We start from the raw sequence: 134,028 nt of genomic DNA, 5'->3' as shown, positions 1-134,028 counted from the left end.
GTGCTGAGCCACGCTCCCACGCCCGGCCGGCATGGCTGGAGCTGCCACAAGCAACTCGCAGGCGAGCTGCGGGTTAGAAATGAGCTCAGCGAATGACCCTGCGCCATGTTCTGGGGGTCAGTTTGATTCGAGGAGGCCGTGGATGATGAACGCTACCTCTTTGCAGGCAGGTGCTCTGTTGCAGGCAGCGGAGCATGGCAGCAGAGCATCACTGCCCCAGCTCACAGCCCGGCTGGCCTCACCTGAGCATCGCAGGGATGCTCCGACTCACTGAGACGCTGCTTCTCCTACAATCCACCCCTTTCCTTCCCGCAGACCCCCCCAGGAACCTGCAGATGAAGGCCTTCATGGAGAGCGGTGAGGGGATGGCCGTCATCCTCCTCTGTGCTGTAGAGAGCAACCCCCCATCTGAGATCACCCTACTCAAGGGGGGGCAGCCAGTGGCCTCCAGCCCCCCCATGGGAGGTGACCAGCCCGGGCAGAGCGGCCACATCTCTCCTGCTCCCAACATGCTGAGGCTGGAGCTCCGGGAGGCCTCCGAGGAGGATGAGGGTGAATACGAGTGCCGGGCACGCAGCCCTCTAGGTAGCACCCACGCAACCTTGCCCCTCCATGTGCAGGGTGAGTCTGGCTTCACCACAGGTGGGGGGACAAGGGGCTGGGGACCCCCAAGTGGGTTGGTACTGGCACCGAGGGGTATGGCCCAAATAGGTGTTGCTGTTGGACAGCAGAGCATCGGTGGGGTCCGGAATGGTACAGGGCTGGTGGAAGGGCAGGGAGGTGCTGCTGCACGCTTGGGTGGGCACCCACCTCATGTATGCACCCTGCCGAAGGGGGACGCTGGCTTTGGAGCTGGGAGAGGCTCGTCCCAGCTGCAGACAAGGAGGGCAAGCCTTGTGCCGGTGAGGACCAGCTCCTCTCCTCCAGCTCAAGGGCAGAGGGTCTGGGAAGTGCCCGGCGGAGAAGGCCCTGGGGGTGCTGGCTGACAGCCGGCTGGGCATGAGCCAGCAGTGCCCGGGTGGCCAAGGAGGCCACCAGCCCCCGGGCTTGTGTCAGCCCTGGTGTGGCCAGCAGGAGCCGGGCAGGGATGGGGCCCCTGTGCTCGGCCCTGGGGAGGCCCCACCTCGAGTGCTGGGCTCAGGTTTGGGCCCCTCGGGACAAGAAGGCCCTTGAGGGGCTGGAGCGTGTCCAGAGAAGGGCAGCGGGGCTGGGGCAGGGTCTGGAGCACAAGTGTGCTGGGGGGCGGCTGAGGGGGCTGGGGGGGTTTAGCCTGGAGAAGAGGGGGCTGAGGGGAGCCCTTCTCTCTCTCTGCAGCTGCCTGAGAGGGGCTGGAGTGAGGGGGGGGCTGGTCTCTGCTCCCAAGTCACCAGTGACAGGGCGAGAGGGAACGGCCTCAGGCTGCGTCAGGGGAGGTTTAGGTTGGAGATGAGGGAAAATGTCTTCCCTTCCAGAGCGGTCAGGCCCTGGCACAGGCTGCCCAGAGAGGTGGGGGAGTTGTACGTCCTTGGGGGTATTTAAAAGACGTGTAGACGTGGCACTTGGGGCCATGGTTTAGGAGGCCTGGGGGTGTTGGGTTGGGGGTTGGACTTGATGACCCTAGAGGTCTTTTTCAACCTTAATGATTCCATGATTCCATGGTTCTCCGCTGTCCCCAGCCGTCAGGGTGGTGCTGCGACCCTCTGCCGAGGTGCCCGAGGGGACCGACGTGACGCTGACCTGCCGGGACACGGGCGCCCGCCCGGGCACCGTGTACACCTGGTACAAGAACGGGCGATGGCTGGCGGAGGGGCTTGACGCCTCGCTCGTCCTCCCTTGTGCTCGACGCACGGACGCGGGTGCCTACGCCTGCCAGGCGGGGAGGGGGCTGCGCGGCCAGCGGGCCCCCCCCGCCGCCCTGAGGGTGCTCTGTGAGTGAGGGGCGGCTGCATGGTGGTGGTGGTGGTGGGCACCCCCCCCCGGGGGGCCCTACAGGCAAAGGGAGCCCAGGGTAGCCCTGGAGGGACGGCACTGTCGCAGCGCTGCCGTCGGGAGGACGGTCTATGTCGCCACCTGGTGACATCCCGGGACAGACCCGCGATAGCCCGGCCCCTGACCCCCGGGGGGGAGGGTCCCAGGTACTACCGGGCCCCTTTGCCCAGCAGCAAACGTGTCACCCCCCGCCAAACCCCACGGGAGGGATGCCCCACTGCCACCAGGGCTGTTTGCAGAGGAGGGGGAAACGCTGCCCCTGTCCTTGCAGATGCCCCCCAAGAGCCATCTTTCATCTCCTTGGTGGAGCCCCGGGAGGGGCGGCAGGCCGTCCTGCTCTGCACCGTCGACAGCTTCCCACCCTCCGACATCGCCCTGCACCGGGGTCCCGGCCGCGCACCCCTGGCCTCCACGTGGGGCCCCTCCGAGCCGCGTTTCGCCGTCCAGGCGGCCCCCAACTCCCTGCGGGTGGGGATGGAGGTGCTTGAGCCGCGGGACGCGGGGCTCTACGTCTGCTCGGCCAACAACAGCTACGGCGCCGCGTCCTCGTCCCTGCGCCTGGACGTGGGAGGTGAGGGTGGCACCGAGCCACGGCCACGGTGAGCCCCGTGTCGGGGTCCCAGTGGGTCCTCCTGCGGGAGCGTGGCTTTTGGGAGGCTTTTGGTGGGGTTGTGGGGATGAAGCTGTCCTGTGTAATCCCAACCCAGGGCCCCCCTGGATTCAGAGCCTCCATCCTCCTTCTCAGGCATCACGGTCACGGTTGAGCCCTCACCAGAAGTCCCCGAAGGCACCACAGCCATCATGACCTGCTCGGCCATCCCTTGGGTGGGGGAAGAGGCCAACTACACGTGGTACAAGAACAGCCGGTGGCTTCAGGAAGGACCGACCGGCTCCCTCGTCCTCACCCACGTCTCCAGCGCCGACACCGGCTCCTACCGCTGCCGGGCGAGCGGGACGCGGGGCAGCGCTGCCTCGGCCCCGCTCAGCCTCAGCGTGCTCTGTGAGTGTCCCCCCAGCCCCGCGGGGACAGGCCCCTCCGTGGGACGGGGCGCAGGGACCCCGGCACAGGCTGGGTGCATCCAGCCCAGCACCGCACATGTCCCACCTGCGCGGTCCTGCTACAGCGAGGGGGCCTTCCTCTCCTTCTTCCTCCTCTCCCTGCCCTGCTCCTCTCCCCTTGAGGCAGGGGAAGGGGATGTCAGGGTTTTGTCTAGCAGCGGCTGCAGACATCCCTCGAAAATTAGATTTGGAGTCAACATGCTCCTAGCGGGGGTGCTCCAGCCTGGGGGCGGGAGGAAGCAAAGGGCTGGAGAGGGTGTGAAACCTCCAGCCCCCCGCTGGGTGGGCTGGAGCTGGCCCAGACTGGAGGAGGGATGCATTTAGCAGCCCTTGGCGAGCACCCAGGCCAGCATGGGAGGGGGTCCCACCACCAGCTCTGTCTCCCCCACACAGATCCCCCCCGGGATGTGTCCATCAGCACCTTCCTGGAGAACCGCAGCGGGCGGCTGGGCATCGTGCTGTGCACGACCGACAGCCACCCGCCTTCCACCATCGCCCTGTACCGCTGGGGCCGGCTCCTGGCTTCCAGCCTGACCCCAGCCACCGCACCGGGGGTCCGCGCCTCCCCCTCCCACAACACCCTCCGGGTGGAGCTTGGGGCCGTGGGGCCGGAGGACTCGGGGGAATACACCTGCGTGGCCGGCAACCCCCTGGGCAACGCCACGGCCGGCGCCTACTTCGACGTGCGCAGTGAGTGGGGCCGGCCCCCCACCCTGGGGTCCTGTGCTGGGGGCGGTGGGGCTCGGCGGGGAGCAGGGAACTGGGCAAGAAAGACGATTTCAGAGCAGTGGGGATGACCGGCATAGATGGATGGAAAAAGAAGGAGGGTTTTACTGCTAGAATTGGGCATTTTTTCGAGGAGCGTCCCAGGCTGGTTTTTAGAAAAGGGCTAAAGAAGCTGATGGGAACAGAAAATTGACTTGAATGCTGCAGAATATCAAAAAAGTGGGGAGGAATTGCCTTGGGTTTGACAAATGGCAAAACAGGATGATGCTGCTTGTCTCTGTGCCGGGTGACTCCCTGCCCAGCCCCGGCGCTGGCACGGGTGGCACACAGAGACATGCCAGCCTGCTCGACCCCTGGGGATGGTGACATGTGCAGGGGCATCCGGGAGCAGCAAGTGTCCCCGCAGGGTCCCTGCGTGGTGTCCTCGACCCACTGACTGGCTGTCCCCAGACCCGGGGACCTGGCAGCGGTGACGAGGTGGTGTCCCCTGCCCGCAGCCGGCTGCCACAGCCGCCCCGCGTAGGGTCCCCTTCACTCCTCACGGGGCACCCCAAGGCCTGGGGGCGTCCCCACATACACTCACCCCACACCAGGCCCATGGCTGCATCTGCAGCCACAGGGAAAAGGGCTGGGGGAGACCACCCCGCCCCCATCCCTGCAGGGCTCTGCGAGCCCCCTCCAGTCTTGCCGAGGCAGCAGCCCCGGTGCCGGTGGGGGTCTGCCCTGGCTCCCCTCTGCCCGCAGCTCTCAGCTACCTCCTGGCCTTCACCGTCCTGGCCGGGCTGCTCATGGCCGTGATCTGCGTGGCCGCCCTGGCCCTCCTGGCTGTGAAGCTGTGGCCCAGGTAACATCCCTGGATGGGATGGGGAGAGGGGGACAGGGACCCCAGGCTGAGCCAGGCCTGTGGTGGGGCCCAGGGGTGGCAGCTCCCTCTCCTCCCTTCCAGGATGAAGAAGTCTTGGGGCTGGTCCCATGCCGAGGACACCTTCGAGCTGAGGAGCAAACAGGAGCAGGCGCAGGTAGGGACCTCGGTGGGGCCAGCTTTGAGGACCCCCCCACCCGGAGCTGGCATTGCTGGAGCTGGGGAAAGCACAGAAGGAGCAGGCAGAGCCTCCTGAGGACCAGAATTACCCCTTGCAGGCTCATTCCAGAGAGGCTTCACGGCACACACAGGTGCTGATGCCTCTGGGCGATGCTCTGGGTGCTCCCCTGGTCCCGCGGGCTCCACCGTGGGCAGGGTTTCCCCAACCAGCCCCCAACCTTTTCCAGGTGGATGGAGCTTCTTAAGCCGGTCTTTGGCCCAGGAGCAACTGTAGCTGGAAGCTACAGCCCCAGCCTGGCTGGATCCAGGCAGCCACCACCCTGGGGATAACCCAGCCCCTCTCCTGCCCTGCCGTGCCCCTCGTCCTTCCCTGCCATGGATGTTGTTCTCACGCCAGGCACAGCCTGTGCTCGCCACCGCGCGTGGTGCACCGCATGTGCCAGGCACCGGCAAGCTGTGACAGCTCAGAGCTGCTCTCTCCAGCAGTGAAACACCAGGAACAAAAAATATCTCCCGGTGGCAGTGCAAGCCTGGGGGCAGCCCCTCCATCGCCGCCACCCTCCTGTCCCCCCACCAAAGCCACCGCCCCAGGGTGCTGCCCGCCGCCGTGCTGCGCAGCCCCTGCGTGCCGGGGCCTCCCTGCGTGTTATTCCTCTGTCTGGAAATAAAATCTGGAGCAACGCGCAGCCGGTGTCTGCTGGGATGAGCTGGGGAGAGTTTTGTTGCCTTTCTTTGGGCAGGGTGGACCGCCGGAGGGAACCGGGCAGCCGCGGGGCTGGGCAGGGCTGGTTTGCCCTGGGACTTGTCCATATTGGTGTGTGATTCCTCCCCTGCTCTCTCTTCTGCGTTATCGCCCAAAGCCGGTCTGCGGCCACCGCGGAGCAATGGCTTGGTCCGCCGGGCAGGTGAGAGACAGGGATGTGACGCTCAGAGACAGCCCACAGTCACAGCACCCTGTTTTCCTGGCATCTGTCTTGTCACCCCGTTGGACAGAGGGCAGAGGCGTCCCCAGGCCAAGCCTGTCCCCTCTGTGCCCGGGAAGAGGTGGGGAGCAAGGAGGAGCCCTGTCTTGTTGGCTCCATGCTGCTGGAGGGGAGCTGGGGCTGGGGGCTGCAGGAGGGCTTTGCTTGCAGAAGTCACAGCCCCCAGCGAGGGCCGTGACCCCTCCCAGGCCGCTGCCATTAGATGTCACCCTGTGGTCACCTCACCGCCGGACAGGGGTGTGCAGCTGGCCTGTGCTTCCGAGCACGGAGCTGGAGCTTCCCAAGCATGGCTTGGGACCTTGGGGGTGATGCTCCCCCCTTACCTGCCTGGCTTGCAGCTCCTGTTCATGCACCGAAGCCACGTGCTGCCATGCCCACAGGCGGAGGGGAGACAGCCAGCGCCCGCACCCCAATGCCCTCCTGCTTTTGCCTGTGTCCCCCCCTGCCCCTCCAGCTCCCTGTGCTCAGACTTACTGATTTACCAGCCATATTTCTAGCTAATTTCCCTCTTTATCAGCTCTCAGGATCGCGCAGACCCTCATCCTCCTCAGATGCACCCTCCTGGTGCCGTGGCTCCCGGTGCCGTGTCTCACGGGGGACGCAGCCTCTTCCCCTGCGTGAGCCGGGCCAGCCAGGCAGGATGGCCCCATGGATGTGAGGGTGACAGGGCAGCAGCGCTCCGGGGAAGGAGTTTCACCAGCAGATGTGCCCCATCCTCCTGTGCCGGTGCCCAGAATGAGAGCACAGCCCCACTCAGGCTGTCCCCATCCCCATCCCATCCCTATCCCCATCCCCATCCCCTTCCCTATCCCTGTCCCCATCCCCATCCTCCTGCAGACCCCAGGCAGGACCAGGGCTGGTGGCAGCCAGACATGGTGCAGCAAGGACAGGGTCAGGGACCCCGCCTCCAGCAGCCCACCCCTGTGGGTACTCTCTGGGGCCACTCAGGGAAGAAGGATGAGGCTGGGGGGCGCGGGGCCAGGTGCCCCATGGGAGTCAGGGCAGTGATGCCTCCCCCTGCCCAGCTCTGGGGCCAGCTCCATGGCTCCCTGTCCTGCTGGGGGCTCCCAGTCCCAGAGAAATGCCCACAAAGTGGGGTGAGGTGGTGGAGGGGCTGGGAGAGAGGGGCTAAGTGGTGATGGGGACAGCTGGGGACCTCACTGATGCCCACAGCTAGGGGAAGGTGGGTTAGGGAGGAGATGGAGCCAAGCCCTTCCCAGGGGAGCACAGTGGCAGGCAAAGGGAACAAGATGAAGAAATCAAAAGTCTGATTTGATATAAGGAAAAATAACCCTTCACTGCAAGCGTGGTTGACATGGGAACTGGGGTCTGGAAAGGCTCCATCCCTGGGGTACCCAAAACCTGGCAAGACAAGGACCCTTGGGCAGTTTGCCCCTGGAGCAGAGGGTGGCAGCCAAGCCCTTGGGATGTCCCCAGCCCATGTTGTGACCTGGGCTGGTGATGGGACTTGGGGTGCAACACCGCAGTGCTCTCCTGCACTGGGACCTTCCCAAATCCCCACGCCCAGACAGCCAAAACCTCCCAGAGCCAGGCCTGCGGTGAGGGGCAACACTGGTGGTGGGGGGAGCAGGACTGGGGGGGCCTCGAACCCCAGCAGAGCTGCTCCTGCTTCCAGCAGTGGGATGGGGAGCTAAGGGACTGGTGCTGGCTGGGCACTCAGTCGTGGCTGAGGGGGACGATGGTGGGGACCCCGTCGGCGACCAGGTCCCCTGGCTTCGGAGCAGCCATTCGGAAGCGTTAGGCACAAGCCTTCCAAAAGCAATTCCCGCTCCATCGTAGGCACGTAACACCAATTTACACCAGCCAGAGGCTCCTGCAGCCTATTTTCTGCACTGGGAGATGGAGACACCAGTTTGGGGGAGACAACAGGGTAGCCCCAGAGGGTGACCCCTGGGTGCACTCCCCCCCAGCACCCCGCAAGGCCCTGTGCTCCCCGAGAGAGGGGCTGGCTTTGCTCCCGCAGCCTCAGCTTTGGTCTGTGCATGCTCTGGGGATGGGATGGGATGGGATGGGATGGGGATGGGGATGGGATGGGATGGGGTTGGGGATGGGGATGGGATGGGATGGAGACGGGGATGGGATGGGGATGGGGATGGGGATGGGATGGGATGAGATGGGGTTGGGATGGGGATGGGATGGGGATGGGGATGGGGATGGGGATGGGATGGGGATGGGGATGGGGATGGGGATGGGATGGGATGGGATGGGGACGGGGATGGGATGGGGATGGGGATGGGGATGGGATGGGATGAGATGGGGTTGGGATGGGGATGGGATGGGGATGGGGATGGGGATGGGATGGGATGGGGACGGGGATGGGATGGGGATGGGGATGGGATGGGATGAGATGGGGTTGGGATGGGGATGGGATGGGGATGGGGATGGGGATGGGGGTGGTGATGGGGATGGGATGCGATGAGATGGGGTTGGGATGGGGTGGGGATGGGGATGGGGATGGGGATGGGATGGGGATGGGGATGGTGATGCGATGGGGATGGGATGGGATGAGATGGGGTTGGGATGGGGATGGGGATGGGGATGGGCTGGGGTTGGGGCTGGGCTGGGGATGAGGATGGGATGGGATGGGAATGGGGATGGGGATGTGGATGGGATGGGACAGGATGGAAATGGTACTGAGCCCACAGGTGGCAGGCAGGGTGGAGGCAGGCATCCCCAGCCCCAGCCCATTGCAGCAGCCGCTGCCTCCTCGCTGAGATCCCTCCAAGCATCTGGCAGCAGCGAGGTTAAACCTCCGTCATCTGCTAAACTGCAAGCCCAGACAGGTGAGTTCAGATGGAGCTGGGGTGACCCGGGCAGGTCCAGCCTTCTGGCTGGAAATCACCTTTTCAAGGTACCTCCATAGCAGAGCCCTCCAACTCCACCGCCACCAAACCCACGTCCTCCTGCACCACCTGCGCTCACGCTGCTCGCCGCCTCCCAGCCGAGCCCCTGGGTGCTGAGAAGGGTCCCTGTGTGCATCAGTCCCCTACCTCCCGCATCTCCCCAGCCTGAAGTTAATTAATTCTTGCCCAGATCCCCTCCCCGGGTGGCTGTGCTGCTCCAGCTGGCTCCTCCTGCTCAGCCACTTGCTGGGGGGGGCCAGGGCAGATGTTGCAGGCTGGTGCGGACACATTGGCCCCGTGAGAAGCCACTGGCCAGCTGTGCCAGATGTGGGCTCTTCCCTGCAATGCAGCTGGTGCAGCCTGGTCCTGGGGGTGCAGAGAAGAGGGTGAGGGGAAGGTCCCACCTGTATCAGGACCCACATCCCCCGGAGCAAGGGCAGCACAGAGGCAGGCTGTGGGCGGGGTGGGGCAGGCACCGGGCAGCACCGAAGGAGAGCTGAGGGGTTGCTCCTGTAATGCTAAACTCTGCACACTGCCCACCCTGACCGGCACGGAGGGGCTCGGAGAGCTGGGGGGCAGCAAGCAGCAGGGCCTGGGAGAGGAGCAGGGTGCATGCCTGCCTTAGTCCAGCCCCACGGCAGCAGGAACGCCCCTGCACCGCAGGCGAGGAGCCAGCGATTACCTCCGGGCCTTCTGAGCTCCTTCTCCTTTCCTTCTGGAGCGACACACATTAAGCCAAATCCTCCCGTCACATGGTTTAAAGGCAGAGCAAGGGAATAAGTGCAGGTCAGAAGGTGAACTAGAGGCCACGGATTTGCCATGGGGCAGAGGACCTTGCAGAAATGTGCTGGGCATTTCTCCTTGAATAAATTAGCGTGCGTTTTGATTTGTTGTTTGGAGTAATCCTGGGGACGGCTGCAATGCACCTGGCGCTGGTGGTGAGGGTGATGTTGGGGCACACACAGGGCTGGGCTCACTGCCCTCGCTTTGTGCTGGCAGAGCTGTCGGCAAGCGTGAGCCCGGCCGGCCTCGGCACGTCAGCGATGCTGACAGATCTTGCGATGCTTATTGCTGGCCCGCTGGGCTCAAAGGCCCCATTTGGTGGGGGAAGGAGCCCACCTGCTCCGTGTGAGCAGCGGGGCACTGTCCCTGCACAGATGTGACCCTCACCCCTACCCTGGGCGCCGGTCCCTGCCGGCTCTGTAGTGGGATCGGCTCTGAGTGATGCCAGCCCGGTGGGTGATGCCGGTGTGGAACACCACCCACCTTGTGATGCCTCTGCACGTCCAGGATTTACCCCTAAACCCAAACTGATGGCAGCCAAACCCCCCTCTCTGAGCTGGTGGCCTCCCCAGCCCACCCCGAGCGTGTCCCCAGCCACCTCTTCACCCCAGCGCTCGTGCTCCTCGCATCCTCCCTCCCCAAGGTTTAGTGCTTTCCCTAACATCTGCTATAACCATCCTGCTTCTTCCTCACCATCATCATCTTCAATTATGTGTAGGTCACTGCTAGCTGCGGGCTGGGTGGTGGCAAGGCTCGGTGGCTCCGGTGGGCCATCGTGAGGGGCCGCCCCTGCCTGACGCTCCTCTTTGGGCCTGAGTCAGCGGTGACGGCCGTGGATGGGGGTGGCTGGACACCCCCCACTCTGTGCCCCCTGTCCCGCTGTCACACACGCTGCCCACCCGGTTCCCAGCACGTGGCTGCAGCCGTGCAGGGGCTGAACTGGGACTGGTGGGGTGGAGGGTACCAGCCCCAGCCTTGCTGAGCCGCGCAGACCCCCTGCAGTCCCCGTAACCCACACCAAACACCCATGTGCCGTGGAAACCAGGAGGAAGGGCTGGTCTCTGCCCTCCCGTGGCTCAGAGGGTCCTCTGGGTCCTGGCCAGCCCCCCAGGAACCCCCTCTTCTCCATCCAGGGTCTCATCACCCCATAAAACCACATGAGTCATGGTGTCTCTGTCCCATGGGTGGTCCGGAGCATCCCCAGCCCCAGCGCAGAGCCCCGGCACTGCGTGCACACTGGCGGGACCCCGCTGCTCCTCCTGACAGCAGTGGAGGTTTATCGGGGTCCCTTGGTCCCCCCTTGTCTGCTGGGATTGTCAGCTCAGCCAGGACCACTGTGGGAACCAGCACCCCCAGGAACACCCCGGGGCTCCACAGATGAGGTGTGACAAGGCCCCCAACTACATTAATTTGATGTTCATTAACTAGAATCACCTGTGTGCGGTGGTGATGGGTGTCTGGGGGATGAAACGTGGTTTGGAGCCAATTTACGCCCTCCTGGGAAGCAGCCAGTCCTAGAGGACCCCCAGTGAGGGGTCTGGGGTACCCTGGGGATCTGGGGGGAGGGAGGTTTCCAGCAGAGCAGGAGCTGGGGATATTGGAAAGGTCAAGGTTATCAAAAGGTGGTGGCAGGTCCTGGGGGCTGTGATCACGCCCTCCTCCCTCACCTGGTGGCACACGGCGTGCCAACAGCACCCACACCTTGTCACCCACGTGTCCCCGCTCACCCTCACTGCGTGCCTGCCTCGGCTGGGCCGGGAGCAGCCAAAGGGCAGGAGCGATGCGCCCGGCAGCACGCCAACCACGAACCACAACAAAATGCTGAGCAGCATCTTCTAGTGCAAAATAACCCACGACTGTGCTTGGGAGAAGCTGAGCCCGAGGTCTGTTTGTCCTCCTTCTCCTCAGTCCCCCTTTTTTGGTGCCACCCCAGTGCTCGGCTGGCTCTTCGCAGCCTCCGCATCCCATGTCGGTCCGGACCCTGCTGTGGACGTTGCCAGTGAAGGCATGGGTCTGCGGACACCCGTGTGCCTCCAGCCTTGGCTGTGGGGGTGGCACTGGCTGTGCCAGGCTCCCCAGCAGTGGGACGCAGCCAGAGCCAGGGCGGGGGGCAGAGGGGGTCCTGCATCCATGCCACCTTCCCCACCGGTCCTGGGCATGCCTGGGGAAGGTAAACTGAGGAACCAATAACACGATCCCTGCGTGGCCAGAGCAGGGGTCCCAGGAGCAGGAATCCCTCAAGTGGGGATCCCAGGAGCCAGGATCACGGGGAGGGAGCGGAAACTGGAATCCAGGAAACCAGGGTGGTGAGGGAGAGGATGCCAGGTCCAGGGTCCCAGGAGCGGGATGTCACAGGAGCCCCCAGGAGTGGGGTCCCAGTAGCAGGATGTCAGAGGAGACCCCAGGAGCAGGGTCCCAGGAGTGGACATGCCAGAGGAGACCCCAGGAGTGGGGTCCCAGGGGTGGGGAAGGCTCTGGGATCCGCAGACCCTGCCGCTCCCCGTGTCGAGGTGGCTCCACCACTGCGGACCCGTTTGGGGTGGGGAGCCCCGCGGGAGGAGGCTCTGCGGGGGGACCCCCGGGCTCGGTCAATGGTGGGGTGTCGGAGCAGCCGTGCCGGGGGCGAGGGGGGCTGCGGTCACAGGCCCCACCCGAATTTCGTTTGATTTCGTTTGATTTCGTTTGATATCGCTTTATCCGAGCGGGTGCGGCGGGACCGGGTGGGCCGGGGCCGTGGGGAGCGCACCCACCCGCGGGAGAGTGCGGCGGGGCGTGGGGGGCGGCTGGGGGCCAGAGATGGGTGCCACCCCCCCCACCCGCTCCCGGGACCACCCTGGGCTCCCCGGGACAGCCGGTTCCGCTAACGAAATCAGCTTGGCCGGGCATCCGGGGGGACCCAGGTCGGGAGCGGACACCCCCGGGAGGGCCCCGGGACGAAAGGACTGCCCGGGACCCCCGGGGTTGCCCCCTCCGCCATCCTCTGCCCTCGGCGGTGTCCGAGGCCTCCCGGTCCCCGTTTGTCCCGGTGAGCAGCCCCTGCTCCCCGTGGGTGTCCCCGTGGGTGTCCCCGGGGCAGAGACCCACGCCCGGCTGTGACAAAACGCACGACAGCGTTGAGGAGGGGTGCGAGCCCCGTGGGGACCTTGCAGGCTGCGCACCCCGATAGGGCACCCTGCAGCCGCCCCCCGTTATCTGCTGGCGGTTACGGTGTTCGTGCACACCCACCCGTGCCCGTACATGGCTACACCGTGCCGACGCACGCTCACCCCCGTCCCTGCACCGTTACCGTGTGTCCACGCACGCTCACTCGTGTCCGTGCACCGTTACGGTGCGTCCACGCACACCCACCCGAGTCTGTGCGCGCCCGTGTCGGGTAATTGGATGGGCTGTGTCGGACGCGGCTGCCCTGATTGCTTTAAAAACAAACAAGCAAATAAACAACCAAACAAACAACGAGCCAGAGCCCGAACCACGCACCCACGAGCAGGGAGCGGTGCACGCTTACCCTGTGCCCACGCACGGCTGCCCCGTGTCCGTGTGTCCGGGCACAGCCACGCCCTGCGCCTGCGGCTCCCCGCGGCCCTGCGCGGCCGGGCACACTCACGCCGTGCCCACGTACATTTACCCCGTGCCCCTGCATGGTTCCCCGTGCCCCTGCACATCTCCCCCGTGTCCGTGAACAGCTCCCTCGTGTCCGTGCACGATTACTCGTGCCCTTGCACGGTTCCCCGTGTCCGTGCCCGGTTCCCCGTGCCCCTGCACATCTCCCCTGTGTCCGTGAACAGTTCCCTCGTGTCCGTGCAAAACTCCCCCGTGTCCCTGCACATCTACCCCGTGTCCGTGCCCCGTTCCCCGTGCCCCTGCACATCTCCCCTGCGTCCGTGAACAGTCCCCCCGTGTCCGTGCACGATTACCCGTGCCCTTGCACGTTTTCCTTCGTGTTCGTGCACGTTTACCCGTGTTCCTGCACGGTTTCCCGTGTCCGTGCACACCTCCGCCGTGCCCGGGAACAGTTCCCCCGTGTCCGTGCACGATTACCCGTGCCCTTGCACGGGTCCCTTGTGTCCGTGCACAGTTCTCCCGTGTCCGCGGCCAGCCCCACCGTGTTCCGCGGGCCTCCCGGTGCCCACGGACGCCTCGCAGCAGCCACCGCGCTCCGCCGCGCTCTCCCCACCCGGCCCCGGCCTCGCCGCTCCGCTACCGGGGGACCCTCGACCGCGCCCGGGAGCGCCGGGCCGGGGTTCTTCCCGGGAAAATCCGTCCGTCTGCGGGGAGAGGAAGGGAAGGGGGGGAGGGGGCGGAGGAGGGTCCCCCGTGCCCCCCCGAGCCGGTAAAGCCGCGCTTGCCGTGAGCCCGGTGGGCCGGGACTCCTGGGAGGGGCGGCGGGTTTAGTCCCGCTCCTCCCGCAGCCCGGGCCCGGGGACCGCAGGCCTCCGGCGTGGGCCATGGGCCCGTGGAAAGGCGGCCGCACCGAACCCAACCTAACCGAGCCCAGCCTAACAGAGCCCAGTTTAACAGAGCCCAGCCCAGCCGGCCCTGCATTACCTTCATTTCCAGCGAGCCGAGGGGGTCTGGGCGGCAGGTCGGGCCCCTTCGCCAGGCTGTGAAACGGCAAAATGAAGGAATACTGGGGTTTGTTTTTTTTGGTTTTTTTTTTTTTTCTTTTTTCTCTTTTTCGCCCTTTCGCCGCCCCCGGAGCCGGGGCAGGAGGCGGCGGGGGGGAGCGGGGCGGCGGCTCGGGAGGCTCCCGGGGGCGAGTGTCGGTGGAAGCGGGGCTGCTCCGGGCGGGTGAGGGTCCCCGGGCCGGGCTTCCCCGGGCTGGTTCTGCTCGGCAGGGCCCGGGCGAGGGAGAAAAAAAGGCAAAGGTTATAGAAATAGTAATAAAACTAATAGTAATAATAGTAGTAACAACTGTAACATTAGTAAAATTAGTAATATTAGCAATAATGATAGAAGTAAGAAGAAGAACAATAACGAGAAAACAAAATCAACAAGACTAACAACGCTATAACAACACTAAGCAGCATAATTTTTATTACTTTTACTCTTACGATTTCTTACCAGGCAGGCCAGACAGAGGCTGTCGTGGCTCCGCTCCACGCCCACGCATGGCCGTGGGTCCCCTCGTCCCCGCTTCCCGCGAGCGGCGGCTCGGACCCACCCGCGGCAAATCCCTGCTCGCCGTCCTCGGCCGCGTCCCTGCTCCCCGCTCTCCCTTTTTCGTTTGATTTCTTTTCTTTTTTTTTTCTCCCATTTTTATTTTATTTTTCTCCTTTTACTCTATTTTTCCCCCCAATTTATTTCCGTTGCCTCCGCGCTGTTTCGTTTGTTTCGGGCCGCCGCAGACCCGGACCCTCGGGCCCAAGCCCAGCCCAAGGGCAAACCTGGAGGCCTTCAGCTCCCCCCGTCCCTGGCAAAACCGGGAGCCGGGCTCTCCCCGCGGTGAACCGGGGCCCCCCGGGTCCCCCCGGGTCCCCCCGCAGCGGCGCAGGACGCTCGGTGCGGGGCTGCGGGAGCCCGGGGGTGTCGGGGCCGCGGCGTGTCCTTCCCCGGGTCCCCGGGTTTGCGCTCCGGGGGACGCCGCGCTCTCGGCAATTGCCTTAACGGCGAATTTATTTCGGAACGGAGCCCCCCGAAATGGGGGGGAGGGGGAACCCCGGCTTTGGGGTGGGGGGAGCCGCGGCTGCCGGGAGTGGCTGTGCCGGAGCGGGGGGAGTTGTTTCGGGGGTCCCCCACTACCACCAGCCCGGGGTGACGGTGGGGTGACTCCGGTAGCAGCGGAGACCCTCGTATCGGGCTGCCGGCCCGGGGTGGGGGTGGGGTGGGGGGGCGTGTCTTTACCCATCCCCATCTCCGCCGGGGCGGGGGTCCGCCTGGGGTGAGCCCCCCCACCCCCCAAAGGAGGGCACCCCCGCCGCCGCGCTGCCCGTACTCCCGGGAATCTTTTGTTTACCAATCGGTGCCACGGACCGAGAGCAGGAAATTGCGTCTGTACCGGGCCGTTAATGTAAAATAGCTCCTTCCCCCCCCCGCCCCAGACCCTCCCCGGTGGCGACGGGGGCTCAGCCGCCCGCTCCCGGCTCCGGTGGCGGCCGGGGGATGCGCGGGGGAGGGTCGGGCCGGGGGAGTACGGGCCCCGTTTTCCTCCCCGGTCCCCGTTTCCTTCGCTCCCCTCACTCCCCTCCGCCTCCTCTTCCACCTCTCCCTCCCTAAAATCCCCCCCCCAATTTTTTCCCCCACCTCCCGTGATGCGCGCCCCGGCGCCGCGCCGCTCCCTCGCCCCTTCCCACCCCCTTCCCACCGGCACCGGCACCGGTTTTCCATGGAAGGGCAGCGGCGGCGACCGGAGCGCTTGAAGTTTGCCCGGAGCGAGGTGCGGCGGGGCGGGGGGGCTCGGAAAAGGAGGGGGGAGGGGGGCCTCAGCCGCCTGTCAAAGTTTTTAGCTCCTTTTTACCCCCCCCCGCTCAGGGAGTCCCCGAGGTGTCCCACCGCCCCCCCTCCTCCCCCGGTAACCCCCCTCCAGCTGGTGGAGGGGGGAAGGGGGGGGTTCAATGGCAGCCCCCCCCCTCCCCGTGTGGGAGGGGGTCGGGGGAGCTGGGGCGCTGAGCCCCGGGGGGGGCCGGGGAGGGGCGGGGAGGGGAAGGGGTCTGGGGAAGGTGTGGGGGGGCGGGCGCCCCCCCGCCCAGCCTTGCCTCCTTCTCCCCGTCTCCTCTCCCGCTCGCTCTTTGCCCGTGTTCCATCCCGCCGCGGCACCCGCAGGGATGAGCCATGGAGGGACCGAGCCCGGCGGGAGCCCCGGGCCACCGGCCGAGCCCGCGGCCACCGGGAGGGCCCGCGAGAAGGCACCGAGCCGGCCGGAGCTGGACACGGCTCTGCGCGGTGGAACCGGAGGCGGCGGAGGCTTCAAGGACATCCCGGGAACGTCGGCGGTCGGTCCCGGCTCCTCCAAGGAGCGCGTCCCGGAGCGGGGAAACCCGTCGGGAGCCGGGGAGGCGGATTACTGCCGCCGCATCCTGGTGCGAGGTACGGGCACGGGCTGTCCTCCCCACCCGCGGACCCCCCTTTTCCCCACCGGGGCACATCCCGGCTCCGCTCACCCCGGGTGGCAGCGGGATGGGGCTCCCCCCCCCACCCACCCCCCCCAACCCCCCGGTATCGCTTCCAGCGCATCCCCGGCCGCTCCCGGGAGCGGGGCCGGGCTCAGCCCGCGTCTCACGACCCGCTTTGACACCGAGCGAACGGGCTTGGCCGAGCTCAGCGGGCCGAACCGGGGGGTAGAGGGGGACTGTCCGTGACCCCCCCGGACCCCCCCACCCCCCCCGGGCGGCGGCGGCGGGATGCGCAGGGAGCCGGAGAGGGGCGAAAGCATCAGTTTTGCTTTTCAAACGTTGTCGCAGGAGAAAAGCGTCACGGAGCGGCGGCGAGTTCGGGGCTATTTCTTTCTTTCTTTCTTTTTTTTTTTTTTAATTTCCTCTTTATAATATCACTCGCTCGGTCGGGGGTGGGGGGACGCGGCGGGCTCGGCCCGGGCTCGGAGCACGGCGGCACCGGGAGTCTGTTCACCCCACCCCGCCGCCCGCGTTTAAACCCACCGCCGGCCCGGGGTTTAACGGAATAAGCCTGGCTTATGGCGAAAGCCCCTCAAAAAATAAATTTGGGGGTGCCTGGGTGGGGATGCGGCACACCGAGCTCTCCCCGGTTCCCGGGGCGGCAGCCCGGGGGATGCTCAGCGGGTCCGTCTCTCCTCCTCCCTCCTCCGCCGGTCCCCCCCAAACCGGAGCCCGGAGAAGCTGAAGTAAGCGGGGCCGAGGCCATCCGAGGAGCCCCCGGGGTCCACCCCGTGGGGTCCCCCTGGGTCCTCCGTGGTCGCCGAGCCCCAGCCCGGGGTCAGGCCTCTCCTTCGCCCGCCCCTGGCCCTACCGGGGCCGCCCCGACGGGCCGGGGGGGGGCTGGCGGCGGGGTGGTGGTGGGGAAGAGCTCGGACCCCAACCCCGGGGCAGGGTCCCCGTTTCTCCCGGTCCCGGAGACCCTCGGCCGGGAGCGACCGGTCTCACCATCTTGCTGCAGCCGCCGCGGCGCGGACAAAATGGTGGCGGGGAGAAACGCCGCAAATAAACGGGAACAGAGCCGAAATACAGCGGGGGGTGGCGGGGGACGGGACACGCGGGACACGGAGGGGGACACGGGGGACGCGGTGGGGCGAGCTGGTCTGCAGGGCCACGGGGGACCCGCGCCCGGGGATGGGGTCTGTGCCAGGCACCGGCCGGCGCCGGGGAAGCGCCCCCAGGTTGCGTTTTCCTCAAAAAAAAAATATTATTTTTTAAAAATATGTTTTAAAATATTTTTAATTCCCCCCAGGTCCGGGGTGAACCGGCAGCATCTCCCCCCCACCCCCCTCCCTGCACGGCTCCGCCGCAGCTCGGCCCGGAGCCCCGGGGCTGCCTCCCCGCCCCGGTCCCTCCCCGGTGCTCGCCCAGGGTGGCTTAGGTGGGGACGGGGCTCCGGGACACCCCCCGCCCCCCCTATCGAGACCCGGTTGGGAAGCGGCGGCGGGGGGGGGGGGGTGTGCCCGTCCCGTCCCGGTGCTGTCCCGGGGGCTCCGCCGGGCTCAGCCCCCTCACCGGTACGGCTCGGTACCGGGGACCGCCGGTGCGGGACGGAGCCTCCAGCCGCCGCGACGGGGCGGCTTTGCCACCGGAGGCGGCCCTGGTAGCCCGGCCATCGAGGCGGCAGGGTTGGGGTGCCTTTGGAGGCGGGCACGGCCGGCGGGGTGCAGGCAGGGCCGGCAGCGGGGATTAACGGCACAAGGACCCGCCAGAGGAGCGGGTCCCGCTGGCAGCCGCCCTAGGGGTCGGCAGAAGGGGAGCAGGGCAGATCCCAGGGTGCTGAACCCCCATTTCCTCCCGGTCACCTCCCGGGGGCTGCCCCAGCGCTGTGCCGGGGGGGTGCAGGCAGACAGGGAGAGCTTTTGGGGGTGACCCCAGTGCTGTTTGGAGTGCACCAAGAAGGTCTGCAGGTTCCCGTGACCCCCCAGGTGTGCCCCGAGGTGCGTGTGCCCCCGCCGTGAAGAGGGATGGGTGTACGTGCCGAGGGCTGGCAGGGCGGGTGCGCGCCCCACAGATGTCGGTGCAGAAACCCCACAGATGCGGATGTGCGTGGGGTGTCCCTGCGCCGGGGAGAGGTGTTCCTCGTGCATGCGGGGTGCCTCCGGGCGTACGGGGCCATCTGCGTGCGCCCGACTCCGCTTGTGCGTGTCGGTGCGCAGGATGTGTCCCTCCTGGCCTGCTGTGCTGCGCTGCAGCGTGTGCCGGCTGTAAAATCGCTTTTCACTGTCTCGGGGGGTGACGGTACCCCAAAGCTGCGGCCCGCTCACCTTCCCTTCTCCTCCCCGGCCAGGTCTGCCTGTCCTGCCTTGTCATATTTAGCTGCTGAGGCAGAGGAAGGATTGACCCCCTCGGCACTAGACCTCTTTTGGGGGATTTTGGTCCCAGACCTTGTCCTGGATGTGCTGCCATCAGGTGTAGCCCGGTCCCCGAGAGCAGAGCCTATCACCCGCCGGGGAGGCTGAGGGTTGCTGGAAAACCCTGGGGAACACCGGCAGGACCTGGTGGGTGTTGGGGGTCTGGGATCCAGCAGCTGATGGGAGAAGGCTCTGAGGAGGGGGTTTTTCAGGCAGGGTGGTGTTGTGCCCTTCCTGTCACGGCAGGGATGGCCGTGTGTCCCCCCAAAACCCGCAAGGACAGGCAGTGGGGAAGGTCTGTGGCGTGAAATAGGGCTGCGACCTGCCTGTGCCATGGGGGCTGCGAGTGGCCGGGCCAAGGGGCTGGGGCGAGGGGCTTTGCCTCTCCCCTGCAGGGCTGGCACCATGGGCTGTGTCCCCTTCCCTCGAGGGCTGCGCCCAGCCCGCTCCTTCTGCCCAGCGCCCCAGCTGCTGGGGGGAAATAACAATAAATAATGCCTGTAATGATGCCGGCAGCGCCGTACAGGGCGGCGAGGGTGGAGGGGCAGCTACTTGCAGCTGCGGTTGGAAAGCATGAGCGTCTCTGTTAGCTGCTTGGTGCTGGCAGCCCCGGCTGTTGTTGTGTTGGGGGGCCGCGGCGTGGGCACAGGAGTGCGGACGTGGCCTGGGCACCATCTCTGCAAACACTCTTTCCTTCGCAAAATGGTTCCCGGTCCGGCATCCCGATCTCACCGGAGATACCTCCGATCCACCCACTACCCCTTTCCTTTCCGACAGCCCCGTGCCCACCCACGGGACTTGGGGGTGCAGATGAGAGCCCACGGTCCTGATCCCACCTCTCCCACCCTGACCCTCCCCAAGCCCTCTGCAGCCCCGGCGCCTCCTGCAACGGGCTCCAAGGCCGTGCCGGGATGGCGCCTCTGCCACGCACCATCACGCGGCGGTGGGAGACCGGCTTCGGGATTGGGGTCCCTCTCCCAAGCCTGTGCTTGCTCCCTGCTCCCACCGTCCCCTTGCCAGCTCTGCTGTCCCCATACCAGCTCCATCACCCCCTCCCAGGCGGCTCCTCGCTATTTCCCCCCTCCTGCCCTAGCAATTTTATAATCTTTCCATGCCTGAGTCAGCCAGAAAGAGAGAAAGCAACTTACCTCTAGCCGAGGCTGCTGGAGACCTTGGGCCGCTCGGGGCTCGGGGCTGCTAGCCCTGCGTGGCTTCTGTGGCTGGTTTTTAACCTGCAGGAAAGCCCCTGGGCAGAAACGGGGAGCTCTGGGGCTGGGGAAAACTGGGCTTTCTGCTGGCATTGCTGGTGCTTAAGGAAAGGCAGCACAAGAAACAAGGAGCATGAGGGGTTTGGGGTCAGGCAGGAACCCGGCGGGCGATTTCCAAGGCTCATTTTTAATACCTGGAGCCATGTCTGGCACACAGAGCCCGTCGGGGCACGTCCCAGCCCACGGCGCTGGGACAGGCTTTGGGGCACCTCGCGGCTCCGCGGATTTTCCTGGGAAGGCTCGTCCTTTGTCGGTGGAAGGTAAAGCGGCGGCTCCTTCGGCGGGGCCGCATCCTGCGGCGTGGAAGGGGCTGTGCGGGGCTATCGTGGGAGGTAAAGCCTCCCGCTTTTGCTTCTCCGCGTCGTGAAATCTGCTGCCGTGAGCGGCTCGGGGCGCTCGGCACTTCCAAAACTTGTCCTTTATTAGGGAACTGCCCCAAAGTGGGAGCTGCTGCTTTTCAAGAAAATATTCCTTCAGTGAGAATAATTCTGGGAAAAAAAGGGAATTGTAATAGAGAGAAAATTTTCTGGGTGTTCCCAAGGAAGTATGGAAACTAAAACTAAAATATACTTTTAATTAAAAATCTGTTTATTTTGAACTCTTCCTCGGTATAGAACTGTTTTCTGCTTCTGGCATCCAGAAGCTATTATTTCTGTCATTAAATGCTCTGCTTTTTTGATTTCTATTTATCTCTTGGCAAAAAAATAAAATCCCTATTTTTACGAAGGCTTGTTACCGTTCCCTGGTGCTTTATAAACTTGCAGCATTTGGGGCCAGAGGGAACAACCGAACTGTGGGATGTCGCCTTTTTTAGCCACAGCTTGGGGGATTTCTTACAGTTATTCCCGCGGCGAGCCCAGACACTCACATCAGCCCTGACGGTGCAGCCGGTCTTTAATGCAGCTTTTCCTCCCCCAGTAATGGCTATTTTGGACCAGTTCCCCCAGTCCCTTTCCCCCCCAGCGCAGCTTTTTTCCTCCCATCGAGACCTTTTCCTGACGGCCCTTCTCCCCGCTTCCCTGCCAGATGCCAAAGGGACGATCCGGGAGATCGTGCTTCCCAAGGGCCTGGACCTGGACCGGCCCAAGCGGACGCGGACGTCCTTCACGGCGGAGCAGCTCTACCGCCTGGAGCTGGAGTTCCAGCGCTGCCAGTACGTGGTGGGCCGGGAGAGGACGGAGCTAGCGCGGCAGCTCAACCTCTCCGAGACCCAGGTAAGGGTCGTGGCGGCTCCTCCGTGGCGGGGACATCCCCGTGGCCCCGTGGCGTGGCCGTATGCAGCCCCTTGGGACAGGCGTGCTGGCCACCGGCGTGGGGGGGGGTGATGGCTGGGGTGGGCAAGAGCTGTCCTGGGGTGGGAACTGGAGCTGAGCTGAGCCCACGGCCCCAAACCCGGGTGGAGGGGCTCCGTGCTTGCCGGGGTGGAGGGACGCTGGCCGGTGTTTTGGGGTGCGCACGGTGCTACGGCCAATCGCTCTCCTCCTCCCCTTTCTCTCGAGCCACAGGAGTGGGAGGTTTAGGGTTGGGAGAGTGAGGGGCAGCCCTGAGTGTGGTCCACAGGGACCCCCCCCAGCTGCTGCACTGCTCCCCCATGAGCAGCACCCCCCGGCTCCCCCAGGGAGGGTCTGGCAAAGTGGGGAAGAGAAAAGAGCAGGAGGGGGTCAGCAGGGAGCCGAGACCCTGACGGCAGCACCCACAGCGCGGGGTGGGCGAGGGGGTCGGGGCGCGCCGTGGGTGCTGTCAGGATCGGGCATTTGTCTGTGCGTGAGATGGACGGATCCTGCATGGATCCTGCACCCTGCCGCTGCCCCCCACCTCTGCAGCCTCCGTGCCTTCCCTGTCCCGCTCCCAGCAGGGTGGGGATGCCATGGGGACCGTCCCTGCGGACTGGGAGACCCCCCAGAGCTGTGCCGTGGCCTGGGCATCTCTGCTCCATCACCCCCCCGCCTGTGCCCGGCCCTGCGCGGAGCTCCGCCGGCGGGGAGGGATTGTCCCGGTTCTCCTCCGCCGAGGTTTGGCCGGCGCGGAGAGAGCTGGGCTGAGCGGCTCAGCCTGGCCGAGCGGAGGTGGGAGAGGCTGCGCGCTGCTCGGGAGTTGGTGTTGATGCAAAAAGCGCGTCTGCTGGGGGGTTGCGATGGTTTGGGACTGAAAATTTATACGGAAATAGTAACAAGGACAAAATGAATGAAGACCACAGTGCAAAACAGCACAGCTGGGACCTGCAGAAATGACTCCGTCAGCCCAGTCTGCCCCTTCTCGGGCCAGTAAAAGGCACATTTCATCGATTCAGATAGGAAATAATTTCAATCTTTCCAAACCCCTTGCAGAACAAAGCTGTCCTGGGAGGCCAGACCCCTGGCTCCGGGCTCTCCCTGTGTGCTGAGAGGGTCTGATTTTGGGGAGATCCTGTTGCTCCATGGTGTTTCGGCGCTCGCTGTGCGGCCGCTGCGTGGTTCTGCAAGGGGGAGCAGAGCCTCGGCGCACAAAAAATAGTAGCTCTTCCCTGTTTTGGTGGCAGAGTGGGTTTTTCCTTTGGTAAGGAGCAGATTTCTGTCTGTGGGATATGTACAAGGAGGCGCTGGCGGCTGGCATGGCTGTGCCATGGTTAGGAGCAAAGCGCCCTGCTGAGCTGGGCGCTGCACGGGGGTCCCTTCCCCGGGGTCCCAGCCAAAGCCCTGGTCCCACATCACCTCCACAGAGCTGGGAGGGACACGGGTGACCTCGGCTGTGCTGTGCTGGGGGCAGAGCTCCGGCTCCCCGGCCGGCGTGGGAGGGGACAGGCAGCCGGTGCGGCCGGCGGGAGCACGGGGCAGGGGACTGTGCTGAGCAGGGTGCCGGCTGCCACAGCCCGGGGCCGGCAGGGCCCAGCCTCTCTGTAGGGACTAATATCCACTTATTTACTGCTTGCTTGGTGCCTCATTGCTGCCTTCATCACTCAGTGAGAAAATTCACACCCTGTAGGCCATGGCTGTCTTTTTTCCTCTTTTCTCCTCCTTCCTGTGTCTTCTTTTTCCCCATCTCTCTCCTTCATCTCTGTCTTTTTTAATCCCTTTCTGTGCTTTTCACAGCATTTCCTTCCCTGCAGCAGAATCCCCGTTGTGCCTTCCCGGCTCCCCGCCGCTGCCTGTCCCTCCCCAGACACCACCGTGCCCGGGGATGGCAGTGCCAGGCTCGGTGCCCGGCTGCCTCCTCTCATCACCAGGGTGCAGGTGCCCGTGGGTCACGGTTTCAGGCTCTCTGCACACTCAGGTGTCACCCCCTGCCCCAGTCCCTCACTGTTCGTGGCTGGGAGTTTTCCTTGGTCGTTGCAAGAGCCGGGTGACCGCAGGGTTTTACAAGACCCCTTAGATCTGGAGGGCATTGCACGGCTCCATGCAGCGTGCTGGTCTGCTCTGCATGCGGCCCGGAGACTGGGTAGTCACCACCAGCCACTGCTGTCCCGCGGGCTCCTCTGTGCCCATCGACTCAGGCAGGGACAACGTTTGCACCAATCAGAGTATTTTGGGTACTTTTGGTGATTTTCCTCCCAGTGTTAACCAGGAGCAGCTCCTGGGACTTAGGGTCTGATTACTTCGTTGAAGGTTTTGTTCCCAACCAGGATCATCTTGTGGTTCTTTCCTGGTTGACGTTTGCGTTGTGCTGGTGGTTGGGACATTGGGACGGATCCTTTCCGTCCCCTCATTGAATGGGACCCTGGTCTCAGGGTTAGGAAACCTCCCCCCCCACCCCCCCGCCAGCTGCTCCCAACCTGGCTCTCTGCAGGGACCCCTGGCTGCGATGGGAGCCCGCCGCGTCCCACCGCGGGAGGGAAGGGCGGGGGACACGGAGGAAGGGGCCGCTGAGGAGGGAGTTTTTTCTGTGCCTGTGAATGTTCAGGGGGGGAAGAATGATTCATCTCCGCTCCTCTGCAAAGAGAGAGTGGTGCAAACAGCGTGATGAGATAGGAAGAGACACGATGTCATCGCAGCTGGAGAGCTGCAGCCAAGCGTCCCCGTAAGTGGGTCCGCCGATCAGGCTGCGCCCCTGAGAAATCCTGCCGGAGAAAAAAAAAAAAAGGCCTCTTTAAGGCTCTTATTTTACTTTCCTGGCATCTGATCCTGCTTTTTGGCAGACTTTGAAGCAGGAGGCTATTGCTGCTCTTTGCAGGGAAGGCAGGACAGCCCTCCTCCATAGTGGGGAGTAGGGATCTGTTTGCTTTCATGTCCCTGGCCCCTGCCCCGGTGCACAGCGGGGGTCACCCAGCTCAGAGGGGGTCACCCAGGCTGAGGCAGGGAGAAGCAGCACTGCCCCTCTGTGCCGGGGGGCTCAGAGCCGCGCGTGCCCCCGGAGCAGCACCAGCTGCAGAAGCCGGTGCCCGTCGGCAGCCGCCGCGGATGAGCCTGCCCTGCCCTCGCAGCTCGCAGAGCCGCCCGCCAGCGTCCCGCCGTGCTCCCCGCCACCTTGCCGTCCCTCCGGAGCCAGCCCCTCTGCGTCTGCGGGGCTCAGCCAGGCACCGACGGGACACAGGGAGAGTTTCAGAGCCACCCACACTCAGGCGAGGATGAGGAAGGTGCTTCCATCCACCTCAGCTCTCTCCAGCCCAGGGGATTCACCTCCTCGCCCCGGGGAGCCATGTGCCTGTTCTGCCTGACCGGGAGTTGCTCGGGCTCCAACCCAATGCCACTGATGCTTTTTCTAATTAACCCACGGACATGGTTAGTGTTGAATGAGTTTAATTAGCCCGTAGAATATTTTCATCCACCCAGAGATGCAGGTGTGCTGGTTCTGCATCCCAGGTGACTCCCATGTCCCTGGCGTGGAGGGCTGCGGAGGGGCTGCCCAAGCCCACCCTGGCACAACCCAGAATTGGGCCCCGTGCTCCGAGCAGGGACTAGCCCATATCTGTGCATCAGGCTTTCTCCAGGCGCCACATCCCAAGGGATTAGGGGAAAAGTGGCCCTTCTTAGTGTCTTTAAGGGATAGAAAACACAAGGCAGAGGGGCGGCTGCGAGGCAGAAGGACCACGGGGGGGACGGCGGCGGGAGGATAATTCCCACAAATCCCCCGGCAGGACGAGAGGCGGGATGGGCCGGCCGAGGGGATTTGCCTGGGTCAGGAGTTCAATGCCAGGCGCAGGTTCAAGTGACCCGGTGGATTTGCCAGCTCGTCCTGCCCTCGTTAAGAGCGAGGACAGAGGAGTGACACTCCTGTCACACAAGGGCCCCTTCTGGGGGCCGGGCGCCCAGGAGGTCAGGACAGGGCTGGCTGTATCAGATGTTCTCCATGCAGCTCCAAGCCTTGTCCCTCTGCTGAGAGGTGGCTCGTCCGCTCCCAAAGGCAGGAGCTTTGGGGGGACAGGGGTGTCCTCAGGCGAGAAGGCCATGCCCACGAGCGCTGCTGGCAGGTCTTGGATCTGTGCACTGCCCAGAAGGTCCTGGTGAGCTTTTGAGCTCCTCAGCTCCTGTGCAGCATCTGAAGACCCTTTGCAGAGGGACGGTGGGGCACGGAGTGGGGAGAGGTCTTAGCATCATGCTGCTGGAGAGCCTGTGGGACCCCCACGGGTCCCGGCGTGCTCCCCTCGCTGCGGTGGCCTCCATCACAGGTGGTTTGGCTTCCCTGGGACAAACTCCTGGCCATCCTTGGCAGAGGATCCTATGGCACCATTGCTGCCACTGACCTGATCCCCCCTGAGCATCCTCCGCAGTGCAGGAGGCTTTCAGGACTGCGATCCCCTCGATGTGGAGCAAAACATATGTGAGGAAGCAGCTGAGCCAGAGAAGGGGCGGGAAGGTCTATTTATAGCCTGGCAATTAAGATGATGCCGTTAAAAATTAATCGCACCTCAAGTCATTAACAACTATCAGTCTCCGCAGCGAGAGAACAATGAAACAATGGTCGGTGGCAGCACAAGTTGTCTTCTCACGGGGAGAACTGCAGGAAAGCTGCGGTCTGGAGGAGGTGAGAGTCATCCAGAGCCTGGCGATGGGAGCTGCGGGCTGGGGCTTCCCCAAGGCACAAGAGGCAGGGAGGACTGTATCGCCAGTCTGCTCGCTGCAAAGGCGCGCGGTCCTCGCCCTCAGAGTGTCTGCAGTCCTCGGGGTGCAGGGAAGCTGGATTTCCAAAGGTTTGGTGGAAATCCCTTCTCTAGACCATGCAGAAAATTCAGGTGGCGTAGCCAAGTATGTTCTTTTCTGAGGAGGCCTCCCTCCATCCCCCCATCCCTCCACCCCTCCATCCCTCCATCCCTCCATCCCCCCATCCCACCATCCCTCCATCCCTCCACCCCCCCATCCCCCATCTCCCCATCCCTCCATCCCTCCATCCCTCCATCCCCCCACCCCTCCATCCCCCATCCCTCCATCCCCCCATCCCTCCATCCCTCCATCCCTTCATCCCCCCATCCCTCCATCCCCCCATCCCCCCATCCCTCCATCACTCCATCCCTCCATCCGTCCATCCCTCCATCCGTCCATCCCTCCATCCCTCCATCCCTCCATCCGTCCATCCCTCCATCCCTCCATCCCTCCACCCCACCATCCCCCATCTCCCCATCCCTCCATCCCCCATCCCTCCATCCCCCCATCCCTCCATCCCCCATCCCTCCATCCCCCATCCCTCCATCCCCCCATCCCTCCATCCCTCCATCCCCCCATCCCTCCATCCCCCATCCCTCCATCCCCCCATCCCTCCACCCCTCCATCCCTCCATCCCCGTATCCCCCATCCCTCCATCCCCCCATCCCTCCATCCCTCCATCCCTCCATCCCTCCATCCCTCCATCCCCCCATCCCTCCATCCCTCCATCCCTCCACCCCTCCATCCCTCCATCCCTCCATCCCTCCATCCCCCCATTCCCCCATCCCTCCATCCCCCCACCCGTCCATCCCTCCATCCCTCCACCCCTCCATCCCTCCATCCCCCTATCCCCCATCCCTCCACCCCCCCATCCCTCCATCCCTCCACCCCTCCATCCCTCCATCCCCCTATCCCCCATCCCTCCACCCCCCCATCCCTCCATCCCTCCACCCCTCCATCCCTCCATCCCCCTATCCCCCCATCCCTCCATCCCCCCATCCCTCCATCCCCCATCCCTCCATCCCCCATCCCTCCATCCCTCCATCCCTCCACCCCTCCATTCCTCCATCCCTCCATCCCCCCATCCCTCCATCCCTCCACCCCTCCATCCCTCCATCCCTCCATCCCTCCACCCCTCCATCCCCCCATCCCTCCATCCCTCCACCCCTCCATCCCTCCATCCCTCCACCCCTCCACCCCTCCATCCCTCCAACCCTCCATCCCTCCATCCCCCCATTCCCCCATCCCTCCATCCCCCCACCCGTCCATCCCTCCATCCCTCCACCCCTCCATCCCTCCATCCCTCCATCCCTCCACCCCTCCATCCCCCATCCCTCCACCCCTCCATCCCTCCATCCCTCCATCCCCCCATCCCTCCATCCCTCCATCCCTCCACCCCTCCATCCCCCATCCCTCCACCCCTCCATCCCTCCATCCCTCCACCCCTCCATCCCTCCATCCCCGTATCCCCCATCCCTCCATCCCCCCATCCCCCCACCCCTCCATCCCTCCATCCCTCTATCCCTCCATCCCCCCATTCCCCCATCCCTCCATCCCCCCACCCGTCCATCCCTCCATCCCTCCATCCCTCCATCCCCCTATCCCCCATCCCTCCACCCCCCCATCCCCTCATCCCTCCACCCCTCCATCCCTCCATCCCCCTATCCCCCATCCCTCCACCCCCCCATCCCCTCATCCCTCCACCCCTCCATCCCTCCATCCCCCTATCCCCCATCCCTCCACCCCCCCATCCCCTCATCCCTCCACCCCTCCATCCCTCCATCCCCCTATCCCCCATCCCTCCACCCCCCCACCCCTCCATCCCTCCACCCCTCCATCCCTCCATCCCCCTATCCCCCCATCCCTCCATCCCCCTATCCCCCCATCCCTCCACCCCCCACCCCCCCATCCCTCCATCCCCCCACCCGTCCATCACGCCCTGCTGTGCATAGGAAAATAGTCTCTAACGTCTTCTGTGGGTCGTGTTTTCTCCACCTGGCTGCTTTTGTAGCTTTGCTCTTCTGTGCCGTGGGTGCTTACTCCGACCGTTCTCCCGTGGGGAATTGCCCAGCGGGGACGGTTTTCTCCTCTGTGCTCGGGGAAGCTGCACCCCCGCATGCTCTGTGCTGCGGGTCGGGGTGCCCCAGCCTAACGCAGCCCACTCTGAGGGGTGCTGCTCCCACCCCCCGGTGCTGTTCCCAGCCGGATGCTCCTGTCCTCCCCCCTGAGCCACTTCTTTTGGTTGGCGGAGAGGCTGAAATAACCAACCCTGTTTTCCTGGAGCAGTTCTCTGCCAGACTGGGTCTGACCGACCTCCTTGAGGGACCTGGAAACGCTCCGGGACTGGCTCGGGGGATGTGGGGACGGCGGGACGGGGAGGCAGATAGCTGGGGGAGAGCGTCATGCCCAGCTGCAGTAACCCGCAGCCGGCTGCTGCTGCTAAAACCTTGGGTACCGCGTCTGTTCTGAAGCGAGTGGGTGGCAGAGGGGGATGTCAGCCCGGGTGATCCCATATTTAATGACTCCCAGGTCGGATCCAGATGCGGCAGGTTTCTGGCTCCCATTTGGCCTGGAAGGGAGGTGGGTGCTGGGTCCCGTGGCAGGAGGAGGCCACCGGAGGTGCCCTGGGTTACCCTAGAAGAAGCTGGGCATCTCAGTAGCTTCTGGGTCCCCTTCCCACATGCCAGCCCGTGTCAGAGCATGCTTGTGGCATAAACCTGTTCACGTGGACGAGCTAATCCCGTCCCCTCCCTGCGGCGGGGGCACGTGGTGGGGTTTACCCCGCAGCCAGTGGGGCCCCTGGGCTGATGGCAATAAATCTGTGGTGGAACCGGGTACCACGCAGCAGCAGGACCAGGCTGGCACAGCCCGGCCACTGCCTCCGCCTGCCCACCCCAGCCCCTCGGCTTCCTCCAAAATTCACCTTTTGGGTATTTTCTTCCAAAAGCGTGTCAGGGAGCTGGGGAAGCACCGGCTTCTTGGTGGGGGATTGGACAAGGTTTCTAAAGAGGAAAGGAGCAGCTCTCCTTGGGGGAACAAGGGGACCCTCTTCTACAGGACAGCTGCTCCTGTGATGAATTAGGAGATAACCTAAAATATCGGGGTACCTCTACAGTTCCCCAAGCTCAGCTGGCGCTAGGAAAAATGGCTAATGTAAGTAAATGTGAAATAATGGATTGAGATTTTTTTTGTCCTTAAGCATTTTCAATGGAAAATGCCTGCTGAGTGAAAAACAATTTCAGAATTTGTGATCGAAAATTTCAGTTCTAAATGTTGCGAGAGGGCTGGGTGTTTCTGGCGGGATCTCCAAGGCTTTCTCAGCATACTCCAAGTGGGTGTAATTTAAAGAAATTTGTTTCCTAAAAACGACGGTTTCCCATGGAAATCAGTTTGGTGACAGTTTTGGATTCGGCTTTGATGCCTCTGCCCGGGGTCCCACTGCCCACCCGCATCCTCCGGCCGGGTGCTCCCACCTCCCCGGCTATATTTTGTAAAAACCATACCAGTTTGCTCCGTGCGTGGAACATGGGAGGAAAACCCACATCCACGCGGATAATTTCCCCTGGATCCTGGTGTCGTGGGAGGGGACATGACCGTGGGGACAGCCCTGCCATCCCACCTGTCCCCCCCAGGCAGCACTTTCTGAAACTCAAATAAATGAGAGGAAAATCCTCCGTCAGCCTTCGCCAGCATCTCCGAGGAGATGGGGGTGTCTCTAGCCGATTCTGGCGTGCTGGAGGATGCTCCCTCTGGGATGTCTCGCTCTGGGGACACCAGGCTGGACGGTGGAAGACACTCCACCCTCGTCTTCACCGTCTCTCCCTGCTCCTTCACATTATTTCCATTTGCAAAAGGTGTGGGAACGCCCTGGCGAGGTTTCCCTGCTGCCGAGCAGAAAATATCCTGAATTTTGGAGCAAAAGCAGACCAAGGGCATGCTTCTGGCTGCAGTTTTGGATCAGTGGTGGGGCAACGGGCTGCTCTGGGGACAGGCTCCCGCTGAGGGCACGGCCAGGTCCCAGCAGCTCGGGGACGGTCCCCACCTCGGTGGTCCCCAGCACGCTGCCCGGCCGTGGGCTGGAGCTCGGTGCGGCTGGAAGCGTGGCCCCAGGCGTGTCTGTCCTGGGCCGTGGCAGAGGGTTTGGGGTGGGTGGCCCAGCCGGGGTGGCCCCAAGCGCTGTCAGGGTGCAGAGGGGCTGGAGGAGAAGCTGAGGGATGAGTCCATCACCGCTCAGCGCCGTCCCTGCCGTGGCCGGGGAGAGGCAGACGGGTCGTGAAGCTGCCGCGCCGTTATGAAACCTCCGGCCGAAGCAGCTTTGGGCAGCGAGCCCGCCAGCTTACACAACGCCGGGGCCCGAGCCTGCCCCAAGCCTCCGCCTGCCCCGGCCTCAACGGCTCCGCGAGCCCATGGAGGGAGGAGGCGGAGGAGGATGAGGGTGATCAGGGTGCTGTGGTGGCAGGCTGGGTCCCACCTTCCCCCGTGCCATGGCGGGCATCTGTTGATGGCGGCAGGGAGCTAATCCCGGTGCGGAAAATGGCCTTGGCCCAGCAGCTATGAATAGCTCGGCCGGCGTGCCGGAGGTGCGCACGGCATGGGACGCGTGACGGCGCCGGGGTCAGCCCCGGGGCAGGGCTGCCAAACAGTAAACACCATTAAAAAATAATAACATATCCCCCGGCCCTGGCCGCGTGGGTGCCGGGGTGCGGGGCGATGCTCACGGGCATCCCGGGGGAGGACGGGGACCATCCTGTTTGGCTGCCGAGCACGGGGAGGCCGAGGGGTTCGGGCATTTTGGGGGGATGTGGTGTGTGGGAGCGTGTGCGCCGGCGTGGGCAGGGTTTAATGAGCAGGCGTGAAGTGCCCGCTGCCCAGGACCGGGGCAGGCAGGGACGCGGGCTTTGAGCTCTCACTGGCAAACCGTGATCGCTCCAGAGCGGCGTCCCACCGCTGCTCAGCCGCAAGCCGGCAAAACGCATCAGTTAGGCGCCAGATGATGTAAAAAATTAGCCGAAGGGAAGAGAGGGCACGGCCCGGTCCCCGGCTGGCCAGCGTGGCTGCATCCTGCTCTGCAGGGACCGCAGCGGGGAGGGGAGCGCTTTGGGCAGTGTGCTGGGATGGAGGAGTGGAGCAGGGGTGGTGCAAGGCGGTTACTGGACCGAAGCCCTCAGCAGATCCCGCGATGGCCGTGGGGCGATGGGCTCCCACCCAGTGCCTTTCCATCCCCGCAGCACACGGGGGGCTCGGCCTGCTGGTGGGGGGGTCTCCGTCGGGATTAACTGCTTGGAAATAATTTGTTTTTGTAGCTCGGAGGTGTTGGATGGAGGGCAGGGATCGGAGCAGCGTCCCAGCTCTCTGCAGGGCAGGCTCAGTCGCCGGAGAAGGGGCTGGTGGAGGTAAAGCCCAGGTTGAGGCGCTCCCCAAGGTCGCGGCACAGGGCAGCGGGGACCAAACCCCTCGTGTGCTCCATCCCGGTGCCGCCACGCTGCTGATCGCCGTGGAAAAGCCACGCTGCCAGCACGCGGCTGCCCCACGGCCACCCCTGACGCTGCCGCACCGGGGCCCAGCTGGGCTGCCAGGACGCGGAGCGGAGCCGGGAGCTCCCGCGGTGCCGCCGGCCGCGCCGCGCCTGGAGCTGGGAGCCGCTGCGTGGGGAGGTGCCGTGTCCCCGCTGCCCGGGTTCACTGCCGTCGCCGGAGCGCTGCCAGCCTCGCCCTGCCGCCTTGCTGCGCCTCCTCCCATTCGGCGGGGTCCGTGAGCACGCAGGGGCTTTCGCGGGTGCCCGCGGCGGGGCACGTGTGAGCGCACGCGTGCGGGCGGCGGCGGGGTGTGGGCGCAGCGGTTGCCAGCCGGGAAATGGTTTAGACGGCTCGGCGCGGGACAGGGCGCCCTGGCGGGGGTCTCGAGCGGAGGGCGAGGGTGGCTCAGTGCCCGCGTGTCTGTCCTGCTGCTTGGGGGCAGGCAGACGGACGGACGGTGCCTTCGCAGAACGCCCCCAGAGCGGCGCGCGGAGAAGTTCAGATGCTCGCTGACATTTTGAATCGGCTTTGCTCTGCGAGGGGAGCGGGTGACGCCGAAGACGCGGCTCTCCTGCTTTCCTCCCACACGGGGAGCAGCGACGGTGCCCCACGGCGTGTGGGGAGGGATGGGGAGAGTCCAGGCCATAGGGTGGGGGGTCCGGGGGGGCCTGGAGCCCCAACCCTTCCTCAGGGAAGGGAAACTCCACACACAGGGAAAACCCCAGTGGATGGAGAAGTCTGTGGGTGCGTCTCTGTGACCCTCAGCAGGTCATTCAGTTGCAGAGCGGGCGATGAGGGGGTGTGTGCATTTAAAATAAAATTAAACAATACGAAATGAAATTGTAAAAGTGTAAAAATAGAAGAGAATAAATTAAAATAGAAAAATTAAATTAAATTAAAATAATAAAAGACAATAAAGTAATAAAATTTTAAAATAAATAATTAAAAATATAAATAAAAATAAATAACAAAATAAATAAAAATTTAAAATAAAAAATAAAATAAAATTAATAAAATAGAATAGAATAGAATAGGAATAGAATAGACTAGAATAAAATAAAATAAAATAGGATAAAATAAAATAAGATAGGATAAAATAAAATAAAATAAAAAGGATGAAATAAAATAAAATAGGATAAAATAAAATAAAATAAAAAAGGATAAAATAAAATAAAATAAAATAGGATAAAATAAAATAAAATAGGATAAAATAAAATAAAATAGGATAGAATAAAATAAAACAATAAAATAAAATAAAGTAACCCCCCATCTGCCCGAGTCAGGCAGACGGGGACCCGGCGGCGGCACGGCCGGGGGCACGCGGGCACCTCCCGCCGGGCTCTCCGAGGCCCCGCTTCCCCGGGCGCGCGGTTTCCGCGCTGGCCGGAGGCCCTTCGGAGACTCTCACTGCGGCGAAGGCTGCCTGGGAGCGGGGGCGGCTGCCGAAGAGCTTCTCCTGCGGCCGTCAGCGCTGCTTCTGCGCTCCCCTGGCCCTTCTCCTCGGCGTTCGGGCAGCGCTGGCCCTGGCGCGGCTGCCGTGCGCGGGGGGGCCGCGCCAGGGGAAGGCTTTCTTTGGGAAGGTGGGGAGAGGAATATAATGAGCCTTCACTGATCATATTTCTGCCGAGCTGCTGCGCGGCGCCGCCGGCTCCCGAGACCCTCCTCCCGGCGGTTTGGGGCTTGTTTGGTGCGGTTTCTGCGCCCCTTACTCCTGGCAAATGGGAATGTGGTGGGAGTCACGTAGCCCGTGAGGGGTGAACGTACAAGCCGAGGTCCTCGGGGGGTCGGGCCCTCTCCTGTGCCGCTGGGTGACAGCAGGACTTGCGAGAAGGGGAGAGGGGGACGGGGCGAGAGGCTCTGCAGTGCTGCGGGGAAGGTGATGGGGGCGGGTGGGTGCCGGCTGGTTTTCACACCCCGCACTAGGAAGCATCTCCTGAAACGATCAGGCAGCAAATTTCCGCCTTCCGCACTGCTTTTCCACCGGCCGTGCTGTCGAGGTCTCATACTCTTGGTCATGGCTAGTTGGACACCATCTCCACCAGCAAGAAAGGGATTGATTGATTGACCTTGCCCCAAGGAGTAGGTGCCTTCAGCTTCTGATGTGGTGAAGAGGGTGGGTGGGAAGAAAATCTGGCAGGAAAAGGGTATCTGGGACGTGCAGCTGTGAGTGGGACGGTGAGATGGTGGTGGTGGTTTATTGCATGCTGAGGGCTGTTGTAGCAAGTCCTGAAGGCTTTGGGTGACCCTGTCGGTCTGGGACAGGCGCATCACGGCACTGGGGCTATCTCCTTCCCTTTCTGCTGGTTCTTGTTGCGGTTCATGCTCCGGTAGCCCCTGCAGGTACTCGGGGAGGTGGCGACCCACCGTGCTCAACACCCAGACACCGAAGCAGGAGCGCTGCTGTCCCCAGGCAGCACGTTTCCCTGCAGGGCTGGGCAGAATGCAGAGGGGTGAGAGGCGCCGGCGTCCCGCCTGGTTGGTGCCAGAGGTGGGAACTGCACGCCTGTGTCCCCGGTGGGTACCTTTGGACCGTGTCTTGTATCTACAACAAGGCAGGCTTAGACCTGGGTAAGTCTTCCAGGGAAGGAACATGCTTTTTCACCCTCTGGTTAGAGTCCCCGCTGCGGAAGGCGCCTCTCCTCCGGAACAGCCACGTTTGCTGTGCTTAGCGCGATGCCGTCTCCTGCTGGCCGAGCCCCACCGCTCGCAGGGCTCAATACACACGACGGTGGGACCACGTGGGTCACGCGTGACCCGAAACAAGTCAAGGCCGGACGGTCGTGGTGAGGAGCTACGGCTCCCTCGCGCCTCCCTGGTGCGTGCACACGTGGTTGGGGGCTATTCAGGTGCGGAGACTGAGATCTCTGCCCCCGGTTCTTTATGGAAACATCTAGCCCAGGGCAGAGCAGATTCTCCTGCTTGACATTCATGCTGCATGGCTGAGGGAAGTCATATGCTTCCGAGCTCAAATGGACTCAAAAGGCAGATGGACCTTTCTGATCAGCTCGTAGGACTTTCCTCCTCACTCCACTTGACCCAGGGCATGTATCTGAGGAAGACCTCCCGTGCTAACCAGTCAGCTCCGTGTGAAGGCGGGCACACTCCTGCCCCAGGAACGGCCCTCCACAGCCGTTCTCCCCATGGTCCACCTGCTCTGTCTCTGCCATTTGAGTCTGCCTTGCTTCAGCCCAGGGACCATGCCCTACCTCCGCCTACTCTGACAAGGAGTCCCCTGCTCTTACCAGCCTCTCTCCTGCGGCAGGGACTGAGCAAAGCAGAGTTTCCAGATCCACAACACGAGGGGCTTTATCCTGACATCCCTCCGCCCAGTCACTTACCTTATGGAAAGGGGGGCACTCTCCTTCTCCAAACCCTCATATGGATTTATAGGTCTGCAGATCATGCCTATCCTCATACCTTCAGCATCACGCTGTTGCTTGCATGCCATGACTCCTAGGGCTTTCAGAGACATCTGCCCTCCATGGCTTGCCTCCTCCCTGTCCTCTGAGAGTCACCTTCCTTTCCTGGTGAACACATGACCTCTCCTGTCCTGCTCTTCGGTCACATCCAAACGCAAGCCGTTGTCTCTTTGCATCCAGGCTTGACCTGACTGGCCTGTGACGTGTGGTCCTGGATCCCGCAGCCCCAGGCAGGGGATTTGCAGCTGCCTGGAGCCGTGGGCTCTTCCTGGGACTCCTCCAGAGCAGGGGGAGGCTTCTCCCCCCCGCCCCGTGCCCTCCCCAGCAGCTATCCTGGCTGTCCCCCCAGGTGACACATCTGGGAACTGGCCTTTCTCTCCATTCCTATGGAAAGGGTGTCCTTGGTCTCACTTTCTTCTCCCCGCCGCAGTCTGGCAGGAGAGCTGGCGGTGGCTGGGTTTCTCCCGCAGCCCTCCAGTTATTACCGTAGCTCACGGGGTGGGTAACTGAGAAACAAGACATTGCATGCGGGGCTGCATTACCTCCTCCACCGATGCTGGAGATGTGCCCACCAGGGATGTGCCGGCAGGGTCCTCCCTGCCTTTCCTCCAGGCCAGACTGGGAAGGGCGGCATCGCCACCTCACAGGCACGCACCAGTTCACCCAGTAACTTGGAAAGATGCTTTTTAAGAGAAGGAAATGAAGCCGATCTCATCAAAGCAGACTTTGGCAAAGCCTTGGTGCCTGATGGGGAGTTTTGAACGACACTGGGTGAGTGGAGAGCTTGCAGCGTGGGGAAACTGTAGTTGAGGGGAGGTGGGGGAGGATATTGCTGAAAGACGAAGGATCAAGGCTGGAGGGAAATTACTCACGGGCTTGTCAAGGACTGCGTCTGGCGGAGCTTATTTACATCTCCAGTGATAGGAACTCAGGGCTTGATCATAATGGAGGATGAAAAGGACATGGATCTACTAATTAATGACAAGCTGTATATGAACTTTAGCCATGAAGGGAAATGCGATCCTGCTCATCTGAGATGTCACCAGGGCAGATGGGGAAGAGCTCACGTCAGTCTGCGAGGCAGGAGGAGACCTTTAGCATAGCACGTTCAGCTTGTGCCGTGGTGTTCAGGGGTGATGGGTGCAGAGAGGAACCGCAGAGGTGGGCTGAGGGTGGGACGACCCCCTGCAAGAGGATCAGATGCAGAATGCAGGCAGGGAGGGCTGCGGAAAGCTTCTGCCTGTACCGATAAATGGAGGTGCCATCGCCACCGAGGGCATCAGCGAGCCCCAGAGGAGTGAGAGCAGAGGATATCCAGGCTGGGAGGGAGGAGGTGCTGGGACGGTCTCCCAGCAGCAGGACCCAATGGGTCCTCTTCTCCTGAGGACCATCTTGCCACCCTTCCCCCGCGGAACCCCATGTCGGGACGTTTGAGGCCGGTGCCACCTCAACCTTTTCTCCCTCCTGTCCTTTAGCGTTTCCCCCGGTGTCCCTGGTGGTGTGGAACTGGGTTTCAGCACCAGAAATTCATGCACATCAATATCCACTTCAGTTTATATAGATTTATTTATTGGAGTCGCCCATCTGTATTTCTATTAATTGTTGGCATTCAGCATCATACCCAGGCAGGTGACGGCTGGCAGCTCCTCCCCAGCTGACCAAGCGCTCCCAGGAGAGGCAGCAGCGCAGACCCAGCACAGAACAAAAGCCAAAACACCCCGGAAAAATGAGGTGCCACGGGAAGCGGAGAAGGAGGGGGAATCGGTCTCCGGAGGCCCTGACAAGGGCCCTCTGCTTTTATTGAGCTGTGTTTGTTTTTCACAACCTGTAGAAGACAACCAGAACATAAGAGCTGACCTTAGGGGACACCAGGGCTGAGGAACCTGTATCTACTGGTGGCCAGTGGTGCAGGTGCAAAGAAAACAGCACGTGGGGTATAAAGTGGTCCCATCCTTGCTGTGTCTTTCCAGCATCTTAGGGAGCGCTCACCACGAGGCGGTACCCAGATTATCTGGGTTAAATCTTGTTAAATCTCGACGGCTCTGTTCTCCCATGGGGGGTTTTTTGCTCAGGTAGCTTGCTCCAAAGTCAGTAAGAGTGGTAACCAATCGACTGACACCCTGCCCGGGCTAGTGCTGCTCAGCGAGGTTCAGACTAGATTTAAGGAAGAAATTTCTTACAATGAGGGTGGTGAAACACTGGTCCAGGTGGCTCTGAGAGGTGGTCGATGCCCCATCCCTGGAAACACTCAAGGCCAGGCTGGACGGGGCTCTGAGCGACCTCATCTAGGTGAAGATGTCCCTGCTCACTGCAGGGGGTTGGACTAGATGGGCTCTAAAGGTCTCTCCAAACCCAAACCATTCTGTGATTCTGTGATTCTACGTCCTGCAGCCGCCTCCTGCTGCGTTAGGAGCTGTGACTCGGAGGCTTAGCAATGCAGAGAGCTTCCAGGGGCTGTCTGTGCCTCAGTTTCCCTTTGCACTGAAATCCGTGTGCAGCTGGGGAGGGTCTCTGACACCCACCGGAATCTCCGGGTACCTGGAGACGATGCACTCAAACCGGGAGGGTGCAGACACCGGGGAGAGGGCAGGGGGGGAAGCTGGCGGTGGGTTCCCAGCCCTGGAGCCTCCGCAGTGGGCTCAGACACTGGGCTGAAGGAAGCAGGGTTTGGGTTGGGCTTGTGGCAGCAGGGCTCTGGAGCACCCTGGTTTGGGGCTCAGGGTGGAGATGGCCCTCAGCCGAGAGGACAGGCTCCAACACATCCCTTGATCTCCATCTTCCCCCGCACAGCGAGGCGAGGGCTGGGCTGCTGCACCCAGGAAAGGCCAGGAGATGCTGAGCCCGATCCGTGGGCGGTGGTGTTGGGTGTGGGAAGGGTGGGTGCTGGTGCACCCTCCCTGCCGAGGAGCCGAGGAGCCAAGGAGCCCGCTGCCACCTCCCGCTGCGCACCCGGCTGGGCTTGGAAAAAGCAGCCTTCAGGGACTTCATGCCCATCCTTGAGGACATAATCATGCTGAAGGGGTTTTTTGAGGTTTTGCTCTTGCAGAGTTGGCTGCTTGAGGGATGCTCTGAGCGGAGAGCGCTGGGGCTGTGCGTGTCTGTATGGGCTTACACCAGACCTTCATTAAGACATCAATAATGATGTGGGATTGTGGGGCTGTGGGAGTCCCATTCAGCCCTGCTGCCTGTGCTGGGGGGGCTCTGTGCTCCCCAGAATTTGTCAGCTCGAGGAGGTCCCTGCCAGAAAAGCTGGTGGTCTGATAATTCTGCATCAGGTCACCGTGCCCTGGGAAGCGGGATTGGGAGCACTCAGCCCTCCCCAAACCCATCCCGCTCGCTGGCATGGAGGGACTGACAGGGACGTCAGCCCTGGGGACCCGGGGCTGTGACGAGGGCCCCGCAGTCCCGGTGGCAATGAGGGACCCAGGATCCCTGTGCGGGGCCGAGGCGTGCACGGACAGGGAACTTCCTCAAGAGCTTCCCCATGGGACCCTGTGGGTAAGGGGCGGGTAGGACATGGGCTGGCAGTCGCCTGTGGTCCTGGGAGGTTTTGGGTGTGGGATACTAGCTCAGCCCCATGGTCCTGGTGTCCCCATATCGCACGGGAGCACCTCGCGCCGCTCCTCCCCGAGCATCCCCAGCCTCCAGCCGGCTTCGCCCAGACGTCGGCTCCACTATTACGTCCCCAGAAAGGGGCCGGGGGGCTGAGACCTCCTCCACCCCCACGCTCCATTAGCTCTGTACTGTGGGTCTATTGTGCCGGAGGACGCGCGAGGGCTGTGCCAGCGAGCGACTGTCCTACCCCGATGAGTTTCCGATGATTCGGATGGGTTTGAGACCCGCTGGTCCCAGAGCAGACGGAGACGAAGCCTGTGCCGATGTGCTGGGGTTTACTCCCGGGGTCCCGGCCAGCGCCCGGCTCGTCCACTCCCATCTGCCATGCTCTAATCTGAGTATCTTCCCATCCGTCTCCTTCCCTCACCTCCACCTCCATCCATCTGTCTGTCCCTCACGCCTCTCTCTGTCTCTCTCTCTGCCTCTCCTACCCCTCTGCTCTGCCAGGGAGGGACAGAAGCGGGGGGGCTGCCCTCCCAGGGGAGAGGTTAGGGGGTGCGGGGACAGCTGCAGGGGGACGGGAGCCGCGGGCTGGGGTCGGGGTCCACATCCCACCCGGGGGAGTCAGGTGCAGTTTTGGGCAGGGGGTTCCTTACTTTGGCCAGAGGCAGGCTGGGGTGGGGATGCCCCCAGCTGGGTTCGGGCACAGAAGCGGGTCTGCGCCCAGAGATCCAGGGCCACCAGAAGCCATCCTGTCCCCTAACATGTCCCCCTGCACCGTAGCAAGGCCAGGGACCCTCCACCCTGCCTCAAGCCTTGATCTGGTGAGGGAAGGGTTTGCAGGTGGGGACACAGGCTTGGGTTTGGTGACCATCACAGGGAGAACCCAGCACATCCCATGGCAAAGCCAGCACAGGGCAGAAGCAGGCAGCAGCAGGGTGGCTCAGCCCTGGGCTCCTGGCTCTGGGCTCCTACCCTGGGCTCCTAACCCAGGCTCCCGCCCCCAGGCTCCTGTCCCCAGGCTCCCACCTCCGGGCTCCCATCCCACTCCCCCCTGGCACCCGCAGGAATTTGCCTTTTCCCTGGAAGCGGCAGGCGGGAGTGACTTCTCCGCAGTCCCTGTGGCGGGGAACGGATCTCGCTTGGGCATTTATTTTAATACGTCTCTCTCTCTCTCGTATCTCTCACTCTCTCCTGGTTCTCGCCTCTCTTTCCCTGGACCCCCTGCGCTCTTTTCTGTCCGTGCCTTTCTGTCCCCCTGCCCCGTCCCCCCACTCCCCCCCCCCAGGTCAAGGTCTGGTTCCAGAACCGACGCACCAAGCAGAAGAAGGACCAGAGCAGGGACTCTGAGAAACGCTCCGCCGCCACCTCCGAGTCCTTCGCCACCTGCAACATCCTCCGGCTGCTGGAGCAAGGCCGGCTCCTCTCCATCCCGGCCCCCCCCAGCCTCCTCTCTCCCACCTCCAACCCCATCGGCAGTCCTACAGGCAACGGATCCAGCTTGGCCACCCCAGGAACCACCTCCCCGGGGCTCGGCGGTGGGAGCAGCCCCCCGGGGCCTGGAGCCTTCAGCTTGCAGGTCCCTTCTCTCGCCTCCTCCTCCTCCTCCTCTTCCTCACCCAGGCTGCCGGCCACCCCGCTGTGCTTTGGGGGGCCGCTCCTGGGCAGCCTACACGACCTCCCGGGCGCTTACGGACTGGGCACTTCTGCTTTTGAGCCTTACACGCGGCTGGAAAGGAAAGACAATTCTATACCCAGCAAGAAGCCAAGCCCTTAAATCAAAACCAGTGTCAAAAGGTCTCCCCCCGTCCCCATCCCCGCGGCCCCCGCACACCCCGTGCCCCGCACCGGGGTTTGATTTGGCAAGTGGGATGTGGAAGACCGTTTAGCGCCCGCCTGGGGGGTGTGGGGGTGTGTGCGCGAATGCATGCACACGCGTGTGAGTGTGCACGGCCGGCCCCCGCCCCAGGCACACCGGCACGGCCGTGGGTGACACCCTGCAGCTCCTTGCCCCAGGACTGACGCTGGTCACGCCTTGGGGGGGGGGTCCCTGGCTGTCCCGTGTCACCGGCGCTGTGTTGTCCCTCGCAGGATCTGCCAGGGTCACGTTCCGCCCCCCGCTCCACGTATCGCCCCTGCACGGTCTGGAAGACGATGCTGTGGTCTGTGCTGGATGGGCTGGGAGAGGAGCAGCTCTGCGGGGGGATGCTGGGGGGTTGATGATGCCCCATGGTCTTTCGGTGCCTCTTATGGCTGGGAGCACAGAGCCCCAGTCCCTCCGGACTGTCACCCTAGGGCCCGTGGTGCTGGGGTCACCGCCAAAGCCCCGGGGAGTGGGAGGGCACCCCAAAAGGGAAAGCGCAGGGCAGCACTGGGCTCTGTCCCTGCCCGGCCATGGTGTCCTTGGGCCTCGGCTTCCCCACCTGCAAAGGGCTTCGTGTTTGGGCTGAGGTTGTCTCGGAGCATCCCGGTGGCTGTGGGGTCCAGGTCCCCTCTGCTGGCAGGGAACACTGCTCCTATGGGATGCTTGTCCTCCCGGACCCCCAGCCCGGGGCCAGGGGAGCTGGGGAGGTCTGAGGGGGACCGATGGTGCCGGTGATGTCTCCAGCCCCCTGCACCAGCGGTCCCTGTGCTCAGGAGCAAGGAGCCACCCTGACTCATGAGCCACCCCCAGGCTCCCCTGTGCTTGCTCGTGCAGAGCCAAGGCACTGTCCCAGACCCTGTTTTGGTGCTGTTCCACCCTGGCAAACCCCTGGGGATGCTGCAGGAGCCTCTGATCTCCCTTGGGGGGGCTGTGGTGAGCTGGGTCCAAGCCACCATCCTGTCCCCCACCAAGGCAACACCACCGAGGGGGACGTGGACGCATGGGCAGCTGTGACGCTGGGATCTGCCCCTCTGGGTCAGCCTGGGCCACGGGGGCTCTTTGCCATCAGTGGGACCCCCAGCCCTGTCCTGGGGTGCTGGGTGCTCAGCGCAGGCACTGCAGTGAGCCCCATCCTGAGCACTGCTGTAACAGTACCCCACGCCCCTCGCTCCCATCGCCTGGCTCCCATCGCCGGGCTGGACCTCCCGTCGCCTGGCCCGGAGAGGTGCTGAGCACCCATTGCCTGTGAAGGCAGGGCCATGTCCTGACCCTCGGGCAGCCTCAGCTGCTCTTCCCACCTCAGCACCCTGATCCCAGAGGGTGACGACGGCATCCCGCGGGGCAGGATTCGGCCTCAGGTGTGCGGTGCCGGGGCCGTTCGCAGGCAGGGCACGGCTTGGGAATGAGCTCCACAGGGTTGACGGTGGGCTTGGAGCCGTGCTGGTGGCAAAAACGAGAGGGGCATTGCATGAGGGGGCCCTTGGGGAAGGGGGCAGCGTGTCCCCCGTGGTACCTGCTAAGGGAGGGCTGCGCTGGGCAGAGTCTGGCCCTTCTGTGGTGTGAGCATCGCCTTGGCAGGGCTCCCTGTGGTGGCATCGCCTTGGCAGGATGCTCTGCTGGCACAGCCCTGGCAGGACACCCTGCTGGGACATCGCTGTGGCAGGAGGGGATGATGCCCTGCGCCCCTCCTAGAGCCCAGGAGCTGCCATGGGCCTCGTCCCCTCTTCACACCCCCAAGCCAAGGGGGTCCTGCATCCCTCCGCTGCTGTTTGATGTGTAATAACAGTAATTACCACTGAGCAACCCCCCAGCCTGGCCCGGGCTGAGCATCGCTGCATGGGCTGCAGCCCCCCTGCCCAGGCTCTGTAGGGACCAGTCCCTAAGGGGACACAGCCGCCAGCCTGTGTGTTCCCAGGATTTTGCAGGGAAATATTTAAAATAAATGATTTTATGAAAAGGTTTTGATGATTTTTATTTTTCCTTTAAATCAAGCATTTCTATGAAATAGTATTTATTGTTCACCTCGCATCTGGAGCACTTTATGGGAGCGAGCCCTTTGGTCTCGTGCTGCTCTGCGGAGCTCAGAAGGGGCCGGCACCCCCTGGCCGCAGGTGGGGAAACTGAGGCAGGGTTTGCCTGGGGAAGCAGAAAGCAGGGACAGAGTTTGGTTCTCGGTGACGCGCTGACGAGCTCCCCTCTCCCGGCCTGGCTCAGACCACAGCTCGCTGCCAACACCTCCGTACCTCTCCCTAAATGCGGTATTTGCCAGATCCTCCCGGTGCCCTGGGGTGCCCAAACCCCGACACCCCGATGACGTGTTTGACTGAGGTTTTGGATTTTTGACAGGACAACGACCTCCTTTCCGCTCGTCACTTAATTTATATTTATATCACTGTTCTGCATCCTCTCCCGGTCTGCAAACGTGGTATTTAGAGGCAGTGAGCTGAGGCGGGCAGAGCGGGCAGTGGGGCAGCCGTGCCCACCCAGCTGTGCCGGTATGGAGGGATCCTGCCCACAGGCAGGACCGCCTGCAAACCTCTCCCGGGGCTTGTTTTGCTTTGGTTTTTCCCTTTCCCCCACCGGGAGCAGCTGAATTTGCCAAGGTTATGGGACCCCGATTCCCCCCACCCTCATTGGGAGGCACCTTGGTCTGATGGAGAAGCGACCCCCTTGCACCTGCGCAGGCGGAGGAGGTTCTGGGGCATTTCAGAGAAATCAAGGTCCACTTGTGTTTTCAAAAGAGCCCCCAAAGCCTGGGCGCAGCCAGAGGGAGAGGTGGCAAGCGAGGCCGGGAGGCCACGGGCTGCCCTGCACTGAAATGGCAAGCAGAACACTGCAAATTTAAACACAAATGCTGCTTTCACAAGGGTCCCAAACCTGATCCAAAGCCGCTGTTTCTCCAAAATTTCTTCTCCCAAAGCAAAGATCCCCAGCGAAGCTGTCCTGGGGGGATTTGGGAAGGTCCCGCGGGGAAGCCGGCTCGCCCCCAGCCCGCCCCACTCTGCTCGCTGCCAGCGGCTCCTCCTGCCTTGTACAATTGGGAAGGGGAAAAAAAAAAGTTTTTTTTTTTTAAAAAAAGAGTACTGGATGTAAAACTTTAACGAATAATGTGTTTTTTTATGGTTTCTCAAAGTTAATAAAAGGTATGCCCTGCCTCCTGCCTGCCTCCTCCCCCCTCCGTCACCTTCGGGAGCGGCAGCTCGCCCACGCTCTCCCAGTGCCACCAGCCTTCAGTGGGTGCCTTTGCAGGGGGGGCTTTTGAAGCCCATCGTTGCCTGCTCCTCCTGACTCCAGCCATTGTCAGAGCCCCCTCCGTGTGTGCACGCTCAGAGACACCCCCGCTACACCGCCACCCTCCAGCAGCACCCCCAGGCCTGACCACCCCCCCCATTCCCCAGCAGGCAAGGGGGTGCCCCGTGCACAAGCCCTCCATCCCAGATTCCCTACAACCCCCCCCCACACCCACCATGATCCCCCCGGGCCTGATCCCAGCCCTGCTCCGCCTCTGCCCCATCACCCAGAGCCCGCAGGGGGTGGGGGGGGTGCAGACCCATTGCCCCTACCCATAACCCCACCTTTCCCCCAGCCCTCCCCCCACCATGGCCCCACCCTTCCCCCTGCCCCTAAAGCCGCCCCAAAATCCACCTTTACCCCAACCCTGGCCCCACACCTGCCCCAGCTTTGTCCCCACCCCATCCCCATCCCTATCCTCATCCTCCGTGTCCCTACCCCTGCCCCAACCCCTATCCCCCTCCCCATCCCTCTCCCCCTTCCATCCCTATTCCTACCTCTATCCCCCTCCCCATGCCTGTCCCTAACCCCCTCCCATTCCACCCCTATCCCCACCCTTATCCCCATCCCCATCCCTACCCCTATCCCATCTCTAACCCCCTCCCTGTCCCCCCTCCCCACCCCCCCTTTTGGCTGACCCCCCCGTTACCCCGTCCCGCTCCCTCTCCTCCCCCCGCCCGGCCGAGGGGCCCCGGGATGGGGGGGTGAGGGGTCCCGGGGCGGGGGTGAGGGGCACCGGGCGGGGTGAGGGGCCCCGGGGGGGGGGGGGGCCGGTCCGGCCGGTCCCGCCGCTCCCTCCCGCCGTTTACAGCCAACACGGGGCTGCGGGCGGGGCCGGGGCGGGGGCGGGGGGTACAAATCCCGGGGAGCCGCCGCCGCCCCCGCGCCCTGCCCGGCCGCAGCCCCCGCCATGGCGACCCCCGAGGTGCGGGCAGCGGCCCTGCCCGCCGCCAGGCAGCACGCGCTGGCCGCCACCCGCCCCGGCGGCACCGGCCCGCGGCTCAGTGAGTGGGGGCGCGGGGGGCGCGCCTCGGCATCCGGACGGGGGCCGCGATGGGTACCCCGGCGTGGCGGGGAGGGGTGGGTGGCACCGGGGCAGACAGGGATGGCAGGGAGGGGTGGGTGGCACTGGGGCAGGCAGGGGTGGGTGGCACTGGGGCAGGCAGGGATGGCAGGGAGGGGTGGGTGGCACTGGGGCAGGCAGGGATGCAGGCAGGGGTGGGTGGCACTGGGGCAGGCAGGGGTGGGTGGCACTGGGGCAGGCAGGGATGGCAGGGAGGGGTGGGTGGCACTGGGGCAGGGAGGGGTGGGTGGCACTGGGGCAGGCAGGGATGCAGGCAGGGGTGGGTGGCACTGGGGCAGGCAGGGATGGCAGGGAGGGGTGGGTGGCACTGGGGCAGGCAGGGATGCAGGCAGGGGTGGGTGACACTGGGGCAGGGAGGGGTGGGTGGCACTGGGGCAGGGAGGGGTGGGTGGCACTGGGGCAGGCAGGGATGGCAGGGAGGGGTGGGTGGCACTGGGGCAGGCAGGGATGCAGGGAGGGGTGGGTGGCACTGGGGCAGGGAGGGGTGGGTGACACTGGGGCAGGCAGGGATGGCAGGGAGGGGTGGGTGGCACTGGGGCAGGCAGGGGTGGGTGACACTGGGGCAGGCAGGGATGGCAGGGAGGGGTGGGTGGCACTGGGGCAGGCAGGGGTGGGTGGCAGGGGTGCGTGACACTGGCGCTAAGAGGTGCTATGGAGGGACCACCCGCCGGTGCTGCTGCTCCGAGGCCTCTCTGGGTGCCCACCTCCCCAGCGTGACCCTCTCCCTGTCCCTGGAGCAGGGTAGTGCTCCTGTCCCCTGCCGAGGTGTCCCTGGGGTCACCCGTGCAGATGGGAGCCGCGGGCGCCGCCGTGCAGGGTGGCACCCTGTCCTGCGGCCCAGGGGGACGGGGACGAGGGACCTGCAGGGAGGCCTTTGCTGAATGCGCCGTTTCCCATGGCCTCTCCCGGCACGTGTGCTGGAGCCTGTGAGGACGGCTGCATCTGTCAAGGGGACGTCTGTGTGTCCGGACTGTGTGATGCGCCGTGTGGGTCACCACTGCGTTGCACCCATGGGTGCCGGCAGGTCTGTGCGCCCTGTTTGCAGCAGCCCATGGGAGCTACGGGCAAGCACGGTGCTGCCGGCTCAACGCCAGCACCCTCAGCCCCCCACCCTGGGCTGCACCCCCATCCCACCCCGACCTCGGGGTGCACAGCGTCACACCAGCCCCACATCTGGGGGGTGGCCTGTGACCCCCCCCCCCCCCGCCCCCGGCTTCCTGGCTCTGAGCAGAGCAGGCTCGGAGGCATCAAGGACGTTTGCTGTGACCTTTGTGCCTCGGCTCCCGGATCGGGATGGCTGGGGGGAGCTTTGCCCCCACCTCCCTCACCCTGAGCCGGGTGGCTCCGGGCTGGCAGGGTCCCGGCTGCACCCTCCCGCCACGGCTGAGCGCAGCCGGCTCTGCCCGCCCTGTGTTTGCTGCCAACACGGAGCAGGGAGCAGCCACCCGTGGGTGACTTCTCTCCAGTCCGCACCGGGTGAGAGCCAGCCCTCGTCCCGAGCAGGGGCACTGGGTGGCAAGGAGGGGGCTGCAGGGAGCCGGGGCTGTTTCTCATCGCGTTAGGGGCAGGTCCAACCCTCCCCGCGGGCTCCCTGGCCGGATCCTGCAGGCGAGGCTCCCGCTGCTGCGGCTGCCCCTTTGTGCACCCATGGGAGACAGTTTGCTGGGCTGGAAGAGCAGCCACCCCCGTTGCCTGCCCGGAGGGTCCCAGCCTCGAGGGGTGACCCCTGGAGCAGCCCCCAGTGAGCCTCTGCACAGCTGGGAGGGGATGGGGCAGGGACCAAGGGCTGGCATGGGGGGTCCCAGCCGGCACCCACAGGGTGGTGGGTTGTTCCCGCCCCGGGTGCAGCTGGAAGAGTGCGAGAGGTGGGTGCCAGGGCAGCAGGGACCCTCTCCCCAGCCCCACAGTGGGGTACGCGGCAGCACGGGGTGCCCCGGGGTCCCGGTTGCATGGGGTGCCAGCGTGGTGCCGGGCACAGGAGCAGCTACGTGATCCCCAGTTCCAGCCCAGCACCCCGACCCCCAGCCCAGCACCTGGAGCTTGGGGGTGCCTGGGGGGCCGAGCAGGGCCGTGGGCAGGCAGGGCTGGCTGGCAGGAGCAGGCAGAGCGCTGCCTGCACTGCTCTGCTGGGGCCGGTTCTCCTGAGAGGCAGGAGAGGTATTAGCAGCTGCTTCCCCGTGCTGCAAATCCATTAGCACAAGTGAGTGGAAGAAGCACTTATCACCTCCTGGCCTTTGGCTTGACCCACCTTTAGGAAAAAACAACGCAGCGAGCAATGCACGTGGGCTCGGCGGCTGCTTGCGCAGAGTGGGGTGCCCCAAGCCCTGCCCCACAGCCCCCACAGCCCCCACGGCCCCAGGGCGTGCTTTAAACTCAGCCAGCACAGCCTGGGAGCAGCTTGAGGGCCCGTGGTACAAGGAGGTGGATGGATGGATGGATGGATGGATGGATGGATGGATGGATGGATGGGGACAGCAGGGGATCGCTGTCAGCCAGCCCTGTGACACAATGGTTTCGGGGACACAGCTTCTCTGCCGGGTCCCCCCAGCTCTGGGGAGGAGCGAGGGGCTTGCGGGGCTCAGCACCGAGCCGCAGGAGCATTAAATTGCCGCGGCAGCAATGCTGCAGCAGTGCTGCAGATGGGCGGGTCGTGGATGACCCGGAGGAGAAGCCGGGAGTGCCTTGCCCTCTGCAATGGAGCTGCCGAACCGCTCGGAAGCAAGGCTGATGTCCTTGGTGTGCCTATAGGAGATGGCAGCTGCTGCGGCTTTGTGGGGATGGCAACGGGGCTGGCGGGTTCCTGGGGGCTGCAGCCATCGCATGCCACGTCCGTCCCTTCCCCGCGCTCCAGCCCGCGGCTGCAGGAGCTGTCCATCCTCCCACCCCGGCAGCAGCATCCCTGGCACCCCACGGTCCATCCCGCCGGGGCGGGATCCTCTGGCCCCATGGCATGGCCCCGCTCTCCATCACTTCCCCTTTCCTCTTGGGGCCATCTCAGCCCCTCAAAACCCCTCAGCCCAGCTGGTGCCTGCATCGCCCGCCCGGGGCCGGGGTCCACCCGCCCCCCCCAGGCCCTGTTTTGTCTGATAGAAAATGCGACAGCAAGCCCAGCGATTTTTTTTTCTTTTTTTTTTTTTTTTTTTTTTGTGTGTCTTTCCTTGGGTTGACTTGTTTGGTTCACGCTCGGCTGCTCCTGCCATTCTTCGCCTTTCCTCACATGACGTGCAGGTGTGTATGGGAACCCTCGGCCGCCGCCGGGGCCCTAATTAGTGGCATAGAGTGTGACCCCCCGCCGGGCTTTTCACCGGCTCCACCGGGCTGGGACAGCATCGGCACAAAGTGACACATGGCACAATGGGCAGGTTGCGGAGGGGGAAAGCGGTCACTTAGGGACTGTCGGAAAAGTCCCAGGATGGCCCCGGGCTGCTGCACTCGCCGCCCGGCGCAGGATGAGGCCGCCGGGTGATGCTGGCTCGTGGCACCGTGGCGTGCGTCTGCGTGGATCCTGCTGCGCCCAGAGGATGGGTCGCTGTCACGGTGCCAGGGATGGGCCAGGGCTGAGCGGGACTTTGAGCTCAAAGTTGCCACCACGGCTGGATTCATGCCCCTGTCCCGGGAGCTGGGCTGCGGCACCACGAGCATCAGCCTAGCCCAGGATTTTGGTTAAAAACTAGGTTTGCGGGTGATGAAATGGTGAGCGGCATCTGGGGGGGATGCCCATGGCCACCCTGCGCCTCCTCCTCGGCACACCCAGACCCCTCTGCCCCACAGGGTGCCTGCTGCCCATCGCCGTGGGGTGCCAGGCATGAGCTGGGGGTGCCGGAGACCTGTCCCGCTGCTGCCTGGGCTGGAGGGGAGAGGTTTGGGGGATTTCAGGGCTATTTATGCGTCCCGTTTCCTATCTTTGCTCTGGTTTGGTTCCCCTTCAGCCTGCGCATGGGGCTGAAGACAGGAGAGGGTGTCCGAGGCTCCAATGGCTGCGTGCAGACCTCAGATCTGTAATTTGGGGTTGGGGATGCACAAGGCCCCTGGGGCAGTGAGCGGGGATGGGCATCACTTGCTGCACGCCCTGTCCTAGAGGCCAAGGTGACCATCAGGCGATAAATTTGTCCAAAATCAGCCTCGATCACTTCTGCAGAGAAGGTGACACCCTCAGCAGGGTATTTTGCCGGTCTCCACGCCATGGCCGAGGCTGGAGGAGGATGGGGCTGGGGTTGCGTCCATCCCCTCACCGTGGCAGACGGCTGGTCCTGGGACCACCGGCCGTTCTGGAGGTCGGGAGCGAGCCCCCAGAGCACTTTGGAGCATAGCCCTAAGGCGTGTGTGTTGGGCCGGGGGAGCCGGAGGCGATGCCCGGGCAGGGGCAGGGGGCTGGGGAGAGCAGGGCGGGTGAGTGGGAGCAATTAGCAGCGGGTGTAGTTGGGTCGGGTCCTCTTTGTCACCGGGGGCCCTTTCCCCCCGCTCCGGCCGCGGCGATGGTTAGTAGTGCGTGAGTGTCAGGGCTAATGGAGATTGCATCTGACAGGAGCTGTGAATTTGGGGCTGGGGGTGTGGAAAGGCCATGTTGAAAGACTTTTCTTTTCTCTCGGCCCCTCTGCCCCTGCCTCCCGCTCCCTGGCCGTGCCCCCCGGCAGCCTCCTGGCCCGGCCGGCCACTGCAGCCCACCCACCCCGCCGTTCCTCCCCCCACCCTGCTTGTTCATAACAGCTCAACATCTTAATTATCTGAATTAGTGCTTTCCGGTAGCAGGGGCTCCCCCTCCTCTGCCTGTCCCTCCCCATCCCTCTCCTCCTCCGCCTCCTCCTCCTCCTCGGTCCCCCCCCAGCCCCAAACCCCTTTGGTGGGGTGTCTACTGTCGTGATTTCCTTCTCTATTGTGATAGAGCCCTTTGCACCGTAGAGATGGGCATGGGCTGGGGGCTGGAGCCATGCAACAAGCGCCAGGCAGCTCCGGCTCTGGCTCCGGCTTTGCCGCGGTGGCCGGGGCTGGCCGGGTTTGGGGCGGGCAGGGGGCGAAGCCCTGGGACTGCCCCGTTTGCCAAGCCAGGAGCTGCGGGTTCCTTTGTAGAAAATGAGACATTTTTTGCAGCAAGTTCCCTTGCAGGAGTTCGATGTTTTCATAATATTGGTGGGGGCGTTGTTTTGCTTCAGGACGGGGGGGCAAGCCGAGCCCGAAGGGAGTCCCCCGGGATGGCTGGTGAGGCGAAGCCCCTGTGAGAGTTTTGTAATGGGCTTTTCAGTGGAAATGGTGAAGAACAGGGAATCGTGGAGCAACATTTTTTATCACCCCTCCATTAATTTGTCCATGACTAAGCCTGTCCATCATCCATCCATCCATCCATCTCTGGAGGCCCGATCCCCAAAAAGCCTTTTCTCGCTGGGGCTGTGGACTCTCCATCCCTGGAGATCTTCACCCCCCTGAGATGGGGCTCTGGTAGCGGCTCCAGCTGTTTGAGCAGGGTTCGGACCAGAAGATGTCCGGAGGTCCCTGCCCACCTCCACTATGCCATGACCCCGAGAACGAGCCCGAATCATTGTCACCAGAGTCGGAGGTGACATTGCAGGGCGGTGTGGCCAAGCCCAGACCCTGGGGTCACATTTCTCCCTCTGTCCTGGGGATGCCGGTGGTGTCACCATCACCCTAAAACCCATCCCCAAAACAAGGTCATGGAGGGGGAGGAAGGGGGTCCAGTGACGGCAAAGGGCAGATCCTGTGCAAACGGACTGGTGTGGTCGGAGGGGGAAAGCGGCGCTGAGACCCTGCTCTGCCAGGGACCCCTGCGAGTCCAGGCTGGGGGAGCCTTCCCTGCCTCAGCTTCCCGCTGAGGAAATGAGAGGAATAGTGCTTCCTTCCTTAGGGGCGGTGGAGGGCAAGTGTATGTGTGTACATATGTTACTTAAAGACAGGTGGGCAGGTGGACGGATGCGGAGATGGATGGGGGATGGTTGGGGGATGGATGGGTGGAAGAATTCAGAGATGGATGGATGGATGGATGGGTGGGTGGGTGGGTGGGTGGGTGGGTGAGTGGGTGGAAACATTCAGAGATGGATGGATGGATGGATGGATGGATGGATGGATGGATGGATGGATGGATGGATGGGTGGGTGGGTGGATGGATGGGTGGAAGGATGCAGGGAGGGATGGGTGGATGGATGGATGGGAGGATGGAAGGATGCAGGGAGGGATGGAAGGGCTGAGGGATGGAGGGGTTGGATGGATGGATGGATGGATGGGTGGGTGGGTGGGTGGGTGGGTCGGTGGGTGGGTGGGTGAGTGGGTGGGTGGGTGGGTGGGTGGGTGAGTGGGTGGAAACATTCAGAGATGGATGGATGGATGGATGGATGGATGGATGGATGGATGGGTGGGTGGGTGGATGGATGGGTGGAAGGATGCAGGGAGGGATGGGTGGATGGATGGATGGGAGGATGGAAGGATGCAGGGAGGGATGGAAGGGCTGAGGGATGGAGGGGTTGGATGGATGGATGGATGGATGGATGGATGGATGGATGGATGGATGGATGGATGGGCAGAGAGCTCAGCCGGTGATCCAGTGTCACAGCCACAGGGCGCCAGCAGTGCTGCCAGAGGGTCCGGTGCCCTCGGTGGGGGAAGACATCCCAGTGTGGTGGGAGAAGCCAGGAAGGTCCTGAGGTGGCCGAGACCACCATGCTCAGGGGAGAGCGACCTGTCCCACGTGGGTGGCTCCCCAACAGCTGGGGCTACGGAGGAGGCGCAGGGGGAGAAGAGCCCAACAAAGCCTCCCGGGGGAAGGGAAGCAGGCAAGGCGGCGGGTATTTGTGAAGGAGTTGGAAGGCGAAATAAAAGGCAGAATGGTCACTTTGGGAATAAAGGAGACAAAAGAGGGGGAGGTTGGCAGCGGAGAGCTGGCTCCTGGTGTGCCAGCCCCCGAGGCTGCTGAACGGGCGACCGGCAGGAACTGGGCGTAACTGGGTAACGGGGAGAAGGCTAATTGCAAAAATGGCAGGGATTACCAGCACCGCCGACGTCTGTGGCAGGGCACGGGCTGGGTGAGGGAAGGCGGACACTGGGAGCCCGGTGTGCCGTGGGGGTGACCCCACGCTGGGCTGTGGGGTGGCCAGGGATGGGTGCTCCCCAACACAGGCTGCGGCCAGTGAGGGGCAAACGAGAGCAGTCCCCCAGAAATGAAGTTGCCAGGGCTGGGCTGCTGAGCATGTGTGTGGGACCAGCTTCTGCACCCAGGGAGCTGTGCCAGTGCCGGTGTCACCCAAAGGGCAGCAGGGATGCTGCGGCGCAGGGACCCCATCCCACTGCTGCGGTGTGGACCACCCATCCCCGCGGCCGGCGGGAGGGAGGCTGGCAAGCTCACCAGCTGGCCCGGCCTCTCCAATCCTATTAGGATCATGAGTAAATCAGAGAACTCGGTGTGAGAAGAGGGGGCAGAGGGATGAAAGGGCCCGGCGGGGTCAGCAAAGCCAGGCCCTGCCATGGCAGGCGTTACGGCGTTTGACACATCGGTAAAATGATCAAGGAGCGGCTTAGAGCTGGATCAGTTCCCCAGCACCTGCATTCGCCTGGGAAGCTGCTCCCAGCCCTCGCCCTCCCCAGCCTTGGGGACCTGCCTCCTCTCGCTGGGCTCATACACCGGTTCATCCCCGTTTGTCATCCCAGTGCTTAACCTCCCAGGTGCCTCCCTGCCCCGCGGTCATCCCCGGGGGTCTTCGTAGTCTCTTTGGAGAAATCGCATCCCCAGCACCCTCATTTCCTCTCCCGAATGCAGCACCATGGGAATCCCCAGTGCCCTGAGGTCTCATCCTGAACCCCAGGGTCCCAGGCCAGCACCCCGTGGCAGCCGGGCAGTGCCACCCTGCAGGCAGGACCAGGCTGGGCGCTCAGCCCTTGCCTTGGTGGCCCCGAAAGCTCTTCCTTCCACTCGGCGGCATCCAGCTGGGATTGTCTGTCCGCGGGGTCTTCCCTGGGGACGAGGGGTGACCTCTCGGGCTGCCGTGGTGCAAGGGCAGCTCTGCCGATGTGCTGCCGGCTGAAGGCAAGCGAAGGCAGGAGGGCAGTGGGAGATGGCAGGGCTGTGCCCATCACCCGCTGTCTGGGCTGCTGGCTCTGCCTGTGGCCGTGGTTTTCGGAGGATGAGCTGTCTGTCGCCAGGCTGCCCTGGAGCAGCGGGGCTGGGACGGTGGGGGATCTGCTGGAGCGAGCGGGGCAGAGGTGGGGTGGATGGGGACACCCGGCTGGGAAGGGAGCTGGGACCTGCAGGAGCTGCTGGAGCAGCCGGTGGGTCACCGGCTGTGGTGCCACCACGCTGGGGCCACCGTGCCACCGAGATGGGGTTTCCCGATGCTGGAGAGCTCTCCTGGTGCTGCCCAAGGGGGTTTTGAGCCAAGGAAGCTGGGGATAAAGGGGGCATTGCTCATCCTGGGTGTAAAAAGTGCTGGTTGGGGTGTCCCCGGTTGTGGCATCCCTGCCCAGCGCGTGGGGTCACCTCGGGAAGGCGAAGCGTCCCCCCAGGCCGGCTCCTGCGCTGTCACCGGGCACCATGGCAGCGAGGCACCGTGGAGCAGAGCCATGCCACGGCGGGGGGGGCACACGGACCTAATCCTGCCTTAAGTGGGCTGCGGGCAGCACTTGGTGGGGGACGGCGGCGGGGGTGGGGTGCGAACCGCTGTCCGTCGCGGTCAGGGTGGGGGGGAAGGGAGGCACAGGGTGTCCCTGGGGTGTGGGGGTCCTATGGTGGGAGAAGGTGGGGGCCGACGGCCCGTTTTTGGGTGGAAACTGCCCCCCCCAATTTTCACTGCCACAGCCCTGAGCCTGTCTCTGCTTGGGCGGGATGTGACTCTTGTGACTTGTTAATATGGTTTTTTCCACAAAAAGGTTTTTTTATTGTTTTGTTTTGTTTTTTTTTTAAAAAAAGGCAAAATCTTGGTGTAATGAATAACTGTACTTGGAAAGGGAAAATACTGATTTGCAGAAAGGCTTTCAGTTTGCTGGCTGGGGCAGGCTGCCGCTGCTGCCGCGCTCCCAGCTTTAAATGTCCTTCCTTTCTGCACATTTATTTCTATATAAATGTTTTATATGAACGGAAGTGAAATTAATTTAGTAAAAGCGCCGCTTCTTGCAGGATGGAGGTTCTGGGTCTCCGCTTTAGCAGCCACCAGTCGTTTTAGCCCGTAGCTTGGCTAAGGAATGGGATGGCTGGTGCTGGGGTGGGAGGGATGCTGCCCTGCTGAGGCCACGGCCCCCCCCGACACCCGTGGTTTGGGGGTGGCGATGCCGGGAGCGGGGCGGGAGCACCCCCAGCTCCGGGGGGGCTGACGGCGTGTCCTTCTCCCCCAGCTTACAGGACGGTGTGCGGCGTCAACGGGCCGCTCGTGGTGCTGGACAATGTGAAGGTAGGAGCCCGTCTGGCGGCGGGTGACAAGGGGACCCCCGGACGGTGTCGCTTGGGGCTGTGCGGGGACAACCGTGCCGCCGCGGGCGGGGCCTGGCTGCCAGCCCCCTTCCCAGGCAGGGAGGGTGCGATGGGGAGCGTGTCCCTGCCCCCTGCCCCCCTGGGCTGTCCCCTGCTCCGCGGGGTCTGTGAGCCAGCTCCGAGCTCCCTCCTCTGGCCGCGGCCGGCAGCGGGGCCCGTGTGCCAGCCTGCACACGCGTGTGCGCGCGTGTGCGGGGCGCGGCGAGGCGTGTGAGCCTTCGGGTGGCCGTGGGGGTGCTCTGCACGGGCACCCTGCGCTCACCGTGTGCCCCTGCACCCAGGCACCGCCCGTCCCCTGCGCCCCCGCGCCCCTCCCGAGCTCTGCCCCCCGTGCCCCCCGAGCTCTGCCCCCTGTCCCCTGTGCCCCCGAGCTCTGTCCCCTGCCCCCTGCCCCCTGTGCCCCCGAGCTCTGTCCCCTGCCCCCTGTGCCCCCGAGCTCTGTCCCCTGCCCCCTGTGCCCCCGAGCTCTGCCCCCTGTCCCCTGTGCCCCCGAGCTCTGTCCCCTGCCCCCTGCCCCCTGTGCCCCCGAGCTCTGTCCCCCGCCCCCTGCCCCCCGTGCCCCCGAGCTCTGTCCCCTGTCCCCTGTGCCCCCGAGCTCTGTCCCCTGCCCCCTGCCCCTGTGTCCCCGAGCTCTGTCCCCCGCCCCCTGCCCCTGTGCCCCCGAGCTCTGTCCCCCGCCCCCTGCCCCTGTGCCCCCGAGCTCTGTCCCCCGCCCCCTGCCCCTGTGTCCCCGAGCTCTGTCCCCCGCCCCCTGCCCCTGTGCCCCCGAGCTCTGTCCCCCGCCCCCTGCCCCTGTGCCCCCGAGCTCTGTCCCCCGCCCCCTGCCCCTGTGCCCCCGAGCTCTGTCCCCTGCCCCCTGTCCCCTGTGCCCCCGAGCTCTGCCCCCTGTCCCCTGTGCCCTGTGCCCCCGAGCTCTGTTCCCCGTCCCCTGTGCCCCCGAGCTCTGCCCCCTGTCCCCTGCCCCCTGTGCCCCCGAGCTCTGTCCCCTGCCCCCTGTCCCCTGTGCCCCCGAGCTCTGCCCCCTGTCCCCTGTGCCCTGTGCCCCCGAGCTCTGTCCCCCGTCCCCTGTGCCCCCGAGCTCTGTCCCCCGCCCCCTGCCCCTGTGCCCCCGAGCTCTGTCCCCTGCCCCCTGTCCCCTGTGCCCCCGAGCTCTGCCCCCTGCCCCCTGTCCCCTGTGCCCCCGAGCTCTGTCCCCTGCCCCCTGCCCCCTGTGCCCCCGAGCTCTGTCCCCTGCCCCCTGTCCCCTGTGCCCCCGAGCTCTGTCCCCTGTCCCCTGTGCCCCCGAGCTCTGCCCCCTGTGCCCCCTGTGCCCCCGAGCTCTGTCCCCTGCCCCCTGCCCCCTGTGCCCCCGAGCTCTGTCCCCCGCCCCCTGCCCCTGTGCCCCCGAGCTCTGTCCCCCTGCCCCCTGTCCCCTGTGCCCCCGAGCTCTGCCCCCTGTGCCCCCTGTGCCCCCGAGCTCTGCCCCCTGCCCCCTGTCCCCTGTGCCCCCGAGCTCTGTCCCCCGCCCCCTGCCCCTGTGCACCCGAGCTCTGTCCCCCGCCCCCTGCCCCTGTGCCCCCGAGCTCTGCCCCCTGTGCCCCCTGTGCCCCCGAGCTCTGCCCCCTGCCCCCTGCCCCCTGTGCCCCCGAGCTCTGCCCCCTGCCCCCTGTTCCCTGCGCCCCTGCCCGATCTCTGGCTCTGTCCAGGAGCCAGGTCGGAGCGAGGCCACAGCACGATCCCCAGCTCAGCCCGTCCCCCCAGCTCCGGTGGCACGTTGGTGTCACCCTGCTGCTGGTGCTCTGGGAGCGGGGGCTGGGACCGCTTGGGTGGGCGCTGGGCGTCTCAGCATCCCCGCGTGGCACGGCCAGCCGGGACCCTCTGAGGGGCTTTGTTGGCCGGTGGCTCATTTCTATGGCCCCTTTCATGCCCAGCCCAGCAGGATGGGAATTAATAAGCTCAATTAAAGAGCCAGACTGTGGCGGGTGTTTCCTTCGCTTTGTTGTCCTTTATGCAAAGTGCAAAGGTCTTTACGAAAGAATAAAGTCCAAAGTTCACAGTGCCGGAGCCAGCCCTGGTGGCTGGGAGTGAGGAGGAGGAGGAGGAGGAGACTGAAGAGAATACAGAGCGTGCTGGCGGGCGGGGCTGGGCAGGCGTGCTCCTAGAGTGAATGCCCTTGGATGTTGTCCCCAGAGCAGCATGTGTCCCTCAGCCAAGGGGCTGCAGAAAAGTCCCCTCACACCCGCCCCGGGGGTCCCGGCTGGGCAGGAGGCCAGGGAGGGAGGTCGGTGTCCCTGGGGGCTTGCAGCCCATACCCAGCACCAGTGCTGGGTCCTGCTCACCCTCTGCCCGTGCGGCTTGGCTTGGCCAATGTGAGGTGGTTAAATTGGTGATCCCCTGACTTAACCTTTCTCATGGGGGCTGTGGGGGATCCGGTGGCTCCCTGGGAGCCACCCAGAGCCGTCCCAAGGGGCGCCATCACTCCGGGGGGTTTATCTGGGGCTGTGGATGCGGTGTGTCAGGCTCTCAGAGATGCTGCTTTATGCAGCTAAGGGGTCTGTCTGCTTCAGGTAGGAAAAGGGGTTTGAATTTGTTAGTTGTCAGGCTCTGGGCAGCCAGGTGTGTCTGAGAGCACCCTTGGGGGAAGGGGGGCACCCTGCAATGTTGGGGAAACTGAGGCACGGATCAGTGCCACAGTCTGGAGCATGTTTTGGGATGGGGCTGGGGCAGGCAGCACCTTCTCCCTGATACCTCCTCCTGCCTGGGCTCTGCCTGCCCCTGCCTGGTGTGGTGGGGTGCTGCCCATTGGCATCAGCTGCTGAATGTCCCCCCCCAGTGTTTGGTGGCTGCAGGGACCACAATCCCCCCGACCACAGGATGGGAAACTGAGGCAGCCCTGGCAGACAAGCCTGTGCAGGCAGGGGGTGTGAGGGGTGGTCTGGAGCGGGGAGAGGAGCCTCCACCACGCGTCTCACCTTGACCCTGTCCCTACAGTTTGCCCAATACGCCGAGATCGTGCACTTCATGCTGCCCAACGGCACCAGCCGCAGCGGGCAGGTGTTGGAGGTGATGGGCTCCAAAGCCATCGTCCAGGTGAGCCCAGTGCGGCGGGGACGGGGCGGGATGGGGACGCCTGGGTGCTGCATGGCCCAGGGCTCTGTCCCGGGGCTCTGTCCCCCTCCAGCGGTGGCTGCTGCAGCTGGCAGGGCCCTGGGACTCTTGTCCCAGCTCTCCCAGTTTGGCAGGCATGGCCCCGTGCTGGGTCTCCGTCCTGCTGTGCCCATCCTCCCCTCGCCCAAGCTGCCCACCCAGGTCCCCCCCACCATGTCCTCACTGGGAAGAGACCGCAGCCTCCTCAGGACCCCCCATCCCTCATCCCCGTGTCCTCCCTGCTGGCATCCCTGGGCTGCCTCCTCTCCCATCCCAGCAGGAAAACTTTAACGATCCATCTGCCATCACCCCACAGCCACCAGCCCTCAGTGGGGCCAGGACCAGGGCAGGCAGCGGGCTCCTGGGGTGCCCGGAGCGGGTTTGGGGTGCCCCCTCAAACTGGGGCAGCCAAGCAGTGGGGTTTCACCATGAGCACTGGGGCTGTTTGGGGCTGTCCTGCCCAACTAGCCTGGGTCCCCTCCCACCCGGGTCCCCCCCCAGATCAGCCAGCCCAGGGCTTGGGGTGGCTGCGCAGCAGACCTGGCTGGGTTGTGGCTGGCGAGCCGCCAGGCCTCGCTCCTCTAATGCTGCCCGGACCTCTGCAGCGCCCTTTTAATCCTATTAGGGAGTCAGCCTCGGGAGGGAAAGAAAAAAAGGGGGGGAGGGGGGCGGGAAATTGAAAAAAAAGGAGCTTTTTGCAGCAGCAGCTTTTGCCAGGGGCTGACCTACATGCACCCACACGCACCCAGGTGCTGCGGCCATCGCCCGCCCTCGTGGCTGCCGCACCCCCCCCCAGCCGGGTGCCCCCGGCTTTCCCAAGCCAGCCCTTCTCCCAGGGGCCACACGGCTCTAATTAAAGCCGTGATCTGGAGGTTAATTAATATAAATGGTGTCAAATATTATACCGATCAAAATGCCTTTGGTTTCCCTGCCCTGCCTGAGGCCCTTGTGCTGTGCTCACTGCATTAACGAGAGTGTGGTCCCCCCTCCCCTGCCCACCCCCCCCAAGCCAAAACCCCTGAGAAGGGAGTTTTCTTAACCCTGCGTTTCTCCCCCTCTTTTGTCACCTCTCCCTGATGGGTTTTTCGGGTAAGCACGGACCACATCACCTCCCTGCGGAGACCCCAGCCACCCCCGAGCCCCCTGGCCCCCTGCGCCTGCTAATCCCCACCCGCCTCATGCCCTGGGGTCTCCGCAGGTGTTTGAAGGAACATCTGGAATCGACGCCAAGAAGACCTCCTGCGAGTTTACCGGGGACATCCTCCGGACCCCAGTTTCTGAGGACATGCTGGGTAAGCCCAGTCTGCCGCTGAGCCCCGACACATCTCAGTGCACAGATGATGGGCTAACACAGGTGCAGGCAGCTGGGGGGGGGGGGGACAGGCAGTTTTGGGGGTGTTGGGTCTTGGGGTTCAGCTCTGCTGCTGCCCAGGGGCTGAGGCTCTCCCTGTCTGGTGCTGGGAGAGTCACAGCCAGTGTGGGGAGATGATGATGGTCACCCTCGTACAGGGCTAAAACGTCCCTCTGGGCCCACTCTGCCCAGTTATCCCTGGAGAAAAAGCTTGGACTGGACTGGGAAAAGGTTTCCTGGGTGAGGACAGGGGAACTTCAGCCCATGGTTGTGCCGTTAGCGCTCTCATCACCTCGACCTTAGGAGAGCTGGGGGATGCCCAGCATCTTCCCCGTCTGTGCTGAGACCTGAGATGAGACCTGAGGACGCACGGGGGGGGACAGGTCACCCCTGTGCCCATGGGGACACTTGTCCGGGTGGAGCTGGATGCTGGCAGACCCCCATGGCCCAGAGCAGCCCCCCGCAGGGCTGTTCAAACTCAGCCCCAGGCACTTGGCCCCCTAAAGCTACGTTAGAGACTCCTGAGGGTCCCCAAAGCAGCCCTGGGGAGTTGCAGCCGGTGACGGCGGTCGCTCGGGGTCCCGAGAGAGGGACCTCGGCTGACGCACGGTATCGCTTCCCGGTCGGGGGGGCCAGGTGTCTCCTGCAATCTCCTTCCCATCTCTGCCGGCAGCGTGAAACCCGGCCAGAGCCCTGCCTGCAAAGGGCAGCGGTAAAGGGCAGCCTGTCTGGGAGGGGGCAGGTGTCAAGCGCGGTACGGCTGCACGCGGTGACGGCCGGACAGGTCCCGGCTCCCCGGCAGCGGGCATGGAGCCCCGGGCTCCTTTCCGAGGCAGGGTCCCCCTGTCCCCATGCAGGGTCCGGGCATGAGGCCCCCGGGAGGGGGGCTGGGCCAGGCAGGGGTGCGCATCACGGCTGCATCGCCCCTTCCCTCCCCTCTGCCGCTCTTTGTGCCGCGGCGCTGAATTAAGCCGCTGCGAGACGTGGGTGCCCAGCGAGCACCAAGGTTACTGACCTTTCATGCTCCGTGCTCCCGCGCCCCGGCCCCGCCGTCAGCTTGATCTGCTGTGACAGCGGCGATGCTTCCCTGGCCCGTCAGGGACCCGAAGACAGTCCCACAGGGGCAGCAGCAGCACGCGGGGGTGCCGGGGGGGGGCCGGAGGGGCCGGCACAGCGGCTTTGCCACTATCGATCCCACGGCTCGGAGCTGCTCGATGAGGCTGAGCGTGAACGGCGATGCAGCGGCTCTCTGGGAGCCTTGTACCCCCGCCCCGGGGCTGGGATGGGGGGGTCTTGGTGTCACCCCCACCTACGTGGGAGCTGGGGACCCCAAGGGGGAGGTGACGGCTCGGATGGCATTGCGGGGGTCCTCGGGCGACATGGTAGGACCACCACCTGGTAGGTGTCACCCAGCCCTTGGGTGCCAGGCTCCTCGCTCGCCCCGTGCAGTGACACAGGGACGCCTCGACCCCCAGCATGCGGGGCTGTGGGATGCAGCGCCGAGGGCTTGGGGTGCTCACAGCCACCCTGGGTGCAAAGCCCTCCGCTCCTCACCCGCAGACCCCCATCCCCTGTGGGACACCCTGGGCAGTGGGGATGCCCTGTTGCCAGCCCTGGGTGCTCTCCGTTTCCCGGGTTTCCCCACGGCTGGGTGTACTCCTGAGGAAGCCCAAGGGGCAGGATAGTCCCTGGGTGGCCCCGCACGCTGTGGGGGGGCTCGCAGGCGATGAGCAGCTCTCTCCTTGCAGGTCGGGTCTTCAATGGCTCCGCCAAACCCATCGACAGCGGCCCCCCGGTGATGGCCGAGGACTTCCTGGACATTAACGGTGATGGTTCCGGGCACGGCGTCGCTTTGCTGGCTCCTTTTACCAGCTGCAGGAGATGCCGGAGGGTCTTGGGGGCAGCCCGGCATCCGGGGATGACCCAGGGCCCTGATGGCCAGAGCGGTCCCATGGTGCCGCCCCCACCCCAGCTTCCCGGGGGGGTCCCTGTTGGGGTGCCCTGGGTGGGGGTATGGGTGCAGGGTTGGTGCCTGCTCAGCCCATCCCACCCCAGTGATGGTGCAGGGTGGCTGCACTGGTCCAAGAACGTGCTTCTTCCTTAGCTCCAGTGGCTCCTGCCTCCGTTTTAGCACCAACGGGGGCGATTCCTCCATTTTGGGGTGTCCCATGGGTGCCTCATTCCCTTTCCTGCTCCAGGCCAGCCCATCAACCCCCATGGCCGCATCTACCCCGAGGAGATGATCCAGACTGGGATCTCGCCCATCGACGTCATGAACAGCATCGCCCGGGGGCAGAAGATCCCCATCTTCTCCGCTGCCGGTCTCCCCCACAATGAGGTGGGTCCCCACGGGGTGCCGAACCCCCAGCACAGCCCCGGCAGCTGGTGGAGGAGGAGGATGAGGATGGAGGAGGCAGCGTGGGGGGGATTTGGGAGGGCTGGAGACTGTCTCCTGCGTCTCTCCTCCTCTCCTTGCTGTGCTCTGGCTCTCTGCTCGCCATGATGGGCCTTTTGGGGGGGGTGTTGTGTTCCGTGACCCCTCTCCACGCAGCCACGCAGGGTGATGGGGTGGTGCCTGCAGGAGAAGGGAAGCTCACGTTACCTCGTGCCTCAGTTTCCCCATCTGCAGAGCGAGGGGTAAAGCAAACCCTGGCAAGAGCTGCGGTGGGAGGGGAGAGGTGATGTGGGCTTGTCCAACGTGGGGTCCCCAAGCGTGGGGGGGGGTGGGGGCCATGGGCCATGTGAGCATGGCCATGCCGGGCATTGGAAATACCAGCCTGATCCGCAGTGGCTGGGCAGTGCCGCCTCGGCACCCCCCTGCCCTGGCACAGACAGTGATGCGATGGGATGGAAAACCAGCCCTGACAGATCGGGAGCGACAGAGGGTGACCACGGGTCAAGTCAGGGCCTGGCTCGATGGGTGCTGTGCCACGGCGAGGGGGCACAGGTGGCTGGGGGTGGGGGGAGAGCCCACTCCCCCCAGACCCACGGGGCTGGGTACCCACCTGCGGGCTGGGTGGGCAGCTGGGGGTGCCGGTGCCCGTGCCGGGACGCTCTCTCCTGTGCTGGTTCCTATTTGTCCTATCTCCGTCCCCTGCCCCTCGCTGTCATGGGTGCCCTAATGTGGTCCCAGGGGGGCTGTCGGCCCTCTGGGCGGGGGGCTTGGCCACGGACGCTGGCCCCGTGCTGCCTGCCTGTCCCCGTCCCGCCGCAGATCGCCGCGCAGATCTGCCGCCAGGCCGGCCTGGTGAAGAAGTCCAAGGATGTGGTGGACTACCACGAGGACAACTTTGCCATCGTCTTTGCTGCCATGGGGGTGAGTCAGTGCCGGGACGGGACAGCCCAGCCGGCCTCGGCAAAGGCGGCCGACGGGGAGCCCAAATCGCGCAGGACGTGTGGGCAGCCTTGCTGCCGCCTCCCCGCGCCGCCTCGGCCCTCGCCTGCCTCAGTTTCCCCACGCATGAACCACCCTGCTCCTGCTCACCGGCCTCTCCTCCCACGTGGGCAGGTGAACATGGAGACAGCTCGCTTCTTCAAGTCGGACTTTGAGGAGAACGGCTCCATGGAGAATGTGTGCCTCTTCCTCAACCTGGCCAATGACCCCACGTGAGTCAGCCCCATGGCTCCAGCATGTGGGTCTCCTCCTCCCCCTCTTCCTCCTCCTCCTCCTTTCTCCTTTTTCTCCTTCTCCTTCTCCTTCTCCTTCTCCTCCTTCTCCTTTCTCTTTTCTCCTTCTCCTTTCCTTCTTCTCCTTCTCCTTCTTTCTCCTTTCTCCTTCTCCTTCTCCTTTCCTTCTCCTTCTCCTTCTCCTTCTCCTCCTTCTCCTTTCTCTTTTCTCCTTCTCCTTTCCTTCTTCTCCTTCTCCTTCTTTCTCCTTTCTCCTTCTCCTTCTCCTTTCCTTCTCCTTCTCCTTCTCCTTCTCCTCCTTCTCCTTTCTCTTTTCTCCTTCTCCTTTCCTTCTTCTCCTTCTCCTTCTTTCTCCTTTCTCCTTCTCCTTCTCCTTTCCTTCTCCTTCTCCTTCTCCTTCTCCTCCTTCTCCTTTCTCTTTTCTCCTTCTCCTTTCCTTCTCCTTCTCCTTCTCCTTCTCCTCCTTCTCCTTTCTCTTTTCTCCTTCTCCTTTCCGTCTTCTCCTTCTCCTTCTTTCTCCTTTCTCCTTTCTCCTTTCTCCTTTCTCCTTCTCCTTCTCCTTCTCCTTCTCCTTCTCCTTCTCCTTCTCCTTTCTCCTTCTCCTTCTCCTTCTCCTTTCTCCTTCTCTTTTTCCTTCTCCTCCTTTTTCCTCCCTCCTCACTGAGGACCTGATCTGTCTCGGGTGGTTCGAGGTGCAGGGGCTGGCACTGGGTGCAGCTGGGGGTCATTAGGGTCCTGCTGTGCACGGGAACCCCAAAGGCTGCGGGTCCCTCTGCTCCCCAGGGGCCAGCCCCACTCCTAGGCACTTCAAGCCCTGCCCTGAGCAGCAGAGTGGGGGCTGCAGAAGCATGGGGGGGCCCTACCATCCTGCACGGTGCTGAGTCCCCCAGGCTCCTTCGTGTGCTCTCCCAGCACCCCCCAAACCTGCCCCTGTGCTGGGACGGGGAGCAGCCTCCAGCATGGCTCTGTGAGGGGCACCTTGGGGGTGCAGAGGGCTGCGCCCAGGCTGACTCCAGGGATGCTCTGGGGGGGTGTAATTGGGATCTGGGGGTGCTCACCCTCTCCCCCGTGCAGGATTGAGCGGATCATAACCCCGCGCCTGGCCCTGACCACCGCCGAGTTCCTCGCCTACCAGTGCGAGAAGCACGTGCTGGTGATCCTGACGGACATGAGCTCCTACGCCGAGGCCCTGCGGGAGGTGAGCGCGTGTCCCCCGGGGCCTGCCCCGGTGCCGTGTCCTCCCCGTGTGGTGGGGAATGAGGACTGTCCTGTGCGGGTGCCCAGGGTGCTCGGGGTGCTTAGGGTTCCCAGGGTGCTTGGGGTGTTTGGGATGCCTGGGGTGCTGGGGGTGCTTAGGGTGCCCAGGGAGCTTGGGGTGCCTGGGGTGCTCAGGGTGCCCAGGATACTTGGGGTGCTTGGGGTGCTGGGGATGCTCAGGGTACCCGAGGTGCTTGGGGTGCCCGGGGTGCTTTGAGTGCTCAGGGTACCCAGGATACTGAGGGTGCTTGGGGTGCCTGGAGTGCCTGGGATGCCCGGGGTGCTTGGAGTGCCCAGGTGCTGGGGTGCTCAGGGTGCCTGGAGTTCTTGGGGTGCTCAGGGGGCCCACGATAGTTGAGGTACGTGGGGTGCCTGGGGTGCTTGGAGTTCTTGGGGTGTCTGAGGCTGGGGTTGCCAGGGTTGCCCAGGGTGCCCAGGTTGCCTGGGGTGCTTGGGGTGCTCAGGGTCCTCAGGGTGCCCATGATATTTGGGGTACTTGGGGTGCCTGGGGTGCTCAGAGTGCCTGGAGTTCTTGGGGTGCTCAGGGTGCCCAGGGTGCTGGGTGTGCTCGGGGTGCTTGAGCCCCTCCATCACTAACTGCAGCCCCGCCGTCCCACAGGTGTCAGCGGCCAGGGAGGAGGTGCCCGGGCGCCGCGGCTTCCCCGGCTACATGTACACCGACCTGGCCACCATCTACGAGCGGGCCGGGCGCGTGGAGGGCAGGAACGGCTCCATCACGCAGATCCCCATCCTGACCATGCCCAACGACGGTCAGCGGCGGGGGGGCACGGGGGTCCCCGTGGGGTGTGCGGTGCCACCGCTGTGCCCGCACCGGGCAGCCACAGGGCTGGGAAATGCCAAATTGTTTTGTTTTAAAGAGTTTTGCAGCGAAAAAGAGTCGGGGCAGCGAAGCTTTAGGGTTACTCCCCCGCAGCCGGAGCAGAGTGCTGGGTTGCAGCCAAAGGATGTGGGGGGGGGGGACACCTCAGACTTGGGGTGCCTGGTGGTGCGTGCAGGCGTGGGTGTGCCCACGGGTGTGTGCACACATGGGCAGGTCTAAAACAGGCTTTTCTCTGCCCAGTGATGGGGGAAACCGGCTCTTGCTCACAGTCACAGGCTGGTGCAGCTTCCCCATGGCCGTGCTGCTCTGGTCACCCCCCAGTGTGGGGCACGGCTGTGTCCTGAGCCCGGCTGAGCAGCCAGACACACTTTTGGGGTTCAAATCACACTGCTTTTCCCCAGACATCACCCACCCGATCCCCGACCTGACGGGCTTCATCACCGAGGGGCAGATCTACGTCGACCGGCAGCTCCACAACAGGCAGGTTCGTCCCTGTGTCCCTTCCCAGCCCCATGCCACGGTGGAGTGGGGATGGATCCAGCACCGCCATGCTCGCTGGCATCGTGTGGGGCTGGAAACCAACGGAGAGCACCGGGCCGGGGGGTGCTGAGGGCGGGGGGGACCCCGAAGTGAGGGCAGTGGTCACCTTGCCTGCACGGCAGGGCTGGCAGCAGGCAGACATGGGTGGGGGTCCCTCTCGCCCTGCAGATTTACCCCCCCATCAATGTGCTGCCCTCCCTATCCCGCCTGATGAAGTCGGCCATCGGGGAGGGCATGACCAGGAAGGATCATGGGGATGTCTCCAACCAGCTGGTAAGGGCTGGGCAGGAGGGGGATGATGACGGGGAGTGGGGAGCGGGATCGTTTGTCGCTTCAGAGCCCTCCTCCCCCTGCTTGGGGCTGAGATCTTGCTGCCCTTGGCTGTGATGGACTCGAGTGCTTATTTTTGGCACCTCCTTGATGTGTTGGGGTCAGGGGGTGGGATGCTTCACCCTGGGAAGTGGGAAGTCCAGGAGATGCAAAGCCCCAAAGCGGGGACGGAGCTGTAGCTTGTCGTGCTGCAAGAACCCCAAGCTGACAGCAAGCAGGACTTTTTTCCATGCAGCATATATTTTATATACAATATAATTATTCAGAAATATAATTGTGGATGCTGCAGAGACCAGAGGGCTTTGAAAAGTGCCTGGTCACACAGGCTGAGCCCGGGCGGGCAGACCCTCCTCAGGGCATCCCCCAGGCACAGGGTGACGCAGCCGGGCAGCAAAGAGCCGAGCGAAGGCTGGTGTTTCCCTAAGCCGCTCCCAAAGCCGGGCAGGGGGGAGCCTCTCGCTGCTACCCCTGCTCTGCCTGCTCGGCGGCTTGCACAGAGCGTCCGTCTGTCCTGACGGCCGCCCAACCGGTCCGCAGTATGCCTGCTACGCCATCGGGAAGGACGTGCAGGCGATGAAGGCGGTGGTGGGGGAAGAGGCGCTGTCGCCCGACGACCTGCTTTACCTGGAGTTCCTGCAGAAGTTCGAGAAGCACTTCATCACCCAGGGTGAGACGGGTGGCTGGACCCCAGCCCCAGAGCTGGGAGGGGGTTTTGGGACTGGACCAGACCCCCAGAATCTTCCCACTCCTGCATCTCCCTTCCTTGCATCTCATCCCAGGTCCCTATGAGAACCGGAGCATCTTCGAGTCCCTGGACATTGGCTGGCAGCTGCTGCGCATCTTCCCCAAGCAGCTGCTGAAGCGCATCCCCGAGAGCATCCTGGCTGAGTACTACCCACGCGAGGCCAAGGGGTCGGGACAGGGGCCGGCCAGCACCGCCCTCTAACCCCTCCGAGCTCCAGGATGAGATGGTCAACGTTGGGGAGCGGCCTTGACTGCCCCAAAACCTCTCTGGACCATCCAAAAGTCCCTTCGGTGGGGCTGGCCGGGGTTAGCCGCCGGGAGGCTGCAGAGGGCTGTGGGTCCTCGGCACCGGCATCCCAAAGTGGTGAGAAACTTCTCCTTGCTCAATAAAACCAGCGTGGTCACCAAAACTGCTCCGTGCTCTTGCGCTTCCCACTGCGGCCGTTTCGTTCCCACGCCATGTCCGTTCCCACCCTCCTGCCTGCACCCTGCGGGAGCCGCTCTCCTCGCCCGACGCAGGCAGAGCTCCTCGCCCGGCAGGGCAGAGGTGCAGGGAGCTGCCCGAGCTCCCGCCGGCATCTCCAACCACAGCATTTTCCTATTTTAAGATGAACTGGGAGGTGTAAAAGCCATGGGGAGGGGTGGTGGTGTTTGCTGCAGAGCTGCACAGGGAAGGACCTGAGCATCTCCCCACGTCAAAGCAACTCCCAGCTGGGACAGAGTGGGTTTCGGTTCCCCCTCGAGCCCCCGGTCGCTGCCGTGGCAGGACCAAACCTGCCTGGATCGGGGTGCTCAGCCCCCCTCGGAGCCGGCGGTGGTGGGGACCGCCCGGTTTCACTTCCCTGCAGTGGGCGGGGAGGACGAGGCGAGCTCCGGGGTGGGGGGGCCGGCACCCTGCCGAGCTCGGGGTGCTGGGTGCCGCCAGCCCCGCCGCCATGGCCTGGGTCGGGGAAGGCGTCGGGCAGCTCGCAGGTAAGGTCCCTCGCGTGCGCTGGAGGACGCGGTGGGCTCACACGCGGCCGGCCGACCCCGCGTGCCCCATGGCAGGGTGAGGGCGGGTGGCTGTGGCTGTCCCCCGTGACCGTCGCCGTGGCCTCTGGGCACCGCTGCCTGGACGGGATGGTTTGCAGCGGGGCAAAACCAGCCCAAAACCGGGACTGGAGAAGGATTTTCTCCACTCAGATGGATTGACCGCTCCTGGGCACCGAATGCATCTGCCCGCCTGTCCGTCTGTCCGTCCCTGTGCCGCTCTGGGCGGTGGGAGGTGCCCGTCGCGGCCGCCAGCTGTGGTTTAGGGCTTTTGCTGGCGTTCGCATGCTCGCACAGCTTCACCCAGCAAGAGCCGAGGCCTTGGCGGGGGGAGCAGCGCCGGTTGCGCAGCCCCAGCCCCGCCGCCAGCACGGGGGTCCCAGCCCGGGGGCCCCGGAGGAGGGTCCCAGGGCCTTTGTCGGCAGCTGCACACCCATCCCGTGGGTCCCGCGGGGACCCCCAGCCCTTGCAGGCAGCGTTAGGTCGCAGGAGGCTGGGTTACAAACCGGGGGGAGGATTTAGATTCCAGAGCGCATTCCCCACCAGATTAGGTCTGTGGTGGGAAGGGTCGGAGGCAGGTGATGGATTCCTGCCCCGTGACACACCCCAGCCCCCCTGGGAGCTGCCCTGGGGGCAGCCGGATAGCAGCCACCCCACCAAGCCCCTCGCCCTGGAAGGAGAGGAGGACTCTGGAGCACCTGGGGATGAAGCAGCTCCCCAGTCCCAACCACCGGGGACCCCCAGTGACTGTCCCTGGGGTCACACTCCCTAGTACCTGCCCGTGTGTACTCGGTGGGGTGTTGCACATGGGTCCCCCCCAAAGCAGTCACCCCAGTGCTGTGGGGGGGGAGTCTGGTGGTGCTGGGGACTGTCCAGCTCGCCATGTCATCCCCGTGTCCCCCTACACCCTGTGGGCAGGGACTTGTCGGGGCAGCAGGACGCTCTGGGGTGGCTTGTCCCTCACCCAGAATTGCTCACCGGGATTTTTCCCGGCTGTGCTCCCACCTCCTCGAGCAGCCCCTTCACTCCGATGCCCTCCGCTCCTTTGCTGCCGCTGTCAATGCGTTGGTTGCTGTCGGGTCCAAGTTTTGCAGGCTCTTCCTTGCACTCCAGGCCCTCCCGCTGTGCGGGCATTCCCGCTTTCCTTAGGAGGACGTGACCCCCGTGGCCGCAGAGGCATCGCCAGCCCCCCCAGCCCGCGGTGCAGGGGGTGCTCAGCCCCTCTCCTCGCGGAGCAGCACGAGGCTGAGAAAAGCAAAGGGGTTGTAACACCTCCTGACTTTCCACCTGCACTCGTGACCTTCAGGCGTGCTTTTGGTTCCCCTGCAGCCATCCTGGAGTCAGAAAGCAGCGAGGAGGCGGAGGAGGAAGAAGAGGAGGAGGAAGAGTCAGCTACGGTGCAGGTATCACTCACAGGCTCATTTTCTGTTTTATTTCTTACTCCTGCCCATGTAACTCTGGAGGTGATGAAGGGTTGGTCCCGCCGTGCCCTCCCCTCCAGCCACAGCTGTGTGCCACAGTGCCAGGGTGCTGATCACTGGGGTGTCACGGTCACAGCGTCCCCAGCGCGGCTGGCGGTGTCCAGGCGGCTCAGGGCTCAGCAAGACAGTGCCAACTCAATGCCATGCCAATGCAATGCCAAAGCAACTCAATGCCGTGCCAACTCAATGCCAAAGCAATGCACTGCTGTGCCAAAGCAATGCCAAAGCAGCTCAATGCCGTGCCAACTCAATGCCATGCCAATGCAATGCCAAAGCAACTCAATGCCGTGCCAACTCAATGCCAAAGCAATGCACTGCTGTGCCAAAGCAATGCCAAAGCAACGCAATCCCGTGCCAACGCAATCCCGTGCCAACGCAATGCCGTGCCAACCCAAGGCCGTGCCAACGCAATGCCACACGCGCATCTCTCCCCCAGCAGCACCCGCCCCTTGGCCAGGAGGTGGACGAAGCGGAGGAGCGGCTGGCCGAGCTCGAGCAAGGTAAGCCCCGTCCCGCTGCGGTGTCACATCCCGGCACGGTCCCGTGTGGGGACTCGGGGGCGGCTTCAGCCCCTCACTGGAGCCGGCGGTGATGGGGTCAGTGGGAAAACCCCTGTCGTGGTGCAGAGCTGGGTGCAGTCCCTGGTCCTGGGTGACCTGGCAGGGCTCTCCAGGGTGGCTGCGGGCGGGGAGGAGGGCAGGGTGCCAGCTGGGACCCCCACCGGGCACCGGGGGCCGGGCGGGTGCCTGAATCCAGGCTCTGCCGCTGCCAGCGTCACAGGCGCTGCTGGCTGAGCTCTCAGCGCTGGAGACAGAGTTTGAGATCGAGAGGACGTGCCGGCAGCAAGCCGAAGCCTATGCAGCCCAGGTAGGGGTGGGCAGCATGCCCCCACCACTGTGTCCCCCCAGCACCCGGATGCCCACAGCCCCTTCAAGGGTGCCAGGGTGCTGGTGCATCCCCTCTTCGGCAGTAGAAACCCCAGTGCTGGAGGGGAGGGGTCTCCATCTCTCCATCCCACCCCAGGTGAAGCAGGAGAACAAGCAACTGAAGCGGCTCAGCTTGGCCCCACCAGCCTCTCTGGCCGTGCCCGAGGAGGAGCCCCCCGCGGAGGACCCTGACCCTGACCAACACTATGGGCAGCAGCTCGAGGGTGAGCCGGGCTGCGGGTCCTGGCTACACCCCAGCCAAAAATGGTGAAGCCAGAGGCAAAGCACCGGCCCCTGCCCTGCTGCCCCGTCCCGGTGTCCTCTAAGCCCGGCTCAGCCCGGCCCCGTGGTTTTGGGTTGTGCCTGGGCCTTGTTCCAGGAAAACAACAAGAAAGTGATACTGAAATCAAGAAAAGGTGAAATGAAAGTGCTGCTGGTCACGCTTCCTCCTTTCCCATCCTGTTTGCAGCCTGACGCTCCACCTGCCCGTCAGTTCTGGGGGTGTCCGGGGAATGCGCCCCTGGGGGGGGATGTGCCCCTCTGGGGGATGCGCTGCTCAGGGAGATGCACTCCTGGGGGAGGAGGCACCCCACGGGGGGATGCCCACCCCAGCTAATACCCCATGTTCGGGTGATGTTGTGAATTTGCCCATGGGCTGACCCTCAGGGGATACTTGGGGGCAGCTTTGGGCAGGGAGAAGGGTGCTGGGTACGGTCCCTGGTGTCCTGGGGGCTGCTGTCCCACCCTGTTGCCACGTGTCCGACCCTCTGGGTCACCTCCCAGAACCAGCTTCCAGCAGGGTCACTGGTGGCATGGCCAGGATGGAGTGAGGGGGTTGCTGTAGCACCACGAGCCTGGTCTCAGGCTGTGCTTCCCTTTCCCTCCCCTCCCTCCCGTCTTTCCCACCCCTCGCACCCCCCTTTCTCACGGCTCGCTCCCCGCTTTGCACCCAGATTTGCAGGAGAAAATCTCCTGGCTGGTGGCGCAGCGGAAGGACCTCACGCTCCAGGTCCAGCAGCTGCAGAGACAGAACCAAGACCTGCAGGACCAGGTACCTCCTGGGACCCCCACTGGGATGCCCCAGCCGAGCAGGACCCCCACCTGGGGCAGGGTCCTCCTTCATCACCCTCCTTATTCCCCTCCTTCCCTGGCTCCTGCCCATCCTTGTATCCCCTCGCCAAGCTGAGGACAGGATTTTTGGGAGGATAGGCCCCCCCTCTGCAGCCCCTCACCATCTCCCTGATGTCCTGGCGGGGGGGTGGGCTGGGCACGGTGGGACCCCCCAGCTGAGCCCAGGGCTGAGCAGGGGCTTGTCTGACTGCAGCTGGAGATGGGGCAGGGGGAGCAGCAGCGCCTGCAGGCAGCCCTGGGCACCAGCCAGCGGGCACTGAGGTCCTTCAAGAGAGGTGAGTTGGCTGCTGGGTCCCCAGGGCCGTGTCCCCTCCCCACCTCGCTGCACCCCGGCAGGCCAGCCAAGGAGCAGCTGGCAGCTCCCAGTGCCACCAGTGCCACCCAGTCCAGCAAACCAGTGAAGCCAAAGGCAATGGTGCAGCACTGGGAGCTGCAGCCAGATCGCTGGGACGGGGGTGTCCCTGTTGGCAGGGGGTGGCTGAGCCGAGGCTCCTGGGGTGCTGCGTGCCCTGCCGTGCTGGCGCTGGCCCCCCCCCGAGCCCCCGCTCTCCCGGGCAGTGTCCCAGATCGTCACCCAGGATTACTGCGAGGCAGTGCAGCAGCTGGAGCTGGAGCAGGACCTGCGCCTGCAAGCCGAAGCCTTCGCCCACGAGGTGCGGCCGGGCCCTGGGCCACCCTGCCCGTGGGTGCTGGGGTGGGGGGACAGGCTCCTGGGGCAGGGGGTGGGAGAGCAGGGGGGCTGCTTGCTCTCAATTTCTCTCAGTGCAAACACCCCAATACTCATCCCACTGCTGGCTGCACCCTGGATCCCAAGAGGATGGCGATGCTCCTGGGCACCCATTGCGGTCCCCTGGGTTGAGGTCGGATGGGTTTTGCTCCCAGCATCCCCAGAAAGGGTTTTTCTCTCACTGGGGTGAGCCTGGGGGCTCGCTCCCTCCCTGACCCCCGTCCCCGTGGGCAGATGCTGGTGCAAAAGAAGGAGGCGAACAGGCAGAGCATGATCCTGCTGCAGAGCGCGGGGCCCAGCGCCCAGCTGCTGGCAGCCCTGCAGGAGGTGGGACGCCTGACCCGGGCGCTGGAGGAGGCCAGGCAGGAGCAGCAGCAGCGGGTGAGGACCCGTCCCCACGGGTGGGTGGCACGGGGTGGGGAGCAGGGATGGGGCACGGCACGGCTCTGGGGCTGGCGGTGGCTTCCCCTGGGTGCGGGAACCAGCTGCGATCAGGGTCAGACCCCTCCGTGCTGTGTGCCAGCCCTGGAGAGGTTGTTCTTCCATGGATTTCTGCTAGCACATCTCAGGTGCCAGGGAGAGGGGGTCCCACGGGTGGGCTACCCCAGGGTGGGAGCCCCCACACTGGGCTGGCACCCTCCAGACCACTGGGCTGCCACCACCCAGCTGAGAATTGCCCTAAAATTTGCTTCAAGTTCCTTGCAAGTGGCCAGTTTGTGGGGCTGTGGAGCATCCACGTCCCTGGCAGGGATGGCTCTGGGGGTCCCAGCTCCTGGGCTGCACCCGGCTCCCCCCATCCCCTTGCTCCCACAGGTGAAGGAGCTGGAGGAGCAGCTGGGGAGGCGGCCGGAGCCAGCAGAGCTGGATCTGGCCCGAGCTGCCCTGGCTGTGGCAGAGGATGAGAAGTTGCAGCTGAAGAAGCAGCTGCAGGAGGCCGAGAGGCGGCTGGCGGGGCTGGAGGAGGAAGGTGGGTGGTTTCACCCCTGCCCGACGCAGGCAGGAGCCTGCCGTGGTGCCAAGGGATGCCCCTGGCGCTGCCCACCCGTGGCCGAGGTGGGCTCAGGCTCCGAGGGGCACCAGCCCCCCACGCAGCCCCAACCACACCCCGTTGCAGTGGGGTCGCTGCAGGAGAAGCTGGCCCAGGTCCTGCCGCCGCAGAGCCAGACCCCCGAGCCGGCTGCGCCCACACCGCCACCACCGCCGCCGCCGCTGCCACCGCCTGCACCCGCTGTCCCCGTGGAGTAAGTGACACCGCCGGTCACCTCCTGCAGAAAGCAGCTGTGGCAGCCCAGTGGCTTCCAGCTTGTCTCTGTCCTAGCAAACAAGCCGGGCTGGTGGCCAACCCTTCTCCCCCCCCAGAACCCACTGCTCTCGCCCGCCGTGCCAGGCTGTCCCCGAGCCGTGCCCCGGCACCGTCCCCGGCAGGAGATGCAGGGTGGGGGGGGCAGAGCTGGCCGCAGGGGCCAGACCCCGGCGGGATGTTGTGGGGGGTGAGGTGGGCCTGGATCCGCGCCGGGCAGGCGGTGGGCAGGCTGTTTTGTGGGCAAGGGGTGCAGATCGGCCGTGCTCTCACCTCCCCTCTCCCTTCCAGCCCGCTCTCGGCGATCAGGCAGAGGAAGGGGCTGGCGAACGTCCAGCGCAGTAAGTCCCCCCCACACTGTCCCGCTGCTTCCCGAGGTGGGGGTCCTGGCACCGCGGGGGTTCCCCTGGCAGTGCCGTGGGGATGGGGGAGTCGCTGGGCATGGGGAGGACGGGGTTTCTCCGGGACAGAGGTTTGCCAACGCCGCAGTGGTTCAGGCATCTCCCACCCATCTGAAAGCGTTGCTCCAGGCTCCCGCTGCGGGGTGACAGGCACCCTGCCAGCCCCTCGCTCCCCAAAGGAGGGTGCTCGGGCCCCAGCACCCCTGTGCTGCCCAGCACGGGTGGGAGATGGCCGGGTTTGGGTCGTTGGGACCCTGGGGGTGCTGCAGGGAGGTGGCAGCTCCCCACCCCGGCAGGGACTGAGACCTGTCACGAGTGCGTAGGGTCTCAGCGCGGCGCTCCCTGCACAGGCAAGCCAGAAGCCGACGATGTTAAAGCTCGAGCCGTGCAGGAGATGATGGAGCGGATAAAGAACGGGGTGGTCCTGAGGCCCACGAAGGAGCGGGTGCCCCTGGGCCAGGTAGGCTGGGACCAGACCCTCCGTCCCATGGGGGCATGTCCCCAGGGAGCCCCAGGAGTCGGCGTGGGTTTGGGGAGCGTTGGCAGCCCCAGGGAGCTGCGGGGCCAGCGGGATGCGGCCACATCTCCTCCCTCCCCTTCCGCAGGGTCCGGCGGTGGCGGCCAGCAAGCGGAGGAGCGCGGCGCTGGAGCTGCAGGGCATCCTGGTGAGCATCCCCGTCCCGTGGCTATGCCAGGCCATCGCGCGGGGACCCGGGTGCCATCGTCCCCAGCTGCAGCCGTCCTGCGTGGGGCTGCGTTGGGGCCGCTTTGGGGGCATCCTGGCTCCCCGGGGGTCCCGGCGCCTGGATGTGGCCCCTCAGCACCTCGGCTGTGCGTGGTGTTTCCTAGAGCACCATGAGGAGGGCGAGCAGGAGGTCGAGCGGGCGGCAGAGCAGCCTGAAGAGCAGGGACAGGCAGCTGGAGGCCATCCTGCAGCGGCGGCGCCGGGCTGTGGATGCCTCCCTGCCCACAGCGCCGCAGGACCGTGAGGATGCCGGGGCTGCGGGGAGGCCGGATCCCGGTACGGTGCAGGGGATGCGGGGGCTGGTGCCAGATGACCCCCCCCCGAGTGAGAACATCCCCAGAGACTGGCACAGGGGTGACACCTACACATGTCCCCTCACTGCAAGTCTGACTGATGCTCTGTGGTCCCTGTCTCATCACCGATCCCAGTGACAAACTGTCAGGCGATGGCACGGGTCCCCATGGGCTCTGCTCTTGCTCTCACCCCACTCCATCTCTCCTTTCCATGTGTCTGTCTGTCTATCCCCAGGAGACAAGGACATCGGCACGGCTCCATCCAGGCACTCGCCGGGGTGCGGGGACGGGGTGCCGTTCAGACCCCGGGCAGTGGGGGGCCTCCCCAGGACCCGGCCCCTCACCCACCTGGCCGGAGGCAGGGGGGAGCTGGGGTAGAGGCAGCTGCCGTGGCGGGGCGAGGAGGGGACCCGGCGGCGGGGACGGCTGCGGCAAGCTTTCACCCTCATTTTCCAGCACGTTGCATCCATTTGTGCCTTAATTAAAGCGAGGTGGCACTGGGTGCCCGCACGCCGTGTTGTCACCTGAGAGGCATGTCTGCCAGGCGAGGGGGTGGCAGCAGGACGGGGCTGCGGCCGGCGTGGATGGCAGCGGAGCTGCTGCAAACTGGTCCTGGCGAGAGGTCTTTGGGGACTGGCGCGGGGCACCCACCCTCCTGCCACCCTGGGGTGGGCGGCAGCTGGCAGGGACACCCGTAACACGGCACTTAGCTGCTGCGAGGAGATATTTGTGTTGCCCTTCACCTTTGCAGCCTGAAATCTCCACATTTAAGGAGGTAAATGGTGCCCAGACCCCAACACAAAGGCACTTTGACTCGTGTCAGGGCAGAATAAGCTGCAGTGTCCTATGCCCCCCCATGCCACGGCCCCTCTCCGCCGGCCAAGCCGGGGAGTGAGACCTAAACCTCCTCCTTCTGGTGAAGGAAAACCCCCAGAGCCCCGAAGGTCTGGGGTTTTCCTTTGGAGGGAGGCTGAGGCAGCTCTCCCCAGCTCCCCCCGATCCCACAGGCAGCCCCCACCGGGGGAGCCCCATCCCTGCAGGAGAGGTCCAGCCCCAGGAGGGGCTTGTGGGGCTCCAGCGGGGCCACGCTCCACACCCACCTTGCGGAGGGGTTCAGGTATTTCGGTACTCAGAGGTGAAGAGCATGGATGTGCTCCCAAGCACCCCTAGTCCGGAGGCACCCACCCTGCCAGGGCACCCAGGGGTGCCCCCTGCCCTGCCAGCATCCCCCCCATCCCCTCTCCCTGCCGCAGCCTGTTGCAGGGGTGTTTCGGGTGCTTTAAGGCAGTCCTTCGCCTGCAGCACCAGAACAGCTTCGTAAAGCTTTGAATTCACCCACGGCAACTTCCAGAATACCCAGTGGCAATGCTGGAGCGTACTAGGAAGATGGGAGATCGCTGCTGGAAGGGTGGGGGTGAAGGGACGGCTCCCCAAACCCCACCACACGCATCCTCCCTCGGGCCCGAGGAGGTTTCAAACCACAGCTCGTCCTTCCACACCCAAAGAACAACAAAACCTTCATTTAATTGTGGTTTCTCCAGCTCGGCCGCCTTGCTGCGGGCAGGAGACATGGGGCAGGGGGAAACCAAGCGAGAGCATCCTCCGCCCGTGCACCAGGTGCTTAATGAGCCAGTGCAACTCCCTCCCTCCTCTCGGGGCTGGTGTTATTGCAGATAAATTGTACAGCTGGGGCCCTGAACCTGTGGCAGGGAGGAGAGGCTGGGCCTGGACTGAACACCTGGGAGAAAGCGGAGCTGGCAGCAGCGGCTTGGCCGGCAGCGCTCCCCCCCCGTAGCGTGGTTTTGGGGGGAAGCCACATACCGGGGGAGGCCGGCGGGTGCTCAAACATCCCTTCCCTGGGTGGAGGGGCTCCCCCTTCCTCCGGAGGGTGCCGCAGGGACGTGCAGGGCGTCAGGACACTAGTATGGGGTCAGGCACCTATGGAAGCGGGCACATACATCTGGCATCCCCTATAGAGGACTGGGCCAGGACTGCTCAACCCTGGGGGACAGGCAGGACCCTCTTTCCTTTCTAGTTTATTGGGTCACGCATCAGAGTGGTCGGGGGGGGGGGGGGGGGGGGGGGGGCAGCTGCTCCCGAGCGTCCCCCTTCCGCGCCACATCTCCTTCCAGGATAAAAACACACGCCTCGGCTGCAGCCCGGATTTACATTCCTTCCACTTCCAGCCAACGACCTCACGTTGCCTTTTTGGGTTTTTGGTTTTTTTTTTTTTTTGCAATAATTAAAGAGCCGTCTGGGATCAGAGTGAATGGCCCAAAGGAATAAGGACGTGCCAGGGAACCCGCTGCGGTGGCAGCGGGGAAAGGGCGAGCTGTTTCCTATGCCTCCGAGGAGGGGACAGGTCCCTTCCCGGGGTGCCGGCGGTGGCTGCGGTCCCGGGAACAGCCAGGCCAGGTCACTGTGTTACACCACTCCAGCCCTCTGCTTTATTTTTTAAATAGACTTTCCTTCTCCTTCTCGAAGGCGTAGACAACTTGAACTAAAATATTTAAGGCAAGGAGCTTATCCTTCTAATTACGAAGCGTTTCTCGCCCCGGCCTTTCGATTCTCTGGGCACCTGAGGGCTGCCATGTGGAAAGCAGACAAGGAAAAGCTGCTCGCGAGACTAAAGCTCACCAGACTGAAGGATGAATGTCAGCTCGTTGAACAGATCCTCTTACTGGAAAAGAGGGAAAGAGCCGCAGGGACCACACCACCAGGACCAGTTTGACCAGTTCAGAAAGCCCAGGGAGGCTGAAGCCAGGCTGACCCCCTGCTCCTCCTTCCCCGGCCACTGCTGAATTTCTCCAAATCCAGCTTTTGGGGTGACTCACGTGGCGAGGGACCCGGCGCCACCCGGCCCTCGCGCTTCGATCCCCGCCGAGCGCGGCCTCCCCTCGGCGCCGGGGGGGGGGAAATGCCGCGGCCCGAGCGCGGTTACTCATCGGCAGCCTGCCCTTTCCCACCGCCGCGCTCTGCCCGCTCTGTATCGAGTGAATTCCTCTCCCCTGATTACATCCTCCAAACACCCATGAAAATCAATGCCGGCTCCGCTCCCGTGGGACGGGAAAGCCGTGCCCCGCCGGCCGCACCGTCCCCAAGCCGCCGGAGCCGGGGGAGAGGTGCCGAGAGCTGCCGAGCAGAGACGCTTCGCGGGGCGGCTGCGTATTAATATATGTGGCTTTTAAATACTTAATCAAAGCAGTAATTCACACTTCTTTTTAAGCCGGAGCTTCTTGCGAACCCTCTGCAGGTGGATGCCGGGACACCCCTGCCTCGATCCTGCAAATGACAAAGGATTTTGTCTTATTCACCCAATTTGCCCCGTGTTTCAGGGCAGGGAACGGGGTGTTTTGACCCAAGCCGGGCTCCGGGGAGAGGGTGTGTTTTTGGTAGCCAGCCCCAGAGCTCTCTGCTCACAGCAGATGAAAGCCCAGCCAGGGAGCCGAGTGCGGTCCTCGCAGCTGTAGCCTTCGGGGCGGGAGGGAGGCTTTTTCTGATGCTCACCTTTCAAATATTTACAGGGTTTCACTCGCTGCCATCCAGTTACACAACTTATCGGAATCTGGTTCAGCTCAGAGAAATGTGTGTCATTAACATCTTAAACACCCGACGATCACAAGCAGTACTCGGGGAAAAATGGACTTGTCAGCTGGAAAAATACACAGTGATCTACCCTCGCTTTCTGGCTAAGTGAACGGGAAAACGAGGCTTAAAAAGACTCGGTAGAAGGGACGTTGAAGGTACCCGTCTTCCCCATTTTCACTGTTTCAGCAGTGGAGGAGTCCTGGGGCTCTGCTTTCACTGCTGTGCCCCAAGAAAGAGCCCTCCATCGCGCCCCGCTCCCCCCGCCCCGTGGCAGCGACAGCTCTCAAGGAGTTTTCCATCACTCCCGCCCCACGTTCAGAGAGACAAAACTAAATTTAAATCCCTGCCGTCCTCAGCTCCGCGGCCCGCACATCACGCAGCCCCAGCCTGGGGGGCTTCGCCTCGCCTGCCGCCCCCCGCCCGCGGATCTCGCCCGCCCCGGCCCATCTGGCTGCGCCCGAGGCGATGCAAACTGTTAAACGCAGCTTGGAGCAGAGCTGTGAACACATAGCCAGGAGCTTCCCGGCAGCCTGCTGCTCCCCACCTCCCTCCTCCGCGCCTGGAAAGCTATTTTTCAGTCTAAATTTGGTCACGCTTAAACCTGTCCATCAGGGAAGGGAGTAAAAGCATGCAGCTTGTCTCGCTGCTCGCCGCGGCGGGGACGGAGCACGGGCCCGGCCGCCCCCACGCTGTGGCCTTGAAGCAAAGTTACAGCACATCACCCAAGCTGGGGAGCAGCTCTTCCAGGAGCTTCCCAGCACTCTGGGCAAGGCCGATGGTTCTCTCCCCGCCACGCCCTTGCATCTTGCACGCTTTACCTGCAACTAATCACTCTGCTTTGCCTTCGGTGCTTTTACCTTCATTTCTCTGACTCCAGGATACCAAAGAGCTTTGTGCTGAAAACAGCCGCCTCCTGCTAACCCCTCTCAGCGATCAGCGCCTCCCAAGGCCTCCGTGATGCGCCTTCTGCAGCCCTCAGGTCCCCTCGATCGCTCTGGCAGCCTCTGCTATTTCTCTAATAAAATAAAAACAACCAGCGCGCACAGAGGGCGATTTCCCCGCGCGACACCGACTCAACACGGGAGCCGAACGCTCGTGAGCCGGAGGGACGACGCCACATCCAGCCTCTCTAATAAGGCAAGCTTCATCCGTAGCCTTTATTAGACGAGCAGCCCTCCAACAGAAACCACATTTCTATTAAACCAGCATCAAAACCTGTGTTAGCGGCCCCTGAACAAACCCAGGGGCAGGGAGGGGAGCGGCGGGACCACGTGCATCACCTTCGCCTTCAGAACTGGCCGCAAAATGAGCCGTTTTCCTTCCGAAACTCCCCAAAAAGCCTTCCCGAACCGTGAAATTGCGCAGCCGAGCTGGGGCGTCCCTGCGCTAGAGCCGCACGCAGCCCCGGCTCCTGGCTAGCACAGGCGGATCGAGCACAGGCTGAAAGTGACCAACAGTTAGGCAAAAAAAAAAGGGTTTTTTTATGATTACAAGAACAAAGGGATCACCTCCTCCTCAGTATGATCCTTTTTTCCTTTCCCTTTAGGACAGAGGGGAGGCCTGGCGACGTTAGCAGCCCAGGGAACACTGAGCAGACACCCAAGGGAAGCCAAGGCGACTCACTCAGCGCCTCACCCCCCTCACACGGCGCGGAGAATCGCTCTCTGTGAAACAGCTTCCCGGGGCCTCACCCGACCGGCCAGCACCGCCGCGGCGTCCCTGCCACGCGGGGAGGCTTCCCACAAAACCAGGGAAGAGTGAAAACGGTATTTCCAACATTGGAATCAAACAAAAAGCGACGTCGAGTCCTTCCAGGTCACCTCCCCACAGCTGCGGGGCGCAGGGAGAGGCGCCCGCCCCCGCGCTCCCCTCCCGACGCGGGGCATCCTCCAGCGCTGGCCGGCTCCCAGCAGGCCACGCGGCGGTTTGACAGTTTGATTACTTTATTTTCATTTTTTTTTCTCTAATTAATGGCTCTGCGTAAACCTCAGTTAAACGTTAAGCGCATTCTGCTGCCGCACCGAGGGAACCGTTCCCCCACAGCCAAACTACACAAACTCCTGGCTTTAAACCCCGGCAGATGACAGCATGTCCCGGGTCCCTGAGCAGGGTGGGCAGCGCCGGGGGGCCGGACCCCCCTTGCGCTCGGCCAGGGCCAAACATCCTCCTTGCGCACAGTCCCGGGGGATCAGCAGAGCTGTATAAAAAGGTGCGAGGCCTCCCCGTCTGTCTGTCCAGCGCCGCTGGCACCTCCAGCCATCGCCCAGTTTATTCATTCCCAGCAAAATCCCTTCTGGAGGCATCGAGGAGGGTCCGAGCGAGGCCTGGAACAGTGCTGCCTCACAGCCCTCTGCACAGTTTGGGTCTGCCTTGCTCCTTCACCGCAGCCGAGGCCGGCTGCATCCAGGGCTCAGTAAATCTTCTGTCGGCTGGGCAGGATGGCCTCCTTGATGAAAGAGAAGATGAGGAGGATGCCGGAGCGTTTGCCCCTCTTCCCCTTGGTGAAGTAGTTGGAGACCACGTCGTCTGCGGAGAGAAGGGAAGAACAATCAGACCCAAACCCACCAACGGCCATGGGAGCCCTGGGATGGGTTGTTTGGTTTCAGGGCAAGGCATGAGCTGCCTTTAAAGCACGGAAGTTTCTGGTTTGCTCACATCTGGCCTCCCTGGGTATTTCAGTAAGCCGTTGCTGGGGAGCCCAAATCCCAGACTCACTTTCTTGAGCTGTAGGGAGAGTCCAGGGAAAGTGACAGGGCCCCAGGACTGGAGAGGTGCAGAGTGTAAAGCTGGAACAGCCCCCCGTGCTCCTCACCCTCACCCTGCAGAAGCCTCCCCCCACCCTGCCTCGGCTTTTGGCAGGGTTTACCCGACCAGCCGCTCCCCTTCCGTCCTCCGTGCAACGGGAACGGGGCGCGTCGAGCACAGGCCCCTGCCAAAACCCAGCTCCCGAGGAGCGCTCACCTCCAGCTGCACCGTGGAAGGCAGGACGTTCTCTCCAGCCGACAAAGAGACAAAAAATGCGAAAGGAATTAACCACAGGCAGAAGGTGAAGTAGGCGAGAACCTGCGGGCAGAGCAGGAGAGGCGGTGAGAGCCGAGCCGCGGCGCGCTCGCTGCCGCTTCGCACGCTGAATTCTGGCCGGGCTGACACCCCCGAGCGCCGCCTCTGCCCCCCTACGTACACCCCGGGTTTCAACCTGAACCCCAGGAGAAGCGTTACATTTCATCAAAAGGTGTAGGGTTTTTTTATTTTAGTGGGTTTTTTTTCTTTGTTTTTAAAATTTGTGCTAAGTGGCAGCTACTGCTGGGCCTGAACAAGCCCCTCTGTGAATTCGCACCTTCGCCCTGGCAGGTGCAAGGGCGGGGACACAGAAGAACCAGCACGTCAGAGACATAAAAATAATGAGGAGCAATTACGCCAAAAGGGAAGCGATTTGCGGTTGGCTTGTAAAAAGAATATTAAAAATAGTATTATTTTCTAGTTTTCCTAAGTTTTTAGCATTTCAGAGAAAAAAAAATAAATCTGTGTTTAAGATTCAATATTTCTTCTGCCCTTGAGCTTTAAAAGCCCAAGTCCACGCCTGAGAAAAGAAACTGCCACGTCCCTGGTACTTCTGAGGGAACAAGCACAGGAACCCCCAGGGAAAGGCTGCGAAAAAATATCCTCCGCGTGTCTTACTGCTGACTGGAAAAATGACATTTTCCTCCTCGCCTCTCCCCGCAGCAGCTCCGCGCTGGCTGGAAGAACAGGGACCGACTCCTTCCCAAAGGTCTCACCTCAGAGAACAGGTAATACTCCTCGGCGAAGTACTGGAACGCTAAGTAGTGATTGAATATAACCAGCACTGCCAAAGGAAAACACAGCAAAGTCAGTCTCCAGCCTGGAAGAAACACCGTCGGTGCATTCCAAGGCCCCCGGAGGAGGACATCCACCTCTGGAGACCCCACGAGGAGCAGCTCCTCCCTGCTGCGCGCCCCGTTCCCCGCCGCCCCTCGACACCTGGAGTCCTGCTGCTGCTAAAATATTTTCACGCGTCTGGTGAGAAACGGCGTGAGGAGCCAGCGCCCCCCGCCCAGCTCCGCTCCTCTGCGCAGCCCCAGGCGAGTCCCTCGTCCCGTCGGTGCTTTATCCTCCGTGTCCCCGAGGGCACCCCGGAGAGCCCAGCCTGACACTTGCTAATGCTGTGCAGTGCCGAGAAGCGAAAAAACCCCACGTCCCCAAGAGCTGCTGTGGAGAGAAGCTCTTCTGCCATCTGTAAACCAAGTCAAGCTGAAACGCGGCCAGGACGGTAGGGTTAACGCTGCCCTCAGCGGCGAAAAAACATCACTTAGTCATCAAGAGGCAGGAGTCAGAGCCTCCTTTGGCCTTTTATTTGAGATGCCACGACAGCAGCCCCAGCCCAGGAGCACTGGGTCAGTGGAGCCCCGGTACGAGACAGCCCCGGTACGCGACGCTGCATCCCGCACTGCTTTATGGTCCTCTCCAGCCTGAGGACGGCACCGAAGGTCCGGGTCTGCCAGAAAACGCAGCTCCTGATCTACGCACCACGGGAGAGCTACGCTCGCTTTCAAGGAGCGGACAAAATCCCGCCTAAGCAAATGCTTTGAGGAGCAAAGGTGTTTTAGTCACCACAGACAGTACCCTGAAATATGCCTAAGGACTGCAGAAAGTCAGGCCAGAAGAAATTTTGCCCGTTCGCTACTTCAGGCGTTGCCACGAATCACTCAGAGCAGAGATCTGAAGTCAGATCCACGCACGGGAAGCTAAAATACGCAGGAGACTCGGCAGCTTGCAGTGGGAGGGAAACTTTTGGCCTCCTCAAGCAGCCAAAAACCAGTTTAGCTGGCAGAGCTCCCAGCCCAGCACCCCAGGCCCAGCGGCGGAGCTGCTCCAGGCTCAGCCTACGACACGGCTCCGGCCGTTCATCAGCTGAGCGTGGCAGGCAAGCGACTACGCTGCCCACTTCGACCAAAACACCTGTGCTGCTAATTTAAGCCCCTGCCCGACCCTGCGCCGGCTGCTCGGGAGGGAGGAGAGGCCCAGGCAGCCCGCAGGCACGGGCTCGGCAAAAACCGCAGGGAAGGTGCAAACGTGAATTATAAAAATCCCTGATTTAAGCTCGGCAGCTTTTCTAACAGTAACCCAGAGGAACTTCCACATTAGTTGCAGGCATGTGTCTCAAAGCTTTTCTTTCTCTAAACATTGCCTCCTTACAATGACACGCATGGTGTCGCACAGTCCAGCGTAACGTCAGGCTGTAATTACACGCGCCAGGTTTTTCAGTGTGCTTCAAAACGCTCCGGCTCTTTACCAAGACCCAGTGACCGCCCAGAGCCGACCTGCAGGGTGGACACCGAGCCGGGATCTTGTTTTCCTGGTGCTGCCACCTCAGTCTGGAGCAGAGCCAGCCAGAGGGTGAAGCAGAAGGTGCCTGGGGAAGCCCAGAGCCCTTGGCTCTTCCCCGAAGGCACTTCGCACACCACTGGGCCCAGCCCACGATTATCGCAGCCACATCACAAACCGCAATTAAGAAAGTACCGCACAAAGCTCAAAGTCCTTTGAAAAGCCACAGGCTGGAAGAGCAAAACCCAAACCTCGAGAAGGCCCTGGGGGTGCTGGGGGGCAGCGAGGTGACCCTGAGCCAGCACCAGGCCCTTGGGGCCAAGGGGGCCAGCGGTGTCCTGGGGTGCATGGAAAGGAGTGTGGGCAGCAGGGCGAGGGAGGTTCTCCTCCCCCTCTGCTCTGCCCCAGTGAGGCCACACCTGGGGGGCTGCGTCCAGTTCTGGGCCCCCAGTTCAAGAAGGGCAGGGAACTGCTGGAGCAAGGCCAGCGCAGAGCTGCCAAGGGGATCAGGGGCTGGAGCATCTCCCTTGGGAGGAAAGGCTGAGAGACCTGGGCTTGTTCAGCCTGGAGAAGAGAAGGCTGAGGGGGGATCTCATCAGTGCCTATAAATACCTGAAGGGCGGGTGTCAGGGGGATGGGGCCGGGCTCTTTTCAGCGGTGCCCAACGCCAGGCCAAGGGGCCACGGGCACAAGCTGGAACATGGGAAGCTCCACCTGAACATGAGGAGAAACCCCTTTGCTGTGCGGGTGCCAGAGCAGGGGCACAGGCTGCCCAGAGAGGCTGTGGGGTCCCTTCCCTGGAGACATTCACCCCCCGCCTGGACGCGGCCCTGTGCCCCTGCTCTGGGTGTGCCTGCTCCAGCAGGGGTGGGACAGGGTGAGCTCCAGAGGTCCCTTCCAAACCCCTGGCAGTCTGGGATGCTGTGATGAGGTTTCCTCCGCCCCGACACCTGCTCCCACCCCAGTGCCCGCACCCCACAGGAAGGCAACGTCCCCACTCACCGCAGGACAGGATGAAATTGGAGGACGTCAGGACGATGAAGGGGAAGGTCTGCAGCAAACCAAAGTAGACCAGGTTGGTGAAGAGCCCCACACCCACCATGAAACCGGGAAAATGTTCGAAGAGGTAGAGGCCGACCAGCACGGCCGAGGAGAACTGGAAGAAAGAATGGGGCTTACCTGGGGTGCAGACGGGACTGCACCCAGATGTGCAGGCAGGAATCCTGCCACTATCAAGGTGTTTTTTAGGTGCTCTGATGGCACCACATCTCCCCATGCACCTCCCGCTCAGCACCAGCCCCTTGGGAAAGGTCCAAGCGGGAATCTCGCTTCGCTGCTGCGGCTCTTGGTAGGACACACTGTGGCTGGGCTGCAGTTTCCCCAGCCAAGGTATCGCCCAGGAGGGGTTACAGCAGGATCACCACCTCCCCAGTGAAGCCAAGTGCCGATCGAAGCAGCCCCTGCCAGCCTCCCTCCTCAGGAGCCGAAGCCACCCTGGGATGCGGGAGCTTCCCGAGCGCTCGACCCCTCCACACAGAGCCCACGTCCCATGCCACAGCCATGCTGCCGCCCCGGGGAGGGGTGGGGTTCGGCAAGGAGCCGCCCGTTTCTGCAAGCACAGGGACTCACCCAGATCATGTATTTGATTATCCTCCTGGTGACAACCGTGTATTCCTCGATCAGCTCCGCCAGGTAATACAGCCCAGCAGCTGCGGGAGAAATGCCTGCTTCTGGGGTACCCACAGGACCCACGGGCACCCAGGGGACCCCCCCCCCCCCCCCAATCCTTGGGGCACCTACAGCACCTCAGGGGCACCCAGGGGAGCACCCCCAAGACCTGGGGTACACACAGGACCTCTGGAGCATCCAGGGGAGCATCCCCAGGATCTGGGGTACCCACAGGACTTCAGGGGCTCCCAGGGGAGGCCCCCAATCTTTGGGGCACCTACAGGACCTCAGGGGCACCAGGGGAGGCCCCCAATCTTTGGGGCACCTACAGGACCTCAGGGGCACCCAGGGGAGCACCCCAATCCTTGGGACACCTACAGAACCTCAAGGTCACCTAGGGGAGCACCCCCAGGATCTGGGGTACACACAGGACCTCAGGGGCACCCAGGGGACCCCCCCTCCCATCCCTGGGGTACCCACAGGACCCAGGGGATCCCCCCAATCCCTGGAGCACCCGGTGGCCCTCGGCACGCCCCGGCCCACGGGAGGTGCTGGCCCAGGCGGCCCCAAACCCGGTCCCCGCAGGAGCTTCCCCCCCGCCCCCCTTGCCGAGAACCATACGACATATCGCGACATCCCCGGGGAGCAGCCTAGGGCCGGGCCCAGACCCCGCGGCGGCGGCCGCACCCCCCGAAGGTCGGCGGGCTCACCGATGGCCAGGGTGACGAAGGCCACCTGGATGAGGAGGGAGAACCAGCTCAGGGCGTAGATGAACCACATGGCGGGGAGGGAGAGGCCGGGCCCCGCCGCCCCCGGCTCCGGCTCCCGCTGCGGCGGCGGCCCTGACCACGCGGCGCCGGAACAAACAAGGCGCGGCCAGCGCGGCCACCGCCCGCTTTATAGCGCCCCCTGCAGGCCGGGAGGGCTCCCGCACCGCCCCCGGGGCGGGGATACCCCAAAACGCCCGGGGAGCCCCAGAATCACACACGGACAGCGAACAGCGGGGCACCCCGAAGCGAACAGGGACCTCCCTCCCCAAGCCGTATTTGAACCCCAAAAACTGTACAGGACACCGAACCATACAGGGGACCCCCCCCAAACCGTACAGGGACCTCGAAGTATACGGCGACCCCCCCCATATTGTACAGGGACCCCCCCAAACTGTACAAGGATCCCCAAAAACCGTATAGGGACCCCGACCCACGCAGGGACCCCCTGAACCATAGAGGGATGCCCCAAACCCATACAGGGTCCCTAAACTGCACAGGGACCCCCCCCAACCGTATGGGAACCCCCAAAACTGTACAAGACACCAAACCATACAGGGACACCCGCAACCGTACAGGGACCCTGAACTGTTCACCGACCCCGACCCCTGTACTGTACAGGGACCCCAAACCATACAGGGGCCTCCTCAACTGTACAGGGACCCCAAAAACAGTACAGCATCCCCAAACCGCACAGGGACCCCCCAAACTGTACAGGCACCCAGAAGTATACAGCGACCCCCCCATACTGTACAGGGACCCCGACCTGTACAGGGAACCCCTCAACTGTACAAGGACCCCCCAAAACCGTACAGTGACCCTAACCTACACAGAGACTCCCCGAACTGCAGAGAGTTACCCCAAAACCCTACAGGGTCCCCAAAACTGCATAGGAACCCCCAACAGCACAGGGGTGCCCTAAACTGCAGAGGCCCTCCCAAACCCTACGGCAACCCTCAAAACTGTACAGGACACCAAGCCATACAGGGACACCCCCCCGACTATACAGGGACCCCCCAAACAGCACAGGGACCCCCAAAAATGTATAGGGACTCCCAGCCACATTGGGACTTTCTGAACTGCAGAGGGGTACCCCAAAACCATACAGGGTCCCCAAACAGCACAGGGACCCCCAAAACCGTATAGTGACCCCCAGCCACACAGGGATGCTCAAAACTGCACAGGGACCACGCCCCCCAAAATAAATGGGGACCTTGAACAGTATGGGGACACCCCAAAACCATACAGGGACCCCCAAACCACACAAAGATCCCCCCAAACCGTACAGGGACTCCAAACTGCATGGGGACCCCCTCCAAACTGTACAGGGAACCCCCCAAACCTGTGTAGGGACCCCTGAAACCATATAGAGACCCCCTGACCTCTATAGAGATCCCCCTCCACATGTATAGGGATACCTCCTGCATGTCTATAAGGGTCCCCTGCACCTAAATATGGACCCCCTGCCCAGCCATACAGGCTCCCCCATAGGGACCCCTCATGCCATATAGGGACCCCTGCACCCATTTGGGGATTCCCATACAGGGAACCCCCTGCAACTCATGTACAGACTCCCTTCACCTGTATAGGAGCCCTTGCAGCTGTATAGGGGCCCCACAACCTGTACAGGGACTCAGAAGCCATGTGGGGACGCCTGGGACCCAGCACCCATATAGGTACCCCTGTCTCTATACAGAGACCGTCTGCACCCATATAGGGACTCTCTCCATCCATATAGGGATCCCTACATCTACCTAGGGACCCTGGTCTGGGACCCCAGCACCCATATAGGACCCCTTCCACCTATAGGGGACCCTCTGCATCCATATAGTGTCTCCCTGCACCCATATAGGTATCCTTGCACTCACATGGGGACCCCAGGCTGGGACCCCCTGCACCCACATAGGCACCTTGCAGGGCGCCCCACCCCAGCACCCTCCTGCCGGGCCAAAACCTGACCCATGGCATGTCTGGGGCTGACCTCTCCCCACCCCAAAGCTTGGGGACACCCCGGGGGTCCCTCAGCCTCTTCCCTCCCCTGCAGCTACACCGGGATGCACTGGGCTGTACTGGGTTGGTACCGGGCTGCACTGGGTGTCACTGGGCCGCACTGGGTGTCACTGGGCTGCACTGGGCCAGCATGAGGTCCCAGTCTCGAGAGGGGACGGGACGAGCTCCCGGGCAGGACCCATCACGCCTGCACCCCTTTCTCTGCATGCCCCCTGCACCAGCACCCGCACCCCACCGGCACCCACTCCCCACCGGGGCTGGCCGGGGCACGGGGAGGGGGCTCAGAAGAGCTCTTTGCACCCACACTTCGCCTCCCTGTGCCCGGCATCGCCCGGTTTGCACTCACCTCCTGGGGTCTGCAGCTTTGGGGCAAGCTTAGCACACCCCTGGCACCCTCCTGCAGCCCCTGCAGCCCCTCTGCACCTCCCTGCACTCCCTGCACCCTGCTGCACCCCCCGCACCCTGCTGCACCCCCCTGCACTCTCCTGCAAACCCCTGCACCCTCCTGCACCCTCCTACAACTGCTTCCACCCTCCTACAACTCCTTGCACCCTCCTGCATCCCCCCTGCACTCTCCTGCAAGCCATGCATCCCCCCTGTATCCCCCTGCACCCCCCCCTGCACCGCCCTTCATGCTCCTTCATCCCCCCATCCCCTGCACCCCCCGCCCCCCACCCCCCTACAACCCCCTGTACTCCTCCTGCCCCCCCAGCACCCTTCTGCATCCCCCCCCCCCCGCACCCCCATCTCCCCCCAGCCTTGCAGGCACTGCCCCTCTCCCCCCATCTCCCATCTCCCCCGGCCCCCGTAGCCCTCTCGGTGCCCAGAGCACCCACAGGACAGTGGGGTGCAGCTCAGCCCCCACCCGCTCCGCTGGGCAGAAGCAGGGAGACCCCCGCGGCAGGGGGGCAGCGCGGGCAGAGCGGGCGAGGAAGCAAACGGCCTCCGCTTGTGCCAGCAGCACGCTGTTATTGTAGGGTTGCAAGAGAAACGGCTTATTTACCCCGGTGTTGTCACAGGGTTCGAGAGACGAGGGTTGCACCCCCCGAGCTGTTATTGTAGGGTCGCCCCGCGCTGCGCCCCCGCAGCGGGGCAGCCCCTGGGAGCACCCACCCGAGGGTGGCCGGGCAGCACCCCCAGTTCGGGGCAGGGCTGAGCGGGGTGCAGGGTCCTGGTGCTGGCAGGGTCCGGCCTCGCTTCGAGCCGCTCCCCTGGGGCTCCCACAGATGCTTTGTCGCTGCTGCCACTGTGTCCCCCCGGGGAGCTCAGGGTGCACTTTGGGGTGCATGACCATCCCTGTCCCCCCAAGCTCGGGGTGCCCTGCAGCGTGACAGGGAGCAAAGCAGCCTGCTGGGCTTTGCTGGCTTCACCCCGAAAGTGCTCGGGGCGCAGCAGCGTTTTCCCGCCCACCGTCAGCTCCCAGCACCCGGAGCTGGGGGGCGAGGATGTTGCTCCCTGAGGGGTGGGTGGGCGTGGGGCTGCAGCACCCATGGGGCTCCCCCAACTTCAGCGGCTGCCGCCCCACCACACCTCGCTCCCCCAAACCTTGCTGAGGCTCTGGGGAGTGCGTGGGGGGTTGCGTGTGCGGGGGGTGTAAGTGCGGGGGGGTGCAGTGGGGTGTGTACTTCTGCATGGGGGGGGTGCAAGGGTTGGGGGGTGGGGGTGCAGAGGCCAGGCCCACGGTCCCCGCGCTGCTGCGGCAGTGGCAGCCCGATGCTAATGCACCCTGGTACGTCTGGCAGCGGCTGCCAGGCCTGGCGCTGACCCTGGGGACTCAGTGACCGAGCCCTGACCCTCATGTGGGGGCTCCAGACCAGCCCCCCCAGCCCCGGCCCCGGGGCCGCTCTGGGCAGCCAGGAGCTGAGTGGGGGGGAAGGGGCAGCAGGGCCGGTGCTCGGCACCGGGAGAGGGTGCACCTGTGGGTGCAGGTGTGGGTGCGCGTGTGGGTGCAGGTGTGGGTGCTGTGTGGTTGGATGCTGCTGTGACCCTCGGAATGCCCCTTCTGCTCCGTGTCTCCCAGCCTTGCCCCACTGGGTGCAGAGGGTCCCTGCGCTCCCCTGGAGCATCCCTCGACAAGCCACTTCTTCCTGCTGACGCTGCTGCTCTGCTCCTGCCAGCGCCCTTCCTGACTGCACTGCTTCTACCTGCACTGCTCCTGCCCACCCTGTTCCTGCTCTTGCCTGTGCTGCTCCTGCTCCTGCTCCTGCCCCTGCTCCTGCCCCTGTCCCTGCCCCTGCTCCTGCCCCTGTCCCTGCTCCTACCCCTGCTATTGCCCCTGCCCCTGCCCCTGCCCCTGCCCCTGCTCCTACCCCTGCCCCTGCCCCTGCCCCTGCTCCTGCCCCTGCTCCTGCCCCTGCCCCTCCTCCTGCTCCTGCTCCTGCCCCTTCCCGTGCCCCTGCTCCTGCCCCTGCCCCTGCCCCTGCCCCTGCCCCTGCCCCTGCTCCTACCCCTGCTCCTGCCCCTGCTCCTGCCCCTGCCCCTCCTCCTGCTCCTGCTCCTGCCCCTGCCCCTGCCCCTGCTCCTACCCCTGCCCCTGCCCCTGCTCCTGCCCCTGCTCCTGCCCCTGCCCCTGCTCCTGCTCCTGCCCCTGCCCCTACCCCTGCCCCTGCCCCTGCCCCTGCCCCTTCCCGTGCCCCTGCCCCTACCCCTGCCCCTGCTCCTGCCCCTGCCCCTCCTCCTGCTCCTGCCCCTGCCCCTGCCCCTACCCCTGCTCCTGCTCCTGCCCCTGCTCCTGCCCCTGCTCCTGCCCCTGCCCCTGCCCCTGCTCCTGCTCCTGCCCCTGCCCCTGCCCCTGCCCCTACCCCTGCCCCTGCACCTGCCCCTGCCCCTGCTCCTGCCCCTGCTCCTGCTCCTGCCCCTGCTCCTGCCCCTGCCCCTGTCCCTGCCCCTGCCCCTGCCCCTGCCCCTACCCCTGCCCCTGCCCCTGCTCCTGCCCCTGCCCCTGCCCCTGCCCCTGCCCCTGCTCCTGCCCCTGCTCCTGCCCCTGCCCCTGCTCCTGCTCCTGCCCCTGCTCCTGCTCCTGCCCCTGCCCCTGCCCCTACCCCTGCTCCTGCTCCTGCCCCTGCTCCTGCTCCTGCTCCTGCCCCTGCCCCTGCCCGTGCCCCTGCCCCTGCCCCTGTCCCTGCTCCTGCTCCTGCCCCTGCCCCTGCCCCTGCCCCTGCCCCTGCTCCTGCCCCTGCCCCTGCTCCTGCTCCTGCCCCTGCTCCTGCTCCTGCCCCTGCTCCTGCCCCTACCCCTGCCCGTGCCCCTGCCCCTGCCCCTGTCCCTGCTCCTGCTCCTGCCCCTGCCCCTGCCCCTGCCCCTGCTCCTGCTCCTGCCCCTGCTCCTGCCCCTGCTCCTACCCCTGCTCCTGCCCCTGCTCCTGCCCCTTCTCCTTCCCCTGCCCCTGCCCCTGCCCCTGCCCCTTCCCGTGCCCCTGCCCCTACCCCTGCCCCTGCCCCTACCCCTGCCCCTGCTCCTGCCCCTGCCCCTCCTCCTGCTCCTGCCCCTGCCCCTGCCCCTACCCCTGCTCCTGCTCCTGCCCCTGCTCCTGCCCCTGCTCCTGCCCCTACCCCTGCCCCTGCCCCTGCTCCTGCCCCTACCCCTGCTCCTGCTCCTGCCCCTGCTCCTGCCCCTGCTCCTGCTCCTGCCCCTGCTCCTGCCCCTGCCCCTGTCCCTGCCCCTGCCCCTGCCCCTGCCCCTACCCCTGCCCCTGCCCCTGCTCCTGCCCCTGCCCCTGCTCCTGCCCCTGCTCCTGCCCCTGCTCCTGCCCCTGCCCCTGCTCCTGCCCCTGCTCCTGCCCCTACCCCTGCTCCTGCTCCTGCCCCTGCTCCTGCTCCTGCCCCTGCCCCTGCCCCTGCCCCTGCCCCTGCCCCTGCTCCTGCTCCTGCCCCTGCCCCTGCCCCTGCCCCTACCCCTGCCCCTGCACCTGCCCCTGCCCCTGCTCCTGCCCCTGCTCCTGCTCCTGCCCCTGCTCCTGCCCCTGCCGCTGTCCCTGCCCCTGCCCCTGCCCCTGCCCCTGGCCCTGCCCCTGCCCCTGCTCCTGCCCCTGCCCCTGCTCCTGCCCCTGCTCCTGCCCCTACCCCTGCTCCTGCCCCTGCTCCTGCCCCTGCCCCTGGCCCTGACCCTGCCCCTGCTCCTGCCCCTGCTCCTGCCCCTACCCCTGCTCCTGCCCCTACCCCTGCTCCTGCCCCTGCTCCTGCCCCTGCCCCTGCCCCTGCTCCTGCTCCTGCCCCTGCTCCTGCTCCTGCCCCTGCTCCTGCCCCTACCCCTGCCCGTGCCCCTGCCCCTGCCCCTGCTCCTGCCCCTGCTCCTGCTCCTGCCCCTGCTCCTGCCCCTACCCCTGCCCGTGCCCCTGCCCCTGCCCCTGCTCCTGCCTCTGCTCCTACCCCTGCTCCTGCCCCTGCTCCTGCCCCTGCTCCTGCTCCTGCCCCTGCTCCTGCCCCTGCCGCTGTCCCTGCCCCTACCCCTGCCCCTGCACCTGCCCCTGCCCCTGCTCCTGCCCCTGCTCCTGCTCCTGCCCCTGCTCCTGCCCCTGCCGCTGTCCCTGCCCCTGCCCCTGCCCCTGCCCCTGCCCCTGCCCCTGGCCCTGCCCCTGCCCCTGCTCCTGCCCCTGCCCCTGCTCCTGCCCCTGCTCCTGCCCCTACCCCTGCTCCTGCCCCTGCTCCTGCCCCTGCTCCTGCCCCTGCCCCTGGCCCTGACCCTGCCCCTGCTCCTGCCCCTGCTCCTGCCCCTACCCCTGCTCCTGCCCCTACCCCTGCTCCTGCCCCTGCTCCTGCCCCTGCCCCTGCCCCTGCTCCTGCTCCTGCCCCTGCTCCTGCTCCTGCCCCTGCTCCTGCCCCTACCCCTGCCCGTGCCCCTGCCCCTGCCCCTGCTCCTGCCCCTGCTCCTGCTCCTGCCCCTGCTCCTGCCCCTACCCCTGCCCGTGCCCCTGCCCCTGCCCCTGCTCCTGCCTCTGCTCCTACCCCTGCTCCTGCCCCTGCTCCTGCCCCTTCTCCTTCCCCTGCCCCTGCCCCTGCCCCTGCCCCTGGCCCTGCCCCTGCCCCTGCCCCTGCTCCTGCTCCTGCCCCTGCCCCTGCCCCTGCTCCTGCCCCTGCTCCTGCTCCTGCCCCTGCCCCTGCCCCTGCCCCTGCTCCTGCCCCTGCCCCTGCCCCTGCTCCTGCCCCTGGCCCTGCCCCTGGCCCTGCCCCTGCTCCTGCTCCTGCCTCTGCCCCTGCTCCTGCCCCTGCCCTGCCCCTGCTCCTGCCCCTGCCCCTGCCCCTGCCCCTGCCCCTGCTCCTGCTCCTGCCTCTGCCCCTGCTCCTGCCCCTGCTCCTGCCCCTGCCCCTGCTCCTGCCCCTGCCCCTGCCCCTGCTCCTGCCCCTGCTCCTGCCCCTGCCCCTGTCCCTGCTCCTGCTCCTGCCCCTGCCCCTGCCCCTGCCCCTGCTCCTGCCCCTGCCCCTGCCCCTGCTCCTGCCCCTGCTCCTGCCCCTGCCCCTGTCCCTGCTCCTGCCCCTGCCCCTGTCCCTGCCCCTGCCCCTGCCCCTGCCCCTGCCCCTGCTCCTGCTCCTGCCCCTGCCCCTGCCCCTGCCCCTGCCCCTGCTCCTGCCCCTGCTCCTGCTCCTGCCCCTGCTCCTGCCCCTGCCCCTGCCCCTACCCCTGCCCCTGCCCCTGGCCCTGCCCCTGCTCCTGCCCCTGCTCCTGCCCCTGCCCCTGCCCCTGCCCCTGCTCCTGCTCCTGCCCCTGCCCCTGGCCCTGCCCCTGCTCCTGCCCCTGCTCCTGCCCCTGCCCCTGCTCCTGCCCCTGCTCCTGCCCCTGCCCCTGCTCCTGCCCCTGCCCCTGCCCCTGGCCCTGCCCCTGCTCCTGCCCCTGCTCCTGCCCCTACCCCTGCCCCTGCCCCTGCTCCTGCCCCTGCCCCTGCCCCTGCTTCTGCCCCTGCCCCTGCCCCTGCCCCTGCCCCTGCTCCTGCTCCTGCCTCTGCCCCTGCTCCTGCCCCTGCCCCTGCCCCTGCTCCTGCCCCTGCTCCTGCCCCTGCCCCTGCTCCTGCTCCTGCCCCTGCCCCTGCCCCTGCTCCTGCCCCTGCCCCTGCTCCTGCCCCTGCCCCTGCCCCTGCCCCTGCTCCTGCCGCTACCCCTGCTCCTGCCCCTGCCCCTGCCCCTACCCCTGCCCCTGCTCCTGCCCCTGCCCCTGCCCCTGCTCCTGCCCCTGCCCCTGTCCCTGCTCCTGCCCCTCTCCCTGCCCCTGCCCCTGTCCCTGCCCCTGTCCCTGCCCCTACCCCTGCCCCTGCTCCTGCCCCTGCCCCTGCCTCTGCCCCTGCCCCTGCCCCTGCTCCTGCCCCTGCCCCTGTCCCTGCTCCTGCTCCTGCCCCTGCCCCTGCCCCTGCCCCTGCCCCTGCCCCTGCTCCTGCTCCTGCCCCTGCCCCTGCCCCTGCCCCTGCTCCTGCTCCTGCCCCTGCCCCTGTCCCTGCTCCTGCCCCTGCTCCTGCCCCTGCCCCTGTCCCTGCCCCTACCCCTGCCCCTGCTCCTGCCCGTGCCCCTCCTCCTGCCCCTGCCCCTGCACCTGCCCCTGCCCCTGCCCCTGCCCCTGCTCCTGCTCCTGCCCCTGCTCCTGCCCCTGCCCCTGCCCCTGCCCCTGCTCCTGCCCCTGCTCCTGCCCCTGCCCCTACCCCTGCCCCTGCCCCTGCCCCTGCCCCTACCCCTGCTCGTGCCCCTGCCCTGCCCCTGCCCCTGCCCCTACCCCTGCCCCTGCCCCTGCTCCTGCCCCTACCCCTGCCCCTGCCCCTGCTCCTGCCCCTGCCCCTGCCCCTGGCCCTGCCCCTGCCCCTGCCCCTGCCCCTGGCCCTGCCCCTGCTCCTGCCCCTGCTCCTGCCCCTGCCCCTGCCCCTACCCCTGCCCCTGCCCCTGCTCCTGCCCCTGCTCCTGCCCCTGCCCCTGCCCCTACCCCTGCCCCTGCCCCTGCTCCTGCCCCTACCCCTGCCCCTGCCCCTGCTCCTGCCCCTGCCCCTGCCCCTGGCCCTGCCCCTGCCCCTGCCCCTGCCCCTGGCCCTGCCCCTGCTCCTGCCCCTGCTCCTGCCCCTGCCCCTGCTCCTGCCCCTGCCCCTGCCCCTACCCCTGCCCCTGCCCCTGCCCCTGCTCCTGCCCCTGCTCCTGCCCCTGCCCCTGCCCCTACCCCTGCCCCTGCCCCTGCCCCTGCTCCTGCCCCTGCCCCTGCCCCTGCCCCTGCCCCTACCCCTGCCCCTGCCCCTGCCCCTGCCCCTACCCCTGCCCCTGCCCCTGCTCCTGCCCCTGCCCCTGCCCCTGGCCCTGCCCCTGCCCCTGCCCCTGCCCCTGGCCCTGCCCCTGCTCCTGCCCCTGCTCCTGCCCCTGCCCCTGCTCCTGCCCCTGCTCCTGCCCCTACCCCTGCCCCTGCCCCTGCTCCTGCCCCTACCCCTGCCCCTGCCCCTGCTCCTGCCCCTGCCCCTGCCCCTGGCCCTGCCCCTGCCCCTGCCCCTGCCCCTGCTCCTGCCCCTGCTCCTGCCCCTGCCCCTGCTCCTGCTCCTGCCCCTGCTCCTGCCCCTGCCCCTGCCCCTGCTCCTGCCCCTGCCCTTGTCCCTGCCCCTGCCCCTGCCCCTGCTCCTGCCCCTGCCCCTGCCCCTGCCCCTGCCCCTCCTCCTGCCCCTGCTCCTGCCCCTGCCCCTGCTCCTGCCCCTGCCCCTGTCCCTGCCCCTGCCCCTGCTCCTGCTCCTGCCCCTGGCCCTGCTCCTGGCCCTGCTCCTGCCCCTGCTCCTGCCCCTGGCCCTGCCCCTACCCCTGCCCCTGCTCCTGCCCCTGCCCCTGCTCCTGCTCCTGCCCCTGCCCCTGCTCCTGCCCCTGCCCCTGCCCCTGCCCCTGCCCCTGCTCCTGCCCCTGCCCGTGCCCCTGCCCCTGCTCCTGCCCCTGCTCCTGCCCCTGCCCCTGCCCCTGCTCCTGCCCCTGCTCCTGCCCCTGCCCCTGCCCGTGCCCCTGCCCCTGCCCCTGCCCCTACCCCTGCTCCTGCCCCTGCTCCTGCTCCTGCCCCTGCCCCTGCCCCTGCTTCTGCCCCTGCTCCTGCCCCTGCCCCTGCCCCTGCCCCTGCTCCTGCCCCTGCCCCTGCCCCTGCCCCTGCCCCTGCTTCTTCCCCTGCTCCTGCTCCTGCCCCTGCCCCTGCCCCTGCCCCTGCCCCTGCCCCTGGCCCTGCCCCTGCTCCTGCCCCTGCTCCTGCCCCTGCCCCTGCTCCTGCCCCTGCCCCTGCCCCTGCCCCTGCCCCTGTCCCTGCTCCTGCCCCTGACCCTGCTTCTGCCCCTGCCCCTGCTCCTGCCCCTGCCCCTGCCCCTCCTCCTGCTCCTGCCCCTGCCCCTGCCCCTGCCCCTGCCCCTGCTCCTGCTCCTGCCCCTGCCCCTCCTCCTGCCCCTGCCCCTGCTCCTGCCCCTGCCCCTGCCCCTCCTCCTGCCCCTGCCCCTGCTCCTGCCCCTGCCCCTGCCCCTCCTCCTGCCCCTGCCCCTGCTCCTGCCCCTGCCCCTGCCCCTGCCCCTGCTCCTGCCCCTGCCCCTGCCCCTGCCCCTGTCCCTGCCCTGCCCCTGCCCCTGCTCCTGCCCCTGCCCCTACCCCTGCCCCTGCCCCTGCTCCTGCCCCTGCCCCTGCCCCTGCCCCTGCCCCTGCCCCTGCTCCTGCTCCTGCCCCTGCCCCTGCCCCTGCCCCTGCTCCTGCCCCTGCTCCTGCTCCTGCCCCTGCCCCTGCCCGCAGCAGCAGGCACGACAGGCCCAGCTGCCCTGGGGGGCTGGTCTGTTTAGGGGTGTACCGTTGGGGCACGAGGCACCTGCTCCCGCACCGAGCAGGGACCCCCCAGAGCGGCCAAAATGCCAAGTGGGTCTGTTGTAGTGTTGTTCTCAAAGTAGTGCCCAGCACCTGGGATTTGCCGGAAAGGGCAGGTTTTCACATCGCTTCTGGAAACATGTGATAAAAAATAGTCACCGAAAGCTGCCGAGAAGCTCCTTGGAGAGATGACGACCTGGATTTAGGGGGGTCAAACTGGGAGCACTGGTCGGCAGAGCCAGCGGTGCCCAGCTTTCCTGGGCTGTTGCTGTGTCTGGGTCCCCCTGCCGTGAGCTGTCCTCTTTTCCCTGCAAAACCCCTTTTTCTCCCCTTTAGGGGGTGCTGCTCACATGCTGGGCTGCCTGCTCCTGCGGGAAGCTCCGCCTGAGCACCCCGGGCACCCCGGGCACCCCGAGCACCCCAGGTACTCCAGACACCCCAGGCATCCTGGGCACCCTGAGCATCCTGAGCACCCCGAGCACCCCAAGAACCCTGGGCACCCTGAGCACCCCAGGTGCCCCAAGTGCTCCAGACACCCCAAGCATCCTGGGCACCCTGAGCATCCTGAGCACCCCGAGCACCCCAAGAACCCTGGGCACCCTGAGCACCCCAGGTGCCCCAAGTGCTCCAGACACCCCAGGCATCCTGGGCACCCTGAGCATCCTGAGCACCCCGAGCACCTGAACAGGGCAATCCTCATCCCCCACAGCTCCCATGCCGCCTCCACCCGCGGACCCCCACGCTGCCCTCTGAGCAGAGCACCCACGTCACCCCACTCCCCGTCCCGCTGGCACCAGCGTCCCCCGAGCCGCCGTGTCCCCGTCCTGCAGCCCCCGCAGCGGCGCTCAGCCTCCGCGCTCAGGACCAGAGGGGGCAGGGGCGCCCCGGGGCGCCCCGGGGGATCCCACCTGGCCCCAGCGAGGGGGTTTGGGAGCGGCGGTGGGTGGGTGGGCACGGCCCCGCGCTGTCGGTGGGGCTGGGCTGTGTGGGGGCTAATTTTGCAGGGGGGGTTCCCCTTTTTTTCCCCAATTCAACCCAACAACAAAATGGCTGCAAGTTCACCTCGGCGCCCCGCTGGGAGCTGCCTTCCCGCCCGCGCTGCCGGGGCACCCAAGCACAGCTAATGCGTGAGAGCACCCCGGGAGCACGTGCAATCGGCTTTTTCCCTTCTCGTTTCGAGCTTTTTATGTATCTGACAGAGCTTTTTGCTGTCGTTACCCCCCTCCCCCCTCCTCTGCCTCCCCGCTCCCTGCCTGCATGGCACCAGGCACCCCGACTCCTGCTCCCCTGACCCCCCGACATCCCCGGGCATCCCCAGGTATTGGGGTTTCTTCGTCCCTCCCCAGTCCCTCGGCATCCTCGTGGACCAGGGTGGGGGGTTCCCCCCTTCCATGGATCCCTATGGATCCTGCCTGCCGCCTCCCAGCCCTGTGCATCCCCGTGGGCTGGGGGTTCCCAGCCCCCCTGGCCCTGCTCACCCCCACAGACGTGGTGTTCCTGGATCACCCAGGCCCCGTGTTTTGCTACGGACCAAAGTTGTTCCCCCCCTGCCCCATGCAGCCCCAGAGCTGGGGGTTTCTCAGCCCCTCCCCAGCCCTGCGCACCCCTTTGGATGGGGGCTTTATGCCCCCCAGTGCTGTGCATCCCCATGGACTGGGATATCTTCCCTCTCCAGCCCCATGCATCCCCAAAGCTGGGATTTTGCACTCCCCGCCAAGCCCTGAGCATCCCCATGGATGGGATTTTGTCCCTGCCCAAGCCCCACACATCCCCATGGGTGGGATATTGACCCCCCCCAAGCCCCGAGCATCCCCATGGATGGGGCTTTCTCAGCCCCCCCACCCCACAGACAGGGGTTTTGCACCCCTTCCCACGGACATCTCCCCCAGCCCTCTGGGTCGCGGGGGGGGGTGCAGGCAGGAAGGGGGGGTGTTGCAGCAGCTGCACAGGGCCAAGCCCCATTCCTTATGCATCCGTGCCCTGATGCAGCCTGACAGGCCAGTTGCATTTGGTACCTCGCACATAAGCGGCCGGAGCCGCCTGCTATTTTGGTTGATGCTAATTTGCTCCGTGTTGGGCGACGGTTCACGCTCCGGTCAGCCTTGCCTGATATTATATTCCCGTTTGTTCCACTAAAGGTTTTTCTGTCAGCTCCCCTTAGCCTTGACGTGCTCCCCGAACTGTGAATGCAACGCAGTTGGGGATCGGGCCATGTGAGCCTGTCAGCTCCGTTCTGCTCAGCGGCCAGCGCTGGGGGCACCCCGGGGTGGGGGGCACCCCGCTCCCCTCGCCCCCGGATCGCCATGTCTCGGGGAGGGGAGAGGTGATGGGGTGAGGGAGGGGTGGTGTCAGGAAGGGGGAGGTATGGAGGCTATAGGTGCTGGTGTGATATACCCCCACCCAGCCACCTGCAAACCTGCTCCCCTGCCCCAGCATCATTCAGTTCACCCCAGCTTGGCCCAGCACGTCCCCACAGGGTGGCAGGGGGAACCAGCACGTCCCCATGGGGTGGCAGGAGGGACCAGCACGTCCCTATGGGGTGGCAGGGGGGACCAGCACGTCCCCATGGGGTTCTAGGGGAGCCTAGTACATCCCCATGGGGTGGCAGGGGGGACCAGTGTGTCCCCATGGAGTGGTAGGGGAGCCCACACATCCCCATGGGGTTCTAGGGGAGCCCACACATCCCCATGGTGTTCTAGGGTAGCCTAGCGTGTCTCCATGGGTTGGCAGGGGGGACCAGCATGTCCCCATGGAGTTCTGGGGGAGCCCAGCACGTCCCCATGGGTTGGCAGGGGGGATCAGCACGTCCCCATGGGTGGGCAGGGGGGATCAGCATGTCCCCAGCGGGTTCCAGGGGAGCCCAGCACATCCCCACAGGGTGGTACAGAGGTCCCCGCTGTGGCCCTGCCCCACACCGGCCCCATGCAGTGCCACCGAGGTCCCCAGCCCACGGAGGCTCCTCCGGGAGGGATGCCACGGCGGGCCGAGGAGGTGGCCAAAAGCCTGGCAGGGCTGGCGAGATGCCCCAGGGCCCCCCACCCTGGCTGTGTGCTGTGGGGTGCTGGCCCTCGGGGGCTGGGTGTCCCACTGGTGACACAGCCAGGCCCTGGGACACAGCTCCGGGGCTGGCAGCCCTCGGCGCGGGGACGTGGGCATGGGGCCACGGCATCATCACCCACCAGCTCTGCCTCGGGTCCCCTCCTCCCCACAGAGACCCCCACGGGGAGTGGGTGGGGGGTGCTGGGGCCCATCCTGCACACACCCCGTTACTCAGCACCCAGCACCCAGCACCCATGAATGCCCCACACAGCGGGTGGGGGACCCCAGTGCCCTGGAGGGAGCGTGACCCCCCGCTGCACACCAGCATCCACATGGCACCAGCACCCACATGGCACAGCCACACACCAGCACCCATCCAGGTCACCAGCACCCATCCAGGTCACCAGCACCCATCCGACCCACCAGCACCCACCCAGAACACCAGCACCCACCCAGATTGCCAGCACCCACGTGGCAGGGTGCTGCTGCAGCACCCCTCCGTGCCCCGCAGCACCCCTGCGAGACGGGCAGGGGGTGCAGGCAGGGTGGGCAGCGCAGTTCCTGCCCTCCCCAGGGTCACGGGGGCTGCGGGAGGACCAGGGGCCCACTGAGGACCCTGAATCCCTGTGGGCACCCTGGGTGCCAAGGCGGTGGCGGCCTGGGGAGGGCCAAGGGCTCAGGCTGTGTCAGCCGGGACTAGCAGGGCCGGGGTCTGCCTGAGCCCCCGGTCCCGCTCAGCACCTGGCCCAGGCGCCCGCCCGGGGCTCAGTGGCCCCTGATGCCACCCGAAGCTGTCACTGGGTCCCCCACCCAGAGGAATGTGGGGACACAAAAAGGCGGGGGGTGGCAGAGCCGGTGTGACCTGTGGGCTCCTGGACTGACCCCCAAACCCTCCCCCAGGCCAGACACCGGTATCCCCTGCCTTGGAGGGGGGATTCTTTGGTGGCTAATACAGGGTGGGCACCCTCCTCCCTGCCCCACCGCAGCTCTGCATCCATCGGGATGAGAAGCGGCTTTTTTAGGGGACCACAGTGAGGCATCCCAAGACCTTGCCCCCTCTGCCAGCCACAGGCACCCACAGGTGCAGGGGGCCTGTACACCCTGATGGCACCATGGGACCCCCGTGCCGTGCCCAGGAAGGCAGCGGGTAGCCCAGTGACACCGGCTCGGTGACGCCGGCTCGTTGACGCCAGCTTGGCTCTAAATCCCTCCTGTGAGCCGGAAAAACCCTCCTTTGGAGTTTATTAACTCATTTTCAGAGCCTGGCCCCTCCGGCTGCCGGCACGGGAGCTAACTAGGTCAGGCGTGTGCCTGTGCCGCCGGCTAAACGCGGCCATGCCAGGCGCCAACCGCCCTCCCGCGGGGCAGGGGACACGGGGGGGACCCGGGGAGACCCGGGGGGACACAGGGGGATGGGGTGACCCCAGCACCCCGCAGCCGGCACCCACTCTCGGGGCTGCGGGGCAGGCTGGGGTCTGCATATAGGCAGCCACGTGTGCGAGCGCACGCCCTTCCCACACGCGTGTGCTCGCTCATGCACGCACGTGCCTTCCTATAGATGGGGAAACTGAGGCGCGGGGGCGGCAAATGATGCACCAAAGGCGCCCTGAGCCCAGGTGGGCTCGGGGTGTCCCTGTCCTGGGGGATCCCGCGCACCCCCCCCAGCCCTGCCCTGCAACAATATCGATTGGGACGCACAGATCAGCTTTAACGAGCGGCGTCCGGCATCTCGGCCGCCCGCTGCCCCTGCAAATGCTCTGCCTCTTGAAAAGCGGCTCCACAGCCTCCGGGACCCCCACACCGGGACCCCCACACCGGGGCTGAGCCATGGGGGAGTGGGGTTGGGAAACGCTGAGTGGGCAAAACCGCTTGGAGGGGGGGGTTGGTGTAGGAGAGGGGACGAGGGTCTGGCCTGGTGGTGATGGACACCTGCGGAGCATCCATCGGGAGCCGGGATCCACCCCTGTCCCCATCCCCGTCCCTACCCCCATCCCCATCCCCATCCCTGTGCCCCCATCCCTGTCCCCATCTCTGTGTCCCCATCTCTGTCCCCATCCCTGTCCCCATCCCTGTGTCCCCGTGGCTCCTCTCTGCCGCTGATCAGAGGGGACGAGCGTGGTGCACAGGGCAGGGTAGGCTCTGGGGATGACGGACACAGGTGACATTCCCAGGCGGAAAGGTCTATGGGGACCGGCCCCATGCCCATCCCCAGCCCTCGGGGCTGCTGCTGTTCCCCAGAACGCGCTGCAGCCCCCCGGCATGGACTAGTGCCACAGGAGCCACCCTGAACTCTGGTGGGACCATCCGGGTGACCCCGGCGCTGCCACTCCGCAGCTCAGTCCCTGCTGCTGCCTCCCCCATGGCCTCCCGTGTCACCTCCCCATGGCTCCTACCACCTCCCTGGGCCCCCCACCACCTCCCCGGGCCCTTCCAGAGGTCACATCCACATCCCCTCTGCAGCTGTCTGGGTGGGAGGTGGCCGGGACAGCGCGAGCACGAATGCCACCGGGCTGGCTCCCCGGGGCGGCCGTCGCGCTGTCCCCCATCGGCACCGGGACAAGCCACCCCTGCGCCCCCAGCGCCTCATCCCGCTGGCCCAGGGCCAGTTTCGGATAGTTCTTCCAACTGGCACAAGCTCCTTCCAAGGGGGACGGGGTCCAGGGGACCCCCCGGTGGGCGCAGCCACAGACAGGCTGGTCGCAACACCCTGCGCTGAGCCCGTCCCTGGGACAGGCACGGGGGGGTGGAAATATGGGGGGGTGGAGGGACAGATGGACGGATGGAGGGATGGAAGGATTGAGGGATGGAGGATGGAGGGATTGAGGGATGGATGCAGAGCTGAATGAATGGATATATGGAAGGACAGGAGGATGGATGGATGGACGGATGGATGGATGGATGGATGGATGGATGGATGGATGGACAGACATGTGGATGAACGGACAGACGGACAGATGGGTGGACAGGACGCTATGGGAATTGCCAGCGGGACAGATACAGTACCTACCGTGCAGACACAATCTTCGGGACCGGAGAGGGGTTACAGAGCTGGAGGAAGGTGGCCCAGCACGAGGAAGGACAGACGGACAGGGCCTGCTCCACCTGCATGTCGCGGTTCTGCTCTCCCAGAGCTCTCCGGGCCGGCGCCTCGTCCCGCTGGTGCCGGTGCCGGTGGCACGGAGGTGGCCCCGCACCGTGCCGGACTGGATGCGCCGCAGCCCCGGCACCGCTGCGCTGGGACGGGGACGGCTTCGGGGAGTCGGCTGCTTGGGGTGGGCGCTCCCAGCTCACCCCGAATCCATCCCCAAGGGCTGCCCGGCCGCGGGGCAGCATCCAGCCCCTCTGCACCCCCTGGAGCTGGGCAGTGCCGACTGCCGACCCCATCCCACAGCCGCCCCAAGCCCCATTTCGCATCTCACCGGCGTCTTCCTCCACGCAGGGTGTCCCCAGGATGGAGCCGGTGCCGGCTCCGGTCCCCGGCTCAGCACCGCACCCAGCCCACTCGCCGCCACGGCCCGGTTCCCGACCCACCAGCGGTGGGATGGATCCGGACCCCCAAAATATATCTCAGCCGCTCCAAGGTCGGTGCTTACATGTCGGCACCGAGGGCGGCAGAGCAGAATAAAAACGCTCCCAGCGCCACGGCGGGGCCTTCCTCCCACCTCTCCCTCCTCTGCCTCCCGAGCCAGGTCCTGCCCGGCAGCGGGTGACCCCGGCACCCACGAGATGCTCGAGGTGACGAAGCAGGGCTCGGGTGGGCCAATGAAGCGGGACTCAGCCCACGTCCCTGCGTGCTGACGTCCTCTCTCCGCCCCGGTGCCCTCGCTCGCCCTCCCCACGCCTGTCCGGGACCCACAGTGGCTTCGGGGCCAGAGCCACCCAGGGGCATCTGGGGTCCCCTGGGGCTTTCCTGGCTCCTACACCCCATTTCAGGGGGGTCTGCAGAGGGGCACGGCAGAGGCACCGGTGGGATTTGCTGACTGTTTGCCTGCAAACCCCAAATCACCTTATCTTACCCCGAGCCGGAGTGGGGCCCACACGCCTCCCACCTGCCCGGGCTTCGGTCCAGCCGGTGCCACCTCTCGCCCTGGTCGGATCCGAAATGGAGGGAGCCACCGCCGCTGTGGTGGGGACAGGATTGGGACGGGGTCGGGAGGTCCTGGGGACCACTGCCCTCCAGTCCCCATCCCTGCGTGGGGTGGCGGGATGCAGTCGGGATGCTCCCAGTGTCACCCCACCGGCTCCCTGGCACCGAGGGTGGCATCCAGCCCACGCGGGGACATTGCTGTCCCGTCCCACGGGCCTCGTGGGACACACGCCACGGCCCCACGGACTCACCCGCAGCTCCCGGCCGCCGGCTCCGCTCAAACTTTGCCACAAGTTGAGACAAAGGCAGCGGGGCCGTCCCCTGTCCCCTGTCCCCGCTGTCCCCAGACAGCCTGGTGCCACCAGGACTTAATGAGGGCACGAGGGCGGTGGGCTCCGGGGCTGCACAAACACACACACACACACACTGTGGCTTAACCCTTCCCCTGCCGCTCCTCTCCACTCTGTCTTTGGGGCAGCTGGGGAGTTTTTGGGGCTCCTCTGTGCCCTTGGTGCTCCCTGCACCTGGCATTGGTCTTGGGGGGTCCCAGCCACAGCCCCCCGGGGCTCCCCACCCTGCAAAACACTCCCAGGATGCAGATGCCCCGAAGCATCTTTGTCCCCCGAGCCATGCAGAGCGGGGTGGCCAGGGTCCCCATCACACCGGCGCCCTCCGCAGCACCCCAGGGTCACGGGGCACCCCCAGACCCATGTCTCTGTGTGTCTCGCCCCGTGCCCCACAGTGCAAGGGAGTCCCGGGAGGGCTGGAGCCGGCAGGTGGCCGGGGGGGACCTGACCCCTGTCCTGGGCTGGCTGCTTTGCTGGTGTCCCTGTCCCAGCACCCCAGGACCGGGAACCCCCAGCAGCAGCGATGTCATGCGCCACACATGGGATGGCCTGGCTGGAAGGTTTGGAAGCTGAAAGCTCCTGCTAGGCTTGAACCAGCCCCCTGCCCACGCTGGGCCACCTGTCCCCACCACCCCGTCACTGTCCCGTCATCCCCATCTTGTGACACCCCCTTTCTCACCTCCTCCCGCTCACCCCATCTCCACCCACCTCCTCTCTCCGTTCCGATATGCCCATCCGCCCACCCACCTGCTCAGCTGTCCACCTCTCCGTCCCCGCCATCCACCCCACCGTCGTCTCCAACCCTCTGTCCTTCTGTCTTAGCCATCCATCCATCCTCTTCATCCATCTCCACCTCTGCCTTCTCTGCTGCCCCTTCATCTTCTCCCTCCATCCCTCCATCCCTCCATCCCTCCATCCCTCCATCCCTCCATTCCTCCATCCCTCCATCCCTCCCTCCATCCACCCATCCATCCCTCCATCCCCCATCCCCCCATCCCTCCATCCCTCCATCCCTCCATCCCTCCATTCCTCCATCCACCCATCCATCCCTCCCTCCCTCCCTCCCTCCCTCCCTCCCTCCATCCATCCCTCCATCCCCCATCCCCCCATCCCTCCATCCCTCCATCCCCCCATCCCTCCATCCCTCCATCCACCCATCCATCCCTCCCTCCCTCCCTCCCTCCATCCATCCATCCATCCATCCATCTGTCCACTCAGCCATGCACCCCTCCATCCTCTTCATCCACCCACTCCTCCATCTTATCCATCCCTCCATCCATCCGCCCCCACCCTCTCCATCTGTCACCCCCCACCTCAGCCCCTGGCGCGGGGGCAGCAGCGGGGCACAGCGGCTGTCGTCACCCGCTGTCACCCGCTGTCACCCCCTGTCACCCCCTGTCACCCGCAGAGGGGCCGCGGCGCCCAAGGGGGGGCTCAGCTGCGCCCGCGCCCCCGTCTGCCACTCGGCCGGGCCGCGGCCGATGGGAGCTGACAGCCGCCCTCGTTAGTGCTGTGCTAACGAGGGAAGGGGGGGTCCGCTCGTGGGGAGGGGGGACCCCAGCCCCTGCCCTGGCCCCCCACAGGGGATGTGGCTTTAGGGACAGAGGAGGACCCCGGTGCCGTGGTGGCTCCTGGCCCACAGACACGTCCTCCAGCTCCCACCCAGCACTGGGACTGGGGGCCGATGGCTGGGGGGCGGGGGGGAGCTGGAGTGGTGACCCCCGTGGGACCCCCCTTTTCTTTGGATCTAAGATGCCAGGGGGTGCTTGGGGGGGGGTGGGCCTGTGTGCGTGGGTGGGGCTGTGTCCTGCGTGGGTGCATGTCTGGGGTTGTGCGTGTGCATGGGACTGTGTCCCGAGTGGCTGCGGGGGGGGGGGCGGCTGCGTCACGGGTGGACGCATGGGGACACACACACACACCTGTCTGTGTCCCTAGTGGGTGCATGCGTGGGGCTGTCCCCTGAGGGTGTACGTGCGTGGGGCAGTGTCACGGGTGGATGCGTGCGCGGGGCTGTGTCCTGAGTGTGTGGACCTGTGTCCCGGGTGGGTGCGTGGGGGGCTATATCGTGGCGGGGGGGGGGCTGTGATGCGGATAGGTACGTGGTTCTGTGTCCCGGGTGGGTAGACCGGGCTGTATCTCGCGTGATCCTGTACCCCTGCACGTGTATGACCCCCGCGACCCCCGGGGAAGCAGTCTTCGACCCCCGTCCCCATCCACGGGGGTCCGCGGGGCTACGGGTGGGGAAAACCCGGCGCCGGAGGGGCGGCACAGGGACCCGGGGCGGGAGGAGGGGCGGGACAAAGGCCCGGGGAGGCGGGGAGGGGCGGAGCCATGGGCGGGGGCGGGGCAAGGGCCCCGGTAGGCGAGGCGGGAGCGAGATAAGGGGCGGAGCTACGGGTGGAGGGGCGGGGCCGGGGCGGGGCGTGTCCCGGCAGAGATGGCGGCGCTCTTCGGCGGCGTGGAGGGGTGAGGGGTCCGGCCGCGGGTGGGGGTTCCCCACGGGGCTCCGAACGCCCCCGCACCCTGATCCCCGCGGGGACCCCCCGCCCCCTCCCGGACACCCTCTCCCTGACCCCTCCTGACCCCTGCCGGTACCCCCAACCTGGAGGGGGCGGCTGCAGCCGGACACCCCCTTCCTGACCCCTCCTGACCCGTCCCCGGTACCCCCAGTCTGGGGGACACACACAGAGGGTGGGACCAGGAGGTGATGTCAGCGGGGCAGGATGGGGGGTGTCAGCACACCCCCCCGCAGGGACCTCTGTCCTGGTGTCTGTCCTCCCCCCCTCAAAGCCGCCCCATCCTGGTCCACGCTCTCCCAGCACCCCCAAGGGCTGGTTTAGGGGCTGCGGGGGGTCCCTGGGGAGGGGCAGAGTCGGGGTGCTGGGGCTAAGCGAGGGTCTCCCCCTCACCCCCGCACTGGGGATGGAGGGCGGGCACGGGGTAGTGCTGGCAGCGTCCCCCCCGCCTCCCTCCGCAGCGGGGGCACCCACTCCAGGGCGGTGCTGGTCTCCGGAGATGGCCGGATCCTCGCTGAGACGGAGGGACCCTGCACGAACCACTGGGTGAGTGGGGGGGACACCCCTTTCCCAGCCCCCAGGGATGGGGGGGGGCACAGGGGGCTGGGGGGGGCTGGCCCTGCTTGCCCCCAGGCTCTTGGGGCGCTTGGGTGGGATGAAGCCACCGGAGAAGGTGCTGGGGCCTTGCCGGCACCTCATGGCCGGCGGCGAAGCTTTCGCCTGTGCAGGACCCCCAGGGATGGAGCCTGGGGTGAGCTTGGGGGGGTCTTTGACGTGTCCCCCCCCTCGGCTCTCAGCTCATCGGCTCCGAGAAGTGCCTGGAGAGGATTGAGCGGATGGTCAGCGAAGCCAAGAGCAAAGCCGGGGCCAACCCCTGCGTCCCCCTCCGCTCGCTGGTGAGCCCCCCGTGCCCCCCCAAGGATGCTCCGGCTCCGTGTCGTGCCCCCCCCCGCACCTCGGGGGTGACGGGGACCCTGCGGTGCGGGGCAGGGGCTGTCCCTGAGCGGGGGTGACCAGAAGGATGCCATCAACAAGCTGACGGAGGGGCTGCGCCAGTGCTTCCCCCACCTGAGCCAGAGTTACTACATCACCAGCGACGCCGTCGGGGCCATGGCCACCGCCACCGACCGCGGTAGGGGACAGCTCGCCCCGGGGTGACAGCGAGGGGGACGTCCCGGCACAGGGTGTGAGCAGGGGGGGTGACAACGTGTTTCCCTCCCTCCGCTGGCTCTGACCCTGGCAGGCGGCATCGTCCTGATCTCGGGTACCGGCTCCAACTGCAAACTCATCAACCCCGATGGCTCGGAGGTGGGCTGTGGCGGCTGGGGACACATGATGGGTGACGAAGGCTCAGGTGAGGCCGGTGGGCAGGGTGTGGCTGGGGGGCACCCCAGGGCTGGGGGGGGTGTTTCAGCCAGCTCTGTGCTCCCTCTGCAGCGTACTGGATCGCGCACCAGGCCGTGAAGATGGTGTTCGACTGCATGGACAACCTGGAGGTGCCACCCCACGATGTCGGATACGTCAAGCAGGCCATGTTTGACTACTTCCAGGTGCTGCTGGGGGGTGCTGGGGGTGCTCTGGGCTGTGTGTCGGGGTCTGGGGGGGGGCTCTGGGCTGTGTGTCAGGGTCCTGGGGGTGCTCTGGGCTCTGTGTTGGGGTCCCGGGGGGGCTCTGGGCTCTTTGTCAGGATCTGGGGGGGGCTCCCAGCTGTCCATGGGGATGGTGGGGTCCAGGGGGGGATGCTCCAGGCTGCACACCTGGGGATGGTGGGTCCCAGGGGCTCCGGGCTGGGCTGTGGGGTCACCAGTGGGTCCCCCCTGTCCCGGCGCTGCAGATCTCCGACAGGATGGGCCTCCTCACGCACCTCTACCGCACCTTCGAGAAGTCCAAGTTTGCGGGATTTTGCCAGAAGCTGGCGGAGGGTAGGGAACCCCCTTCCCTGGGGGGCGCGGGGGGAAAGGGGGGGGCATATGGGGGGCAGGGCCTGGGGGCTGCGCATCCCTGCCTGTCACCCCCACTTTGCCGTCCCTCCCTGTGATGGCTCCTTGGTCACAACACACCCTCTGCCCTCGGCGTGGGGGTGTGTGTGGGGGGACAGCCCAGCTCAGGGGAGCTGGGTGTGAGCCCCAGAGGGTGCTGGGGGGGTCCCAGGTCCCTGTCCCACTCCCCCCCCACCCCATACCCAGGCGCCCTGGCTGGGGACCCACTCTGCTGCCACGTCTTCAACAAAGCCGGCGAGGTCCTGGCTCGCCACGTTGTCGCTGTGCTGCCCAAAATCGACAGGGTGAGAGCCGACGGGGACGGGGGTGCACGGGGTGAGCGGGGGGTCCCCAGTGCCGCTCTCACCCGCTGCCCCCCCATCCCACAGAGCCTGTTCCTGGGGGAGCTGGGGCTGCCCATCGTCTGCGTGGGCTCCGTCTGGAACAGCTGGGAGAGGATGCAGGAGGGTGAGCAGAGGGGCGGGGGCTGCTGGGTAGGGGGTCCTGCGGTCCACTGTAACCCCCACCCCGCGTGTCCCCCCCCTCCAGGGTTCATCCAGGTGCTGGCGCAGGCGCGGGAGGAGACCCCCGGCCACGTCTTCTCCCGGTTCAGCCTCCTGAAGCTGAAGCGCTCCTCGGCGCTGGGGGGGGCCCGCTTGGGTGCCAGGAGCATCGGCCAGGCTCTGCCCTTGGACTACGCCGGCAACGTCGACGTCTTCTACACCCACGTCTTCTAGCTGTGCTCCCCCCCGCAGCCCCCCGCCCCAGGACAGAGGGACCCTCCGCACGCAGCGGCAGCGCTTTGGGCAAATGAGTTTTGTAATTTGGCAATAAAAAGGTTGCAAAGCCTGAAGGGAAATGGGCTGGGGGCGATGGGGCAGCCACTGTGGTCACGGGGAGAGGAACCGGCCCCAGCGCAGCCCCGCTGGGTGGGGAGAGCTCCGAGCGTGGTGGGGCTGCTGGAAAATGAGGAGAAACGGGTCTTGAAGGTTCCCGTTTCGGTGCCCGAGGAGGCTGGGCTGCAGCGGCTGTGGGCGCTGGGCCGGGGTGCTACTCGGCAGCTGAGGCAGGGAGGGGGTCCAGCGCTTGGGGGCCTGGGGCGGAGGAAGATGAGATGGAGGAAGGAGGACACCTTTGGGCTTGACTAGCCAGGACGCACGATGTCAGGGGTGTGGGTACCCCCTGCCAGCGGCTCCGGGGCCCGTGGCGAGGCACAGCCCCGAGCTCGGCGCTGGGGAGGCGCGGGCGATGCTGACATTTGGTGAGCGGAGGGAAGGACTCGATGCCGCCGGGCCCCAGCGAAGGGGAAGGCGGTGGCTGGTCCTGCCCGCGTGAGTTCAAGCAGCTTTCTTGGGGCTGGTCTTCATTTAAAAGGCAAAAAGTGAAAAAAGAAAAGCCTTTTTTGCTTTTTGTGGTTGAAATAAAGCAGCGAGGGGCTGTGCCTGAGCTAAAGCGCAAACTCCAAAGCTGCCTCTTCCTTCCAGGAAGTGTGGATGGGAAGTGCAGGCACTGGGACGGGCACGGAGCGCCTTATCAAGGGGGGCTGGTCCTGCGGGCTCGCCCTACCACGGCGGGCAGCTCCGTGCCCGGCTCCTCCGCGCGCCGACGTCCTCGTCCAGCAGCAGGGTGAAGCCGTGGGGCTGTGGTTTGCAGTACCCCGTGTCCAGCTGGGGGAAGAAGCAGCAGAAGAGGCAGCAGCCTCTTTTAAAATAGATTTTAAATTTTATTTTCTCAGTGCCAAGTTCCTGACCAGGCATAAATCAGAGCCGTTTCCTCCTCCAGCCATTTCAGGCCAGGCCCACAGGAGGGAACAGTACCAAGGTGGTGAAGGAGGAAAATCCTCCAGGACTGGAGGCAGCCGAGGAGCTGACTGAATGGGGAGACCTTACCCCTGCTCCAGGCAAGACTTCTGCACCACTCAGTTCCAAAAAAAGTTTATTTTTAATAATGCATTGTCTGAAATTTACAGCACGTCAGAGGGTGGGGGCAGGTTTTTTGGGTAAGAAATCAAATAGAAACCAGAGAAAGGGTAAGGGGGGGGCGGGAACTGTGCTACCACTACAGAAGTAGTTTGCCCAGCGTACAGCTGCCCTTCCCCGGATCACATCCTGCAAAGCCCTGGGCGCAGCCTGAGCCCCGGCCCCGGCGCAGAGGGAGCTGCCGGCAGCCAGAGGCGGCCACGCAGGCGCTGGAGGCAGGGGTTGTACCGGGAAACGGGAGAACTCAACCCAAACCACAACCTCTGGGCAGCGATATTTAAGATGGGCACCTTCAACAGCCAGCTCCCGCTGCGGTAGTGTCGGGGTTTGGTGCTGGTTTTAAGACCGGCAGCCAGAGGCGGGAGATCTGTCGAGTTGGGGAGCGGACTGTACGCAGAGCAGCTGAGCTACATCAGCTCAAGCCTCCGCTCGCCGTTAGTGTTTGTGGTCCAATAACCCCGGGCCCTCCTGCCGCGCTCGCCGACGGGCACCGGCTCTGCTGGGCCGAGCTAATGGAGACGGAGCGAGCCCTCGGCTACCGAGCAGCCATTAGCTTCCACCTCCGCAAGCCCCGCAGGGAGCTGTAATCCCCCTCCATTAACTACTCTGTTTAAGTCAAGGGAATAGTGGAAGTAACTGCACCCGGGAGGTGAGATTTACACGGATGAGCAAGAACTCACCCCTAACAGCCAGTAGCTATTTTAATCGTTAGGCTACGCCCCTCACCGAGAAGCCCCCGCTTCCTCTGGGTGCGGATTTCCAACCACCAGAGCCTCAAAGGCCACCGCAGGGACCGGCGCGAAGACGCTGCCCATCGCCTTCTCTGTCTACGTCTGTGGGTGCTCCTCAGAGCTCAGACTCATCTCGAAAGAGGATCCTTCTCCCGGGGAGGCTGCTTAACACCAACTCCCCATCGCCCCGCTCTGCTGAGAACGGGCTCTAATCTGGTTTTCTTGGATTTATTTCCATGAGAAATGAAGGTAGAGATGCTTCAGAGCCGTGGCCCATAGTGCTGGATGAGCTCACGAGCTGGCGGTGGGGGGGATGGGATTCTTTAAGGAGAAGTCGTGTTTTGCAGGAGCAGCCCTTCCCTCGGGAAGGACAGCTGGGGTGGTGTCTGACGGGTCTGGTCTCCCCTAAGAGCTCCCACAACCGATCAAGCAGGCAGGACTGAGCGACCAGCAAAGAAGCGTATGAGTTAGTGTTTAGTACCTACCAGAGAGCCGGGCAGGCTGCTGCTTGGAGGAATTTGGGGTTTACAGTCTTGTTACACTTCACTTTTCCTTTAGCGAAAGGAATCCTCTTAACGGAAACAGAGAAAGCCAGCGCGGCTCCTGGCCCGGGCTCGCCGCCTCTGGGGAGGGAGCAGGCGGGCAGGGGGATCCCTACAAATTCTACTTAAACAAGAAAACATGACTTTTTCCACTAGCAGGTTTGAAGCACGCGTTGAAGTGGGCCTCTGGAGCAAGGGGAGTGCTGGACTCCAGGGCAGACCTAAGGGCTGCAAGTTCTAAAAAGCCAAAAACTGCCCAAAAAAGGTGATAGACGAAACAAAGAGTTTAAAAAAAAAAAAAAAAAAAAGAAGAAAAAAAGTACTTGAAGCGTAGAGCAAGATTTCGCCACGTTGCAGCAACTCCGCTACAGTACGGAGTCCAGCCGGGGGCCGATCCCCTCCCTCCTTCCCCCCCGCCACCTTCCCCCAGAGCAGGGACACAGTCTTTCCAAAGCCTGCCTTGACGGTCAGTATTTCACACCGGGCACAAACTCCTTGGCGTCTGGATTCAAGTTGCTTTTGCTCTGGAAGAGAAGAGGGAGGGAGGGCCCATCAGCGGTCCAGATAGCGGCACCCCCCTGCCAAGCATCGCCCCACGGACCTGCACCCCGAAGGTGCCCCGGCCCGGCTGCCATTGCCGAGGATGCCGATACGGGTGCGCAAAGCCCTGGCCCTCGTGTCCTCGCAGGCACCCGTGGCACTCGAGAGGCTGCTGAACAAGTGCCAGCTCGAATGCAGCTACTCCCAGACTGGGTTTTGGGGGCGGGAAACACGGGAGAATCCGCTCGTTCTGTCTCTCCCTGCTTTTGCTTCGGCATGGGGGTGTTTTATCCCCACCCACGGTAAAGCGGGGCGGGAGGTAAAGCGACTCAGCCTGAGCACAGTCAGCAGAGCTGGGCCAGAACAACCCCCCCGCCGTGCTGGTCCATACAGCCCTGCCATGTATTCCTGCTTTCAGGGATGAAAACGGGCATTGCCTTAACACCGCTGCTCTTCCGGCTACCTAGCAGGTTTTCATCACTCTAAATATCTGTCTAGGCCCTGCAGCACACCTGGCTGGACCTCCTGCACCTCTCCAGCCTGCCAGGACACCCCACTCTGCCCAACAGGCGAGGGAGGTCCCTGCTTGCTCTGGGACCAGAGCCCAGCTCACGTGCAAGCGGCAGCCCTGCTTCCACAGCTTCTGGGGAGCAAGTTCTGCAAAGCTGCATACTTTTGTCTTTAGGATACACAGCTAAAACGAGTAACCTTGCAGAAAACTCCAAAATGCATCGTCACTGATGCATAAGCACCAGCTCTTGCACTGACAGCCCACCGCCAGTAAGGAAACCCCCCATGGAAATCCCCGCTGCTTCCCAGGACAAGTCCTCTGCTCTTCGCCAGACCTCGCAGCGCATCCTCCGAGGTCCTTACCAGAATGTCCTCCGAACTGTGGCCGTCGCCAACGGAGAGCCCGTTCAGCTGCTGCTGCAGCTGCCCCATGCCCTGGGGCAGGTCGCGCGATGGAATGAACCAGTCCTGGTCTTCTTCCTCCAGCATCTCCTGGAAGCAGCGGTCGAGAAACTCCTGCTCCTGCAGCTCCTCCTCCACCTGCCCAAACACACAGGTTAGTCACAGGAGCAAACGATGCACCTTGGTGTTTTCCATATGCTGTCCCCACCTGGTGAAAGCAGAGTCTGCAACGTGCCTACCTCACCTTGGTGTCTGTCCATGCTACAGTAGAGCCAGAGCAATATTTTAAACCTAGATGATCACAGCTCTGCCGACTTGCCTGTAGCCAACCCCAAAAACCGCAAGAGCGTGAAAATGGGCACTTTTCTGCACGGAGCAAAGCCATGCATGAGCATCGCTTCCTGGCTGCGGCACACCGCTGGGGCAGGGAGATGCAGCCTGCAAGCTCACGGCACCAGGCGAATCCAGAAGGGAACGGGATTGGATTTACAGGACACCAGATGCATCAGCACAGGATTTCAGGCTGCCAGGCTCCAGCAGAGCTTGCTGCAAAGCGAATGGGACAGCTAATAGAATCACAGCCGGGCAGCGGTGCTAGAGGCGCGCCTTGTTTTTGCGGATCCTCTGCTATGGAGCGATGCCGTAGCCCTGCCAGCCTGTTTTGCTTTCTTGCGTCCCGTCCTCCTCCGGTTTGCTAAACCGGCTCTGCTCGGCCCCCCTGGCAGAGTGGTGCTCTGCAAGCACCGACGCAGGGTGGCAGTCGGCTCCCGTCGAGTGCAACGTGGGTGACGCCATCTCCGCTGCAGGAAAACTCCTCCCGAGCCGAGGAAAGCCACGGGAGCTGGCTCAGCGCAGGCAAAGCGTGGCAGGAGAGACGGGCAGGAGGAGGGCCTGGGGCACCCGGCCTTGCCCTCGGGCAGGCGCGTACCATCAGCAGGTTGCATTAACCAGCTGCTCCCACCTTCCAGGCTGGTTTTCTCTGGATGCTGACTCGAGCAAAGCGAGCTGGGCAGCCTGTGCCGCCGGTGGCCTCCTGCTAAACAGGCACGTGGTTGCTAGAAAATGAGCAGACGGGGCAACAGCCAGAAAACAGCATGATTTTGAGCAGCCGTTATTGAGTCCAGGAGGGCTGAGTGAATCCACGAACCACAAAACGCTCTGAAAAAGCTTAAGACCTTTTCATTTCACCAGAAAGCAGAAACTACAACTGAAACTGGCTTCCTGGGGAGGGGAAAGGGGAGCTCTGCAACCCACTGCAGCCCCTGACCTGGGGATGGGCCGGCAGCCCCTGCCGCCAGTGGGCTACTGAGGTCCCACTGCCCCACCATGGCATTTACAGAGACCTGTCCGTCACAAACGGCTTGGGAAGGTAAACCTACAGGGCTATCGACTTTCAGGTATTCACAGCCAGTCCCTGCTACACTTTAAATCACATCCAAGAAAACTCCTTGTGAGGGTTGTGAAAAGCTCTCTCGCAGTAACCAAGCCTTGGATGCCGTCTCCAGCCTCAGCTACTGGAGAGCTGCTCTCCACCAGCTTTAGAAACTGCTTCGCGGCAGAGGAAAATCCCCTTTACAGCTAGCAAACCATATCATTGCTATCCTCAGCTGGGTTTCTAGAGGCTGTCTTTGAAACTACGAGCTGGCACTAGCACATGAAAACAGGATAATTGGAAAAAAAGCCCCACCCCGGGACTGCCGGCTCGCCCCAGCAGGTGACGATGACAACAACCGCCCTGGGATCCTGCACTTCTACAGGGCACTGGACGGAGCGAGCCCAGAGCTTTGGGTATCCCGCAACACTTCAAACTCAGGCAAATATTCCTTGTCCTCCAAGCCTCAGCACTGCTGGCCGTGCTCGGGCCGCAGCCCAGCAGAGCCCTGCTTCCCTTCACACACCGGAGGCTTTTCGGTACATGCAACCGGCCATCGGTTTTCCTGCTGCTGGCCGCACGCTGGGGACACGGTGACGATGTCGGTCCTGGACAAGGGGACAGGGAAGGAGAGATCCCTGATGCGCTCACACCTGCACCCACCTGCTACCCCTCTAGCCAGAAACCTCCTTTGCACTGCGTCGTGACAGCCTGCACCAGGAGAGAAAGGGTTTAGTATTTGCTGAGGGCTCCTCTTTGCCTTCCTGTGGTATTTAATGCAGCTCTGTCACCTCCTGCCCCAGGCCCTTCCGCACCAACCTGACCTGCTGTCAGCACAGTTTCTTCTCAGCACAGGAGCCCAGCACTCCCTTTTTGCCCTCCGGGATGTGCCGGCTCCGTGGGAAAAGGAACATTGCTAGCATAAATAAGGGAGGACTGTGCCAAGAAGCTCATGGGTTTCTGAAAAGACCTGCCCGTTCCCCTTGCTCAGAGCCTGGATGGCAGAAAGCCTTGTGGGGGGCGGCAAGGAAGCAGTGTGGCTTCAGAAAGCTGAGAAAGATGGAAGATAAAGTGGGTCTGGGGGAAGATTTGGCCATGGATCTTACAGTAGCCCAAAGCCACTGGGGGTTGCGTGTGAAGGCAGCAGAAGCCACCATTGGCACTGGAAGGGACATGCCTGCTGTCCCCCATGCCGTGCCCTCATCACCGGCAGCTCATCCTCTCCCGGGGGCACTGAGGAGCGACTCTGGCCACAGAGCAGAGCCAGACGAGAGGCACGAGCGCAGCGTTCCACGCCAAGCCCCACGAGCCAGCCCAAGGACAGCTTCTTCCAGGAGTGCTGCCTTTCGACAGACAAGAGATCCTGGTGCAGGACAGGTCTCCCTACCCCCACTGATCCCCACCAGCAGACACATGGACTTCGAAGCCCTTGAGCAGTGACTCTAGCTTCTGTAGCAGCCATTTCCCCTCAGCAGCGTTTCACCAGGAGCTGGACAAAGGGCTGAGCTCCCAGGGCATCGCTAAGGAGTTGAAGCGCAGAAGTGAGGGCTGGCAGACCAGGAAAGCACAGGTGAGTATCTCTGTGACACAGTGCCTGATACAGGGAAGCCCTGAGGTCTGTCTTCGCTCCGTTTTCCTCCCTCCTCCAGCTCCCTCCACCTGCACACGCTCCCCTTGGCCGCGGCTCCTCCACTCCAGGACGCTCCCTCCAGCACAGAGCTGCACTATGGTTTGCTTTGCGCTTTGCCTCCACCAGGCTTTTAATCAAGACAGTGCTTCAGAAACATGAACTAATTGATCTAGCACATTTCCATCAGCACAGCTGCTTGTGCGGGCTGGCTGCTGCCTAATCACGTCATTAAATAAAACAAAAGCTTTGAGTCACAGCCCACTAACAATTGCTAACGTGATGTGGGGCGGCACAAGGCTGCTGCTGCACACTCACCAGGAGTCACTGTCAGCTGGCAGCTGCAGTTTCCTCCTGTGGGAGCAACACTTAAGCATTACCATATGGAGATTTTCTGCTGAGAACACCAGAAAGCTGATGAAATCCCCCTCTGGTGACCAGGGGCGTGGTGGGGACATGAAATGCCTCTGCCCAGCCTGCCCGCAGTTCCAGAGGGCCCTCCCGGCCAGTCTCCTGACACCCCGGTGATGGTGCTTGGCCACGCTTGTGGCGACATTTCAGGGAGGGGACAAGTCTCCGGGAGACTTCAGGTTTCCAGTAGCACAGCTCGGCCAGCTGAAGGGGCAAGCTCCTTCCTCGACCAGTTCAAACTGGCTGACTTCTCTCCAGCTACTGGGGTGATGGCAGGAGGGACCAGTGGGCCTCCAGCGAGCTCATCCCTGCTGCCTTGTGCTGCCCCAGCACTGGAGGAAGACCCAAAGCAGAAGCACGAGGAGGACACTATGTGGCTGCTCCCTCTGCTCCAGCTCACAGGGCTGCGTTGCTACTCCACGAGCAGGAGCCACTCAAATCCCACCGCGATCTACCAGAAGCTCTCGAGAACTTGGCTGAAACGGAGACTTCTACCCAGAACAAGAGGTACTAACTGCAGGAACTCATCGCCGAGGTAGCCAGGGTATGAATCCTCTCAAATTTCTAGCACTGTTTTTCACACTGGTCCTCTCCTTCCAGCTGAGCGTGCAGAAAGCAAAGGTCTCTTATCCCAGCAAAGAACAGGAGCAGATGACGGTGCCGTCACCATCCCTCTGAGGAAGATCTGAGTGAATCAAAGGCATCGTGAGGGTTTTTTCCTGACTTTAGCCATCCCATGTCCTTACAGGCAGATCCAATATAAACAGGATGACTCTCCCCGTGAACCACCATCGCCGTGCAGGGCCTCAGTGACTCACATGTGCTTCACAGCGCCCAAAGGACATCTCTCCATCTCCTCGCCCCAATTTTAGCCACAGAAACGCAGAGCTGGCAACCACCCTCCTGGTCTTACCTGTCTGTTGAAGTCTTCTTCGTTCTCCATCCACATGTACTCTGCAAAGGGGTTGTTTTCCTTTTCATCGTGGCCGTTCACTACTTGCTCCTCTTTGGATTTGGGACTGGACGCTGTCGTACTGGCGAGGTCGGAGCCATTCATCATTACTGACTCTGGGAAGAGAAACGAGGGGGTGAGAGCTGCCAGGGACCCCCGTGACCCCCCAACCCACCCGGCTCCCAGGTGGATGCTTGCCACGGCCACGCTGATGGGAGACAGCTCAGGCTCCCAGGCTGCTTTTTTCAAGGCACGGTGCTATTCCTGACTTGTCTTCTCTCCTTGAAAGCCCTGGAAGCAGCACTACACCTCCCTGGTAGTGGCAGCATTTATTTTTCATGGTTTTGACCCATCAGGGAGAGTCTGAACAGAGTTGGCCTGGATTTAGAGAAAGGGGTGACTTGACCAGCAGCTCCTGGCGAAGCTGCGAGCAGGGCTTGGACAGGCACACCCCACACCCCATCCATCCAATTTATTTTAAATCTGCCACAAAATACACCAAAAGGCCACAACTGGGTTATCACTGCAGCCAACACACCTACAGCAGAGAAACAGCTTGCCCCCTACCCTAAAATACTGAATTTTTGGGTAGAGCACAGGCACGCCAGTTCACCTCTCTCTATCTCTACTGTAATTTATGTATTTTTAGAGGGCATTTCGCAAAAGCCTGTTGGTTTTGCGACACAAAGCCTGCCTTTTCCTAAAGCAGGCATTCTGAGTCCCAGGAGCATGGCTTGAAGCAAGACAAATGTTAGGGAGTCCCAATCCTCGCCTTCCGCAAGGCTCACAGGAGCAGATGGAGAGAAGGACACACAGACAGATAAATGAGACGATGATTCAATAGCAAAATCCTATGGAATAGCGAAACATGGACTAAGGCCAGCACAACCCTGCTGAAAGACATCCAGATATCACGTAACAACATCCTGGCTGTGTGTTTTACTCTCCCCTGGTAATGGCTTTATCTGGGGCCGAGCTGCATCCAGCTCCAGCACAGTACTGGGGCACAGGGATGAACTGGAGAGCACCCCACACAAGCAGAGGCTGGAAAACACGACTTCTTGGGATGACTGGCAGAAGCCAGGTCCAAGGAGACTATTCCTATTTTTGGGAGGAATCTGAAGCACAGACAAGCGCATGGCCACTGTCGCATGTCACCCTCTGAAAAGCATCCCCGCTGATAACAAAGGTGCGTATTGACCCTCTTGGGACCCCAGGAGCGGCACAGCTTTAACACAGCTGCTCCTGGGCAAAGAAAAAAAGGGAAAAAAGAAGGGAAAAGGAAAAGCAGCGAGGCCCTCGGGCTGCCTGCAGCCTCGGTATACAGCACCAGGCCTCACTGAAGCAGCCTTTGTTATCTGCAGAGAAGCAAGAAAGGCTCCGAACCAAGCACGGAAACTTCAGCTGTGCCAAAGCCAACGCAGCGTTGGCTGTCGGTGATCTCCCGTGATCAACGAGACTTATTGACGACAGACAGCTCAAGTCTGGCAGGAGGGAGTCACAGGGCAGGCAGGAAGGGGAGCAGAGCTGCAAAGCAAGCGAAAAAGGCACGAAAGGTTTGGATGGGGGGAGCTCTCCCTCCTTCCCTGCCTGCTGCTCTCGCCGCCAGCGCAGATGTTTGCGCAGGCAGAGCCCGGAGCTCAAGGACACACGAGTTTTGAGGAGCTGGCAGGGTTCACTGCTTATGTACAGCGTCCAGAGCTGGGCCCGCTGCGCAGACAGGCAGGACGGGTGCTGGGTCGAACCGAAAGCCCTCCCGCTGCCCTGCTGTAGATCCGGCAGCCGCTGTCAAGAGACAAAGCGAGGTGCCTGTGCTGGTCCATCAGCTCCGTACCAGTCACCGCAGAGAACCGTTTAGCTGGAGAAGCAGCACGAGAGAGGAGGGAAGGGTTCTGCAATGTTTAATTTTACAGATTTTATTTTTTTTTTAAAAAAAGAAATAAAAAGCTTCCTCTCCCTCCCCAAGACTCCACATCCTTACTAATGCGGCTGCAAAGAGACCTTGCTGCCACGATGCCGGCTCTCAGCAGAGCTTTGCAGCTCTCTCCGAACAGCAAAGGGCGCTCTCCCCGCATTTTGCGTGGGTGACCCGGGACCCGCGGCACGGCCGTGGGGAGCTGTGGGAGGAGGAGAGGCAGAGGGCGCTGGCACAGGGCGGCGAGCTGTGGTCTGGGAGCAGAGACATGAAAGGATGGCTTGTGCCTACTTTCCCTCCCAGGTTTATAATGCAGCAGCGGGACTTCCATCGCGGCTCCCATCGGCAGGACAGGTTTTTCAGGTGGATGGGGAGCAGCAAAGACAGCAGCTCTCAGCACAAAATCCTAACACCAGGGCAGCCCTGAGCGCTGCCAGCATCCCATCGGAAGCTTGGCTTCCCGATTTCGGCTTCCACCATCCCCTAAGGGGTGAGCCCAGGGCCCCTGGCTCGGGGCAGCCAGCACAGACATCTAAGTGTCACGGAGTAAGACGGGAGCCCTTCTACAGAGCCATGCCCCTGCGCTTTGCTGGGAGAAACAGCAGGCAGGAGAGGCAGGCTGCCACGCAAGCTCAGCCCTGCCGGGGGGTGGCTCCTGCCTGCATGTCCACTGGGAATATTCTGGGTGGAAAAACTCACCTAACAGGAAGACAGGCACCAAAATCTCCCGTCGGTGCGGGCTTGTACGGCACGAAGGACAGCAGGGGTATGTGCACAGTGGCGGCACCACAGGAGTGACCTATGTGATGTACCACTTTGGTAGCCCAAACACGAAAGGGAGGGGAAAAAAAAAACCAAAGTGTTTTGGCTTTTTTAATCTCCTATTTTCATAGCTGGGTCTGAAGGACCCAAGGTCATGGTTTCCCTGTATCAGCCGGCGCTCGGAGCATGCCAGCAGTCCCTTGCAGCAGCCCCGGCCATGCAGAGCCTGGAAAAGCACCTTCCAAGAGTGCATTTTCCAGCCTGGCTGAGCCAGGCCCAATGTATGTTTTGGTCTGCGTGTTATTTATCTGAGTCACCGGGGCAGCGCTGTAACTGTCAGCCTGTTGACGCTCTACCAAGTACGCACGGAGCCAGGGTAATTTTGATATATTGGCGAGACGTTGCAGCAAGCTCACTGCTCTGAGCCGGGGCTCTCCATTAAAACTAAAAGAAATAAAACCCCTGCTTTCTTATAATGAAGGCTTCTTGGATTTGTTTCTCCTTTCCCCTGGAAAATTAAGTAGACCAATAACAAACAGAAGTAGTCTTCAACCTGGGACCAAGAGCTCAAAAAAACCACATGCAGAGCACACAAACCGCCTCCTGGGAGCTGCACATCCTGAGCCAGAGCACGGCAAATCCCGAGGAGCTACGGCGTGCGGCTGCCTGCAAGGCAGGGAGGCAGCCTGGGAGGTCCCTGCTAGTCTTTACAAACACCTTCATCGGCCTTAACGCTCCCATACTCGCCTGGGGCTGGAACAGCAGCCTGGCAAGGTAGGCTTCCTTTGGAAAACGTATGGGAATCAGAAATTCGGCCCCCGTTTGTTGTTTGGGTGATGCTAAAAGGTGTGATGCTTCAAGGCTACAGATTTCACGGGAGCTGACCCCAGCTGGGGCTATTAGCTATTATTCCTGGCTCCATTAGCCTGGAAATAGTCCCCAAGGCAAATTAGCACAAGTAACCGAGACATCCGAGGGCAAACTGAGCGTGGCTCACACAGGAAGATGCCAACACAATACCACCGTCCCAACGCCAACGGGACCTAGAGGATGGACTTTTTGTGGAGGAAACATCCACATTTCTGTCTGGACGCATCTCTGAGCCCCTGTGCTGCCACGCAGAGACGGCGCTGCGATCCAGGCACAAGGCTGAGCATCATCCAGCCCCGCTGGAGGGCTCGCCACAAAGCCGTAATCGTTACCGGCCCTTCAAAGCCAAGGGGGAGAAGGAGGAGGCATGATGCAGGAGTCAGCGGATGCGGCGGCGGCTCAACGCTGCCAGGGGCAGGTCTGCTCCCCCTGCCCCCAGCCCTTCACCTTGATCCCTTTGGCAGCAGCAGGCAGGTACTGCAACTACCCACCCTCTGCTCACCTCCTGCCCCCCCTTCTGCAGCTGCAGGTCCCATCCCGCACGCGCTGGTGCAAACCCTGCCGAGGCGGTCGGGTTGTGCTCCAGGAGACACACTGCCCTCGCATCAGAGCAGATGCCGCGAGGCCAGGCGGGGCTGCCTCGTCCCACCCGGCTCCCGCTCCTTGGGGTTAAAAGGTGGAGCGAGAGCAAGGTCCCCCCGTCACTGCGTTGGGACGTTTGATGCGAGAAAGGCAGAAACTTGGTGGACCAACTCCTTAGCACAGGCAGCACCCAAGCATGGTATAAAACAGGGCAGTGGCTGACCCTAAGGGAGACAAGGCTGAGAGAGAGGAGCGAGAGGACAGCAAATGCAAGGGCGTAGGTACCTGCCGTGCTGCAAGAGGAGCACAGGAGGCGAGAGCCTGATGCGGAGGAGATAACGCAGGGTGACGCTGTCGGAACGGCAGGGAAGCAAGCTGATCTCGCAAGCGTTTTTCCTGCATGTGGGAGAGAAGGGCAGGCGGGCAGTGCCGCACGCCCACCTCGAGCAGGATGGGGGGCTGCAGCACCGACCCTCGGGTGGAGAGGGGTAAAAACAAGAGGCAGCAGCCGGCTAGATCGCACTGTGGTTGGAACAAGCCCTCCTGGGAGGGGAGCATCTGCGCAGGGACGCATCAGGCTCCTGTGACGGAGCAGCACAAGGCATGGCGGGTTATTAATAATCTGGATAACGCACTTCGAAACCCCAGAATCACACATATGGTTGTCTGCTCTTCGCAGGCAGGCCATTAGACTATTTCCTTACCTAGTTCAGGAGGATAACACGCGGCGGAACAAACCAGGGTTAGTCACAGAAGGACTGAGGAACTCCTGGGAGGCAAGACCCTTCAGGAGTCCCGCTTCTGGCCGGTTTCTGCCCCTATGAGAGCATCCCCTTCTTGTGCCAAGTGTGGCACGAGCCACGTTCCTCCCCTTCGCCCCCAAAGAGTTAACAAGTCAGCACCAGACGGGAGAATCGAGCACAGCTGCGCGCTTGGCTAAAGGCGAGGGACATATGGTCCTCCTTACCCTCCCAGGCTGGCGCAGCCAGAGCCAAAAGCCTCGGCAGGGGCTGCTTCGGCAGGGAGCGCCGGGTTATGTGATGGAGGAGGCTGGCCGGCCACGGCTCCCAGCTCTATAAATAGCTTTGGGAATCATTGTGTTTGCAGACGGGGCTGGTCGTTCAGCAGGAAAACCCACCCAGCGCAACCCAGACTTCAGGAAAAAAAAAAAACACTACCAAACCCAAGCCCTTCTTTCTCTGGGAACTTTCACAGCAAGTCTCCTTCCCGCCTGCCCTGCGAGCGCACAGGAGCACGGCGAGGTTTGCAGGAGGGAAGGGGAGAGGTTAGTGCTGCATCCCCAAGCCTGTGCTGCTGCACCTTCATCCCAGCTGCACTTTGGGTTTAACAACACTCAAATTTCAGCTTGTAGAGCATTTGTAAAAAGAAACCCACTATTTTTCCCCCTCCTCAACCAGCGCAGAAACGCTTCCCACAAAAGGGGCACACTGGAGCATGAGCAAACTGGTTTGCAGTCCTCGCCCAGAAGCCCAGGACTGATCTGTGCCCAGGCAGCGCTGGGGCAAGGAGGGGAGGAAAGGGCCGGGCGTTTTTGCAGGCCATCTCTCAACTTCTCCAAAGCAGCAATTAGGGAAGAGCAACTCATCAGCCTCATTCTCCAAGAGTCTAGATTCTCCCGTTTCATCTTGCACACGTACTTCTCTCGCACTCCACAGGTTGATCTGGTTCAGCCCTGCTTCCAACGCCCTCGCTCCCTCCACTAGCTTCTCCCCCCGGCCACCTGCGCCCTGCACAGTAAACGTAGCGATTACCTTGCTCTAATCTCTGTTCACAGATAAGGTCTCTGCACCTCGGAGTCCCAAGCCGCGCTTTTTATCTCCCAGCCGTGTAGATTTTTCCAGCAGCCGTGAGCGTTGCCAGCTGCCCCGCATGGCACTTGCGAGGTTTTCCCCCCCTCTCTGCTTCCAGCTGGGTCTCACTGGAGAACCCGGCGTGACTGGGTCTGGCTTTTTCTGCTAGGCTGCAATCCGGCTCAGGCCCAGCCCACGCTCTGCCACCTCCCTGACGTCTTTCAAGTAACTTTTTCCCCCCCCCAGGCTTCTCCTTCCTATTATACTGGTGCTTCAGGTTTTATTCCCTACCACCGACGCTGAAGCGCTGAGCTGGCGAGCTGCTGCAGACCTTCTGGAGTCACCCAGCGCTCCCCACTGTCTTCAGCCCTCTAATTAAAGGGCGTTAAGTCTTCCAGGTTAGTCTGGACTTCTAATGTTAGGCTGGCCTGCTGGTACTCCCTTCTCACGCTTGCTGGGCTACTGGGGGGGTGGTGTGGCAGTCCCTGCTCGCAGCAGATGTGGAGCTTTCCATTTTCAGATATCTCTCAGTTGCTGAGGAACTGCATCCTACTTCCATCTCTGATCTGGGGGATAATCTCATCCTGCACTATTTTAATCTGCATCCACAAGAACAATCCCCACTTTGCTCAGGCACAAAATGAAGTACCGCCAGATTCCCCCTGCCCGCCGTCATTTTGAAACCACCAGAAACATCGAACGCACTCTTGAGCAGCGTCCAAGAAATGTTTAGAAACCTAATTTCAAATTCATCCTAAACACTGCTCTTCAATGAGCTACTTTTAATCTCAAAGGCGAGGTGTTCTGGACTTGACAGCTCACAAACGGGTCCAGGATTAACGCTGCAATAAACTGCAGCAGCAACACGGCCGGCCAGCACCACGCACGAGCCTGCGAGCAGCAGTGTTCTGTAATTTCTTTAAGGGAATTGATAACAGAAATGTTAAAGACTTCAAAACAGAGCACCCATCAAGCAGCACCTCCAGCTCCCCGGGCATGGGACATCCACGGGGCGAGGACCTGCCTGGGTGCGGGCAGAGAGAAGAACTGAGAACAGAAAAAGCCAGTGGTGCAATTTCTGCAGCAACAGTGGCTGGAAACGGAGGTCAGGGCAGCAAACGGAACGCTTTGCCAGGGCTCTCCGAATCTGCGGGAGCAACTTTATCTCTGTTTGCAACGCAGACCCAATATGGAGGCACTTTTCTGGGCACCTCCCAGCACGTCCCCTGCGTTCACATCTCAGGCTTTGCCCGGTGCTGGGCGCACGCCCTCCATGCCGTCGCTTTCACTCAGAGCAGGGACGGGGAAGCAAAGTGCAGCGAGGCCGACAGGGCTAAGGCAGACATGGTGGTTCCACCCGCGTTTCGGGAGCTCAGGTCTGCGCCTCGGCAGCTGGACCATGCTGGCTCTTGCTGCTCCCTCCCTCAGATGACAACGTGGTCGCAGCTGCCAGGGCTCGGCACCCTTCTCCAGGCCACCAAAACCCAATGGAACGTGCCCTGTCAACGCCAAAGAGCGGGTGCTGGGCAGGCCGGCTGGCGGCTGCCGACGACACTGATGCGGATCAAATTAACCCTGGTGTAAGGCACAGTGCGATGACAGCTCTGGCAACGGACGCTGCCCTAGTGCCGCTGCGGTTCCTGGGGCGCCGCTGGCAAGTGATGGATGAGCCAGAGGCAAATGACTGAGGGTCTTGCCTCGCCGTCCCGCGGCTGACCTCCAACCGCAGCTCACAGCAGCCAGCTGGGAGGGAAGAAAACACTGCTTCAAGTGAGGGGAACAACCCTGCTTCCCTCCTTGGCTGTTCACTTCCAGGACAAAAGCCTGGAATTTTGCATGGAAGTCCAGCTCCCTCTAACAGAGCGCCCCGATTCGCTCTCCGCCTGTGTACGGCTGGTGTTTTCTGTCTCAAATACACGGGGAATCCTGCATGGACACGTGCGCACCGTAGATATGGCACCCTGGTTCTCCCGTACTCTGCCCGGAACAGGGCTGTCCCCTCAGCTTGCCGCCCGCCAGCTCTTCAGAGGGAAAAACCACAGACTTCTTGCACAGAGAGGAAACGTGGACATTTTCAACATAATATTATAACACGTATTTTTGTCTCAGGCTGTTAGGAACCAAATAAACACAACCGCGGGCTTCATGCAGCCTTTTCTGTGGCCCCTTCAGTCAAGGCTAAGAGAGGAACAAGGATCCGGGGCAGCCATACTCCAACACGACGCAGAGCCTAGCGTGCATCCCGTCAAGCAGTCACCGCCTCAGATGCGGAAAGAAGTTTTCCTACCTGGCCACAACGCTCCTGTGGCAATATCTGACTTGTCGCTGCATGCCAGGCTGAAACCTGAAGAGCCAGCATGTAACAAATATCTGAAGGGCACGAGCCAGGAGCTGGCTACGCCACACCGAGCCTGCTGGTGCCGCATCACATCCCCCACAAATGCAGCTGGCCTGGGATGGAGACAACAATCTCCCCCCCGCACAAACCCAACCGTGTGCTGCAGCCGGAGCCCCCGCAGCACAGGCCAGGCTAGGTTTTTTTTTTTTAGGTAAGTTTAAGAACCCAGCTCCTAGTCACTGTCATCTGTGAAGGCAGCATGTTGTGTCGCCTGCCTCCGGTTGGGGGTCCCTCTGGAGCGACGGCAGCGTGCAGGACTGCTGTGCCTGTCCCCCCATGTGCTTCATTGGAGCAGAGATTGTGCCGTGGGGGGGAGAAGCCTATCTCCTCCTGCCCCACAGGGGGGCCAGTGGCACGCTCCCATTGCCTTGCTCTGCCGGTGGGGGGCCTGGCCCATGTAAATGGGAGCCTGGGGACTGTTTTGGGCCCCAAGGGCCTGGACGGGGTGAGAAGCAGGGTGGTGGGGGCAGCGCTCAGCTGGAGCCTGGCAGCACCCCTGCCACCAGTGCTGCTTTTCTTTGGCAAAACCAGCCAGGAGAGATTTCACAGAATCCCAGACTGGCAGGGGTTTGGAAGGGACCTCAGGAGCTCACCCTGTCCCACCCCTGCTTGAGCAGGCACACCCAGAGCAGGGGGCACAGGGCTGCGTCCAGGCGGGGTGTGAATGTCTCCAGGGAAGGGACCCCACAGCCTCTCTGGGCAGCCTGTGCCCCTGCTCTGGCACCCGCACAGGGAAGGGGTTTGTCCTCATGTTCAGGTGGAACTTCCCGTGTTCCAGCTTGTGCCCGTGGCCCCTTGGCCTGGCGTTGGGCACCACTGAAAAGAGCCCGGCCCCATCCCCCTGACACCCGCCCTTCAGATATTTATAGGCATTGATGAGATCCCCCCTCAGCCTTCTCTTCTCCAGGCTGAACAAGCCCAGGTCTCTCAGCCTTTCCTCACAAGGGAAATGCTCCAGTCACTGACCATCTCCGTAGCTCTCCCCTGGCCTCTCTCCAGCAGTTCCCTGCCCTTCTTGAACTGGGAAGCCCAGACCTGGACGCAGCCCCCCAGGTGTGGCCTCACTGGGGCAGAGCAGAGGGGGAGGAGAACCTCCCTCGCCCTGCTGGCCACACTCCTTTCCATGCACCCCAGGACACCGTTGGCCTCCTTGGCCCCAAGGGCCCGGTGCTGGCTCATGACCAACCTGCTCTCTGGAGATTTCAGCCGGTCTCTCCGACTGTTTCGGGGTTGGATACCTGCTCTGGGGCATCCCGCACCCACCTCACCCTCCCGGCAAGTAGCTCCTCCAGCAACCCCAGTGCATCTCAGGGTCCGCTTTCACCCGGCCTGTGCGTCCCAGGGAGGGGAGCTCCCCCAGCCAAACGCGGCCCCTCCGGTAAGGAACCTGGACGCCGAGCCGCGCTCCTTCGCTCCGCGCTGCCCCGGGGCTGCCCTCGGCGCGGCCCCGGCCCAGGGCCGCACGCAGCCCCGCTGTCAGAGGTGCGAGGCGCCGCCGGAGTCGGGCGGGACGAGCGAACGGCGCTTAACGACGCTTTAATTGAAGGCGGGCCGAGCCGAGGCCTACGGGGGCTGAGGCCTACCCGGGTTAGTGAGGCCCACCGGGACCCCGCCAGCCCCGGACCCCCCGGTGCTCGGTCCCGCACGCCGCGAGGCCCCAGCCGGGCCCGCACCCCGGGCTCCCCCCGCACCCCCCGTCCCAGTACCTGCTGACCGGGCCGGGCCGGTGCCGCTCGGTGGGCGCCCGCCTTCCTCCCGCTCCCGCTCCTCCTCCTCCTCCTCCGCCGCCGCCGCCGGACCCCGCCACGGCGCGGCGGAGACACGCCCACCCACCCCACCTTTCCATTGGCCAAACCCGCCACGCGTCCCCGCCCCCCTCCCCACACAACTCCGAGTCTGGTTGGACGGAGCGGAGCGCGATCGTGTGGCTATTCCACCAGCCGGCTGTCACTCCGGGTTCTAGTCCCACCCACTCTGCCGCCCTCTGATTGGAGAGTCCTCGTCCACCTCCTAGCCTTCGGATTGGTTAACCTCGGAGGGTCGGATTGGTTGGGCGCACGCGTCGCCCACGTGGGGCGAGACAGGAGGCGGGACCGCGGTGTGGTGGGCGTAGCCGCCCGCATGTAAATAACCACAGCGCTCCGCCCCCTTCGCCCAGATCCTGATTGGCGGGCGAAGCGCCCAATGGGAGAAGGTGTCACAAGCCCCCGGTTTGTGAGCGCCGCTAGGTGGCCGCTGATTGGCGGGTTGGTGTAAACACACCGAGGGGGCGGGGAATTCCCCGGGCACCCGCGTCCCACGCCGGGGGGGAGGGGGGCGGGGCTGTCACGTGGCGGGCGCGTGGCGCGGGGGGGGAACATCCAGCTCTGCACCCCCGTGTTGGGGAGCACCGGGGGGGGCCCAGCCCTGCACCCCCAGTTTTGGGGGTCCCAGCTTGCAGCCCAGTGTCTTCATTACCTCGGGGGGGGACACCCAGCCCCGCGCCGCCGGAGTGGGGACCCCAGCCCCGCACCCCCAGTTTTGGGGGCACCTGAGGGGGGCTCAGCCCCGCACCCCAGTGTTGGGGAGCACCACAGGGGGCACCCAGCGCTGTACCCCCACTGCTGGGGGCCCCAGCCTCGTTCCCCAGTGTCAGGGTTACCGAGGGGGGGGGCCCAGACCTGCGCCCCAGTGTTTGGGTCATCTCGTGGGGGCACCCAGCCCTGCACCCCCAATTTTGAGGTCACCTTGGGGGGGTTCCAGCCCTGCACCCCAATGTCGGGGTCACCGATGGGGGGGCTCAGCCCTGCACCCCAGTGTTGCGGTCACCTCGTGGGGGGCACCCAGCCCTGTACCCCCAGTTTTGGGGTCACCTTGGGGGGGTCCCAGCCCTGCACCCCAATGTCAGGGTCACCGAGGGGGGGCCCAGCCCCACACCCCACTGTCAGTGTTACCTTCGGAGGGCCCATCCCTGCACCTCCGGCTCCCCCAGCGCCGCCTCGGAGGCCCCCCCCGCCCCCCCCAGTCCCTGTGTCCCGCCACTGCCCGCCCCCCCGTGCCCCCCCCGTGTCCCCCTCCCCGTGACGAGCCCGGGCCGGCTGCCAGGACCGAGCCGGGGCCGCGCCGGGAGGCACCTGCGGACACCCGCGTCCCGGCCCCCCGAGATGCCGGCAGCCAGCGGCGGGGGCTCCGTGCCCCGAAAACGGGGCCCCCAAAATCCCCCGGCCCCCGGCTCGCTGCCCCTCGACCCCCTCGGACGGTGAGTGCTACGGCTCCAGGCGGTCCCTGCAGCTCCCGGGGGTCCCCGTTGCCCCCTCGGGGGTCCCCACACCCCAGCCCCTGCGCAGGGTGGGTTTGGGGGGGGTGGGGGTGAGCCTTTCCCAGCCTCCCAGCCCCACTTGCCACCCCCAGACCCTGCATGGAGGAGGGGGTGCCAGCCTGGCAGGGTCCCCGTGGCCCTGGCAGGGGTTCCCCATGCTGTGGGGGGGTGAGAACCCACCAGCAGGAGGGTCAGTCCTAGGGGATTTGGGGTTTGGGGGTCAGCCAAGGGTTGCTGCGTGGTCCAGGGCCCCCCACGGGGCCGGACCCCCCTCTCTTGTACCCCCTTCAGGTTTGTGTCCCTCACAAAAGCGGGGAGAGGGGTGTTTGCATGCATGTATGCAATGCCCAGATACCCCCGTCTTGGGCTAGGATGGCCCTCGACAAAGTCCCAGTGTCTCTGCCAGCGGTGTCCGGGATGTCCCTGGGCATGTCACTTAGCTCTCCGGCCTGATGGGGAGATGTGCCACCGAGCAAAGCACGATTGGGTGGGCCGGGGGACGAGGGGGGGGCTGGATCCAGGGCTTAGCCAGGGGGGCCGGGGGCTTAGCCCTGGGTCCGGCCCCCCAACTCGCCCCCCAGCCCCCCATCCAGCTGGTTGCGCCAGCCCCACAGCCACCACGCTCCCACCGACGGCCGGAGCGGCGAGCTATTTCTAACCGTGTGCCCTCATCTGTCGGGAACCTGCTCATCGCCAGGTGCTAATTTGGGGCGTGTTAAGTAATCTAGGCTGGATATTGGGGGACAAACATCACAAGGTGTCCCCAAGAGGCGAGCGGGATGTCAGGGACAGACAGACAGGGAAGGGGGGTGTAAGTTGAGCAGGTTGTTCTGTCGGAGGTGACAATCCCTCGGTCGCTGTCATCCACTTGGGCAACCTGAAATGCGGCACCCTGGGGACAAATTAGCTCCCCCGGGGGCAGCTGATGGCTCCTTGTATGGCTGAGGATTGGGCTCTGCCACCACAGAGGACAAAAATAGCCCGTGGCCAAAGGGCCTGATCCAGGGAGGTGCTGGGCACTCCCTGCCGGCACAGGGAGCTCCCATGCACAGGCAGGGCAAGGAGCTGAGCTGTTGGGGACGGTGGTTTGGGGGCTCCCAGGTCACTTTGGGGTACGAGAGGTCCTGGCATGGACCTGGGGGATGGTGCAAGTGGGCACGGCTTTGCCCCCCAGCCGCCCCATCCCCGGTTCTGTGGGGTTAACAGGACGGGTAATGGGCGAGGGCAGCCCCGCAAGGTCAGTGAAGGTCATCGAGTGCCCGACTTAGTCCAGAAATGCCACCGCCATGCGGTCACACACCGCCCTGGCCCCAGCTGCCGACGGGGGAATGTCAAACACGGCCTCCCTCGGCACCGCACGTGGTCCCGGCCACGAGGGTGCCTCTGCAGGGACGGGGACACGGGGCTGCACGTCCCCCTGCTCAGTCCCCAGCAGGGACACGGGGCTGCACGTCCCCTGCCCGCTCCACGTCTGCCTGCATTTACCCAGCCCCGTCCTCCGGTGATTGTCCCACCGCGCCCGCATCTCCCCATCTGAACCCACACGCTCCTCTACACCCCTCCTCTCCCTCCTTCCCTTCTGTCTTGCTGCCATTTTGGGGTGGATTTGCGCTGGTTTGGGGGTACTGGTGGCTAAAGCAGTCCTGTCTGTGTCCCCTTTTGGAGCCAGAGGAGGAAACTGGGGAGCCCTTTCAACTGGGAGGGGAGAGCTGGGGGGGTGGGTAGGACATCGGACATTTTCTGGTTTTCCCCCCATTCTCACACGCGGGTTGTTCCAAACCCTGACACCCCCCTTCCACCCCAGCCCCAGAAATGTCCCTTCTCCTCCCAAACTGCTACTGCTCTCCTGCCCTGAGGGCCTGGTGGGACCCCTGGCACCGCCGCTCCCCCCGCCCCCAGGCAGGGGGGACACGGAGTCAGCGGACTGGGGGGACACGGGAGGTGGCACGGAGGGGACGCTGACGTGCCTGCGGTCCGGCCTGGGGGTGGCACACAGAGGCAGGGGAAGGGGCTTGACCCCAGAGCTTGGCAATTTCAAACTACATCAGTTGCTGGGACTTTTAAGCCTGGTGTGACCGTGCAGGGGACTGCCAGCACTGGGGGTCCCCGTTCTCCCAGTCCTCCCAATTCCCTGGCTCCCAGTCCTCCCAGTGTCCCAGCCGTGCATCAGCTCACCTGGCTGTAAAGCAGCGCAGCGGGGTCGGCAGCCTCCGGAGCTGCGGGCATGCCCTCGAGCTGTTCGGAGGCACGGGTGGGTGGCTGGAGGCTGTCACGCAGCGTGAGCCCCCTGCGGTCCCCGGGGGGGCTGGCGGCTGCCATCTGGCGTGGGGGCTGTCACACGTCCCGGTGACAACGGGGTGGGCAGCATGCCGAGCCCTCGGGCTTCCCCGCGCCCGCTCCGTGCTGCAGCCGCAGCCGCTAAAATGTCACCTTCGTCAGGCCTTGCTGATGAATTAATAAATTAACGGAGGGACCGTGGGAAAGCAGGTGCTTTGACACGTCCCTCGTCTCCTGTTCCAGCCCCAAGGCTCCAGCCGGCGGGGGTGCAGCCGGGACTGGGGGGCGGAAAGCGAAGCCTGGGGGTCCCTTCCCGCAGCGGAGGAGCAGCGGGCGATGGGGAGGTGGTGGCTTCTCCTTGCCCTCGCCCCCGGCCGGCCAGCGTGGGCAGGATGGAGGGGCAATCCTCTCTTGGCAGGGGATTCAAACGTGAAGGATGCTGCGTGCAGTGAAGCGGAGGGTTTCTGGGTCAGCTCTTGCTTGAGCTTCGCAGGAAACAGGGCGTTTTACGTGGGTTTCCAGCAGCCCTGGCACCCGCAGGCAGAGCTGCTGGGGCTTTGCTCCTGCATCCCCCCAGGTGGTACGTTGTGCTCCTCTGTTGGGGGGGCCAACCCCGTCCTTTCCTCCATCTCATTCCCCCTCCTCGGAGCCATGTGGGAAGCAAGCAGAGGGGATCCCACCACAGCTGGGATCCCCGTGGGACCGCCCTGCCCTGCTCCTTGCTGCTGCGATACTCTCATTTTATTCTGACAGCCTCGTTTAGACGTGTGGCTTCACCTGCGTGCTCACGAGCTCGTTGCACCGACGCGACCCTGAGCCCATCCCACCTGCCCAGGCCGTGCCCCGCTTTAACGCTATTTAAAATGAGCGCTAAAAATCCACTCCTGAAATTTTTTGAGGCTCTGAGCAGAGCGTCTGTGGCAGGAGATAGGGAGTAGACGTAGAGTCGTGGCAAAAATGGATCTTAAGGGGCAGTCCTGAGTGTGGGAGCAGTGATTTCAAGCCCTGGGATGCCTGGCTGGGAAGCCAGTCCCAGGAGCAGCCGGCCTGGAGAGCTTGGCCCGGCTCAAAGGCACCATCTGCCGGGAAAGCTCCCGGCTCAGCCTGGTGGCTCCAATGGGGATGGATGAGCCAGCAGAGCGTGAAGGAAGCATATTTCCCCGGTCAAGCTCAGCTTCTTCCCTGCAGAGTGGCAGCTGCAGGGGCTGCACAGGGCTGCACATGGCTGCGGAGGGAAGCACGGCGGGGAAAAACACGTCCTTAAATCTCCAGCATCCATAAACACCCCCTGACAGAGGGACTTGGCTGCACCGCCACCGCTCAGGTCCTTTTTAAGCTGCTTTTAAAACAGCTGCTAAGCCCCCACTTGCAGTTGAACAGGATGTGCTTTGAGGGCAAGTGGGTTTTTTTTGCTGGGGTAGGAGAAACTGTGGCTTGTTTTTACAGCCCTTTTGGGCATTTCTGCTCAGCAGGCAGAGTGCAGGGACCCGAGGAGGCTGCAGCGGGGTCGGCAGGAGGGGGATGTCCTGGTACATCTGACCTCTTTTCCCTGCGGGAGGATGGCACAGTGGGGCATGGATCCGACATGCTCCCAGGCTCCTCTCCCAGGAAGCCCAGGGACCTGCTCACACGGGTGATGAGGCAAATGGGGCTGTGGGTTCCAGATAGGCATCATCCCAAGCTCAGCTCTTTCGAACGCACTGCACGGGCACCTCCAGCCTCAGCTGCGGCAAGAGGAGGAGCCAGCAAACCAGATGGAGGTCCAGAGCTCCTCGACACAGGCTGTCCCGTCAGCTGGGGCTTTCGCAGCTCCAAGGTGTGCAGCATCCCTTAACGGTGAGTCCTCATTACCGAGGGCGGCAGGAGCACGCCTTGGGTAACTGTGGTGGCACAGAGATGCCCAAACTCACCGAGTCATAACACGACCACGTGTCTGGGCTGCGGTTCTCCCGCTCCTCCGGCCCCAGCCCTGCCTCTCACCCCTTTTTCTGGGGGTGTGACACACCTTTCCTACAAGGTGTAATGGCAAACAACTCACCCAGGACGCTTCAGAGGGAAGCGGCAGACCCGCAACGTCTCTTCTGTAGGGGAAGTGCCCGAATTCCACCGCCCACCCTGTAGCCCCACGTACTGGGCAGAGGGACTGGACGTCTGAAGATGTAAAACCAGTTAATTGCATCCAATCAGTTCCCAGGCCCAGCTGTGGGCTGAGACAACCCCCACTGTCACGAGGAGCAGGGACCGTTGCCAGATACGGATGTGTCAGGCGAAGAGTATGCGGGGCTCTGCAGCCGCCAGCCAGGTCCCGGAGTTCACAGCCTAAAGGGCTATTAATACCCGTCAACCTGGAGTGGGACCAGATCGGATGGAAAACACAGACTTTGGGCAAGGCTTGACAATATCATGGGGATGGGAGAGCAGCTGGGAGCCAGATAATTTTGTCAAGTAGCCAAAAACCTGCCCAAGTGAAGTCCTCCGCATGAAGAGGTGCTGGCTGCATCGGCTCCTTCCTGACCCCAGGATTTACATCTCTTCTACAAGATTTAGCCAGCACCCTGCATTACAGGTGCTCCTGCTCCCCAGCAGCGACCGTCTCAGCCTGAGGCTTTGGCGATTGCCCCACCTGAAAGCGGATTGCAGATCTGAAAAATCATCTCTTCTCACTTTCTGGCTACGCTTTCTTCTCCCCGCAG

At 64.0% G+C, this 134,028-nt stretch overlaps 7 protein-coding genes across 10 annotated transcripts in view; 5 read left to right on the top strand and 2 right to left on the bottom strand.

Moving 5' to 3' along the window:
* The window catches only part of SIGLEC1 (sialic acid binding Ig like lectin 1), a 21,637-nt gene extending 16,156 nt beyond the window's left edge, over positions 1-5,481 (top strand). Inside the window, exons 15-22 of the mRNA XM_075092297.1 lie at positions 316-621; positions 1,656-1,907; positions 2,240-2,539; positions 2,714-2,968; positions 3,421-3,717; positions 4,498-4,597; positions 4,700-4,772; positions 5,023-5,481. Coding sequence (XP_074948398.1) covers positions 316-621; positions 1,656-1,907; positions 2,240-2,539; positions 2,714-2,968; positions 3,421-3,717; positions 4,498-4,597; positions 4,700-4,772; positions 5,023-5,040 — 1,601 coding nt within the window. The 3' untranslated portion in view covers positions 5,041-5,481. The remainder of the gene's footprint in view (positions 1-315; positions 622-1,655; positions 1,908-2,239; positions 2,540-2,713; positions 2,969-3,420; positions 3,718-4,497; positions 4,598-4,699; positions 4,773-5,022) is intronic.
* A 9,972-nt stretch (positions 5,482-15,453) lies between these two features.
* Positions 15,454-43,714, top strand: VAX2 (ventral anterior homeobox 2). Of its 3 annotated transcripts, XM_075092296.1 has the most exons (5): positions 15,454-15,798; positions 16,185-16,448; positions 21,180-21,367; positions 39,204-39,243; positions 39,985-40,141. In XM_075092296.1, exons 2-5 carry the CDS (start codon positions 16,187-16,189, stop codon positions 40,044-40,046), a joined length of 552 nt encoding a protein of 183 aa, XP_074948397.1. In that variant the 5' UTR covers positions 15,454-15,798; positions 16,185-16,186; the 3' UTR covers positions 40,047-40,141. The 3 variants fall into 3 exon arrangements, with proteins under 3 accessions (XP_074948397.1, XP_074948395.1, XP_074948396.1); XM_075092294.1 differs by lacking the exon at positions 39,204-39,243 and having other exon boundaries at positions 21,180-21,306; positions 39,985-43,714; XM_075092295.1 differs by lacking the exon at positions 39,204-39,243 and having other exon boundaries at positions 39,985-40,569.
* Positions 43,715-44,644: 930 nt separating this feature from the next.
* ATP6V1B1 (ATPase H+ transporting V1 subunit B1) lies at positions 44,645-66,618 on the top strand. The gene is made up of 14 exons (XM_075092293.1): positions 44,645-44,855; positions 54,263-54,318; positions 57,369-57,467; positions 58,723-58,816; positions 60,624-60,701; positions 61,074-61,213; positions 62,090-62,191; positions 62,384-62,481; positions 63,577-63,700; positions 64,379-64,529; positions 65,002-65,084; positions 65,309-65,413; positions 66,008-66,137; positions 66,250-66,618. Exons 1-14 carry the CDS (start codon positions 44,762-44,764, stop codon positions 66,414-66,416), a joined length of 1,521 nt encoding a protein of 506 aa, XP_074948394.1. The 5' UTR covers positions 44,645-44,761; the 3' UTR covers positions 66,417-66,618.
* A 352-nt stretch (positions 66,619-66,970) lies between these two features.
* On the top strand, positions 66,971-74,749 carry LOC142056981 (shootin-1-like). 2 transcript variants are annotated; one of them, XM_075092481.1, is made up of 16 exons: positions 66,971-67,186; positions 68,573-68,646; positions 69,164-69,224; positions 69,497-69,591; positions 69,748-69,874; positions 70,604-70,701; positions 70,975-71,056; positions 71,340-71,434; positions 71,743-71,889; positions 72,322-72,475; positions 72,623-72,749; positions 73,100-73,149; positions 73,560-73,669; positions 73,815-73,874; positions 74,059-74,230; positions 74,483-74,749. In XM_075092481.1, exons 1-16 carry the CDS (start codon positions 67,150-67,152, stop codon positions 74,623-74,625), a joined length of 1,632 nt encoding a protein of 543 aa, XP_074948582.1. In that variant the 5' UTR covers positions 66,971-67,149; the 3' UTR covers positions 74,626-74,749. The 2 variants fall into 2 exon arrangements, with proteins under 2 accessions (XP_074948582.1, XP_074948581.1); XM_075092480.1 differs by having other exon boundaries at positions 69,161-69,224.
* Positions 74,750-78,963: 4,214 nt separating this feature from the next.
* Positions 78,964-85,722, bottom strand: TEX261 (testis expressed 261). The gene is made up of 6 exons (XM_075092292.1): positions 85,557-85,722; positions 84,808-84,887; positions 84,181-84,334; positions 81,612-81,679; positions 80,775-80,898; positions 78,964-80,361 (listed from the first exon to the last, which is right to left on the bottom strand). Exons 1-6 carry the CDS (start codon positions 85,624-85,626, stop codon positions 80,246-80,248), a joined length of 612 nt encoding a protein of 203 aa, XP_074948393.1. The 5' UTR covers positions 85,627-85,722; the 3' UTR covers positions 78,964-80,245.
* Positions 85,723-106,260: 20,538 nt separating this feature from the next.
* NAGK (N-acetylglucosamine kinase) lies at positions 106,261-109,209 on the top strand. The gene is made up of 10 exons (XM_075092290.1): positions 106,261-106,327; positions 106,839-106,923; positions 107,175-107,273; positions 107,368-107,509; positions 107,621-107,731; positions 107,815-107,927; positions 108,212-108,299; positions 108,564-108,661; positions 108,746-108,824; positions 108,906-109,209. Exons 1-10 carry the CDS (start codon positions 106,299-106,301, stop codon positions 109,091-109,093), a joined length of 1,032 nt encoding a protein of 343 aa, XP_074948391.1. The 5' UTR covers positions 106,261-106,298; the 3' UTR covers positions 109,094-109,209.
* A 1,065-nt stretch (positions 109,210-110,274) lies between these two features.
* PAIP2B (poly(A) binding protein interacting protein 2B) lies at positions 110,275-127,582 on the bottom strand. The gene is made up of 4 exons (XM_075092291.1): positions 127,467-127,582; positions 117,384-117,538; positions 113,022-113,198; positions 110,275-112,132 (listed from the first exon to the last, which is right to left on the bottom strand). Exons 2-4 carry the CDS (start codon positions 117,528-117,530, stop codon positions 112,076-112,078), a joined length of 381 nt encoding a protein of 126 aa, XP_074948392.1. The 5' UTR covers positions 117,531-117,538; positions 127,467-127,582; the 3' UTR covers positions 110,275-112,075.
* Positions 127,583-134,028: the final 6,446 nt, after the last annotated feature.

This window comes from Phalacrocorax aristotelis, chromosome 4 (assembly GCF_949628215.1).
Source record: "Phalacrocorax aristotelis chromosome 4, bGulAri2.1, whole genome shotgun sequence".
Lineage (NCBI taxonomy): Eukaryota > Metazoa > Chordata > Aves > Suliformes > Phalacrocoracidae > Phalacrocorax > Phalacrocorax aristotelis.
This window is presented reverse-complemented; position numbering and strand designations above follow the sequence as displayed.

What these genes read in the sequence shown, in the direction of transcription:
- LOC142056981 (XM_075092480.1), top strand. Translation starts at nt 67,150, where the DNA reads ATGGCCTGGGTCGGGGAAGGCGTCGGGCAGCTCGCAG. An exon ending in CTATGGGCAGCAGCTCGAGG is followed by an intron (nt 69,875 to 70,603) that starts GTGAGCCGGGCT and finishes CTTTGCACCCAG; the next exon opens with ATTTGCAGGAGAAAATCTCC. An exon ending in GCACCCGCTGTCCCCGTGGA is followed by an intron (nt 72,750 to 73,099) that starts GTAAGTGACACC and finishes TCTCCCTTCCAG; the next exon opens with CCCGCTCTCGGCGATCAGGC.
- VAX2 (XM_075092294.1), top strand. Translation starts at nt 16,187, where the DNA reads ATGAGCCATGGAGGGACCGAGCCCGGCGGGAGCCCCGGGCCACCGGCC. An exon ending in CCGCCGCATCCTGGTGCGAG is followed by an intron (nt 16,449 to 21,179) that starts GTACGGGCACGG and finishes CTTCCCTGCCAG; the next exon opens with ATGCCAAAGGGACGATCCGG. An exon ending in CTGGAGTTCCAGCGCTGCCA is followed by an intron (nt 21,307 to 39,984) that starts GTACGTGGTGGG and finishes CCCCCCCCCCAG; the next exon opens with GTCAAGGTCTGGTTCCAGAA.
- PAIP2B (XM_075092291.1), bottom strand. Translation starts at nt 117,530, where the DNA reads ATGATGAATGGCTCCGACCTCGCCAGTACGACAGCGTCCAGTCCCAAA. An exon ending in AAGAAGACTTCAACAGACAG is followed by an intron (nt 113,199 to 117,383) that starts GTAAGACCAGGA and finishes GTGTTTGGGCAG; the next exon opens with GTGGAGGAGGAGCTGCAGGA. An exon ending in ACAGTTCGGAGGACATTCTG is followed by an intron (nt 112,133 to 113,021) that starts GTAAGGACCTCG and finishes CTTCTCTTCCAG; the next exon opens with AGCAAAAGCAACTTGAATCC.
- NAGK (XM_075092290.1), top strand. Translation starts at nt 106,299, where the DNA reads ATGGCGGCGCTCTTCGGCGGCGTGGAGGG. An exon ending in GACCCTGCACGAACCACTGG is followed by an intron (nt 106,924 to 107,174) that starts GTGAGTGGGGGG and finishes CTCGGCTCTCAG; the next exon opens with CTCATCGGCTCCGAGAAGTG. An exon ending in GCGTCCCCCTCCGCTCGCTG is followed by an intron (nt 107,274 to 107,367) that starts GTGAGCCCCCCG and finishes GGTGCGGGGCAG; the next exon opens with GGGCTGTCCCTGAGCGGGGG.
- ATP6V1B1 (XM_075092293.1), top strand. Translation starts at nt 44,762, where the DNA reads ATGGCGACCCCCGAGGTGCGGGCAGCGGCCCTGCCCGCCGCCAGGCAG. An exon ending in GGGATGTCTCCAACCAGCTG is followed by an intron (nt 65,414 to 66,007) that starts GTAAGGGCTGGG and finishes ACCGGTCCGCAG; the next exon opens with TATGCCTGCTACGCCATCGG. An exon ending in GAAGCACTTCATCACCCAGG is followed by an intron (nt 66,138 to 66,249) that starts GTGAGACGGGTG and finishes ATCTCATCCCAG; the next exon opens with GTCCCTATGAGAACCGGAGC.
- TEX261 (XM_075092292.1), bottom strand. Translation starts at nt 85,626, where the DNA reads ATGTGGTTCATCTACGCCCTGAGCTGGTTCTCCCTCCTCATCCAGGTG. An exon ending in CTTCGTCACCCTGGCCATCG is followed by an intron (nt 84,888 to 85,556) that starts GTGAGCCCGCCG and finishes TTTCTCCCGCAG; the next exon opens with CTGCTGGGCTGTATTACCTG. An exon ending in GAGCGCTCCTCGGGAGCTGG is followed by an intron (nt 80,362 to 80,774) that starts GTTTTGGCAGGG and finishes TTCTCTCCGCAG; the next exon opens with ACGACGTGGTCTCCAACTAC.